This window comes from Liolophura sinensis, chromosome 5 (genome assembly GCF_032854445.1).
Source record: "Liolophura sinensis isolate JHLJ2023 chromosome 5, CUHK_Ljap_v2, whole genome shotgun sequence".
NCBI lineage: Eukaryota > Metazoa > Mollusca > Polyplacophora > Chitonida > Chitonidae > Liolophura > Liolophura sinensis.
The window spans coordinates 10,589,839-10,719,957 of record NC_088299.1 but is presented as its reverse complement, the minus strand read 5'-3'; the positions used below and the strand labels follow the sequence as shown (position 1 = coordinate 10,719,957).

The 130,119-nt window shown below is 39.3% G+C and overlaps 3 protein-coding genes across 8 annotated transcripts; all 3 read left to right on the top strand.

The window, feature by feature from the left end:
- The first annotated feature begins 46,435 nt into the window (after window positions 1-46,435).
- On the top strand, window positions 46,436-72,822 carry LOC135465902 (vesicle-associated membrane protein 3-like). Of its 6 annotated transcripts, XM_064743275.1 has the most exons (9): window positions 46,474-46,539; window positions 53,176-53,214; window positions 55,808-55,849; window positions 59,167-59,239; window positions 60,100-60,178; window positions 60,787-60,866; window positions 62,772-62,823; window positions 65,369-65,403; window positions 69,038-72,822. In XM_064743275.1, coding segments are annotated over exons 1-8 (393 nt in total). In that variant the 5' UTR covers window positions 46,474-46,537; the 3' UTR covers window positions 65,395-65,403; window positions 69,038-72,822. The 6 variants fall into 6 exon arrangements, with proteins under 6 accessions (XP_064599346.1, XP_064599348.1, XP_064599345.1 ...); XM_064743274.1 differs by lacking the exons at window positions 62,772-62,823; window positions 65,369-65,403 and adding an exon at window positions 61,794-61,845 and having other exon boundaries at window positions 46,479-46,539; XM_064743273.1 differs by lacking the exon at window positions 65,369-65,403 and having other exon boundaries at window positions 46,487-46,539.
- Window positions 72,823-75,076: 2,254 nt separating this feature from the next.
- On the top strand, window positions 75,077-84,687 carry LOC135465419 (glyceraldehyde-3-phosphate dehydrogenase-like). Its single transcript, XM_064742659.1, has 11 exons — window positions 75,077-75,120; window positions 77,440-77,487; window positions 77,811-77,907; window positions 78,748-78,854; window positions 79,071-79,161; window positions 79,664-79,779; window positions 80,654-80,792; window positions 82,037-82,131; window positions 82,606-82,684; window positions 82,936-83,117; window positions 83,613-84,687. Exons 2-11 carry the CDS (start codon window positions 77,462-77,464, stop codon window positions 83,686-83,688), a joined length of 1,008 nt encoding a protein of 335 aa, XP_064598729.1. The 5' UTR covers window positions 75,077-75,120; window positions 77,440-77,461; the 3' UTR covers window positions 83,689-84,687.
- Window positions 84,688-88,717: 4,030 nt separating this feature from the next.
- LOC135465445 (uncharacterized) lies at window positions 88,718-95,350 on the top strand. Its single transcript, XM_064742685.1, has 3 exons — window positions 88,718-89,245; window positions 91,972-92,076; window positions 94,700-95,350. The coding sequence occupies exons 1-3, from the start codon at window positions 88,718-88,720 to the stop codon at window positions 95,348-95,350; spliced, it is 1,284 nt and encodes a 427-aa protein (XP_064598755.1).
- Window positions 95,351-130,119: the final 34,769 nt, after the last annotated feature.

The following is a 130,119-nucleotide window of genomic DNA, read 5'->3' as shown; positions in this document are numbered from 1 at the left end:
ACCGGTCAACTTAGGGTATAAAGTCAGTGAACTTTAGATGTTCAGGTATTTTCGGGCAGATTATAAACTAGCTCAACGGGAAAAGGTGTTATGTAAAGTCGTCTTTCCTTGCTGAAGTCCACAATAAAAAACCAGGCCCTGCCTAACCGTGCACATTAAAAGGTTCAAGGGTTCTGAGAGAGCTGAGAGAGAGTGAATCTGGGAAATACTTTCCGGCTATGGGCTTGAAAGCTGTCCATCGAGCACGAAAAAGCTGCCCATCGAGCACGAAAAAGCTGCCCATCGAGCACGAGAAAGCTGCCCATCGAGCACGAGAAAACTGCCCATCGAGCACGAGAAAACTGCCCATCGCGCACGAAAAAGCTGCCCATCGCGCACGAGAAAGCTGCCCATCGAGCACGAGAAAGCTGCCCATCGAGCACGAGAAAGCTGCCCATCGAGCACGAGAAAGCTGTCCATCGAACAAGAGAAAGCTGCCCATCGAGCACGAGAAAGCTGCCCATCGAGCACGAGAAAGCTGTCCACCCCACATACTCGAGTCTGTGCTCTTATTCTCCTCTATTTGATAACTTTTAGCTTACAACTGTATGTGGAGAAAATATTTAGTATTTTTACCTGGTCAAGATAGTGTCAAAAATTTCCTGATTTTCCCCCCAAATGGTGAACAGGTTATACTAAAATCAGTTCAACAAAGAGAGTCAATTATAAATCACGGTGACGACATGGGAATATGTACACTGAGATGTTTTTGACAACCTAAATTTACCTATATCGGATTGGTTAGATCTTACCCGATCACACTCCGTTGGACATACAAGGAACTCGCAGCGAAATCGGACAGCTCGAGTTTTAACGGCTCGGAACAATCCAAACGAAGGACTCTTGGCGAACAGCTCATAACGAACAAATCCCTTGTCCTTGGGAAAAATTTCTCCGGTGCCACACCTATCACAAAATGAGATAGGCTTTTTTCTAAACTAAGTTCTCACCAATTTAAATTTTTGTTTCTTTCAGAATGAATCTTTTTTTAATGCCTGAGAAGGGCATAAAAGTACAGCGTTTTATGTGTCGAGTGGGTCCATAGGTTGATACTATACCATAAATTTCACTTATACGACAGTGGTCAGCATTATGGCAGCAGGGAGCTGGGCAGAGCCCTGGGAAACCCAAACAATCATTAGGTTGCTGTCAGAGAAGGTGCAGATGGGTTAGCGTTATCGGTTCTGAATTGTTAACGGGATAATACATTCTTACACACTAAAGAAATTCATGTATACATGTAGGTTTGTCACACATTTCTTACCCGTCAATGATAATTGGGATAGACAAATCCTCTTCCGGCATCTCAGCGTGACACAGGATTACCTGAAACGCCAGTTCTTCTGGAGTTGCTGAAATGTAATTAGAACCTACCATGTCATGTAAATGTGCCTGACAGGACTTTTAGTGCTTTCTGGATCAGTGCTCCATAGATAACAACGCCAGCAAAGATCCCCCATACATGTTTTATAATAATACACGGGAGTGTTTGAATGCTATATACGAATATCATCCTGAATGTGTACATTTATTTAATTGGTGCTTTACGCCGTACTCAAGAATATTTCAGTTATACGACGGCGGCCAGCATTAAATGGAGAGAGGAAACCGGGCAGAGCCCATGACCACCTGTAGGTGGCAGGCAAGTTTTCCTACGTATCATTTGAGATAAAGCTATCATGAGCTGGACTTGAACTCACAGCTTTTTTCAATTGACCTGTGACCTGATAACACCGAACAGTAGTATATTAACATACGTTTCATCATGGCGATAAGTTCCGCGTTCGTGCCGACTGTACTCTCTTCCGGTAGCACACTTCCGTCCACGTGATGAACAGCCAATGAAAAGCGAGATTTGGCTTTCCGGCCATTATTATCTTCGACAACAATCGGTTTCAAAATTCTGCAAGATATTTCAGAATATTTCACTGGTATTATAGACGTATATTAGCTGGGACTCTGAAACTTACAGCAAGGTTTATTAATGCACGAAACGTGTTACTAGTATATACCTTGTGCGAACGTTACACCTGTCTAACGACAGTTTAATAAGTTACAAACAGAAAGCGGAGCTATATTGAGCATCCTCTTTAGTAATAATAACACAGTAAGCATCCTCCGCTGTGAATGGACTTAGGTGGCACGAGGAGCCCAAGCACTATAACAATGTGTGAAACCCTCACTGTACAGAGGTCTTTGCTTAACTACGTATATGTAACTAAAGCCTATTTTTAGAAAGTCTTCGCCTTCGGAACGCGTGGCTCGCGTTTTACAAAAATCATGAATAAATGCCTTACTCTCTCATGAATAAAGGCCTCTGCACAATTATACCAATAACTATTAACTACAAAAATATGCCTAGGACTAACGCTGGGAATAGGGGTGCATGTTTCCAGGGCGAGTCAATAAATGAATCGTTTGCACTAAGACCCATTTCCATCCAAATACCGGATATATTTGAGAGCATTAAACATGGTATTTCCACCAAACCGTGTTCTATCCAGCTGAACGATTGTTTGACATTGAATTCCCAAAGCAAACATTTAACTATTTCCAAATATGGACATAACAATTGTCTTACATGTCCATCATTTGATACATCCGCCACTTTTATTTCTTCACTGACTGGTAAATGTTATTCTGTTAATTCCTACGTTGGGAAGATCACCCAGAAACTACATTTACGGGTGAACGGGCATCGTAAGTCCGTGCACAAGAAACAATTGCTAATAGGCAAGCATTTCTCTGCCTCCGACCATGACTGGGATCATTTCAGCATTCAAATAATAGAATCGGTTTATCCATCAACAAATGAGACTGATGTCGAATTTGAACGTAAAATCCGTGACCGAGAGCTTTTCTGGATGCTAGAGATTGGTTCAGTCTTCCCATATGGGTTGAATGATAACGTTATGGGAATCGGCAATGTAACATCTAGCCAACCATATGACTCCATCGTGACAAATTTATTCAAATACCATAAACGTAGACCTCGCAGTCATGGTAGGAGGAAGTTCAACAGAAACATGATTCACAAACACGTTACAGTTAGCTATTTAGTAGGATTGTTGTATGACACAAATAGCATGCATGCCCTACGCACAGTGTTATACGCACTGCCATTGAACTTGCTAAAACAGGTCGTTCAAGACGTATCCAGTAACATACACAATTTTAATGTTCCACCTCACCTTGTACGTCTGTGTCAAGACATATCGTATTTTCGATTGTATCGCCCTGTAACTACAATTGAAACTCAACACGATCGACTCTTTCTGAAGATAAAGTATTTTGACAGTGGCCTTGATTTAATTAACCTACCACGCATCTTTAATGAACCTGATGTTCGTAGTGCTGTGCCTAACTATTTTAATATCCAAGAGCCACCTTGCATATCCTATGAGTATACAAAGCTAATCGCTTCCAAAATTTTCAATTATTCCCAGGCCATCAAGGAGTTCGATTTGGCGACGTATACTTCTGGCGGCTATAACCGTGATTGTGAATCCTCAGTTTTTACCTACGACAAATGTAAACATGTCCTGACTGGTGACCTTAATATTATTAAGAATCATGATCTGAAGAATCTCTTTGTGAGGGGTCCTAAGTATAGAGAAAAGAGTAATGTCAACATTCGATCAAACAAAAAAATATCATCTCGGCACTTGAGGGGTATGTTAAAAAGGGTCAAAACCGGAGAAAGTGGATTCTTCGGTACTTAACGATTGGCTTGAGATTGTCAAAAAGAAAGTTAGTTTAACTATACACCGTCTACACATTGATGCTCTAGCTAAAGTTAAACAGGTTCTGAAGGATCCCACTGTGCAAGAAACACTCGCTGACCTTCATAGTAAATTTGTCATCACTGTAGCAGACAAGGCTCCTAATAATGTCATCTTTATTTGCAAGAATTATTGTTATCAAATTCTTGTTCAAGAGCTATGTGCATCTACAACAGCATCCACGTATTCTGCTACTACATGTACTCTGGAGGAACTATTTAACAAACACAAAACCTTTCTTAAAGAAAGGTGCATAAATATACCTACCCGTCACACAGAAATACCACAACTTTACTGAATTCCTAAAATGCATAAATCCCAATACAAGGCTCGATTTATTGCAGGTTCAAGAAGCTGTAACACTAAACTCTTGTCAACCCTACTTACGAGAGCGTTACAAGAAGTAAAGTAATTTTGGAATAAGTATTGTTGTGCCATAACAAAAAATTCAGGTGTCAACTGCATGTGGATTCTAAACAACTCCAAACGTCTTACAGAAGAACTGGATGCTCATATGCATATACCGTACAAAGACGTATCCACATGGGATTTCTCTACTCTCTATACTACGACTCCTCACAAAGATCTTATTGAAAGAATATCGTCGTTAATTGTCTCGGTATTTACTAAAACTGGTTACCGTTACATTAACGTCAGAAGCAATATATGGCTTTCTTTAGTTCTACTCTTTATGAAGGTTACCACTCATGGGATGTTACATTATTTATTGAATTACTTGAATTTCTCATTAATAACATCTATGTGAAATTCGGAGATACCACCTGTTTTCATATGAATACGACTATATGCAGAAATTACTTAAAAGTAATATCTTTAAAGCTCGACCCTTTTCATTTACCAAGCGGTATATTGATGATCTACTGGCGTTAAATAATCCCCATATTGCTGAAGCGCTAAAGGAAATCTATCCGACTTCATTGGATTTAAAGGAGACGACAGATAGTCCTGATGGCACATCTTATTTGGATCTATATCTGTACAAAGACGGACAAGGTCTCCTTTCACGCCGCCTTTACGACAAAAGGGATAATTTCAATTTTGATATTGTAAATTATCCTTATTTAGATAGCAATATACCAAAGGGTCCTTCATATGGCGTATACATATCTCGCCTTGTAGCATTTGTCAGATCTTGCGTTAATTGTTATGACTTTAATCTGCGTCACGAGTTGCTAGTTCAAAAACTAGTTTGTCAAGGATACTCCATCAAACACCTTCAAGTTTCTCAAATTTTACAATGAATATAACACTCTCGTTGGCAGGTATGGACAGAGCGTTCAGACTCTCTGGCGAGCTGCATTTCGATCAACGACATAGACGGCGCTGTTATCCCTATGTAGCCTACATATCTATCGCGTACATGGTATTTAACAACATAGATGGCGCTGGTTGCCCAGTGTAACCGTCCATCTTGTATGTCATGTGTAACATCATAGATGGCGCCTCTTTTTAGCATGAGATCTTTACATATCAACGGGAAAGACGTAATCGTCCGTTACTTTTGAATCATAATCTGATCGGTTAGGGTCTGTAACGCTCGTCATTTTCAAACTGTATCTAATACCGCTTAATCTGGGGCTAGGGGCCGTAAAGGTAGCCATGCTCATTACATCAGCATGATGCCTTTATGAACAGTTGCAATTAAAGCGCGACTGAGATACTTGTTTAGCTGTTATTTGACATGGAACTCATTCACGGACTACGAATTTGAACTTTGATATGGAATTCATGCCTGGAGTATTCATTGTCTGCATCATTGAAAACTGATGACCGCTTCTCTCTTGTGTGTTACCGGCTTTATTTCTTATTTGTATAATTTCTTACATACCTTTGTCTTCGGGAGTTAGTGTTAAACATTGTTGTGGAAATGGATCTTGCGATTATCGACTTGGAACGCCCTTTACGGACTACGAATGGTATAGGAATGTCGGACTTGACGCTTATATTTACTTCCGTTATATTTACAATATAAAACTATAAACCATTTCTTTCTTAACAATCTAAGCCAGGTACCCTAAAAGCTGTGATATTTCGACATTTCAAATGTTTGACACAAAATATGTATTTAATCAGGATTTATCAAACTGTTACACTTTACAGGCTGGAGAATGTTTTGAATACTCACGGATCCAAAAGCTGTATTGTTTTCGCTCGGGATGTGAGCTGTGTTTCAAAGTTACAGGACACCATTGCAGTCTCGTCCCCGTCGCTTTCCATGTCGGGTGAAGAAAATCGTGCTTGGATTTTTAGATGGTAAATGTCTCCCGTGGTACGTTTCTGTTTGCATAAAATGATGATATCTATTATTATTATTATTCTTATTAGATATATCCTACCTACAATATGGACCACAGGTTTATCCACAAATGAATTAGATCAGAGAAATTCATAAAAGGATTATTTGTTTGTTGATATATTTGATTGAGGTTTTTTACGGCGTACTCACGAATATTTTACTCATACGACGGTGGTCAGAATTATGGTCAGGGTCGGGGGGGGGGGGGGGGGGGAACTGGGCAGAGCCTAGAGGAAATCTACAAACATCCGCAAGTTACTGGCCCACGTACGACTGGAGAAGAAGCCAGCATTGGCTGGACTTGAGCTCGCATTGGCGATAGCCCACTGAAACCTTGTCCTGCGCTAGCAGGCTAACACTCGGCAAGGTATATGACCCATTAAAAATGAATGATAATGGCTTAACGCCACATTGTTAATATATCAACGATATTGTGGAAAAACGTCCATAAAAGGATTGAGACATGTAAAATGTCAAATTTCAAACAATTTTATCCAATATGCTAATATTTTCTTGGAAATATAATGCTTCAGATACGCTTTTTTCGTTACTTGTTTCATTAATATCTAGATTAAAGGCTTATAACAAAACACTGCACTAGATGAGACAAAACACATTTGACTAAAAGCCACAGCTAGCCCAGGGTGAGCTGGATTCGACCACACTGGTTAAGCGCAGATCGAGTTCTTTCCCTTGAACACATATGTAAGTTATGGGATACGTTGGGTTTTCGTTTGAATTTACTTTGAGTTACTCTGAAGCTTACACAGAACGGCGCTTGATATTCCGCACGCATTGGACTATTACTTGAAACACTTACCATCATTTGACAGTCTTTTGGTCCACTGGCCTCGTAAGATGCCACAAGCCTGAATTTTGCCTCTTGTGGGACGGAATCGAAGTAGCAGAGTTTATTCAGCCCAAACCCCAGCACAGCTTTAGGATCCCCATGATAACTGATCACGGCGTGAGATTTGGTGCATGTGATTTTAACTGAGCAACAAAGAAGTAAATACCTAATAACACTGTACGTTCGTCTATATATCGTCGATAATTTGGAAAAGATGTATGTATGTATGTTTGCTTGGGGTTTAACGTCGTACTTAACCATTTTTCAGTCATATGACGAGGAGTCATTAAGTGTGTGCGCATACATAGTGTCTTCTTGTGACAGGGGGAGTCCATGCCGCCACTGAAGTATCATGCCGAAGACACGAGATATGACACCACACCCAGTCACATTATACTGACACGGGGCCAACCAGCCCTGTCTACCTGTTCTAACCTTTCAGCGCTAAGCGCCAAGCGAAGCTGCAGCAAGTAACTTTTTTTGTAGATTTTGGTATAACCCGACCCTTGTTTGATCCTGGGGTAGTCTTCGAGGCGAATGCTCTAACCATTAGGCCATTGTGAGAAGCAATTTAGCCTAGCTAATCCGGTAAAAGGCAATGTATCGGATCCATGAAACAGCGTCTGATGCATACATGTAAATGTATAATCTTTTCCACATTTAAGATAAAGAGCATTGAAAATTAAAGATTCCATAATGAAAAAGTTAGGAATTCTGCATGAAAATTGCTGCGCTTAGACATAGGCAAGTGCGTTGGGATAGGGTTTTGTCCACGGACGGAACGGAAAAATACATTCATTTATCTGATTGATGGTTTAAGCCGTCCTTAAGAGTATTTTACTTGAACGCCCACCTTGTGTATCTTAGCGATTGAAACGCTAACACCTTTAGCTATTTTGCATGCCTGAGTTAAGATAACATGAAATTGTTCACTATTAATGTGTTTTCTGTAGGAAAATTGTGGCGACGGTTGTGACGTCAGACCAAATACGATTCCTTTTTGTCCTTAAGTAAAAGCTCAAAAACTTTCAGCTGCTATGTTTACTCATGCAGTGTAACCACAAACATTTCTGTCATACATTTACAATAATAACGCACGTCTCTTCCTTTACACACTACAGATATGTATTCCAATTAATTGTAAATCGCACACTGTGTACAACTCTGCACATGCACACGAGGGCTAATAAACGTAAGAATGAAAACGTAAAAACAACTACGTTCTCCTATATAACAGGCAAGTATCTGTATTTGCTTATCTATTTTAGCAGTACTGTCATTTCCATTGTTGATAATACAGGGTTGTAGGCATTGATAAAATGTACCTGGGACAAAGATCTGTGGTAAACACAGGCAATAAAGAGCTGTACGTGGAACATTAAGGTGTGTATGAAACACTGGCAATAATAAGCTCTACCCAAGCCTAAGCAATAATAAGCTCTACACAAGCAATGGCAATAATCAGCTCTACCCAAGTCTACGCAATAATCAGCTTTAACCAAGCCTAAATAATAAACAGCTCTACCCAAGCCTAGGCAATAATCCGCTCTACCCAAGCAAAGGCAATAAACAGCTCTACCCAAGCCTAGGTAATAATCAGCTCTTCCCAAACCAACGCAATAATCAGCTCTACCCAAGCCTAGGCAATAATCAGCTCTACCAAAGACTAGGTAACAATCAGCTCTACCCAAGCCTAGGCAATAATCAGCTCTACACAAGCAAAGGCAATAATCAGCTCTACCCAAGCCTAGGCAATAATCAGCTCCACACAAGCAAAGGCAATAATCAGCTCTATTCAAACCTAGGTATTAATCAGCCCTACCCAAACCTAGACTAATCAGCTCTACACAAGCCTAGGCAATAATCAGCTCTACACAAGCCTAGGCAATAATCAGTTCTAGCAAGGACTAGGTAACAATCAGCTCTAACTAAGCCTAGGCATTAATGAGCTCTGCACAAGCATAGGCAATAATGAGCTGTACGCAAGCCTAGGCTATAATCAACCCTACACAAGCCTAGGCAATAATCAGCTCTACACAAGCCTAGATAATAATCAGCTTTACACAAGCCTAGATAATAATCAGCTCTACAAAAGCCTGGGCAATAATCAGCTCTACAAAAGCCTGGGCAATAATCAGCTCCACCCAAACCTAGGTAATAATCAGCTCTACACAAGCCTAGGCCATAATCAGCTCTACCCAAGCCTAGGCAATAATCAGCTCTACACAAGCAAAGGCAATAGTCAGCTCCACTCAAGCCTAGGCAATAATCAGCTCCACACAAGCAAAGACAATAATCAGTTCTACACAAGCAAAGGCAATAATCAGCTCTACACAAGCAAAGGCAATAATCAGCTCTACACAAGCAAAGGCAATAATCAGCTCTACACAAGCCTAGGCAATAATCAGCTCTACACAAGCCTAGGCAATAATCAGCTCTACACAAGCCTAGGCAATAATCAGCTCTGCCCAAGCCTAGCCAATAATCAGCCCTACACAAGCCTAGGCTGTAATCAGCTCTACCCAAGCCTAGGCAATAATCAGCTCTATTCAAGCCTAGGCAATAATCAGCTCTACACAAGCCTAGGTAATGATCAGCTCTACATAAGCCTAGACAATAACCAGCTCTACTCAAACCTACGCAATAACCAGCTCTATTCAAGCCTAGGCAATAATCAGCTCTGCACAAGCCTAGGCAATAATCAGCTCTACCCAAACCTAGGTACTAATCAGCTCCACCCAAGCCTAGGCAATAATCAGCTCTACCCAACCAAAGACAATAATCAGCTCTACCAAAGACTAGGTAACAATCAGCTCTAACCAAGCCTAGGCAATAATCAGCTCTGCACAAGCCTAGGCAATAATCAGCTCTACATAAGCCTAGATAATAATTAGCTCTACACAAGCCGAGATAATAATCAGCTCTACACAAGCCTAGGCAATAATCAGCTCTACACAAGCCTAGGCAATAATCAGCTCTACTCAAACCTAGGTAATAATCAGCCCACGCAAGCCTAGACAATAATCAGCTCTACACAAGCCTAGGCAATAATCAGCTCTACAAGAGCAAAGGCAATAATCAGCTCTACTCAAACATAGGCAATAATGAGCTCTACACAAGCCTAGGCAATAATCAGCTGTACCCAAACCTAGGTACTAATCAGCTCTACCCAAGCCTAGGCAATAAATCAGCTTTACACAAGCAAAGGCAATAATCAGCTCTACACAAGCCTAGGCAATAATTAGCTGTACACAAGCAAAGGCAATAATCAGTCCTACCCAAACCTAGGCAATAATAAGCTCTACACAAGCCTAGGCAATAGTCAGCTCTACACAAGCCTAGGCAATAATCAGCTCTACACAAGCAAAGGCAATAATCAGCTCTACCCAAACCTAGGTACTAATCAGCTCTACCCAAGACTAGGCAATAAATCAGCTTTACACAAGCAAAGGCAATAATCAGCTCTACACAAGCCTAGGCAATAATTAGCTGTACACAAGCAAAGGCAATAATCAGTCCTACCCAAACCTAGGCAATAATAAGCTCTACACAAGCCTAGGCAATAGTCAGCTCTACACAAGCCTAGGCAATAATCAGCTCTACACAAGCAAAGGCAATAATCAGCTCTACCCAAACCTAGGTACTAATCGAGCCTGCCCAAACCTAGGCAATAATCAGCTCTACCCAAACCTAGGCAATAATCGGCCCTACACAAGCAAAGGCAATAATCAGCTCTACTCAAGCCTAGGCAATAATGAGCCCTACCCAAGCCTAGGTACTAATAAGCTGCAGGAAACAGTACAAAACAGTGTGGAAGCAATGTAATAAAAAGCTGCAAGAGACACAGAGTTGTTCGAGATCTAGGGGGAAAAGGGAGTTTTATGACAAAACATCTTTATGAGATTTACGACAAAAAGAGCTTTATGAGATATAGAACAAAAAGAGCTTTATGAGATTTCCGACAAAAATAACTTTTTTGAGACTCACTGTGTTTTAGTTTCTCTCCGTAGCCGATTCGCTCAACGGAGCCCTGTACCAGCTGGCCTGCCTTCGAAAACAAAACGTTATATAAACAATAAGATATTTTCAAATACTCTTGCTTGAGTTTATTTGGTGTGAAACATGAACCTAGCCTGATGCATGACAAACCCTCCTTACACATTCAAGTCTGAAGAAGCCAGATGCGCAATGAAGAAGTTAGTAAAGCTTGACCATAATCCACAGTACTGTGAAGTGAAGCCGTTTGTATAGCCTAACAATAATTTAGTATTGTGAAGTAAAGAAGTTTGTAAAGCTTGACCATAATCTAGTGTTGTGAAGTGAAGCCGTTTGTATAGCCTAAACATAATTTTAGTATTGTGAAGTGAAGAAGTCTGTAAAGCTTGACCATAATCCACAGTACTGTGAAGTCAAGCCATTTGTATAGCCTAAACATAATTTAGTATTGTGAAGTGAAGAAGTCTGTAAAGTTTGACCATAATCCACAGTACTGTGAAGTGAAGCCGTTTGTATGGCCTAACCATAATTTAGTATTGTGAAGTGAAAAAGTTAGTAAACTTGACCATAATCCACAGTACTGTGGTGTGAAGCCGTTTGTATAGCCTAACAATAACTTAGTATTGTGAAGTGAAGAAGTTTGTAAAGTTTGACCATAATCTAGTGTTGTGAAGTGAAGCCGTTTGTATAGCCTAGGCCTAACAATAATTTAGTATGGTGAAGTGAAGAAGTCTGTAAGGCTTGAGCATAATCTAGTGTTTTGAAGTGATGCAATTTGTAAAGTTTCACCATAATGTAGTGTTGGTGAAATGAAGCAGTTTGTAAGGTTTGGCCATAATTTAGTGTTGTGAAGTGAAGCCGTTAGTACAGCCTTACCATAATTTAGTATTGTGAAGTGAAAAAGTTTGTAAAGCTTGACCATAATCCACAGTACTGTGGTTTGAAGCAGTTTGTATAGCCTAACAATAATTTAGTATTGTGAAGTGAAGAAGTTTGTAAAGCTTGACCATAATCTAGTGTTGTGAAGTGAACCCGTTTGTATAGCCTAACAATAATTTAGTATTGTGAAGTGAAGAAGTCTGTAAGGCTTGACCATAATCTAGTGTTTGAAGTGATGCAATTTGTAAAGTTTGACCATAATGTAGTGTTGTTGAAATGAAGTATGTAAAGCTTGACCATAATATGGTGTTGTGAAATGAAACGGTTTGTAAAGTTTGACCATAATGTAGTGTTGTGAAATGAAGCAGTTTGTAAGGTTTGACCATAATTTAGTGTTGTGAAGTGAAGCAATTTGTAAAGTTTGACCATAATCTAGTGTTGCAAAATGAAGTGGTTTGTAAGGCTTGGCCACAATCTACCGTTGTTAAGTGAAGCAATCTGTACAGTTTGACCATAATCTAGTGTTGTGAAGTGAAGCGAAGTGAAGCAGTTTGTAAGTTTTGACCATAATCTAGTGCTGTGATGTGAAGCAGTTCGGGCAGTTGCAAGACTAGGTTTGTTCATTTTTAAGTCAATGAGCCCCTTATGTCAGAAGTTCATTGTGAAATGCTGGCTCTTGAATGAATTGACGTCATTCTACCACGTGACAGCAACCTTATCTGTAAAATTCCTAGTTCGTATCATTGGGTCAATGTCTGGTCTTCTACAGTGTGGCAACGTTAAAGATCAAGACAGCACCTGGCCAAAATATATTTCAATCGAAAGAAGGATACTCAAGCTTTCTGAAAAGTATCATTCTTTATTATTTTAATGAGATTTCACCAAATAACATGTAGAGCAAAATGTCAATACTGCACAAATGGCAGGTGTGAATTAGACATCTTGAGAATTTTATCCAATCAAACACATTACTATCAGATTACGCGGCCTAAGATGTGACGTACTCATTACCCATTCACTCCATGAAGAGACACATGAGAGCGAAGAACTACTGCATGAGACCTTTGAGATCGTTAACAACAATTTAGTTACACACAGCCGACGGGTTATTTTACACAGTGATGTGGGACAGGTCTGTATCAATTACGGACAACCACAGACGTAAAATTAATTGATTTACAAGCTGTGTAATATTCAACGATGGTAATTATACAAATACATTTTTGTCGTTCATTTTACCCCTTAGTAAGCAGTTTCTAAATGACAAATTTCAGAGTCAGAGAAAAATTCAACGGGAATACCAAAGGTTGATGAGAATGACAATTGTTACCGGACAATGCTTAAATTAATTAAATCGTATATGAATTTTTTCCTAAATTTTATGAGAATTGAAGAATTTAAATTTTGCTCCATCGTCTTCCTGGCATACAAAGGATGTTTTTTACCGTCTTCCTTTATAAAATACAGTAAAGTGAAGCGCCGTGTTCAAGCCGAGGTGCTTTCTCTGAGGTCCGCGATAACTAGGCCCGCACTGCTGTCATTATAGAAGCTGTCACCACAAAACGGAAGCATAAAATTCAGCGGAGGTCGAATACCTAGATCAGCGTCACTGGTGCTTAGATTTATTTCCATTTGTTTCAGAACTGAGTTATTTGTACAACAATCCTATTGTAATTTTGTAAATATTTAATAGGGGTCAAAATTAAAATAACTTCGTCCTTAGAGAGCTGAAGTAAACGTGACGCAACGTTGCTGTCGATAATGGAGCACCCTGAAGTTGTGTCAAGAGGAAGTTTTACTAAACTTTTACTGGGTTGAGAAAAATCTGGAAAAAATCTAACAAAAGTATTTAAGGCCGGTTTAAGATACCTTAAATGGTAGTCTTTCAGTGGACATAAACATTAGTCGGGTTCTGTCTTTCACTTTAAAAATATATATAATAATTTTTATTTGCAAAAATTACTATATTTTGCCATAGGGGCCTATATATTCTACTTTGCATATACATTTTAACTTAGATTTACTACCGTATGTATTTTAATTTACAATCACTATAATATGCAGAATGTCTTATAAATCATTTGATCATACCCAATGTGCAAACAAAAACAGAACTTACCAACCAAGCAATTGCAACCCACAGCATCGTCCAAAAACTTGAGCCCTGAATAATTAATCAAAAACTTATTCAATAGTCATTATTCAGTTATCGATTTTGTTTTATAGGTTAAGATTTCTTGACGGATCGTTCACCGATATGGATAAATAGTTCAGCGAATTCAGCTACTCACTCATCAACTATTTCCTGACATGGATAATTCAATTATTGCTGTTGATTATTTATGTATTTCATTTGATTTGGGCCACACACCGTTCTCACTTGCCTGACACAAATATTAGTCAGTGGCTTCCGATTTTCCTGACTAGAACGTGTTACAGATATTGAGAGAATCCTAACGGCATGTTGCAGTTTTAGTCAGAAGCCACTCCATTTAGAATGATCATGAGTTTCCAGATGTAACACGCTTGTGACGTAAGCAGTTCGAGAGCGCACAATGACACAATGAAAATGAGAGCGTGAAGAGAGATGTGGTGTCAAAAACATAACTGTTCGGCAATTGTATTTATTCATTTATCTCATTCGTGTTTTTCCCCCGTACTGAAGAATATTTCACAGGACGGCGGTCTGCATTATAATGAGAGGAAATCGGACAGAGCTTGGGGGGAACCTACGATAATCCACAGGTTACTGGTAGACCTTCCCACGTACGGTCGGAGAGGAAGCCACCATGAAGAACTGCAGAATACCGTTAGACTTATCACTATGTCTGAGCACTGGCTCTAGTCAGTAAATTCGGACAAGGCAGTGGTAAATAAATTTTCTTTTGTTTTCGTGGATACTTGATGTCACTTCATGTACATGTATTATCCAGGTAACCCAATTGTCCACGTGGGATCGAGTGGACAGGTTGATTGCAGGTAAGATTTGTACCACTGCAAGTAACCTCGCTTGTTTGGCTGCAATTTTGTTTCCAGCCTTTTGTCAGATAGCTGAGGTGGAGGGGAGTTTTCCTCCTGGTTCTGTCAGATTTCCTCCGCCCAATTGTTTGCTGTTGACCCTCTTCTCAGATGCTCATTTTGAATAACTGTTAGCTCGTGTAATACCTTCAACTACGTTAGGTACACACCAAGCCCAGATTTACAACTCTCCAAACGACGTGGCAATGGAATTTGGTTCATATACTTTACCATATTTCCCCTGCGGATCACCGTTGCGTCTTCCGTAAAATTTCCTGTCTACAGCTTGTTACTCCCCTGGTTCCCTATTCCCTGGCCGTGTGGCTCATTTCACTGCTTGTTGAACCGGTGTAAAATCGACCAATAACAATATGTGCACAAAGTCGGAAGTGGCCAGTAATCCTGGTCCTGGGTGTATGACGAATCGAATCAGGAGTTGTGGAATCATGTCTCTGGATTTAATTTTGGTAGATCATTTCTTCAGCTTAGTACGTCGCATGACGGGTCAGGTATAGAGCAGACTTCGTGTCGCCTAACATAGACCTCATACAAAAAAGGTCGTTTTAATGCTGCCGATGACAGCAACAAGTTTCCCTAATTCCTCCAAATTAGAATATTAATACATCACGTGTCAACGCTCTCGGTCGCTAATTCTTGACCAAACGTTACTGCACGAGATTTTATCGCGCGCCATCAGGGGTTAGCGGGTTGGTCGGGTGCACCCACACGCGCTGTTTTTGGGGTTTTGGGTTGGAGTGTGCTAGAGCCATACACAGGTTCTCCAGCTTTACTATATTTCCAGATGAATGATATACTGAAAAATTAACTGAACTATGAGTAAGTACTTTTATGTATGCTGACACAGTGGACAAAACGTTACAAAGCATATTAACATAACTCCACAGTTCATCGTTACATTTGAAGCACACCTCACTGGACCGGACATGTTGTATCTTTGTTTTCGTTTGAAATCCAATTATCAGAGTATTTATTAAGCCGCAATTCTTCAGTGTTACATGGAAATTAACGTCTTTTGACTCTCTAGTTACAGTATACTTCCGTAATAAAACATGAAACTGTTGTGGCGTAGTGTGAAAGAAGGTGCCGAGATATCAATTTTCGTTCCATCTGGACAAAGGGCACATGCAAGTTTTCAAATTCACAAAATCAATGTTGCTATAAATGTCAATTATAATCTACTCATTACTTTCATTCTGTAACTAGTATTAACGTTCATATCTCTTTTATTGACTGGTATCGCTAAACCATTTTATAAGAACTGCTCTTTCGCCCTTCAGGTGGCATCTTTAAGGCCTGTGAGATTGGCCTTGCCTTTTACTGTGCTTTCCTTGTCCCTGTAAGTACCTAGCCTTATCTGTAGACCTCGCTTTGATCAAATTAATCATACGCGTTTATATGCCCCCTAACTAGATTTGTGATTCGATGGATGAAAATGGCGTTCGGCCAGCATAATTTTTGGCGCTGTAAAGTTTGTTGTTTCCCTTGTTTGTCGTTAATTCTCTTTTCGGTTGTTTGAAAAGCAGATTTTTCAATTGACTCACGTCATATCTACTACGTGACCTTGCCTACAACCTGAACTTTTCTAATCCAGAAGTTGTATATAGTTGTAAGTTAACATAAAATGTACTTTGAAGAAGTGTAGGTAGGCCTATCTAATTTTGAGGATTTTTATTTTGCAGACTATTTTGCCTATGTACCCAGATGCAATTATCAGAGGTAAATATATAACGTTTTTGTTCCCCCTTGCTCTGCCCGGTTTCCTCACACTATAATGATGGCCGCCGTCTTGGATGTCAAGTATTCTTGTGCGGCGTAAAACACCGATCGAATAAATAAATAAATAAATAAATATTACGTTTTTGGAATTTTAACACCTTTTTACACATAGGAAATCTTTTTATCACAAATAAACAGTGCATCAAAAGTAAGTTTCCCCCAAAACTGTTTGACCATTCTTTGTGAAATTTTGCACAGTGATTCAGTAATCAAGTCAACACACATAGCTGCAATTACCCTGTAGACACAGTTGTGCTCCAGTGAGTATGAGCAAATGCAGATGACAGTGGATTCCTCTTTATGGACGACAATGTTCGTCTATATCGCCCCAGAGTGATAAATGAATTTGAACATGAAAGAAGCCATGAAAGCATTGACCACATGCAATGGCCCGCCAATTTCCTGGATCTCAATCCCACTCCACATTTGTGGGCCAGTTGAAATAAGTGGTGTATTGTCGTGTTACGGTGCGATCTTGAGGACGTTAGGCATCTGCTTCAGAAGGACTGGTTAGTCATCCTCAAAATCTGATCACTCGTCTCATTGACACGATACGAGCTCGCTGTCTCATTGCGGTACAAATGCATGGTGGTTATACTAGATTTTAACATCATCTGGTCGTACAGGTAGTCAAAGTTATCTTCATCCTGTTCATAAAATTTTCAAAATCCGATCGATAATGCGCTTGCGCATGCTCATTGGAGAACATCTGTATCTACAAGGTAATCCCTGCTGCAGTGTGTTGACTTGGTTACTGAGATGCCGTGTGCAAAATTTCACAACGAATGGGCAGATGTCTCTGTAAATGTTTTTGGAACTTTAGATGCACTGTTTATATTCCAAATCAAAGCTGTCTTTTTGGTGACCACTAGAAAGTTTTTGTAGTTTCATTTGTATGCTGTTCCGTGGTATACCGATGTAAGGAGCGTTGGTTCAAATCGAACACTCGATAAATCGGTTGCGGCTTTATGTTAGGTCAAAGTTACTTGGCGAAGGGCGGTTTTCTCCAGGTAAAATTTAATTTCCTTGATCTATATACGGACTGTCATCGTTGTGGCGTAAGTTTAGAGTTAAACAACTAAACTTCCAAGGAATTTTTTTCGATGTGCTCTCCATAGGGGATTCGCCTAACAGCTAACCCAGAAAGACGACTAGCTTCACCATTAAGCTGTGAAGTCGAATCCAGCTCAAGCTGGCTCAATTACGCCTTCAGACCTTTGTGGTTGTCCGGTATTTGCGAGGTGCGGTGGTTTGCTTTTGTAAATTCAGCAGATGCCTGATCGATGACGCGCCTCTCAAATGTCCGTTTTGAAAGCAGATTCCTTCCATGAATTGATTTCACCCTGCCAAGTGACAGCAATGTCAACTTCAAAAATGGTCATTTTATATTTTTTTTTTTTTTTTTTTTTACTAGTTCAGCCTGAATGCGCCACTACAACGGAAGGGGTCACCCGAATCTCCCTCACCTCGGATGCTCCTGTATTTTATGGCTACGCCAAATGTCATAAGGGCCACTCGTTCAACTTCACCGAAGTAGACATGGCGAATCATCAGCTCTTTGTCCATTACAATGGAAAAGAAAGTCAGCATTGTGTGTTCGATGTGAGTAGTAAATGTAAAAGACTCTGGATGGAAAATGTCGCCTGAAATTGCGATGATAACCTTGGATGTTTTTTCCAGCGTTATTCTATGGATTGTTATGTGGACTCGCGACCGGAAGACAATACTACTGTAAAAGGCCCTGACTGCTAGTGGTGGCGTTAAGAAGCTTGTCTTTCAATGGCTAGACCGTATCCGCCTCGAACTCTGGAGACTCGATCAAACCAGGTCGGGTGATACATAAGACTTTAAAATGGTACTTGCTGCTGTCTCGCTTGGCGTTCAACACTGAGGCGTTAGAGCAAGGAGACAGGACTGGTTGGCCCGGTGTCAGTATAATGTTACTGGGTAGGGTGTCATGTCTGGTGTCTTTGGCATGATACTTCAGTGGCGGCAGCACTTCATTCATCCATTTGTTGAATGCATTCAAATCAAGCTGTGGGTTTCTCCCCGGCTCTGCCCGGTTTCCTCCCCCGATAACGCTGGCCGCCGTCGTATAAGTGAAATATTCTTGAGTGCGGCGTAAAACAGCAATCAAATAAATAAATAAATCAAGAACTCATTCATTTCAATAGCTAGGGCACACACGTCTTGATTCAGCTCTAACACTTAACAGGCAATCCACAGGCTTCGTGACCGTCAGAGTTTCAAAGCTGTGATGGCTTTGAGCACTCAGTAAGGCTTTCAGAAAGGCACAGGTGGTCTGGAGGTTACCAGGGGATCACTAGAATTCTAATCAAATGGCGTACATATAGATCAAACCTTCAATACTGCCTTGCTAAAGGGTCGTTTCGTCCGCGCACGACGGTTTTGTCCGGGTTCGCCGGATTTCTTCGGGCTTTACCGGTTTCCAATGGGTAGCATGTATTTCTTGTTCAGGTCGCTTAGCCAAGCACAAGTGGGTCTTGTGGCTGTATTTTGAGTGAGGGAAGTGTCATGTCTGTTGTCTACAGCTCTGCTTTTCAGTGAGGTACTGTATAAATGTGTGCGCTTGGACCCTTTCTGCTACAAGGTCATACCACGTGACCAGCGAGGGGGTTTTTGTAAGTTTTGGACCCTGTTCACGTAGAACTGCTATGTCCCGTCATTTTCAAGACATTTCCTGCTGACACATTTCTTAACAATACCTAATTTCGTAATATATGAGCTGTATTCCCGTCATGATCATGTTGAAAACATTTTAAAATCCAATTTAATTGATTCTGTTGACAGAAAAAGCAGCTCAGCCGGACATACACTTTACAGGTGTTCGTTGTAGTGGGCACCGACAATGGAGTATTGATGGACGAGCAGTTTTACCTGATTACCTGTACGTATGACGCGCACGCCTCGGAGGTGTCGGGGGTCAAGGACTTCGGACGTGGGTGAGGCCTTAGTTATCACGTGGTATGACGTTTCAGTTGCCACGTGGTGTAATGTTTCAGTTGCCATGTGGTGTGACGTTCTACATGGAGTTATCACGTGGTATGACGTTTTTGGCTTTATGGTTAAATAGTTGAATCACAGTCCGGGCATGAAGACTTCAGGATAATGCTGTTCTTGCTGCCTTGCTTTGCAATATGGGTTGACCCAGTTTACATGGTCATACATGCCTGAGACCATTTGCCTTCCAATATGGCACACATTTACCTGTGGGGGTGAAAAATTGTCACGCGTTCGAAGGTTCGCCTGTAACTTGTCAAAAAAAACTGTAATGGTTTATTTCGGGCACTCTGGCACCTAAAAGCTGGTATCAGTGAGATATGACTGAAAGCAAACATAAATAGTTGAGAGATACTCTAGTAAAAGTATCGATAATAAATGCCATTGGCGGGCCCTTTGTGGCAGAGGGGGTTAGCACGCCAGTGCGTGGCAAAGACCCAACAGGCTCTCAACATGCGATCGCTGTGAGTTCAAGTTCAGCTCATGCTGGCTTCCTCTCCGGCCGCACGAGGGTAGATCTCTCAGCAGCCTGCAGTTGGTCTTGTTTATGACCACCATAATGTTCGCCGACATCGTGTAAGTGAAATATTTTGGAGTACAGCGTAAAAACACTAGTCGATAAGTGAAATACACCGCTGGCACTCTGGTTCTTCCGCAAGTAAAACTAACCACTATCGTATTGGTGACAATTTAAGGTTTTTAAGCTTGCCTGTACGAAGTAAGGTAAAATATTGTGAGCGGAGGGGAATAGTGGCAATGGCGGTATCTGTGTTAGTGCCCGGTTCATTGATTGAAGGTGAAGTGTTTTTTTTTGTATATTGGACTATCACACATTAATTGAAGGTGAAGCTTTATTTTTATTCCCAGTCTAAGGTATTGTGTGTAAATGCACATTCTGAGACGGCAGGTTAATTTTTTTAGCTCTTGTATATTGAGCTATCAGATGGATTGAAGGTTAGCGTACATGGATCGCTAACATACAGCGATAGAAAGTTACGTTTTTTAGTATTTCTTTTCGCCTGTATACATCTACAAAGGACCTACAGATGGAAGGTTGAACTGTTTCACTGGTTTTAGTTTTATAGGCTTTGTGAATGTTTTTTAATGATTTTAATTGATACTTTCAATTAAAAAATTCACTAGTTGTATAAACTTAAGTTTGTTTTCTGTAGTAAACACGTTCTCTAGAAATTAATCCTCCATACAGGGCAACAATTTCTTGCATACAGGTTTTTTGTGACTTTATTGCTTATGAGATTTATGGACGTTGTCAGATTTACCATTTTTGTAATCAAGAAAAGTTTCATGTAGGGCTACAATTTTTATGCGGATGCCTACCTGCTTGTAGAAGAACAAGGGTATTGGGTTCCTCTGGCGATTTTACCAGATTTGACACCATTTTCCTATTTTGTGGACACATTCAGATTCTGTTCTCCTGAAAACACGGATTTTTTCAAGCCTGTCTTGTAGGGCTACAGTTTCTTATGCAAACACTTCTCTTGATAAGCTTTTTGTTTCTAGGTACTTCACCAGATTTGTTGAGTGTAAGAATTTACCTTGGCGTATACCAATTTATCTGGTATACACAATATCCGTAGAAAGCTTTCCACATCTGTACCATCCACACAGTGACTGTCAGCTGTGGTCACTCATAGTATATGGATAGCCAATCATGGGAAGGCATTTGCAAATCAAAGGCCACTCCAGCGAGTTGGTACCCGAATACCCGACAGTGCATTTTTTGTTTTTTTTTTGCTACCATAGCTCAACAGTTGCTCAACCGTTGCTCAACCATTCACAGCGTTGGAATTGTTCCCATATTGTCGCATGCAGTTTACAATTTGCATATCAAAGACCACTTCCTCAATATTGTGCATGAACACCCTTCATTGACGTCTTTATCACCACAACACTTTACAATTTTTATCTTTATTCTGATTCCATTGTCTAGTTGACTGCTATAGCAGGCGAACTGTTTGGATTCTCTGAATGCCTTTGTAAAGAAAATACAAACCAGAGCGACGTAAAGCGGTACAAAACAAAGCCGTCATAACTACCAAATTAACAAGAAATTTTTAACTGGAAAGTGACCCATTATTTTACAGTCCTGTGTGTTTTTAATCACGTGTACTTTCAGTTCTCTCTACTTTATTTTACAGGCTGAAACCTGCTCAGGAAATCACCGTTAACAAGGGGAATAAAGCTCAGTCTAAGATCGCTCTGGCCGCTGTAGACATTCTGGGCACACCTATTCCCGGAAGTCTGACTCTCGGCACAAAGATCAAACTACGAGCAACAATGACAGGTACGTCATTTCCGATGTGCATTTTTAAATCGTTACTGTTTCTTTAAAATTTTGTAGTATAAAGCTAATTGCACTGATACCGTGCAAAATATATTTTGAAAGAATTGCTTATTGTATTTCCCCTCTGGCATGTAGCAGAAATATTTTATATAAAAATAAACAAATCAATGACTTGTATTAAACGAAACTGCACAATGATTTCTTTGCTACGTCTTCCTACACTGGATTAAATGTGCTTACCAGCATGTTTTCAGAATGCAATATTCTTTCGTAATAAGTAAGTTCCAGTGCGCATATTTTGTACAGTGTGCTATTTCAACGTTTTCTTTTCCTATGCTCGTTACGATATAGCCGACAAATTGCTGATGTAGCGTTAAGCCATAATCATTCATTCTTTTCCTATGCAGAATCGGCCCCTGGAGAAGTCAGTTTTCATCCTCTTACCTGCAAGGCCAGTTCACCAGGGGTGGAATATCCTATTCTAGTCGCGGGTAAGATTATACATGTACCTCGATCTGTAGGTGGAGGACCGACGTCACCCAATGGTTAAGATGCTTGTCTTCCAATAGTGATGTGGGTTGGGGTTCCCTGGGGTCTGCCAGGTTTGCTCCCCACATAATATTGTCTGCCGTCATTATACATGAAATATTCTCGACTAGGGCGTAAAACACCAATCAAAAATAAAAAATTAAACCTTTGAACAGTCAACACCTGATCTTGTTGATTCCATCCCAACCTGGGTCATTCAGTTCTCCAGATAAACAAAAAAGGTGATTGACCTTTCAACTGACGTACAATTGCTGGCGAAAAGTTCAGACGAAAAAGTGCGTAAAATTACGTGTAAATCTGGTCTTCAGTATTTTTTTTTTTTGCAATTTTTCTTTGCAGAGAAAAATAATTTTTGCATGGTGGGTATTTTGGACCTCCTGTTTATATATTATCTCTGCGTAATAATGTTCTAAATGAGGATTTAACACATGCTTAATGTTTGTACGAGAATTTGGTCTTTTTAGTAATGTGTACAATCTGGATTTTGATCATATTTTATATTTTTAATATATTCATAAATTATTAAAATTCAGATTAAATGTGGGAAGATGCAAACAACGAACTTGCATGGAAATAAATTTATTAGACATTCATCACATCCTTATTTAGAACATTGCAAAGGCAATATACAGTAAAAAAAACCATAGAAAAATATTTTCAATTACCCTTTTCTCCGGAAAGAAAAAATAAATAAAAATAACTCTATCTGCAAAAAACTGTTTACGCTCTTTCATCTGGCGTTGGTATCACTGTTTTCTTTAAGGTTTATTGTACAAGAACTATATAGATTCAAAGATAGCTGAAAGATTTGTCCGATCAGTCCAGAAATTAAGTCTGCTGGACGAATTATAAAGAAATACAAAATGTGCCAATATTCTTTTTTTTACATATCTTTCCTCTTACATATCTTCATGTTCCTTAAAATCATACTCTTCGTTCGTAGTACTTTTTCATGTGTCCTTATAATTTTAGTATTATAATTGTTTTGCTCGTTTCATAAGCGTCGCTTTTTTGCTCTGATTTTGGATATTATTATTTTGTGGACAGGCAACGGTTTCCAGGTTCTGTCATGGCCTGGCTAAGATACTGCCAATGTGGTTTTAAACCCCAGTCCATCTTTCTCGTGATTGGTGAATAATTACTGGCTCGTTGGTTTTCTCCACCCAGAAATCTGTACACTGTAACTCTGTCACAGAGGTGAAAAAAAGAATCATTAATCAGCATTAAACTTTAATAAAATTACCTTTCCTTCTCGGTTCTGGTTGGCTCAGATGGTTAAAGTGTTCGTTTGTATAACAAGGTATCTTAAAATCCAGATCTCGTTGTTGTTGCTGTTGACTTAGGTTGTTGGTGTCGGTGAGTTTTGTCGGTGTTTTACTGAGAATTTTGATCTGTATAATAAGTGAAAAATTGTTTAGAACAGCAACAAGCTATTGAATCAACGTTGCTCTCTCCCGTTTATTGCTTCGTTTGCTTACCATTATGGATGGGTTTTTTTTTTTTTTTTTAATTTCCTCGGACAACAACTTCACTGTGTCTGGTCAGTCTGTCTAAATATTGTCTTTGACGGTCATGTTTTCATATGGTTTCTGTTTCAGCTGTGGGGATGGCAGAGTTTTCCCGCCGAACTCTGGTTTTACAACTATTGGGACAGTAGCTTACGGTCCCATTTTTAAAACTTTCCGATTGAAGGGGGCTCGGAGTTTGACGTTCACATGTACCTATTACATTTGTTCTGAGCCTTGTGACGGGGTAGGTGGTGATGTTGTTGAACAAATCAGTAACTCGAGGTGTGGGTTTAAATCCGGCCTTGGAGACGGAATCGTATTTCTTTACATGTCTGATGCATGCCTTCTTTCTACCACATTATAATCCCTCAACTCGAGCACAAAATCCCTTAATTCAAGCTCTTTCGACACATCTAAACAAGACTTGTGATACAGCTCTTCCTGTTTCCAGAATTCCTGTATTACGAAACAAAAAGATAAAGAGAAAATGAAAGAAAGACCCCGAAGGGAGTTGAGAGAAGAGGACTTGACAACGGATACGATTAGTTGTAAGCGTTCGGTGTTAAATTAAATGACCTCGCTGGTTTTCATATAAATTTATCTTAATAAATGCATATATGAATGAACACTGGCATATAGGAAAAGTCACTTCCATTTTTAAGGACTACTTCCGGTGATACAACATCATAAAAGTAAGTTTAAAGACTGTAAAAATGAAACTTGTCCCTACCTCGTTTGTCGCTCAGCACTGAGAGGTTAGGGCAAGGAAACGGGACTGGTTTTTCCGGTGTCCGTATAATGTGACTAGTTGGGGTGTCATGTCTGATGTCTTTGACATGATCTTCAATGGCGGCAACCCTTGGCGTCATGGACTAGGCCTGCCACAAGGCGCACTAAACATGTACACACAGCTTATTGACTCCTCAGGAATGTCTTAAGTACGACGAAAAGCTCCCAGCATACACACATATTAATGCAAAACTTAGTCTTATTTTTATTACAGAATTACAATCTCTGCGGACTTTTAACAAAAAATATATAAATGTTCTTTATGACTGCAAAGTCGACACTATGTGAGAAAAACGTCCGTTTGAATAGAAAAAAATTGAAGCGTTAGCTCATTGGCGCCTCTTGTATTTACTGTGAATCTCGGATATGTCGGTAAATTCGTGTTGTAGTCTGCAAGGGAATACCTAGGTGTTGAAATGTCGATGGAACGAATGCAAAACTTCATACTGTAACCTCTTATCTGTTTCTTGTGTAGCCTCCACTCCGCCGGAAGAACTTAGTAATGTCATCCCGGCTTCCGGTTCCGTCATCAAGGGAGTTTACTCTTCCTCTGTCCAATACTACATCCACGATCACGACATTGGCCCAGTGGTGTTTGCCGAGGACGAAGACGACGACCAGATTTCCGGCAGTCTGCCAAATACGGTTGATATGGGACCTCCTGTACACTTAGCTAACATTGGAGAGTTCCTTGGGAGCGGTTCTGAGGACGGCAAGTCCAAGGGCCTATTGTTAGCCGTCTGTATCACCACTACAGTGGCTATTACATCTATCTGTGCTGTCGTCTATCTTCTGTACAAAACCAAGACGATCATCGATCAAGACGGCTCCGTGGCCGGAAGTGGTATCTCGGTGAGGTCGTACTCTACTACGTCTGTCCTCAACGAACACTTCATGCCGAGTTCCTCGGAAAGCCTTCATGCGCAGAGAACGTAACCCCAATGTTACGATGTGGCATTACCTACATTGTTGTACTCACATGTTAGAAGCCCCTCACATTTGTTACTCTATATATTGCACCCTGTTAATTAAACCTAAAATTTTTATAGATGATAGAAGCTTGTACATATTTTGTTGCCGAATACATTGTATAAGACAATAGTGCAGAAATTTAAAAGATAACCCGCAAGAAAATAATATAAGCATTTTTTGTTACATCTTAAAAGTGGTGTTTCAAGTGTCTTTATATTTTGTAGTCAGATTCATATCTGTTCCGACTCGCAAGCAATGACTTGCGATTCAGAAAAGTATCATCTGAGAAAACTCCGATGCATGTTTGACAATCAAAATGTTGATCACTAGTCTTCAAATAAAACACGACTTATTGGGCTCGGATGGTTAAAAAGCTGGCTCGCTCCAGCTACCACGTGCTTGAGTAATGCGATCGCTTTTTCGAATCCAGCTCTCGCTGTTCCGCCCGCGGTTTTCCGGCAACAGATTTGTCGAAAGGCCTATCTAAGGGAAGCGGTTTACACCGGGCAGTCCAGTTTAACTCCACCCATAAACCTGATCACCATTACAAGTGAAAACTTTATAAGCACGGCGTTAAACCCCAACCGAGTAAAACATTCGGAGCAATCCAAGGCCACAAATTTAATGACTGAAGTTTTATTTCACCAAGCAACCCGTCACAAACAAGGTTATTCAGCGAAGTTACATTTCTTGGCTGTACGACTAGAAAGTGATAAGGTATTTCGCCAAAACGTGTCTGACCAATGAGAAGGTAGGATATCTAGTTTCTTTGAATTTTGTCCGACACCTCGCAAAAAGCGGTGGTTTCCTTCGGGCAGTTCGTTCTCCTCCTGACAGTCTGGTTTCCTGTGGGCACTCAGGTTCCCTCCGAACAGTCCAGTTTCCTGCTATCATTAACCTGAATCGCCACCATACTGCTGAAGTGCCCTTAAGCCATGATTATCACAACACCAGATCAAAACGTGTTCAGAAACCAGAAACCTGGCTTTATGAATACGTGTGTTTGTATGCAAAAGGGATATCAGTTGGTGCTGCTGGGCTATATTTTCATGTACAGCCTCTAGGCCCTGGGTCAAGCGGAATTGGAAATTATGAAGCAGAGATACACTCCAACCTTGTTTACTCTGAAGAGACCTGTACTCGCTGCAAAATTTGAGACCTAGAATCACCGAGTTTGAAGCTGTTCTAACAGATATATTAAATTAGTCCTAAAAGATAACCGGACCGGCGTTCGGCACGAACCGTAAAATGATCTATATCCATTTCACAGTTAAGTATACATCTACATCTTAACTTATAAGGGCATTTGCAGAAAAGAAGCAAACCACCGGCCCTGTCCAAACTTTCTCGCTTAAATTTGAGCCGACCTAGTGTGAGATAAATTAAAGTCGTATGCCAATTGGATGCGTGAAAAAGAACTGCTCAAACCAAATTAAGCTTACACAATATATATATAAACCTTCATGGCAATGATTGTCAATTAACGAAAAAAAAAAAACAGCGAGTCGACGTTTCATCAATGAATTCATGAAACTTCAATGCCTGGGGTTTAATTAACTTTTTTTCAGTCGTATGACGACGAGGAGTCATTACGTGTGTGTATATATACTGTGTCTTCTTGTGGCAGGGCTGCCGCTAATGAAGTATCATGCCGTAGACGCCAGACATGACAGAACACTCAGATTATACGGGCATCGAGTCAACCATTCCTGTTTCCTTGCTCTAGCTACTTAGCACAGAGCACCAAGAGAGACAGCAGCTAGTACAATTTTTCAAGCCTTTGGTATGACCCGACCCGGGTTTGATCCCGGTTTCCCGACTTTGAGGTGGACGCTCTAACCATTAGGCCACCGAAACGGTCACCTCACATACTGAGGTGTAGGCCTAAATATTTTTAGGGACCTAATTAGGCGGCCATAATGAAAGCATTGTGCAACAGACAGCTTGAAAGGTTTCAGCAGTGGCGTAACATTCTTTTCTCAGCATGCTCCAGTTTTCATCCAAGTAAGAAAAACAATGAAAGTATAAGCCACATATTCATTTCAGATTGCGCAACCTGTAATTAGGCTAGTACATCATGCTGGCCGTAGTATAAGTGAAACATTCTTGAGTACGACGTAAAACCCCAATCATATATATTTAAATAAGTTGGGTTTGTATATTTTTGGCAACCTATTTTTTTATATAGGTGAATGTTTATAAAATTCCAATTACTCGTAACTTTAGATGTGTGAAAGAGTAGGAAGCTGTCTGTGTTTGTTTCTCAAATACACATTGTGACAAAACAGATTCTTCAATGAACTGGTGTCAATCACCCAGTGACAGCACCCACATAGATGACAGCGACATGCCAGTGGCAACCAGAGAGTGAATGGAACGAACGGTGACAAGGGTGTTGTAGTATTCGGTTTGTCTCAACGCTACTTCGGGCATGGTGTCCAGCGGAAAGTCTAGTGGTGGAACTAATAAAACGTTCCGAATACAACAACTAAACATGACGTCAGTGAACTCAGAAATATGGAAGTACACACGAGTTTTTACAGCGTCGCTTTCTTCGGTCAAGTATTTCGCTCTTTGGAACGTAAGCATACTCTCAGATGCGAAAAGAGCTAGAACTGGTTAAGCCAATGCCCAAAGAAACCTTAATCCTGCCTATGGAATGGCCACGCAGCGACAAGGGGTTGTATTTACGTTGCAAATGTGAAACTGTGAACTTATGTATTCTTCTAGGAATACAATTTCCTCCGTGTACAATGGGGTTTCAAAAGAAAACAGGAAGACATCTCAGCGTAAGTCAAGTAGCGAAGATCCATATAGAACTGAGAGGCGTACCTCGTATGTTTTGCTGTGAACTGAATATTTTATCCTGTCCCTTGTGGACTGTCTGCAGATCACCAGGTAACGCGAGAAAGCACGGGGTTTCGCGGGACAAACATCGCGTAGTAATTGTATTCATGCATTATCATTCACATTTCCAATTGTAACAGCGCATCTTATGAAATGGGCAAGCCAATTGCGATTTAATCCTATGCACGAATTTTCGCGTCGCCTTATTTGAAGGATGGATGATTTTACTGACAGGAGGGTGCCGTGACCATACGTGCGTGTTTGGGCGTGGAAGACAGGTGTCCGGTGCATGTGTATCGTGGGTTCGGTTCAGACCTCTTGGTCTTCAGACATCGTCCAGGCAGACAGGTAAATAACGGACAGACTTCCCAGGGTATGCATGCACCATGCATCTCTATTTGTGCTCTATATTGCCTCTCTTCTGTACAGGACATGAACACTACATAGCGTAAACTTTTCGAGTGTATGATCCACTCCGGCCTTGTTCATGGTCACAGCTATGACAGAAATCGCCGAACTCCTGGCCTCCTACCTGCTGGATAGGCGCAGAAATTATCATTACATAGTGTTCAGATGATGAAATTGAGGCAGTTGTAAAGACTAGGATGACCCTATTGTTAACCAATGAGCTCATTCTCAGATGTTCATTGTGAAAAAGATGCTTCTTCATTGATTTGACTTATCACGCGACGCCACCCACAAATGGTAACCAGAGAATATGGGTGACTCCCCCACTGTGAGGAGTGTGGAAGTGGGTCCAAAAATAGGAGTCGTTGAAACCTGCAGTTGATTGCAGTTGTGTAGAGGGTTACTTATTTAAATGTTGTGGTAACCATTATCACGTACAGCATGTTGGGTCATCGCTGACAGGGGAACCTGACGGGTCCAGCCTAAAACAGCTAAACTAATCTTGTTGAAATTCTGGATTGCTATAGAAAGAGGGAATGATGGTTTGTTTACGTGTGTTTGTTTCTATCTTTCTTTTGGGAAAAAAATTCTGTCTGTTGAAGAAAAATGTTTTCCGAGCCAGTAAGATTTACTAATTTACTTCCTCTGCACATTTTATCTCCAGATATAGCCATGACCTAAGCAAGGTTAACACTCATTTATCACACCTGATGTACAACAGATATGTCTGAAGCTGTTTTTCTTTGTTAACATATGGCCTTGATTTATATCAGGTTAACACTCGTTTATCACCCGTGATGTACAACAGATATGTGTGAAGCCATATTGCTCCTTTTGTTAATATGGTTCCTTACTTTGTACCAGGTTAACACTCATTTATCACACATGATATGTAACAGAACTGTTATGCCTGATGCTATATTGTGTCTCTTTGTTTCAGACAGTGTGATTCAGGGACCATGATTCTCATCATCCTCAGTCTGTCCTGTGTAAGTTGTCTTCTTTAAAACATGAATATGTCGCTAGTGTTTTCTTTATTCTTATGCAGCATGAATTGCGGATGAATTCGGGTCTCCGTGGCCGAGTGATTAGCGTGACAACGCAGCAACACTCGTCCGTTCTAGGCATACGCTCACAAAAAACACACCTGGCCTTAGGCTTGTGAATGCATGTTAATGCATGTTAATGTAAGACAAACGTCTATACATCCACAGCTCATGTTGGCTTCCTCTCCGGTCGTACATGTGCAGGTCTGCCAGCAAATCTGTGGATGATTGTGGGTTTCCTCCCACCATAACGCTGGTCGCCGTCGTATAAGTCAAATATTCTTGAGTACAGCTTAAAGCACCAATCAAATAAATAAATAAATTTTAAATTAATGCAGGATTGTTTTGTGGATCAGGAGAAGTAGCTATATATAAATCTATATGTGCATGTCCAACGGTTTACGTATATGTTCACGTGCTTGTTTTCTGTATATTTGTAGTGTATGACAGGCGTTTCTGGGCTCACTGGAGGTACGTATATTGGATAATATCATAAGGGTTTAGTCGTGACCAGCTTCTTGCATGTAGTTCCAGAGAAAGGTTTTATGTTAAGGCTAATTAGTCAACATGTTTCACTGGATCCTCAGAAAAAGCTTAATGTACATTATTCAATATGCTTTGAAGATCTCTTAATTCTGAGATGTTATACATGTATATTGATATATTTTTACCCCAAATTAACCGCCTGGTTTGGCCATTTTAGTTCAATTCACTTTAGGCGTACAATTAGTCTGTACATACAATCCCATACAATGGTTCTATGTATGGGAGCTAATCGTAGCGTTCACTACATCTTAGGCTTTATGAACATGTTCCGCAGATGTGTACCGTTTAAATATGAAATAATGTATGAAGTACCAGGGAGCAGTAGGTTATATCATTGAGTTACTGCCCAGTAGATAAACCGATTTTCTTTGCTACACGATTGGCTTGCGTCTGTTTTATGCCGACCTGAATAAGGCAGGTGTAACTCTCCTTTCGCTTCAAAATGTTTTATTTCAGACGCTTCGGAAATTTTGGTCAAGATAAAAGATCTTAACTGTCATGTGCATGTCACTTTGAAGTATAATATGTTCCACTAATTATAAACTAATAATGAAACTGTCGTCATTAGGCAAAGCTGTAATAAATGCTGCTTCCTGAAGAATAAATGGTTTTGGCTTTGCAATGGCACATGTCATTCTTAGGAATGGAGCCGTCAACACAGCCGACATACTATATGCATGCATATGCATTGTTGGCTCGGTGCCAGTATAATGTGACTGAGTGGAGTGTAAAGTCTGGTGTCTTCGGTGTGATATTTCAGTGACGGCAGCACTTCGGCGGCATGGACTGGCCTTGTCATAAGAAGACAGAGTATATGTACACATATCTGTATGACTCTCTGTTGTCATATGACTGAAAAATTGTAATTTCGACGTTAAACCCTAGTATACATACACGCATGCGTACAAAAATTGGTGGTTTATTTTATTTTTATTTTTATTCCTGTCAGTAGCTATGGCTTGAATAACCCATGAAATTCCTGGAAAGAGACTATAGTAACCTTCAAGCATGCCATGGCATGTGATTTTTATATTATTATTTCTACTTACTTTCAACATCTCCTAAAACAAAACATAAAAAAGTTTCAACCTCGTATACACAAACTGTTCTGTGTATCTAGCATACCATCTAGTGATTAATAGGTGGTTTTTCTGACTCCGTGTATATGCACCCCTTCTATACTGACCTTTCTGACACAGAAGCCTTATATAGGCATCTTTCGGATAAGGACCTCTCTGACACGTTTCCGGACATAAACCCTTTTGACAGGCATCTTTCAGGCACCTCTCCGATCTCTGGCACCTACCTTTCGGATAAGAACCTTTTTGACACGGATGTACCCTTCGAACATGTACCCCTCAGATACGTACCGTTCTGATAAGAACTTTTCTGACACGTGTACTTTTCAGACACGGATCTTTCTCACACGAGCCTTATTGACACGGACCTTTCGGATACGGACCTCTATGACATAGACCTTTCTGACATGGACCTTTCGATTGCGGACGACTCTGATACGTTGATACATTTCGGACGTGGGCCTTTCTCAAACTGACCTTTAAAGTACTAACATCGCCTTTCGCACTTGAATTTCGGCAGATATACATTTGGAACACGTGTTTCACTCACCTTATCTCTCCTTAAGCAATGTTAATATTTAGTGCTTTATTTTAAATGCAATTCTCAATAAGAAGTCAAGTTCTTAATTAAGCAAACACAGCAGCCACTAGATGCATCTATTGGAGACAACCAGACCCCATCACTAGCTGAAAATATCTCGTTATTGAAAGATAATTTAACTCAATTCAATTTCCAACATTTCGATGCCACACGCTTTGCAAGTTTGCGAACAAAAAATGGCCGTCTGACAACAAACAACACGCAAATGTTTTCACACCACAAAACCTACGGGTCCTGGATGCTTGATCCCTGTGTTCCTAGATTTCTTATGCTTGTCGTATTTCAGTGTTCGCCACGTGTCCGGATGATTTCCAGAACCCGGATGGTTTCATCACCATAACAGCGAAATCCGACGAGAAATTGTGGCAAGCGTACGGTTTCTGTGAGCCGAACACGGCTCGGTTGTTCGGAAGTTATCAGTTCTACAGTCACGAGGATACGGTCACGAAAACACTGAACGTTCACTTCAACACCACTGATCCGGACAAGTGCAGATTTATTGTAAGACCTCCAATAACGGTGATATTGTGCGTGGGTAAATGATATTGCATATGAAGATCATGCGGCAGAATAGTCAATGCCTTGAACTTTAGAAATGGTATTTGCTGCCTCGCTTAGAGCCCAGTACTCAGAGGCTAGAACAATGAAACAATACTGGTTTGCCCGGTGTGAATATAATGTTACTGGATGTCTTCGTCATGATACTTCAGTGACAGCAGCACTGCATGGACTCGCCCTGCCACAAGAAGACAGTAAATGTACACACGCGTATTGACTCTTCGCCGTCATATCACTGACAAAATTGTTAGGTACGACGTAAAAACTATATACACAAACACACATATAAACAGTTCATCAAAAATAAATTCTCCCCAAAACAATGTTTGACATTTACCAACATGTTTGCCGAATCGTTGTGAAATTTTGCACGCGCCATCTCAGTAATCAGATGAACATACTGTAGCAAGGATTAGCCTGTAGATACAGATTTGCTCCAATAAACATGTGCAAACTCATTGTCGGTCAGATTTTGAAAATTTTACAAATAAACAAGGTTTTGATGAGACGTAAGTCAGGCGTATTATACAGGTCAAATTCGACGCAAATTTTTATTGAGTTTTTAAGTCGAGGAAAAAAAAGCAGCAATGACGGAAACACAATGCAACACAATGCAAATCAAAGCATCAAATCCGACATTCTCAGCCGTATCCCATATTAGCTAGGTGTGTGTCCCCATTGAAGGTCAACTGCTTGAAAAAATACCAAAGATTTTGTCCAGGAAATTGGCGGTTTATTTCCTATTTTAAACCTATTTTCCTATTTTTCATGAAAAATATATAGCGAAGTTATGCTTTTCTCTTCCCAGGAAACTAACAGGCGGCAGTACACGGTGTATGTGCAGTTGTATTTTCCGTTTGGGGATAAACCTTACAAGCTGGTTTGTGAAAGTCCCAGGTTAGAGAAGCTTGTAAACGGGACTGATGTCGGCGAAAACGGAGCATCGGAAGAAGGCGCCAACAAGGATGAGATTGTGACGAACAGTGTGGCAGTCGACATCATCGCCACTACAGACATGTAAGTGGACAGTTCCGTAATATTATATTACGGAACTCTTATATTATGGCCTACCCGTACAAGTGTAAAAAAAAAAAATCTTTGGATGAAACTACACAAATGTCTTCTGAAGAAACTATTCAAATGCTTTCTGCACAAACTGCCCAAATGCTTTCTGTACAATCTGCCAAAATGCTTTCTGTACAAACTGCCCAAATGCTTTCTGTACAATCTGCCAAAATGCTTTCTGTACAAACTGCCAAAATGCTTTCTGTACAAACTGCCCAAATGCTTTCTGTACAAACTGCCCAAATGCTTTCTGTACAAACTGCCCAAATGCTTTCTGTACAAACTGCCCAAATGCTTTCTGCACAAACTGCCCAGATGCTTTCTGCACAAACTGCCCATATGCTTTCTGCACAAACTGCCCAAATGCTTTCTGTACAAACTGCCCAAATGCTTTCTGTACAAACTGCCCAAATGCTTTCTGTACAAACTGCCCAAATGCTTTCTGTACAAGCTGCCCAAATGCTTTCCGTACAAACTGCCCAAATGTTTTTCGAACAAACTACACACATTTTTTCTGTACAAACTGCCCAAATGCTTTCTGTTCAAACTATCGAAATGTTTTCTGTACAAACTGAAGAAACTACACGTATGTTTCCCGAAGAAATGATTTGATTTATTTGATTGGTGTTTTACACCGTACATTAGAATATTTCCCTTATACGACGGCGGCCAGTATTATGGTGGGAGGAATGAGGGCACAGCCCGAGGGAAACCCACGACCATCCGAAGGTTGCTGGGAGACCTTCCCACGTACGGCCGGAGAGGAAGCCAGCATGAGCTGGACTAGAACTCACAGCGGCCGCACTGGTGAGAGGCGCCCTGGGTCATCACGCTGCGCTGGCGCTAACCAACTGAGTCACGGAGGCCCTGTGAAGAAACGATAAAATGTTTTTAAAAAGTATACATTCAAATGCCTTCTAAAACAACATTAACGTCTACTTAAGAAGCTGCATGAATGTTTTCTGAACAAATTGCACAAATGTCTTCCAAAGCAATAACACAAATGTTTGCTGATAGAAAAAAATACATAATACATAATATCTTCCGAAGAAACAACATAATATCTTCCGAAGAAACAACATAATATCTTCCGAAGAAACGACATGATATGTTCTGAAGAAACTCCATAATATCGTCTGAAGAAACAACATATCTTCTGGAGAAACTGCAGAATGTCGTCTTAGGAAACTGCATAATATCTTCTGAAGAAACTGCATAACATCTCCTGAAGAAACTGCATAATATCTCCTGAAGAAACGACATAATATCTTCTGAAGAAACAACATAATATCTTTTGAAGTAACTCGTGGCTCAGTTGGTTAGGAAGGTTAGGAAGTCGTACGTTGAATGGTCTTCCAGCAACCTGCGGATGGTCGTGGGTTTCCCCCGGGCTGTGCCCGGTTCCGCCCACAATGCTGGCCGCCGTCGTATAAGTGAAATATTCTTGAGTACGGCGTAAAACAGCAATCAAATAAATAAATAAATAAATCTGAAGAAACTCCATAATATCTCCTGAAGAAACGACATAACATCTTCTGAAGAAACTGCATAATATCTCCTGAAGAAACTGCATAATATCTCTTGAAGAAACTGCATAATATCTCTTGAAGAATCTGCATAATATCTTCTGAAGAAACAACATAATATCTTTTGAGGAAACTCGGGGCCTGCGTGGCTCAGTTGGTTAGCGCGCTAGCGCAGCGTAATGATCCAGGAGTCTCTCACCAATGCGGCCGCTGTGAGTTCAAGACCAGTTCATAACGGCTTCCTCTCCGGCCGTACGTGGGAAGGTCTGTCAGCAACCTGCGGATGGTCGTGGGTTTCCCCCGGGGCTGTGCCCGGTTCCACCCACCATAATGCTGGCCGCCGTCGTATAAGTGAAATATTCTTGAGTACGGCGTAAAACGCCAATCAAATAAATAAATAAATCTGAAAAAACTCCATAATATCTCCTGAAGAAACAACATAATATATTCTGAAGAAACGACATAATATCTTTTGAAAAAACTGCATAATATCTCCTGAAGAAACTCCATAATGTCTTCTGAAGAAACTCCATAATATCTTCTGAACAAACTACACAATATCTTATGAACAAACGACACAATATCTTCTGAAGAAAGTACAGAAATGCATTTTGAAGAAAACAATAAGCAAGAAATAACACATAACATCAAAAACATATCAGTTAATTAAATCAAATTATAAATTTAATGTTAACTATTCTAGTATTTGCATAATGCTCTCTTTAAGGTCAGTGGACGTTACTCTTGCCAGTGCATTTCTTCACGTCCCGAAAGGTGGCCCCTCCAGATCTGATCTGGCATTGTACTTAGTGGACATCAAAAACAAGCCCCTGGGCGACAGGAAATGGCGGTTTGGCAGATACCTAAAGCTAGCCGCTGAGCTCGTCAGTAAGTTCACGAAGGTTAAATCGTAAGCTGGCCTTGGTAATGTGGAAAGATACTTTAAAATATGAACGGAGAGTGTAGACTAAAAACTTCAATATTAAGCAGTCTAATCCAAACGAACCCTCGAAAAGAATGAAAGTCCTCAACTTCGTTTTCAGATATTAACGATTAACGATGGCCAGCTATTGTGTGGAAAATAGTATACTTGCCTGGAAACGGCAAACTCGAAAGCCGAATCTAGAAGTATTTGCACAATTTTTAACGGTAAAAAGTAAAATAGAAGAGAAAATTTATTGTTAATCCTGATTACTTTTTAAACACCTCGTAGTGAAGTGTTAACTCCGGAGTCCTGTCCTCCGGAGTCCTTAACCTCTGACTTATGAGGCCAGAGGTTCAAGTTCAACTCTCGGTAGTTTCGGTCAGCGTGTTTGCCAAGTACTAGGCGATGGGTTGTTACTCCCGTTACCCACATCCATACACCAGATCGATATCGATCGTGCAAGTTGAGAATTCAGGAGTAAGGCGTTAAATAAAAATAAATAAATAAATAAATCATGGTGCCATACGAGAAGTACTTAGTATAACTGGTATCTGTCAACCATGCTTGTGGGAGTGATCGAGCGTTTCGCGGTCGAGTGGTTAAAGTGCTCTCCTTTCACTCCCTAGGATACACGAAATGTCCCAGCCCTGTACATGTAATTTGTAGATTTCCAGTTTTTCAGAGTTCTTGGAGCCTTGGTAATAATAATAATAATAATAATAATAATAATAATAATAATAATCAGTAGACGACGTTCCTACGGCCGTTTGCGTTCCTTAACGTACGTTGGAAACTACTTATCACCCACATCGTCGTCATATGACGTAAAACACAAAGCACACATACACGCATTCTTGTCTCCCACAAGCATGGCAACGGTGTGCATGTCTATACATCACACGTTAGAAAGTTCGTCAGTAACTTGCCAAAGGTCGGTGACACTCCGGTTTGCTCCATAATACTTTTAAACTGAACACGCTGGCATGTGCCTCTATCGGATTGTTGACTAGTGTAATGTGCAGACTATCTTCTTACTCTTTACCTTTATTTGTTTCAGCTCCGAATGGTAAGGACGAGAGTTTCCAGGTCCACACGTGTATGGCATTGGCTGTGGGTAGTGGACAGAAGCAACTTATCATCAAGAATGGGTAAGCATGTAACAGTTTAAAAAAATACGATAAATAATATAACCTGATGTATGTAAGAAGAGGGGTGGAAATACACCTAATTGCCAGGGACATAGTCATTTTTCTAACATGCATGGTCACTATATAAATCAACTTTTAATCAGGAAATGAATGTTACGATAACTTGCGCCACATTAGAGCAACCAGAAACACAAGATTGCGTCACTCGTACATCATGCACGTGCGGTTAAAAATCAGGGTTCGGGTGACGTAAGTTGAAACAGAAACAGATTGTGAAAAAAAACTTGCGCCTGATTGATAACATGGCGGCGATGTCGATTGTCTCATTGTTGGCAATTTGTTATAACTGGAACTGCGATGTCTCGGTTATGCAACATCACACAAGTAAAAAGTTTTGCTTTCTAAACTTTCTGTGGGACGCATCGATGCATGTACACATTTGGTCTTGTACTTTTTTTTTCCCCTCCAGAGCATTGCTTCTACAGCAGCTTATCGACCCTTGACGAAAGTTCGTATCCAGATTTAACTGGTTAGAGGCGTTTGTCTTTTAATTGCTGTCGGTTAGCGCGCTAACGCAGCGTAGTGACCCAGAAGCCTCTCACCAATGCGATCCCTGTGAGTTCAAGACCAGCTCATGCTGGCTTCCTCTCCGGCCGTACGTGGGAAGATCTGCCAGCAACCTGCGGATATTCGTGGGTTTCTGCCGGGCTCTGCCCGGTTTCCACCCACCATAATGCTGGCCGCCGTCGTATAAGTGAAATATTCTTGAGTACGGCGTAAAACACCAATCAAAAAAAAAAAAATCTTTCAATTGCTAGGACGCACGAGGTGAGAGTTCCAACCCGGTCTTGGGCAGGGAATTCCACCCATGAAAACAATTCCCGTTGATGTTAAACAACAATAAAAAAATACCCCATTAAATAAATTTAAATCCAATCAAATAAAAAGTGTAATTAAATAATCTCTGATTGCCTTGGGGTAGGTGTGGAGACGGGATAGTGTTCCCCGAGGATATGGGATTTGTCACGACTGGCCGAGTGGCGTACAGTGTTCCCTTCAAGGGCTTTCATCTGAAGGACAGTATCAAGACGGTGTTCATGTGTACGTTCATCCTGTGTCAACACAATTGTGACGGAGTAAGTACACATGTGCAGGTGTACGTTCATCCTGTGTCAATACAACTTTGACGGATTTAGTATGTGTCCATGTGTACGTTCATCCCGTGTCAACACAACTGTGGCGGAGTAAGTATACCTGTCCATGTGTACGTTCATCCCGTGTCAACAAAACTGTGACGCAGTCAGTCTACGTGTTCGTGACGTTCATCTCATGTCAACGCAACTGTGGTGCAGTAAGTATACGTGTTCATCCCGTGTCAACACATCTATGGCGGAGTAAGTATACATGTCCATGTGTAAGTTCATCCAGTGTCAAAGGAGCTGTGACGGAGTAAGTCTACGTGGTCGTGTAGACGTTCATCTCTTGTCGGCGCAACTGTTGTGGAGTAAGTATACGTGCTCATGTGTACGTTCATCCTGTATCAAAACAGCCGTGACGGAGTAGGTGTACGTGTTCATGCGTGCGGTCGTCCTGTGTCAACACAACTGTGACGGAGTAAGTGTACATGTCCATGTGTACGTTCATATGTGTACGTTCATCTCGTGTCAACAAAACTGTGACGCAGTATGTATACATCTTCATGTTGACGTTCATCCTGCCTCAACACAAATGTAGTTGCTAACAGAGTACATTCTAGCATCATTCAGACAACCGACTTTGTTTTAAAATTGACAAATTATTTTTTTAGTGTAGTTGAAGGTTTGGATTCTGGAGCACTCGGGTTTCCTCCACACAAAACTGACCTATCGTGTAAGTAAAAAAAGTTTGAGCGTGAAGCAATCGAATAAATAAATAAAGATGCACCTGGGGATTTTTCAGGTTTGGGATACGGTTTTAAATACCAGTCATATTAATTAATAAAATAAATTTAATTTCCAGTCATCGTGTGAGCATGAATTGTTACACCCACGCCACAAGCCAAAGCGAGAAGCTCCCTTTGCTTTATACGCAGATGGTAAGATATACAAGCACATGTTGGAAAAGGTCAAAGGGTCTCCATTACGGCTTTTTATGAGGTAGGCTTGGAGCCATTTGAGGTGGGCACTCTGAAAACTATTGTCAGATTAACATAATACTATGTAGTGTGTTCGTGATTTTAATTGGGGTGATATTCCTCACAGAGTTCATTTTCGTCATGAGAGGTACATTACTGAAAAATTGCCGACGTTACGTTATAGACAATAAAAGGCGCGATTTCTCAACATTTTCCCGCCAATACAAACCGGTTCCAAGCTGCGAAAAAACGCGATACTCTACTGTAGAATAAAAAAGAAAACGAAAGAATGAATCGCTTGGATAGACTTGTTTTAGGCGGGAAAAGTTCTTCTTTAAGGTGCTTGACTTTCAACGTCTTCACTACAAATTGACCGGGATCAATTTCAGTCTTGGACAGGGAATTTATAGATTCTCCAGCTATCGCTGTTAGTGTGCCCTTATTGACAATACGCGACCCGCCAATATTCAGTTCTCTGTAAAATCAGTCATACTCGCTACTAAGCCTACCTAAGTCAATGACACGAGACAACCCAACTTCAACATATCCATATGTTGGAAATTTGTATCCTTGTAAAGAAAATGGAGTTAGAACGCATTTTCTAATTTATAATGTTAAACTCCATCAGCTTTGTTTCAACTTCTAGAACTCACTGGCTCAGTGCACCAACATGCGATTAGGACAAAGTGCATCCAGTAACAGACTTCCCTACTGTCCCCGTGAATCAATTAGATTGTTTTTTTATTGCTAGGTTTCCTGACATTCAACTCTAAAATCATTCTGCCGTTAGATCATATACTACCAGATACATAATATAATTCATCTTTTAAAGGTATATTTTTATTATTATACTAAAATTTGTAAACCATTTCAAATATGTCAGTGTCAGAAACACGGTTCAGAGTGAAGTCGATAGAAGCTTAGGTAACTGGTGTCACTTGCCCTCAAAACATACCTGACTCTGCCCACTTCCCAGCATGCCACTTCTTTTTTAATAATTATGACGTCACCAGAGGCAATAAGTTCTTGCTGTCGAAACTGTGCTTATGCAGTTTAACATTATGAATTGGAAAAAGTGTTGTAACTTCATGTTCTAGGCAAGGATATGAATCTTCAACATATGGATGTGTAGAGCTTGTGTTGTCACGTGTCACTGACGAAAAGCAATCTGTGTAGCCTATACGGTTTTAGAGACAGTTGCATATAGGCGATTCGCTAAAAGATATAGACTGTCTGCTACCTAACTGTTCGTCATGCACATATAGGAAAGCTCGTCAATATCTTGCTTGACAATAGTGGTGGTTTCCTCCAGACACTGCAGTTTCCTCCAGGCACTCCGGTTTCCTCCAGGCACTCTGGTTTCCTCCATGCGCTCCGATTTCCTCCACGCACTCTGGTTTCTTCCATGCACTCCGGTTTCTTCCACCCATGAAACTGATCGCCAGTGCATAAGTGAAAAATTCCTGATTATGCATGGCAATATACAGCGATCAAATTAACAAATATTCCATACCTTGTTGCCTTCTTCGTCCCGCAGTTGTTAGAAAAGATCGCATCACATTTCAAAACAGTCGTATACATGTTCACTGTTAACTTTGTTCTCTTCCAGTGAACGTTGACAACGATTCCAGAAAGTTCCAGCCCGCAGAAAGTCCAAATATGCTGATAGTACGAGAAATCGCCGGTACTTCTAAGCCAATCGACGGGTTCGCGGAGAGCTCTCAAATGGAGATGATCAGCGGCGTGGCGTTTTGTCTGTCACTCTTGTCAATCGTCATCACGATATCACTAATAGCATCGAGGTGGCTTAGCATAAGGCCAGATCATACCTAATCTTAGCTGATGGAAACCCCGTCACTGAAAACTGCAAGGGGTAACCGATCTCTCGCAACCGCAAGTTAACCAAGCTTTTAACCTCGTAACTGTTGGATTACCCAACTGTTTGAATTATTAGACAACTCACCAACTGTTGGTTAACTTCTCCCTGTAACTCATAAATAACCTAACTGGCAACTTCTGGTTAACCTATTTCGTAGCGATTGGATAACTTAACTGACAGCTACTAATGAACTTCTCTCCTAATTACTGGATAACCTGACCGAAAACTGCTGGTTAACCTCTCTCGCAACTACTGGATAACCTTTCTCGTAACTACTTGACTGCCCAACTGACAAGCACTGGCTGACCTAGCTCTTAACCTGTGGATAAGTTCTTCTTAACAGCTGGTTAACCCCTCCCGTAGCAAACTAACTAACAACTACTGTGTAACCTTTCTAGTAACTACTTGACTGCCCAACTGACAAGCACTGGTTGACCTAGCTGTTAACCTGTGGATAAGTTCTTCTTAACAGCTGGTTAACCCTCCCGTAGCAAACTAACAGGTAACCTTTTTCGTGACTTCTGGACCACCTGACTGACAACTACGAATTAACCTTTCATAATTCCCAACATAACAGCTGCGTCGGTATAATGTCCTATAAGACGCTTGAAAAATCTGGGTATTCCTGGAAATATGTTAAATTGTTAAATATCAAGTTTTAACAACAGCAAAGAACACCCTGTAAAGCTTAAAGTTCCCGTAAAAACCAGCTCACCGCATCTACCTATAAGTGTAGCTGGAAAACCGGAGAAAATACAGCAACTTCTGACAAGTCCTGCATTTTGACAGTTCACAGTCCTTAAGCGTTTGCTCAGATTATATATACCATATTTTTACAGACGAAATCCAGTCTTGTATAAGACATTCTCTACATAGACTCTTGTTTTCCAATCGAACCTTCATTGTTTGTTGATCTTTATTTACCAGTTTACCAGTTTATTAAGTGTCTTTGAAGTTGATTTATTCGTCAGAGTTATATTTCTTGTTGTTCCGTTCATATATTCGGTTCATATATTCGGTATTTCTGGTTTTGACAAATTGTACATTAATCTTCGCATTAATTATATCACAGCTTTAAATGTTAAGATTCTTACTCACGTGCTTTTCCTCACGAATTGTTTTGCACTGGTTTGTTATTGCTAGTTTTCTCATAAATTTACCTTCAAAGATTATATACTGATATTTGTCTATACAATTTTGTCTGTTATTTGTAAATATGATGATGATGATTAATATCATAATGTAACAAAAATTCAAATAGAGAATATATTTATGAAACAAAAAACGACTTGAGATTTTTCTTTAGCTTTGAAGTATTTAGTGTTACACATAATGACGTAATTATGGCCAAGTAGGCCTATAAGCATTTTGAGTAATTCTGGACTAGTGACGACATCTAATAAATTGCAATCAACACCACTACATTTTTATACCCAAATCTGCTAAAGACATGGTGCTAGGGGGCGTGCAATTTGGTACTACTCAAGAACTGATTTAGGTGAAAATTAGAACAAAACCCTAACTGAGGTACTTGTAAATGGAAGAGGTCGTGTTTCACCGGTTACATGTGACCATTTGCCAGGTATCACACTGTCAACGTAACGCAAAGGGTTATCTGGACTATCTGCAGACGAGCAAAATATGACATGGGTCAGTTATATATTTGATAAATATATTTATACTTGATAAATTGATTTGATTATTTCACCAACAATTACGCATAATTAACAGAGCAGTATGTTCAAAACTATTACACGACTAAGGTGAGCATATTCCGTGAGTCTCCAGCCGTACATAGGAAGGTTTCCAGCAACCTGCGGATGGTCGTGCATGGGTTTCCGCCGGGTTCTGCCCAGTTTCCTCCCATCATAATACTGGCCGCCGTCGCATAAGTGAAATATTATTGAGTACCGCGTGCAACACCAATCAAATAAATCAAATAACCTTCCGTGAGCAAAAAATGGGATCGATTGTACTTGGCTTTTCTAAAAAAAAAAATGACTTGGATATCAGTGATACACTTCATTGTCGTGTCGTTTGTTCAGCAAGTTGCAGGACGCCTCATATAACCACCGAGGATGTACGCTGAGTTTTTAGACTGCAACAGACGGAACTATCTGCGAGTGAAATATCATGAAAAAAAGACGACCACGAGCGACAATCCACAAGAGGGAATGTAGTGATGTCTTCCCTATAAAACACACAGAATTCACAGTTACAGAAATGCATACGATGAACACTCACGTTGACATTATAATAAACATGATTTTCAGTATAAATCATTAAATTTTTGCGATAGACTGACGAACTATATTTATTTATTTAATTGGTGTGAAGAGGCGGGAAGAGAATTAAGAAGTGCGAAACTGGTTTATTTACTGAAATTTAGAACTGGTTAAAACGACATATAGACCTATACATAAACTTTTATTTACTTTTTTTTATTATTTTGTAATCATGATTTTTCGTATAAGTGAAATAACTTATTTTTCTTTTGCTTGTGTAATGTACCATGGGCAAGAATCTGGATGAATCTTTTTACTCCATGCAAATTTATATGTCAGCGTAAACTTCTTGCTTTTCAGTAGAAGCGTACATAAACAGTAGTCCATGTCGTGAATTGATGATGTCGTCCGATTTTGCTCCGGGTTTGTTATTAATTTAATAGGTGTATTCGTCAGATACCTGACAAACGGCTGGGGGAATCAGTCACAGCGAGATTCGAACACGCCTCACCCCATCTGAACTGTAATTATCAATAATTGTACAAGTTCTGCAGTAGGCTACTGAGTCTCTTGTTTTACGGATGACTGTATACTTCAAGATATACATGACAGACAAAATAATTGTAAACTCGATGTCAAAATACTTCTTTGGGCCTCGCTCCCTCAATTTGGTCCATCATATGTGCGTAATTCAGTACTTCCTCGATGAGAAGCATTTGACTGGCCCGGCAAAATATTCTGTTTGCACTGATGATAAATTCTTTGCCAGCTTGCATGGGAAGGCAGTGTTGATGGTCTGTTAAATTCCTATACGAAGGTATCAGTAGTAAATGCAGTCGAATGAATTGCGATATAGGTAACAGTGTCTGGCTTAACTGAATGAATATGGCTGAACTGTATGAGTACATTCAGCGGTTCAGACACTTGGTCTGCATCGTATCGTATAGTTAGAGCACAACAATTTATTTACTTCTTTGATTAGTGTTTTACGCCGTACTCAAGAATATTTCACTTATACGACGGTGGCCAGCATTATGTTGGGAGGAAACCGGGCAGAGCCCGTAGGAAACCCACGACCATTTGCAATTGCAGGCAAACCTTCCCACTTACGGAATGAATTCACAGCGACCGCATTGGTGAAAGGCTTCTGGGTCATTACCCTGCGCTAGTGCGCTAACCAACTGAGCCATGGAGGCTCCCCGCAATTAACTTCTTGTTTTACGGCCTGGATGAACCTTTATCTTTTCTATGTCGTCGGAGGTATTGACATTAATTTTTACATATAACTTAAAAATCATCAAATTTGTGAGAAAGGTGGACTGTGTTGGTTTGTTCCTGTGAAGACATATTTATGTGATTAGAAAGCCTTGAGACACAGAAAAATTATAAAAATATTAATATCAGACACAATAAAAAGGTAGATTTTTCTGTTTCATTTTTATTCCATTGGATTGTTTATTTCGTGTTAGCTTGCCCGTAAAACACAAAATAAAACTGGTGTCGCCTTACATGTATATAGCAATATAGGCATGACTTGTCGAAGCACTATAATGCTGGCCGCCTTCGTACAAGTGAAATATTCTTGAATACGGGATGAACTGAAACACCGATAAAATAAACAAATTAGGTACAGTCTTCCTTAAATGCCCTAGATCGACGAAAAACACCTGTCCATAAATATTCCACATGATGTTACAGCGTAACATAGCACACCTGTGCACTGAGGCTACAAGAACACAAAAGTGTACTTGTACGCTGCTCTCGCACGAATGAACTTTAAGTTCAGCGCGGGGCAATGACCCGGAGGCCTCCCAAAAATGAGATCGCTGGGGTGTGGGTTTAAGTCCAGCTCATGCTGGCTTCCTCTCCGTCCGTCTACTTGAAGTATGCCTGTGGTCGTGGGTTTCCCTCCGGGCTCTGCCCAGTTTCTCCCACTCCCACCATAATGCTGGGCACCTTCGTATAAGTGAAATACTCTTGAGTACAGCGTAAAACACCAATCAAATAAATAAATCATTAAAGTTCTGCGATAGACTGACGAACTATGTTTATTTATTTGATTGGTGTGAAGAGGCGGGGAGAGAATTAAGAAGTGCGAAACTGGTTTATTTACTGAAATTTAGAACTGGTAAAACGACATATGGACCTATACATAAATTTTTATTTACTTTTTTTTATTATTTTCCTCTGCAAAAATATTTGTTAAATTCTGATTATGAAGAAAGACAACCAAAAATAAACATGAATATTGTGTAAAATACGTAAATTGCGCATTTAAAACCGTCACAAGGGTTAGGCATATATATATATATATATATATATATATATATATATATATATATATATATATATATATATATATATATATATATATATATATAGTGGCCCTCGCCTTATTGGCTAGGAAAATCCCGGCCTCTTCCATGAAAAATGGTGGCAGTATTTACAGCTGATGTGATAAGATGTGTATCTCGTAAATACAGGCCAATAGTTCCCAAACAGGGTAGTCAGGTTGCATTTCACATCAATTCCTTTCTGTTATATTCATATTCAGTGCCTTCGTCAGCTGTCCGCCCACCTCGATATTTTATAGATATATCCACCCCTCGGGCGCCCCTTTCGTGAGATAGCCCGGATGATGACATCATACTTCATTAGGCGGCCATTAAACCTGCAAAACATTCGGTGGTCTGATTGACACCAGCGACTTGGGAGGGATTTTTGTTTGTTACATTACATAAACTTCAAAATGTAAGTATCATACCTCAGAGGTTATGCGTCAGTTTACTGTATATGCGAAACGTCTGTGATTCAGAGAAAGAAATCAGAATGCTTCCTACTTAAGGAGGTCTTAATCGATGCGCAGCTGGCGAAGGTTGACATCAGCGCATAGCTTTTGAGAAATCGTTCATAGCACCTTTCAGTTAGATACAGTCTAAATGATTGTAAGGTTAAAAGTGAAAGGCTTTGTGTTTTTGTAGTGAAAATAATATCGTAGTGATGAAAGGTTAGCTTTGAAACACCGTAGGAATAATCAGCTTGTAATGGAACAGTGTGCCAAGGGAGGTCACTCTAGATGGTTAGAATATTCTGTCACCTTCAGCTGCGTATGACTGTACTCTTTGTCATCGGTTCATGGTGCAAAACTTGCATTGTGAAATAATTAAACATTGGCTTGTTTTTCTTGGCAGTTCTCAATTCTGTTTATAAACTTAAAACTGGTTGCTTATATAGGTTTTGGGAAGCTATATACAGTGCAGTATACATCATTAAAAATCTATGTATCTTGCTGATCACCTATACTATACTACTAAGGAGACAGGGAAGTTGTAAGGTTTGAAATCTTGACTAATGTCCTTGCCAACATGGATGTGGACATTGTTAGGCTTATTTATTCATAGCTGAGGAGAACATCTGTAAGGCAAGATGGCCTCTCTGTGTACACGGTGTTCAATTAAAGTGAAAGCTTCTTGTGCAAACTGCAGTTCCATTTAATTTTGTTTGTATTGTAATATGTAAACATTTTCTTATTGAGACTTCATCTGAGTGACTGTGATAATAGCATACTGATGACAGCGAACATGGGAAGGTGTTCAGCAACCTGCAGATGGTCATAGGTTTCCCCTAAGCTGTTTCTGGCTTCTTCCACCGAAATGCTGGTCACCATTGTGTATGTGAAATATTCTTGAGTACGGCGTGAAAACGCCAGTCAAAGAAATAAATACTTCTAACAGTCCATAATGTAGAAGACGCAGATGACTAAATTGAATAACCTGTTCAAGGATGTATGAGCATGTAAAGGAGCACTGAAATAATGATTATGGTTTTAAGGGAAATGAAAATATCGATATTATAATATTACTTGTGGTAGACTACCATATAGATTTATTGAATGGTCGAAACGCTCTTAGTTTCACTAGAAAAATAACCAGTCCCAACCATTCCGTCTTTCATCTCTTCCTGTTTTATAATAGTCACAAATTCATTCCCCTCAGATATCTTTTCATAAAGAATCACATGTAGGTTTATGTACTGTTAGTCTTTTGTTTAAGTCTCCACATCGTGAATGGTAACAGGCCTTATTGAGAATTTAGGTTTTAAGGGACATACGGCTGCAGGGGCAAATGGGACACTGTTTTTCTTTTCTTTTGTCCATTTGTTAGTTATTTCATTGTTGTCTAATGACGTCCGTTTTATGAGAAACCAGAATGCCCGCCGTAAACCACCGTACTAGGGTAAGTTGCTGATGAACTTTACCACATGTGAAACATTCTGCACCTGCATACCATTATTGGTGGAAGACTAAGTGGTTCTGAACGAACAGTATGCTGCGCAAACTGTCACGTGAATAATGGTAGCTTATTGATAGCTTATGATTCATATTTATTTGTGGTCGAGTGGGTTAGCTAGCCAGCACGATGCAATGACACAGGAGCCTCTCACCAATGCGGTCTCGGTAAGTTCCAGCTCATGCTGCTTCCTGTCCGGCCGTACATGGGAAGGTCAGCCAGCAGCCTGCAGATGGTTGGTTTCCCCCAGGCTCAGCCAGGTTTATTCCCACCATAATGCTGGTCGTTATTGTATGAGTGCAGCGTAGCACACCTGTCAAAAATAAATAAGTCATATTTGTTTGAATCATATACATGTATAATTACTTTTATCAACCGTGTTAAAGCATGATTAGACATTGGGAAAGTATGTACAGTCATGATTATCACTGCACATAGGATAGTTGACTCTGTTCAGTAATGATACTGATAATAGCACTAGGTACATGTACATGTATAGGAGCTTTAGAGGACTAATCAAAGGAATGCTTTGTCCCTTGTCAGTGCGATGCAGTTTTCTTTCCCTTCATATGCTTTATGGAGCGTCATTACAGTGACCTCAGCTATTGCATATCATGGAATGCAGAGTATTTTTAGAAACATAAATGATAATGCAACTAGATTTAAGGAAGATAAAGAATTCATTTATGTGTATTCAGCTGCAGTGTACAGTGCATATGTAAGAAAAGCTGATTGCGTACAAAAACTTATCTTAATTTAACTGTATTTCTGGATACATTTCAAGTTTATACTCAATTGGAGGACTTGTGATTTATACGTGTGTATGATTTGATGGAAGGGTGCAGTCTGCTACAGTGTTAGATGCTTAGCTAGAGAACCCAAATTCGGCTTATAGGTACTAATGAAAAAAGTGCTACAATATGCCTTTTTACTTACATTTACAAGCATTAAATGGAGAGAAAGGTTAGGAAAAGGTTAAATTTAATAATACATGTTTTTTCATGGACTGGATATTCTCATGTACATGGATGCTGATTCTGTATTTGTGACCTGCGAGAAAGGCCCGTGAAGATCTTTGAGGGAAGAGAGCCCAAAATTTCAAGGAAATGACAAGTACAGTCATTGAAAGCATAGCACAAAGGTCACTTATTGTGGTTGTCTCCCTTGATCAGTTCATGTTATGATATCTCCATCTACATGCCCACGGATGTCATGTGACCTGAGGTTACCAGGTGACTTCACGTACACAGGTGTTATAAAAGTCGCGCGGAAGCATAAACAATTCATGCACATGTACAGAGCCAACTGGTACATGTGTGTGTTCACAAAGCAAGACTTGTGGTATGTGTTACACAAACATGACCAAGTAATGGAACATCTGTGACTCACATAACTGGAGTGAATAATTCAAATCATCAATAATCAAACACACTGGCATTCTACACAATCAGTGCAGCCATGCTAGAACACTGTTTGTTATTTTATTAGCAAGTACATGTATACTGAAAACTGAACTGTCTAAAATGGTAATTTTATGAACATGATAATTTAATTTGAAAGCAATACTGTGTGAACTTTTAATGACAGTTGACTTCTAAATGTGCATTTGAACTAATTTTTAATTTCCCACATTTAACAAGAATTTATTTTCCTGACTTATTTTCCTTGACAGCTTTGTGCGGCCATCTTGCACTTAAAAATTGTGTCGATTCCAGGGATTTGACACATATTACGTGAAGAATTGTTATTTATGTCATATTATGTGACGTAAAACCGTAATCATTCCTTCACCAATATGACTGAGTAGCACATGTTTTTGATCATTGCACAGATTGCGAATGGAAATTGTATTCATTCATGAATGACAGCCCCTCTTCCTGCCAGAGAGTGCCACATCTGATTAGCATCTCCGTATTTCATTCATTAATGATGCACTGGCTTTTTCTTCCCAGCTTTGATATTGGGTCATATATGAATGAATACCACAGGATGTGAGTGGCTGGATTTAGAATCCATTGTCTAAATTTAGATGTGAAAAATGTGGATGTCAACATTTAGTATTAACACGCTCTTGCTCGGCTACTTGATTACGACCTTGTAGCTTAGAAATCCGGACTGGGTTTTTAGTGGTAGAGCATTCCTGCAGCAAATAATCAATAAGACACTGCCTAAATACGAGGTGGCTGAGAATGGAAAGATTACTATATATAGTCAGAATCTCAGTGCCATGGTAACAGCTATTGAACTGTAAAGCCAGCTGTAGCTGTGAACAGGCAAAAGGGGCCCAGTATTGATTGATTGGCACTATTTGACAGCCTGTGCATGGTGACCTGATTGTTCCCCTGTCAAGTATGTGGAGACACTGAGACAAATCTGACTGGTTCACACAATGTTAGATAACGGGCAGGCACCTGTACTGCCACGCCCCCATCCACATGTTTGGTGATATTTATTCTGTCCGGACACATGTATATTCAGTCATTGCCAGGACATGTTTTGGGGGGGGGGGGGGGGGGGGGGGTGGAGGGGCGCAAAGATGTATACATTTTCGTTCTCGTCATGCCACAAAAAAATCTTTTGAGTACAATGCATGTTAAATGTCGTTGTAACAAACTAGATGATTTGAAGAGATGAAAGCATGACTTTTCCAGATGTCACAGTTAAGGAGGTTTAGTTGGAGGAGGCTCAGTCCTCAGAAGCTAAGTAAAGAGATCAGTGTATCAGAATCTTTGCAAGCTTCTTCCGTGAAAGGGTTTCTTATCAATAGTTCCTGTTTCTTAATCTATTATTTTCAGGTTATCTGGAATAAGAATAGAAATTTATGCGAGTTTATCAGTTACAATCCGCTGTAGTGCAGTGTAACTGCCTATTCTGTATACACGTGTATATATACATGTAATTTGGCCAGTCCTTGTTACCAACATCAGGGGCAAATTTCATGAAATATGTATATATTATGCTGTAAATCTTCAACCCTTTTCAACCACTAAAGCCCTTTTTTCTGTGGAATTTATGCATATGATGAAAATGATGCCATAAATGAGTTGTTTGTGTCATAAAAGATGCAAGCTTCATAAAACTGTGCAAATTATTATTATTACTTTTTTTACATCCCATAGTTCTCTCAGAATGTTTCAAAATTTGGGTTGTAGAGACGGTGAAAACGTTGAAGAATTAGGGTACGTGCTGTGTATATGATAATTTAATGTATTTCAGTTGATCCAAACTTGTCATTGGGTAAATACGTTACCTTGGCTATCGCACATGATCATAAGGCCCTTGTGACACATTTATGATGTTCATCTACTGGGAACTAAAAACCCTAAATAAACCTCAATTACCAAATCATCATAATTACAAGGAAATACTCCTATGTTATGTACGTTTTTATAAAGCCCCAATAAAACACATCTAAATACAAACATGACACTCATGAAAGAAAAAGAAATTAATGAGCACAAGGTGAAAAGAATGGAAAAACACAAAGTGCGCTCTGAATTTCCAGACATTAAAATATATCAAGATCTAAATAACATGTAAGCCCTTTGGTTATGTAGTCTTCAGTCTGGCATTTGTGTACGTCATTTTTTTCCCGCTGCTAATTGCAATTCATACACAAACTGCAAACACACATGTACATTTAGTGTATTTGTTTTGTTGTGTTTTTGGAGGTTGGAACCCGCATCCCTTTCTGTCACATCAGCAGAATCATGCAGACCTCATTACTGGACAGCATTAACTGTTACTGTTCACTTTGTACTAGGATGGACAAAGGTTATTCAGAGGCTGCTATACTTGTATGCTCCCATATAAGTATAAATGTGTGTAGTTGTTCATTTAAATGTCAGCTTAGTCCCAGCAAACCATATAGCTGATCACAGTTACTTCCACGGCACACCGGTGATAATTTATGCATGATATACATCCAACAACGGCTATTATTGGACTAATACTAGGCTGACATACGAATGGAAGACAGTCGACCCATTGACCAGTGTAGTTGGAATTACAACCATCATCAAGTTTATACATATACATGTGTTGTACTCGTACGTACATGTATATCTATGTTAGTTTGTCGTCATATAACTGAAATATTGTTAAACCCATTGTTAAAGTACGACGTTAAACCCCAAAACATTCACTCACTCTTCATGTTAGTAAGTGTTAAAGGAGATCTCCAGCGTGTAAAAAAAATTCCACACTAAATGTTCCCCAGATTAATCAGGACTTGCTTTTCTTTGTTGGTTGTGAGATGAATGCCTTGTCCTGCTGCTTTCACTTACCGTGTACCTGGTTGACAGAGACATTCTGAAGTCTATTAGTTGTATTCACTTGCTCCATACAAACCGAATTGTGTTTTCATTGAAGTCTTATATTTGATCAAGAAGTTGTACTGTTTCTTCTGTTTTCCCTGCATTTTAAACGATTGGAATCAGTTGGAATAAGTTTGGAGGACATCAGACTCTCTTTCTGCATATTTTTCAACAGAAATCGGGGGTCTTGTCTTAAGACACTTGTCATTTATTATCAGCAGTGTACATACTGTACATCGGCATGTATATACATGTAGTTCTGTTTGTTGACTGAAGTTATATGGACATGTAGGCAACACACTAGCCCAAGACCTCGGTCTATGGATGGCTTAGATATTCTGATATACTGATACATAGTAAAAGATCACAGCCAAGATCCTTGACTAGCAACACATCATTTACTTATTATAAAATATACATTTATAAAGTGACCAACACCTTCAGTGTTATGTTTCAAAACTGCAACAAACTATGGTCATTTTTAGAGACCAAGAACTTGTATATAACAGTGCACATATAGATGTATGTATATGTGTATAAGCTTAAGAAACCTTATACCACAGGTTTTTTCATGAACTGCTACATGGTATTTAAGGTATTCATTTCATTTGATGAGTCCTGAACCAGAACCAGGTTTCCAGTATTCATTCAATTACATGCACCTAATCACCATAATATGTTGATGTTTGTTAGTGGTGTGTTTCTAGCTCAAGATCTTTTACTTGTTATCATTTTATAATCAAATCATCATCCGATGTTGTTATACCCTGGTTGATTTGTAGGGATGATGGTCTCCATGTTGTGGTTCGAACCAGCAGTGCGTACGTACATCATTTGTCATGTGTTTTTATTTCTTGTTGTTGGGGTGTGCTACATTTCAGGTGATGGAGGGAATCTGTTTCTTTGGAGTGGTCATTGATGCACCTATTCACTTTGCAACCTATGTTTGACTTGTCTTTATCAATTCTCCTGTATAGCTTATACATGTAACTCATGTTGCAGTGAAATAATTTATAAATAAATTTATTTCCTCTTTCAGGAAGAGAGCATCTGGTGTGGGTGTGTATGTTGAGATATGAATTACTGTATTAACAAAACAAACTCTTTATGTCAAGGTCTCTCTTGGTTTCAGCTTTTGACATAAAAGATCAAGACGGCATCGTCAAACGAGGCAGTAGTCCTGCCAATATAGTTTTTCTTTATTCTCTTGCGCTGCATTTTTGTAACTGGAACACCATATGGGTATTCAACGTATTAAGTTAACATCAGTTCAACCATGTGCCAGACACTTGAGGAACATGTGATCACATGACACCATTCATGGGATTTAAACTTATTCCTCTAGAAACTGAATGAGCCTTAAAAGACGATGTGTTATATCTTGCATAAGTACAGTTTAGGAGGACATGTGACTGGCCATGTGCATGTGTATACATGAACATTAGCTGTCAGTGTAGTTAGGGATTGGAACTGCTCTTTTTTAGCCTATTAAAAGGAACAATTGCATTGGCATGTGAGATTTCTCGGTGCATCCTGAGCTAATACGCAGATGCTCTACACATGTACTACATGTACATCTATGAGTTTATTTTGAAGAATTTGCACATGTTCATATATTTTTTCTAATGTTTTTGTTTTACATTTGGGTTGGAATGAGTCATATAAAGACAAAGACCTGTAACATAAAGTACTCCAGGACCCCACCACAAGCTGAAGGCCACGGCCAAACACCCCAACTCCTGTTTGCATTTAAGGCAAAGAAATTTTAGGATGTCTTATTACATAAAAAATAATTACTGTTATACGTAACTGAAATTTGCATTATTATTATCTTTGTATTATTAGTTCAGTTATTTAATGAGTGTGCAGAAATTTTGAACATGTGTGCGATGCTGATTAGATATTATCAGAGTCAAAGAAGTGATAATGTGGAACTGGGGCACGTGTTGTCTCTCTGTTGTGGTGGAGTTAACACTGGTTGTAATGTGGTGGTAATGACAAATGTACTCTGGGCATTCTGCTCATGTCAGGCGGCTCTGAGAGGCAGGCAAAGTCACATGTTTGTTTGGTTATTACATGAGTGCAGAGCTTAAGCACATACGCATCACACATTTTACAACAGTCCAGTGCTTGCAATAATCACACACAACTTGGATAGCTAGAGAAGTGAATTACACTGATAAACTACAGTGGCCACCGGAATGTAAGTTTCTATGTGTATGTATATATACATCATATTAAATGTATTTAAGGCACTTACACGTAAGTACTGCTTCAGGTTCTCTTTTTAAGCATGTCAATTTTGTATTCAACGTTTTTCATAAATTTATCTCCGGAATGTAGCCATTATTTATGAATGTGCCAAATATAACCATTTATAACCTTTTCAGATAGCAGGCATGAGAGTTTTTGTAGTTCTTTATGTTTTTGGAAGCATTCCTCTTCTTATATTATTGTTAAAAGTGGAGAAAAGTTCTTAGTTTAGCTTAGAGTTGCTACAAATTACAAAACAGTGAGACATGTGTTAGGTACATGTACCAGTACCTGTAGTTTTCTGTTTCTAATCCCAGTGTCCGTCTCATCACTTGACCTGCCATGTTTGCTATTGCAGGCATGTACAGGTATTTTAAAGTGCCTTTGGTATCAACTAAAATCAACTCAATTTAGTGAAATACATACATGTGCATACATAGTTTTATACATGTGTGCATCTATGTTCTTGTACTGTATGTATAATTAGACAGATACCTATTCTCTACATGTATGCACTGTGTGGATTGGTGGAAATGGGTATTCTAATGTCAGTGACTATAATTGGGAGGTACATCCAGCTTGATGACAGGTTAAGGGTGTGCACAACTGGCTGGCAACATTCTGGGTGGGGTGCCCTTCAGTGTTATTTAATGAATTCATTTTTTGTATATTTGTCAAGAAAAAAAAATTATATATGTATATATATATATAACATGTACTGCATGTTAATGTAAAGATGTTGCGCTGCACAGAAGAAAAACTCATTGGACGGTTACAGTTTGTTTCTTGTAAGTAGGAGACACAAACACCAGCCATTCAGCGCGCAGTCATTGTTCCCCAAGGCTGGGCTTTCATGAGCATTAAAGGTTTTTGGTGGTTCTTGGGTTAGTTTATCTTTTTAGATTTATATATCGTATGAAACTTCCAACATCTTTGGACATATCTTCAAGGCATTAAGTTTGTGACCATGACATCAGTCATGTGTCGGTAGTATTTTTCTTATTTGAATGATTCTCTCCTAAAACTCTTATGCTGTGTTTCCTGGGCATACATGTGTGATCTTTTCTTTTTTTTATTGGCACTAGCGTGAAGGAGAATTTCTGGAGTTTTCTCATCCAGAAACGATGTTTTGGTGATGTTTTGCTGTTGCTTTTTCTCTAGGTCTGGTCCACAAAACCCACAGGCAGGTCCTGGCGGGCCTCCGTAAGTACTTCATACAGGGATGTTGTGGTAGAAACCAACCTCAGTGGTACCATGGTGGTGTGCAGTGGTTGATAGGTTGTTTATATGTGTCAATATGTATTTGTCTGTGGTGCATGTTGATAGATGTTTTAGATTACTGGTCCCATTTTCAGAAAAACAAAAGTGGGGTTTTTTTTTCCAAATTTTTAAAAATATTTAAGTGAAGCTGTCTAGATGGAGTTGTTATTTTACATAAAGTTGTATATTTGTGATTTAGGACCAGTTGACCAGAAAAAGGTTCGAAATTTTGTGAAAGTGGGCCCAGATAGACATTTATGTCTAATTATTTTGCTTCAATTGCTGCAATGGATATCACTGATGAAGAGGTGTAGGTTGGATTGGAGCTCAATATGGAATTACATGTACATATTAGCATTTCTTGTCCATTGAGACAGCTCCAGACAAAGAATAGAGTAAAGACTGCTGAAAACTATACACATGTACCCCAATCCTTCAACCTTCTCAACAGCCTCAGCAACCAATATGTTTTGAAACGTTCTGACAGAACTATAGGGTGTAGAGAAATAATTTGCACAATTTTATGAAGCTTGCATCTTCAAAGACATGAACATTTTTAGTTTGATTTTCACAATAATTGTATGCATAAATTCCACCGAAAAAAAGGTCTTTAGTGGTTGAAAAGGTTGAAGATTTACAGTGCAGAACACTCACACCTTTTCAAATTCTGTGTTGTATACTATAGATGCTCATCACAATGTATGCTTAGAAACACTCACTCATTTCATCTCCTGTCATGTGTGAAAAGGTCTATCAACAACCTGCGGATGATTATAGGTTCCCCCCCCTGGCTGAGCAGAGTTTCCTCTCACCATAATATTGGCTGCCATTTTATAAGTGAAATATTGTCAGAAACGGCCTAAAACGGCAGTCAAATAAATGAATCATCATTATCCTCATTTACATGTAGTAACTTTACAAACAGTGATCACTGACAAGGCTTTAGCAGACAATACAGCCAGTGAGGTCCTTGATTGGCCTTCCAAGGGGCTCCTGTGGGTACTGGTATATGTACACTAAAGCTCGTTACCGAGCAAATCTGTCCTGTCTACATATTGATGTATTATTGATGATGCTTTCTCTGAACAGATGGTAATTTTAATACCTTAACACTGATTGACGTGCATACTGTAAATCTACTAAAAAACTACATGCACGTGCTCACTGAAGTGAAGGCTAATGGTTTAAACACTTAAACATTATTCAGACTGATGTTGGAGTATTGTTATGCATCCCAGTTCATTGGACATATACATGTATGAAGCCAAAAACAATTCTAAGGCGTGATTTTGATAGCCATACTATATATGTATAACTCAGTTTCATTTTGGTTTATCCGTTTTGTTTTTCACAGATTTCCTTATGACATGAAACATGTACATGTAGCAGCTTTGTTTGAAGTCATGAGCTTAGCTATTTTCATTAACCTTCGGCTTTCCATATTATACCCTTTCTGTTTATACATGCAGAAATATTTTTGCCTTTCTATTCCTGTTAAAGGTTAGGTTTCTCCATAATTGATTTGCAAATTTGTTTTGTAGATGTTCACATGACATTATGAATTATATGTACACATGTCATTGAAGAGATATTAATGACATATCAGTCCATACCATATCAATGGCATTTTCACTCTGCTTTGACCTTTGTTGTACAAAGCAGTTATTTATCTTTACACTTATGTATATTACCAACGCATACATTTGCATTGCTGTGGTGTATTGGTGTATCTGGTATCATGGAAATGTAATTAGGCACTTCATAGATGCATGTCAATATGTGATTTTCTGTGTACATGCACATCATATTTGTAGGTGCCTTTCTTTTCAATCACGTGTATGGTCCCTCAATTTGTATGTGCTTTTCTTTTCAATGGTGTGTGGTCCCTCAATTTGGTACATGTACAGTACAGGTAGTTACAATACAGCTACAGTGTAGTTACAATACAGTGTACCTGTCTACATCAGTATGCATTTTTATTTTTGTTACTGCATTTTGATGGATTCTAATGTTTGCACGTTGTTCCATCTTTAGGGGTGATAATTTGTAATTGGGGTTGAATTTTCTTTTTATTTGGGTGGTTATTTAATTTTCATATTGAATGTGCTTACATGTACCTTTATGCAGCTTACATGTACCTTTATACTAAATTGATGTACATGTACATGTATGTTCTTAACACATGCTGAACATGCTTGGGTATGTAAGCTCATGCTTTTATCAATGCACAATCAAAATACAGTTACTTATGTGGTCCCTTTCTTAATGCACAGTCAGCAGTTTGTACAAATTTCTGTCATGGTGCCTAAATGCCCACTGGGAAATTTCTTTCTCCTATAAGGCTGACCATCGTCATACAAATGAGAAATTCTTCTTAAAGCCTTTAACCCGGTCATTTGAATTTACACATGGTCATTACAAAGGGGGTTTTTTTGCACTTAAACACTATTGTAATTCTTCAACCTTTTCACGTGTTTGTAGTGTGTTTATTCAAGCAAATTCTGAAGGCATTTTGTGTTGACTGATAAAATTATAAAATCATTATTTTTGTGAAGCCCATAAACTGGCTAGTCCAACAAATTTTGTCTTGTCCCCAAAATCAACTTAAAAATGTGCATTAATTGCTCTGAAAGTTGATCGTTCATGTGAAAAAAGGTTGCGGAATAGAGGGGTTCATTGGCATAGTGAAGCAGTCCTTATGTTGGGTTATGGAAAGGAATAAAATTCCTTGCTTCTAAAATTTAGTTTGTTGATGATGAAGTGAAGTTTATCACAGTGACATACTGATATACGTGTAAGTTATAAAGTATAATGTAATGTCAACCTGATCAGGGGAAGAGATTCAAATGTTTTGTCCTAGTATTACTTGTTTTTCATGTAAACGGGCACGGCCCAAAAGATCAAGAGTTCATGTTCATTTCTCTTATGAGTGATGTCCCTTAGTTTGCGAGTTGTCACATTGACATCACAATGGAAAAATCGAAAGTGTTAAAGTTTGATGCTGGGTTGTGTATTAAATAATGTCATAGAATATACAGTTGTATAATGAGATCTTGTCAAAAGATATTTATAACTGTAGCAAACGCTCTTATTTCTGATCGTACCATCTGTCAAATTTATAAATTTCATTTTCCTTATTCCTGTTGAAGTTCTACCAATTCTACAAGTACATGTAAAGCATACATATATGTAGTATTTGTACTTGGGTATAAGACATCATTTACTTGTGTAGTTGATGACTGTTGTTGTTGTGTTAACAGGTCAGGAGGACCAGGTGGTCCCCCCAGGGAGCAGAGCAAGAGGCTACAACAGACCCAGGCTCAGGTGGATGAGGTCAGTCATATGATATGCACAACGGAGAACTCTTGTATATTATAATATCTAAAATCTCAAATTCTAGACACAGAGGTAATGGCAGCACAGCAAATCATAAGGGTATGCTTTGTTGTCAATACCTATACACAATATATCACTGAAAGTTAGCATATTTTGTTTGTTGAAGGTAACTCAATTTTTAATGAAACTCTTCTTGCCCAAGATCTTGGCACACAAAACAATATATGCATTCTAATTCTTCCACCTTTTCATCAACATCTGCAATCAATCATTTGAAAACATTCTGAAAGAACTGGGGTGTACAGAAATAATTTGCACATTTTTGTGGAGCTTGCATCTTTAATCACACCAACAAATCAATTTTAGTGTCATATTCATGATCGCTGTATGCGTAAATAAAGTTCCTTAGGTGTTGAAAGGGTTAACGATTTACAGTAGTTCAGTAAATTGTTTGTGTTTATTTCAGTGTCGTGTCAAAATGCCATTCCTGTAACCCTCCATACAGGTGAAGCGACTGGCCCATTTCCAACCTTTTCACGCCACCCCTTTTAATTAGAACCCCCTACACACATGTACATAGTTCCTCTCCGGCCCGTACAAGGGAAGGTCTGCCAGCAACGTGGGGATGGTCGTGGGTTTCCCCCAGGCTGTGCTCGGTTTCCTCCCACCATAATGCTGGCCGCCGTCTTATAAGTGAAGTATTCTGGAGTACGTCGTAAGTCATCAATCAAGTAGAATAAATCACATGTACATAGCACAAACCAAGGTAGTTGGAAATGGCCCCTTTCCCATCTCTTGTATGTGTAAATATATTGTTGTGAAATGCTTTAAAGAGTGATATGTGGCTTTTAATGCAGGTGGTGGATATTATGAGAGTGAATGTGGACAAAGTGCTGGAGAGGGATCAAAAAATCTCAGAGTTGGACGACCGGGCAGGTAAGTGAATTACTGTGGCCTAAAATTCTGAACATGACCAAGGTGCTGTAGGTCACATTATGTTTGGCCTGTAAAAAATGCCCTTTTAGAAACTCATAAAGGCCTTCAAATGATACTTTTGATTTGAACCAGTGATGTAAAATAATCAAACTTCAGAAATATGCCCTTTAAAGGGGATGAATCAGTCAGAATACAGTATGATGTGTAACTTTACGTGAAACACAGTTGAAGAGGGGAAATGGTATCTTACTTTGAAAATGTGAGCTTCAGCACAGAAGTAATATTTTATAACCCTTACATGTCTTTGCCTTACATGCCTTTATATATACAGCAGTTAACATGTATGTAGAGCCGTGCTTTATACAGGGTTTTGTTGTGTTGCTCAACAATAGTTAGTTTTGCTTTCTGAAATTGATTTTCTCTTGAAAAACTTGTCCAGTGTTCAGATTAAATATTGTGAAAAATTTTTCGTTATATAGTCAGTGTACATTATTTGAATAAAACGTGAATAACCATAATAGCTGAAATATGTAACACAACAGTGTAAATTTTAACCCTACAGATATATGTCCATTAATCTAAAATTATTGTCCCGTGTTATTTTTCAGATGCACTTCAAGCAGGTGCCTCACAATTTGAAGCCAGTGCTGGTAAACTCAAACGAAAATACTGGTGGAAGAACTGCAAGGTATATAAAAGTTTTCATGATTTTGTAGGGGTGGTTGAGGAATAACAGGTCCTAAAATAAAGCAAAGTGCTGGGATTCAAAACAGCTTCCAGTTTATATTCCTGAGCAGTATTAAAGAGACCACTTAGACACGTACTAGAATAACATCACCTAAACAAAAGATCACAGTTTAAGCACAAGTATTATCAACTACAGTAGTAAGACTTCCACATTTAGCAGTGATCTTTAAAATCAAGGCCAAGGACTTATTCACACCCTTGTTAATATACTGCAACTGGGAGGGTTGTCTGTGATGTTGAAAAAGTGGAAGCTGCAAAACTGTGGAAAACAGCATTTCCTTGGTTTTCTGTCGTATCGTTAAATGATGTCATCCAAGACAGAGGATCAGATGTCATTGATTATAATATTAAAAGGAGGTTCTAACAGGCTGACTATAACAGCAAACGATCGTCACATGACCAGTGGGGTTACAGGTTCATCTCCACTTCCTGCTGATTTCGGCTTATCGTATAAGTCAGGAGGTTCGTCAAGTACCTGGTAAAAGGTTACCCTAATCTTCCGATCTATTCAACCGCCTTTGCCAACCTATATTTTCAAACATTCTGACAGAACCATGGAGTGTAGAGAAATAATTTCCACAGTTTTATGAAGCCTGTATCTTTAATCACACAAACAAATCATTTTTAATGTCATTTTCATAATCATTATATGCATAAATGCCACTGAAAAAAGTGGTTGAAAAGATAGATTTAAAGTGTGTTCTAACCCAGGCGTCCTCCACAGATAAACCTGAGTGCCATTGTATCAGACTCGGTTAAGAATTTGTCATTATGGCATTAATCACCAATCAAATAACTATAACACTAAGCACATTCATGTAAATCAGTTTATATTGATGTGAAACCGAGCTTTGTGACTAATCAACAGATGATGTTAATCCTGGGAGGAATTATTGCTGTAATTCTTATTATAATCATTGGTAAGTTACCTGTAACTGTAGTTTACCTGCTTGTTTTGCTGTCACTGTGATGTGATAGAATTTGTCTGCTGTTGTATTCACACATGTACTCATGTTTGTTATCCATGTGTATTTAGTACACCACTCTCTGATGTTGTCTTCGCAATATGGAACACATTCATATACCAACTACACCACTACATACACATGCAATATGAAAACACATTTCACAGCCCTTAAAAACACCAGCACCTGGACCACAAAAGTACATATACATGTATTTGTAATCTGCTTGATTCCAGCTATCACTGAAGTGATCATAAAAGAATACTTCTCCCAGTTCAGAGCATGACATTAAACAACAATCAAGTAAATAAATTAAACAGCTCAAGTGAATTAGCAAGCACATTATACCTTGTTTGGAGATGGTTCAGAGTCCCTTTGCACATGCTGTTGGGAATGCCACAGGACAAGGCCAACTGGCTGATAACTATGACATTCAGATTGTGAAAATTGACATTTGTTGTGTATGTAGTAGAGTAAATCCACTACCTACATGTACATCTATTCCTCTGATATGTCTGCACTGTGAAATGTGACTTAAAATGTCTGGCTTTTTATTGCACTGATACTTCCACGAACGGGATGGTGACTACCATTACAAAGGGAGAGAACTCTTCAGTTTGTTAATACAAAAAGGAGCCCACATGTATCTCCCCTGAATAGTATGACCCACATCATGTTATGCCATTATAAGCAAATGTTCATCACTTTGAAAATAGGCACATAGTCATGACAGTAGACACGCTGTAAAATATTGTCTTAGTTATGTTTGTATTTATGTATGTACAGACTTGTCACCTTCAGAGTTTTAATTTCAGTTCACTTTCTATTTACATTTATTAATTGTTGTTCTATGCTTTATTTTGTGTTGTGCTTCCTTTCAGATGTGGGCTATTCTTATTGCTGTGATTCTTGTTATAATTATTATTATTGTTGGTGAGTTTTTTGTTTCCACTTTTACATTTAATTATTTTTTAAATAAAAAGATTTTACTTTACAACATAATATGATTATACATTAAGATTGAACATGTGAAGACATAAACAACAGATAAACATTAATTGCTAACATTAACATTAATTACTAATCCTCTTTGTGTGAATGATGCAAAACCAGTACAACATTGTTTACATAGTACAGTCTTCCTTGTGTGAATGATACAAGTACAACATTGTTTACACAGTACAGTCTTCCTTGTGTGAATGTTACAAGCACAACATTGTTTACAGTGTATCTTCCTTGTGTGAATGATATAAAACAAGTAAAACATTTTGTACAGCTTAAACTCCCATTTGTGTGAATGACACAACAAATGCAACATTGTGTACATTGTACACTCTTCCTTGTGTGAATGATACAGCACAATTACAACATTGTGTACAGCTAAAATTCCCCTTGTGTGAATGACACAACACCAGGAGTGCAACATGCTGTACACAGTAAGCTCTTCCATGTATCAATGATAGACCACAAAAAGTACTGTACAACATTCTGTACAGTCTAAAGTCTCCTTTTTCTGAAAAATACTCCACAACAAGTTCATTTTGTGATTGATATGCAGTTCAGTAAGTATAACATACAGTTTAATTTCAGTATTACTTTCTTTTCTGTAGCGAGTCTCCTATATACTTTTATACATTGCTATACCTGCATATGTTTGAAGACTGTGGGCATGTATATGTATGTTTGATGTATCTTTGGCATGTTTGTCCAGAAGCGTATACACTAACTTGATCGGGATATCTCTGAGCATTATAAGCACAGCAGATGCTATTTCATAGGGCCCATGAGAGATACAAGTTCTCAGGCACTCGTGTCTACACCTGAAGTTGGGATTAGGTACATGGCCTTTGCACATGAGTGTTGGGCGAATGGAGCATTTTCTAACCCCCAACTTCCTGTACAAGGGCAAGCCACCCCCCCCCCCCCCCCCCCCCCCCACACACACACACACACACACACACACACACACACCCCACACACACACACGGCCACCATTTGAATTCTCGTGAACTTGTACGACTCATAGGCTCTGTACAGCTATCTGTATTAACATATTCCTTCAGAATGACTATATTAACATTATAAAGTAACTTTCTTAAGATACATGTGCTTTGTGTCTTATTGTTTTGTCTAAATAATCTTTGTGTAACATGTGATAAAATGAGTGAACGTATTGTTATAAGCTGTGAATTTCTTCATATTCATTTGAACCTAACCCTTATTCTAGCATATTTTTTTCACATAATGACTTGCCTGGTGTCTCACATGAAAGTTTTCCTTTTCAGCTATGCTAGGCTATGAAATGATTTTTTGGGGGATTTGGATGTTATGTCATTCCTGCATGGATATACAGTTGAGCAGCTCTCTGTCTATAAATCTAGATGTAGGACCATGTTCCGAAGAGAAATTCCAAGATACATTAGTGGTATTATGTGTGTTGGGGGAACTGTAATTGTCTCCATTGCTATGTTACTCTAGTATACTGGTATCATTTTACCTGGTATGAACGATGTTACTGAATTCAGAAGGCTGGTAACTGAAAAGGGATCAGCTATAATTTTCTAATTACCTGGAAATAGGAAGGTTTGCGTTTTCACTTGTAACTCCAGTACTAATAGCGTATTGCTGTGCATCCAGTCTGGACACATTCATGGTCAAGCTACCATCTTACTGTGGCAGTCCACATTCACACATCACTGCTTGTAGCAGAGCTATGACACTATGCATACACTGTATTTCGTCAACTCCTTCGCATATTCACCTGGTCTATCTTTTGAGCCTATCTTAAAATGAAAAATTCTGCTTTGTGTGAAGGCCTATTGTTGGTTACATTATTAAAATTACAGAAATTAGTACCATAATCAAAAGACTGACGTTAAGATAATTTGCATTTAAATTAGCTATTTTAACATTCGAAAGACTGAAGAAATGGTGAATGATCAGATTGGAAAAACAATAAAGCATGATTCAAATGCTTGTGGAAGCTACTCGTGTTACCGTGCAAGTAATCTACAAATGATAACAACCTGCAATTTGCGGCAATGATATTTACTTGTGTGTCAGTGAATTAATCATTCAAACTCTCACTGAATTTAGTATTAAAGTTACCTCACATGTTTTCATGTCTTGACAGTTTGTAAAACACAACTGATCAAGACTTTGGGAACAAGCATATCTATTCTTTTGCTATATTCACATTTTCAGACTTGCTGCTTTGAGCAGCATATGTATCTGTGATTAAAACTGACATTGAAACATCTCTTATGACTTGTCTAAGACATATATGTAGTGTATGATGTACTCTGGTTTATATAGTCACCCCAGTAACAGTAATTCTTATGCCCCTGTAAGGAGGTGTACCTTACGGTATTTTGCTTTGTACATGTACCTGTTGTGTTCACGTAAGTGCTTTCTGGCAGATGTCCGTTATCCCTTGTACTAATCTCCGGATCCTCTCTTCTTCCATCCACACAAACAGTCTGGGTAGCAACAACGTATGGTTAACAAGTCTGTGTAAGAGTCCTTTTGTATGCCCTTACCCACGGTGGTGTCGCTGTTGTTGTTGTCGTGGTGTGTCACTTTAGCTCGTGTTTGTACCCATGTGCTACTCTGTGGCCCTTTGGTGCTCTCTTGACCCCTCATACTCTGTGACATCTACAAAGGCAGACATGGTGTAGCATAGATTTTAGCCTGAAGGACTTGTACTGTAGGTTGTTTCTAGAAGAGTTGTAGGCTACTGTATGTGGTTTCTAGAAGACTTCCTGGAGAAAAAGTAACATGTAGTTCAGGTGTCATCTGCTGACAAGTTGTCCTGTTTGCTTTATTTTGGACAGGGTATTATTTTTGTGTTCTTGTCTATTCTTTTGATAACAACGCCCGACATAATCATAGTCTGTAAATTCACTTTTGGGAAAGCCTTTTTTGTTTTGAGTGAAATAGAACGTATACCATAAGTTCTCCCTTATGGGTGGAAGTGAGATTTGGTTTGATCTGTTCCATGTTTCCTAGATGGTTATCCGAGGTTTTCATCATTGAATTTATCGTGTTGGAAGTGGTGCATGTTATTGATGAATTGAGTCCTGTTTTAGTAGTTAGTTAGCCTGGGACCTGGCCTGTATAGAATAGTTTAGTCTTTCTGTTTGTTTGGTTCTTGGGGCTAGAAAATAACTTTTCTTCCCCTCAGATATGCAAGTAGACAGGCAGGCTTGGTGATTTTGTGCTGTGGTGGTTGCAGTAAACAAACACCTTGAACAAGTTCGAATTTGCTTGGAGATCATACTACATGTATTTCAGTGATATGAAATGATTGTAATAACAAAAGCATGTAATGGGTAACACTATTCTGGCTTGACACTTTAACCGAAAGATTTGAGTGGTTACAACTTGTTAGCTTACATGTATTTTAACATTGGAAAGACTGAAGAAATGGTGAATGGTAATTACATGTATTTACATGTATGCTGACTCGTTTTGAAAGCAGTCAAAATGCCTTGGTACTCTGTCCATCCATGCAAGTTTACAATATACTGGTATTTGAAATCAGATCTTATTGAAACAACTGAATTGTCATTGTCCTAATTTATTACCCGTTACCTTGTCGTTCTGTCCCTTTCATTTGTGAAGCCGTTTGGACAAATTGATGGAGTTATAAAATTTCGTATTTTTAAAATGAGATGGACAAAGTTCAGAAGGTTTCCATTTTCTTTTCCGCTTTGTCCAGTAAATCAGACAGACTGGACTGTGATGGTTTGAAGCACCTTAGTATTCTCTTGTCTATCTAAATGCTGTTACCTGTGAGTGTGTTCTTCTGTGGGAGAGAGTATATATGAATGTTGTTTTGACCTGTGAAGTTACATTCCTCATTGCCCTAACCTTTACCTTTCCCACCTTTTTCCAGCCTGGGTGGCCACCAAGTATAGCTAAGGGTATAACACACCAGCACAATTTGTTTCTAAATATTGTGAGATTTTTTTCTCTTTTTCTAGAACAGGGGCCGCTTTCACAAAACTTTGTGTAAATGCATTGTCTTGAAAATGATATTGTCCAAGTAAAGGCTCTTTGATGAGAGTCAGTGAGATTTGCGAGAAAAGTTTTAAAAATTTGATTTACAAAGTTTTTCGAAATTGTGCCCAGAATTTTGTTAGTTGATAATTGTGTGCACCGACTTTTTTCTACAGTTATAAATTGATGTTGTTGAATTTACACTTCACATGTATGTATCATTTTTTACATGTTCACAATTTAATTATGTAATACATCGTATAAGGCAGTGTTCTGAAGGCTTATTTACATAGCATGTTTTAGCCTCAATTTGTCTTTACTTATTTTATCATTACATAGTGCCGTAGTATTTGGGGGATACAGAATGCATGGTTTAAAAGAAAGGCAGACCAAAACTGTACACCTGATGAGAAAGACTTGTAAATCATATTTAAGATTACTTCACTTCTTCAATTGAAGAGTAACTTGGGTACAATTCTTTCCCAGACACGATCATTCCATGCTGGAGACAGAATGGATGGTGTTAGAGCCCTTATTTGCTTTGTTGAATGATTCAAAAGACATATACGCAAATCCCTTGAGGCCATACAAAGTTTTACCAGCCTTTGTCCCACTTGAAAAATCCCATCTTGAAAGAATAATGGAAAGTACTTTAATAATAGTTTACAACACTGTGTCAAATGACGAGTAATTTTCAGTTATTGCTCCGTTTCAGTTATACTAATTAGTAGTAGTTAATTAGTGTGATGGAATGGATGGCCATATTGATAACTTAATGGGTTATATTTTCTTAAGGGATTTCCTTGTCTAAATTCCAAACTCTCATCTTTCTTGTAATGTGCGAAATTTTTGGTCAGGTGTGTTATTGCAGATGTTTGAGTCCCAAGGGTTTTCATAAATATTTTAGTGGCCTATTTATGGCATTGTAGTGGCTGACGTCTATTTTTCAAAGTTTGGTTGCAGCACCCATTTTGTAGGAGTCTTTCAAGTTATAAACTTTTGTTGTTGTTTGTTTTTTTGTTTTTTTTTCCCAGGTATTTTAGGGTTTGTTTATATCACTTTCAGTGCATGTTTTGTTTTTTATTCTATATTTTCAAGAAATACATTCATAGCATGAAATATAGTTTATGTTAGTACAATTTGGAAAAAAATTTCATTTTTAATCTTACTTGTTAGTATATATCTAATTAAAGTCAGCTTACCCTATTTTTTCTGATTTTTGGGACATCTGGTTTGATCTTATAGCCAATGTACATGGAGTAGTAGCAAGAATATTTAGTTTCTTTTTTTTTCACATGTTTAGACCAGCTATTGAACAACATGCTTATATCTTTACTCTTCCAAAAAGCTAGGAAAGAAATGTAATATATCCTGCTTTCAGCACTAGTAATATCTGTCCCAGAAATTAGTAGAATTAGGGTACTGAATTCAGTATACCAGTACTCAGTGTTGCAAACGTTTCAACTAACTCGGCAAGAAGTAGGTACTTCAGATTTTGTCCAAGTTCAGTACCCTAACAATGTAAGTGTAAGTACCCTAACAATGAAAGTGTAAGTACCCTAACAATGAAAGTGTATGTACTGTACTTTCAGTGTTTTCTAACACTTGCCACAAGAAGTTCGGAACCTTTGAACGCTACATTGCAACAGCATAATGCCATATTAATGAAGTCTTTCAAAAACAGTTGCGTTATGGGAAATCCTGTGCTTCATTGTGGATGCAGTTTCATCCGCAGCATTATCTTTCTTATTTTTTGGACATCAATTTACATCCAAGAAGTTAATAAAAAAATTCAAAAACGTACTGTTTTAGAACTGAATGCAGTTCACTGAAGTAAAAGCAAATTTTGTGAGACTCCATTCCTAACAACATCTACGTGTAAACACGTTATAAAATTGCGTTGAATAGACAAAATATAGATTCCTTCTCTCACACAACCTATGAAATTCTAAGCACAGGACATTTTTTTGTCTTCTAACCTCAGGCTTTCGAATTAAATAAAAAATTATATTAGCATGTATATAAGTGTGTATATAAAATACCATTTTGAATTGGTATGAATATTTTAACCTCGAAAACTGATGTCAGCATGTTCATGTATACGCTTATGTTGACTGACAAAATTTTTTGTTTTGTTATTTTCCAGTGTGGGCGGTGACAGCAAACCAAAAGGATGATGGGCAGAAGTAGTGGTCTACTCCCGACCAAGAACAGTGGATATCATATACCATGTTAAATAGCACTCGTTTAGACATCTAGGGAAGGGATGGAGGGTGTGACGTAGGGGGTCATGTTGATATAATTTCCTTCAGTACAATCATAATTTCACCAGAAGTTACAGGTACATTTAGTTTGAGGAGGAGAAGAACTTGCATCGCATGCAGGCTCATTTGGGTAATGATAAGCACACAGTCTCTCCACCTAACTGGACTTTACTTGTTCTTCGAAAATTTCCTTTCATCAATTTACGTCTGTATATTTTGGTTTCTTCGGATGACATTAAAGCTGTCACAAATTACTCTAGGATCATTAAACAGTCCATGTTCATGATAGTGTTTTAAGTCACAGAAGTGTTCGGGATAATTAATGAGCGTGTACCTTTTTGTTTTACGTGCTAGCATTTATGTGCAATGATAAAATGCAGCATGGCGTATCTGTGTACAGTTGTTATTTGTAAATATTTAAATATATAATATACATGTAACATGTGGTCATGTGTAGGTTAGACATCTGTGTAACAGTCTTTTTCTCGGCATGCTTAGATTTTGAATTAGGTTATCAGTTTTGATTACCAGCTGTTATTTAGGCCTGTCTTGTTAATAAAATAAGAATTGCATGTATAAATGTAGATGAGTGCAGTAGCCGTAGTATTTCAAGCTCTCTTGTTCTGGAATAATGTCCCTCTCTATATATGTTAACATTCTAAATGCAGTTCCTTTTTGTGGAGATCATTCAGGAAAAGCCCACATCCCAATCTTCGACAGGGTTGATTTTTGACAAGACTTCTGATACATTAAATGTGTTCTTTGGTACACTTCGCAATTTTGTGAATGAAATATTATCAGTTAACTCAGTACACAACTGTAAACCTCATTAAATGTGAGGAAATGTTTAAACATTTATCCATGCCTCTAGTAAAGGTTTTGATGCGAGTCTCAGGCAGAGGGGTCCTGCTCAGATTTCTGGGTTGAATGGAAGTAGTATGTGTATTAAAATATGATATGAACACATACTCATGTTCATACTATGATGGAATACATTGACATCGTTTCACCAGCATCTTGATGCGCTGTAAGTGCAGCACACTTCAGTCTCTAGTGTCAAGAGGGCCAATACTGAAAGTATGCATCCCAAAGGCCTGGGACCGATTCCATGAAGCTTACTTAGTCTTATAGACTTATATCTACAACATACGTTGTCATGGTAGTTAAAGGCTTACGTAGCTAGTTGAACTGCATGAAACCGACCCCTGTTCATAGATATGTATGTTCCTTAGTTGTATGACTGAAAAATAATCCTAGATATGGCTTTTTGGGTTTAGTTTTTAAATTTGTATGACACCTATACCACAAGTAAAAGGCAAGACTGGTTCTCAGCTGGTATTGTGCAACATGTATCCAGGATAATTGGGCACACAGTTGGATTTCTTGTACAGTGTGCAATTGGTGGCATATAACTGGATGCTTTTAATTCAGCAAGAGGTTCTTCTTGATCAGACCTTATGTAGACTTGTGTATGTACACGTAGACTGAGATTTTACAAGTAGACGTTAAAGTTTGGCTGTACTGTGTTCTGAATTACAAGCACATCTTGTACTCTGGGACACGCCATCTTTTCTTTTTGACTTCAAATGTGTAAATTCTGTAAATATTATGAAATAATGAATTATTATGTCAGTTTGGCCTGACTGAACAGAGATGTGAATGAAGTTTTCATTTACCAACATGCCTCGTAATAAACTCTTGTGTACCCCCGAACCATTCTTGTGAAATTCCAAAGGGTTGTTAAAGCTGCAGAATAAGACTTGCAGGATGAAAGGATGGGATCTAATATCAACTGGTTTGTGTGTACATTCCACTCTATACTCAGCATTTTTCATCTCTGTCTTAACTTATGTTTATATATTTACAGGAAATTCCGTAGCCAAAACCATTTCTGTTCTTTCTTTTTTTTTCCGCTCTCGCTAAAACTAGAATACATGATGTACATTTACATGTATTTATGGATGTAGATGCCGATTCTTGTCCTCACCTGTAACTTGCGTCAGTAGTCCGATTGTGTATGTGTGTAGTTTACCACTCTTGGCAAAGTAATTGTGTAGAATTGTTCAGAAGAAGGAAATACTGGTCATCTCACATTCCTCTGTTTGGCTGCAGTAGATGTATAGTTGACCTTACGGGTAATGTATTAAATATGTGGAACAGCCCTGAAGACGAAAAAAAAAGAGACACTAGTCATACGCATGAACGGATATATTCAATGTATTAATGGAGAACTTGAGCCAGTAAACCATTATAATGGTTCCGGTAGGAGTAGGTCTGTTTGTTTAATCCTATTTCTGTTCAAAGCATTTTGGTTACAAAACATATTAAGAATTTCTTTCTTGTAAACTGCACAGTGGCGCAGAACGACCAAAATATATGACAGAAAAAAATAACAACAACAATAATAAAAAAAGAAACAGGAGTAGAAGGTGTGCGAGAATCTGCATATGCTAAAAAAGACGCAAGGTTGTACAATGCACCTGTGGTCGTCGTGGTCATCCAGCTGCCTGGTAAAGCTTTACATTATCCTGGATAAATAGCTCCATTCACTTGTGGTGGTGTGATGTTCTTCTACGTTGCTTATGTAAGATTCCTTGTTGTAAGTCCTTGAGTAATGTCTGAAGATCTGTTGTAGCACATACCTAGCTGTTTTCAGTAAGAAAGTGCCAGAAGTGTTCAGAACAAGTGGCAAAGGCATCAATTACCTAATAGTGCTTTAATGTAATATGGCCTTTTTGCTGACCACAGTACATTGACCTAAACTAAAGGAGAGGCATCAAAGCAAACTTCCATATTTACCCGTTTTATTGAAATGTGTGTTGTCTGTTGAAGACTGTCTTGTGATGGTTATTTCTTGATTTAAAAAAAAATCCTTGTCTTAACTCTTGCAAATAACAAGGTGTTACAGATGTGGGAGAATCGTCAAGTTTTGCTTAAATTAAGCTATGCTAGCAGCGAACAATTTCAGGTTGTGTTCAAGTAATGCCTAATTAGAACCAGTTTCTGTAACTTTGATTTTTTGGATATTGTCATAGTTAAGTTTATCAGCCAGATCAAAGCTGAGAACTGGTTCCCCCCGCCTCACCCTTGCAGAATCAAACGAGGTAAATACATCAACTGGTATTTCAAAAAGAGAAATGATAGGCAAATTCTCTTTCCTTCCTCCCTTGCCCTGTCTCTGCTATAAAGATACTCATTTTCATTTTTATTCTAGTGATTATGCTGAAAAATCCGGAAAATATCACCTTTTGTTGGTTGTGTTCAAATGTCTACCCGCCCCACCCCAAACCCCAAATATAGGGATCTTGCCCTTGTTTCACGGAGTTGTAGCCGATGGTACAGCCAGGAGAGGCGGAGATTTTGATCTCGTTTCCACAAGCAAAGGTGCAATTTCACATGAACAGTTTTATACAAACATAGAACACTTAAATAAACTTGGCCAAGTCTCATTAAATTGACTTGTAGTTACGCCGTGTGTGAGTTTAATAAATTCCAGTGTTTATTATAACAATTTTAGCATTTTCATGCATATACTTTGTTTATCAGCTAGTTTTTCTTTGTTAAATGTCTGACAGATTTTGGATAACTCGGTTAAGCCCTATGGAGTGAAGTATGTGATAGGTGTCATGTAATTAGTATTAAAAGTGATTTGTTTCCACAGTTTGAACAGTTTGTCTTGATTTCTTTATTGTTTGCAAGGAGGGATATATTATAGGGATATATTATTGCTCTGGGCATATGAGAAAAGGAGCAGTGAAAGTGCTGCGTTCAAAACAAAAACTGAAGCTTCTGTGGCCGAGTGATTAGCGCAGCACAATGACCCAGAGGCCTCTCACCATTGCGGTCGCTGTGAGTTCAAGTCCAGCTCGTATAGCCGTCCTCTCCGGCCGTATGTGGAAAGGGTTGCCACATGCTCGAGGGCTTCCCCGTTTACACACACTAAAATATTGATATTGTATATGAAATATTGCTAAGTACTGTACTAAATAGACAAAACAAAATAAGTGGCAATCAAACGGCGCAAATGAAACGGCGAAGGGAACGTTTCCTTCAAAATGTTTGTATATAGAGATGGTAAATAATGTGGGCCGACTTGCATTATCAGGTTTATTTATACCCTTCTCGTCAGCGACCAATGATTTTGTTTGAAGGAATCCCAAGTTTTCAGGTATACCTATACCTGTGGTAACCGTTGCAAGGTGTATTTTGCACCTTGGTGTGTGAGCGGATGCATAATACAAGAACTCTGCCTATAGAACTGCGTGCGCCATGCTAACAACGCACGATGACTTTGCTTGTTCTGGTGTGAAGAGTGCTTCGCATTTAAAAGTGTTTTAAGACGGGAAGTCAGTTTTTAAAGTGAGACCTTTTTTGCGGAAATAGAGATCTCGGTGAATGAACGAGGCAAAAGTAACTGCTGATTGGAGAAGTAAACACTAGCTCTTTTCATATATTAAGACGTAAGAGGTCTGCAAGCTGGCATAAAACCGGTTTCTAAAAACGTGAACTTACTCGTGATATTTTTGAAATCTATCAAGGCACTCCGACTAGAATAAGTTAAAGCCAAGCCGTTAGGCGGGAGGTTAGACGGGAAGTTAAGCTGTCCTCGGACTGTGGGGTGATGTAATTTCCCTTCCACATCGCTTCGTTTCCACGTATCTGTGGCTGGTTGATTCGGTTGTACATAAGGTACCAAATAATTCAACATCGAGCGCGAGAGAATCCACGAATAGCCTGTCGAAGACTGGTTTATAAAAAAAACGCTTTATAAAATTAAATTAAAAAGTAGGCCTACGGTACTTCATTTTCTAAAATGTCGCTTTTCTACGTGCGGCATTGAGAAACTTAATATGCATCTGTGTTTATATATATATGCATGGATGAGAAGATGCATCCCGGTATGCAAATTGGTTTGCCTTTTGGTGGGACATAAAATGGTGAATGTCATTATTAGGCCATGGATCGTTCACTGTGATCGTCATAGAATCAACAAGGCTCAGTTGGTTAGCGTGCTAGCGCAGCGTAATGACCCAGGATTCTCTCACCAATGCGGTCGCTGTGAGTTCAAGTCCAGCTCATGCTGGCTTCCTCTCCGGCCGTACGTGGGAAAGTTTCCCCCGGACTGTGCCCGGTTTCCATCCACCATAATGCTGGCCGCCGTCGTATGAGTGAAATATTCTTGAGTACGGCGTAAAACACCAATCAAATAAATAAATAGATAGAATCAACAAATGAAACCTGTAGTATGTGTTTGTTCAATCTAAGTAAGATTTCACTTAAATTCCAATGTTGTTCGTTTTATTGGTAAACGAAACTTCGGTTACATACGCTGGAACCAGAACTACAAACATGTTTGGAACGAACACCATAATGTTGACATTGGGACCAGAACAGGCCTAAACATGAAGACGTTGGGACCAGAAGCCCGTTTCACAAAGCGCACGTAGCGCTACGTCTTCGTAACAACCATGGCGACGTCGCTGTTCGTGGACACAAGCGTCGTCCTGCATGGGTGTAAACATTTGGCCTAGCTGGCTGTACTGACATCAGAGAATTTACCGAACATATCAGGACCTTTTGACTGATAACAGACTCTTTCATTAAGATTTTGGGAAGATATTTTCGTAATAAATCTGACTTTGCTCAGGAAAAATAACGCAACATCACAGTATTTTTCTTCAAACAATGACTCTCCCGGGGCGTTTTTCTTGCCAGCTCACCCTTACAAGTTACTGCAGTATCCAGCCCAACATGCAAGCATTGTTACAGAGACAGCCAATCTCAGTTGCCTTCTCATGGCTGGTTCCCCGCATTTTCACTGGAAACTCCCCTCTCTTGACCCCTCACTTAATTTCTTACGGATATATCCGACACGGAATTGGACCGAGCTCAGCACGTGTTACAGTGCGCAGGACGGATGACATTGGCACTCGCCGGGTAAGCAGTCTGCCATTCACGCGTGTAGGTAGGTAGTCAGGTTGAAAAAGTAAATTTAAAAGAAGGTAATGTGATATTTGTCGATCTCGATGCTTGTTATCTCTTAAGATATCATCTTTGTTTTGTTTAAAAACTCCATTGATGAATAGTGCACATTACATTTCGATATAATGAAGGCTGAAAGCGATTGGCAGGCGAAGCGAATTCCATCGTGACATGTCTGCTAAAGATTTGGGTGAATTTTGACGAATTGGTATAAAAATGATGGTAGAGTGGGTAATTTTTGTGGTAAGACGGTTATTTGTGGGTCCAAGCGTGGACATCGCGCCAACAAGCTGAGCGCATCAATCTTATAAGAGCAAGATAACCACTGATATTGTACCTGACCTGTGTGCTTGTAGTTGACCTTGAGAAATAATATCCAGCTCTGTCAAGGTCGCTCGTATGACTGTAACAACCTCCTTGTTACAAGATCGGCGGTTCATTTGGAGGCAGTTGCCAGCAACCTGCAGGGTTGCTGCTTTTCTGGGGAAATGAGCAGGTAGCTGCCTACTTCACCAGGGTAGCCTTGTAGCCTATACAAAAAGATATAAGGAAAATAGAAGTAGACTGTCAGGCATCTTACTAAAACGTTTGGCCCTTACTGTTGAGCAGGGGACACACTAGATGGATTTTTCCGCACGTATTTTGTGAATTTCTAAAAATCCGCCTAATGTGTCCACGCAGGGTATTTTGCTGGCGATCTTGTCGGCCCTGAAATTCGCTTGCATCAACATGTCAGACACTAGCGAAGAAATATATGAGTGTGTTTGTGCACCAAATTGTGTTGACCTGTGACATTTTGTTTTGTGTCACATGGTTTAATAGGTCACATGACATGATCTACTGACAACGATCAACAGAAAAATCCACCTAGTTTGTCTGAAATTGTGCTTGTAATATTGACAGAATATTTCGCGAGGGATTAAGTTCATCCCTACAAGCGGAAAAAGTCCACCTAGTGTGTTCCCCGCTTTAGGTTTTTGTCATGTGAAACAAACCACTAAATTCCTTTCCTTGTTTTGTTTCTGTTGGAATTGACGATCTCTAGATAATCATTTTGATACAGTGAGAGGACAGAAAAATTATAAATTTTATTTATGAACGTGGTATTCATCTAAAAACCAGCAAATTTTTAGCCCAGTGATTAGGAGAAAACCCTTTTCATAAATTTTTGTTCACTTCATGCATGGGTCCATAGTCTCAAATTAGCGACAAAGGAATTCATATCATGATCAGAAAGATGTATGTTATTCAGGGAAGTGAAACACAGGGCTGGAAAAGGCATTAAGCTCCTCAGGAGCAAAGCAAATTACAAAAAGAGATTTGCACCATTTAAACAATTGATTTTTGATATGAATCATATTTCCGGGCAACACAGACAGTAGTTCACAGGGGGGCAGTATTGGGCAAAAATCACACTGGTTGTCTTTCAACTTTTTGTTGTGTTTTGTAGTTAAAATTGTGCCAAGCTATTCCTCAAGGCATCTTGTGGAAGAAAGTTACATGTAGTCTTAAAATTCACCTTTAAACAGCAGTATATTTCAATACGGCTCTACCGAATTTCCTCTCATGGCATGCCTGCGGTCACTCTCCCATGTGAAAGCCACATTTGTTTTATACGTGTTTTGTATAGGACAGGTGGGCCTTCTGGAAATGATTAATGGAGAGTTTCGAAGTTAACCAGGCATTAGTTCAGGATCTCCCTTAAAAACAAACAAGGGCTTGTTTGTACATTACTGTTGTACCAAGTAAAGGAGCTGAAAGGACTGAAGAATTCAGTGGACAATTTGTCACTTTCTTACCTTGAGAAATCATGAACACATTTGTCTACCTTCGTGGCTTCAGTCCTTAATAGAGGAGGATGTCTCTACTGCATGTAGTCTGCAGGATTTATTTTAAGTTCGGGTTAATGGACCGGTTCTGTTCTCTTGCTTTTCCAAGGATATAATTTGTGTAAAGCGAAATTCTGCTTCTCAGTGTGAATTTAATTCAAAATGAAAGGACTGACCCGTGAACTCCAGTGTATCCGATAACCTGCCTTACGTGACTAATGTACCTTTTCCTCACCTTTGCAAACGTTAAACCTAAAGGCCACTAATTTTTACTTCTGACTTTCCTGTGCTGAAATGGATAATGTCAGTGCGTACTGTCAAGGCTTCTACTTGTTTTTTAACCTTTGAATTTAAGGTTAGATTTCCGTTACTTTTAAACCTACTGAATGCATGGTAATTCATATTGACGTGTAAACGTGTTATCTTTCATTATTAAGAGCTTAGACATAAATTTGTGTTTTTGTATTCCACAGATAAAACTTGACACATTTCACCATGGGACCTAAAGTTGGCATCAATGGGTAAGTTCAATTCAGTAAGACATCCAGTTCTCACAGGTCATTGTAAACAGGAATGAATTTGCATACAAATCAGTACAAAGGACAGTATTGAGGAAAGCCATTTTCTTAACCATACATTTGAGAATAATGATGTAAATGCTTCCAATGTGTCCATATTCAGGTCAAATCTGATGCTCAGTTCATTTTGAACTAAAGGTGAAACAAGTTTGTGAATGGTAGTTTATTTCCTATACTTGTATCTGCCCAGATGCCCTGATTTGATCGTGGGAAAGGCATATAATTGGTAAAAGGTAATACAGGTACTTCCTATTTCTGTTTTATAGGTTTGGGCGCATTGGACGTCTTGTCATGCGGGCAGCTATCGACAAGGGACTCAATGTGGTGGCTGTCAATGACCCTTTCATTGATTTAGATTACATGGTGAGTGGATTAACTAAGATGCTACAGGATAGAGATTATGATAGCTGAGTGGTCAAGGAGCTGAACTTTGGATTATTTGTCCTTGACCAGTGTAGAACTGTGACAATGTACAATCTGACACCTTGTTAGATTTCAAGTCACTTGACTGAATGAACTGAGTTTGGGATCGGCAAGCTGAGCAGATATTTGCCTGTGAACTTTAGTTCTAGGTCACTGGCTTAATCAGCACCAATCAGAGGACACAAACCGGAGAACTAATCCAAGAAGTGAAATGAAGAGCTGATTTTGCTTCTCAAATACAAAAGCAAAATTTTGAAATTTAGATAAAGAGCACAACTTTTGGGAATAGGGTTTATTTCAGACCTTGTAAGCAAAAAAGAAGTGTAGTGAACAGTAACTAGATTTGATGTAGATTACACTTGAATCAAAATGGACGTCTTTGTACCAGCCGTCAGCCAAAGTGAATAGGTCAATAATCTTAAGGACAATTCCCAAGACTCAACACAAACCATCAAAGAACTAAGAAAGTCTATAAAGTATGGAATTAAAATGAATTCATACAGTAGTCAGCAGTTTTCAGTGATGTTGGAAAGTTCCAAGGCGAATGCATGAAATCTGTATTCAAATCCTGTACTTTTTGCTGTGGTGTTAATTCAAGGAATCTGTCGGGTACCTGGAAAATGACACATTTCCTCTTGTTCACTCCAACCATAAGCCTGATTGTAAAATGTTTTTGCATGTACATCCAACACCAATTAGAAAACGGATCAATAATTGAATGAAACACATAAATGAAGCAAATGCTGAAAACTGGACATGGGATTTGTTGTGTTGTTACAGGTGTACATGTTCAAGTATGACTCCACCCATGGTCGTTTCAAGGGAACAGTTGAGGCCCAGAATGGCAAATTGATAATCAACGGAAATCCTGTGGCTGTCTATGGATGGTATGACTGAGTTCAATATTATTTATCTTTCCTTTTAGTTTTAGTTTTTTGTTGATAAAATATAATAATATAATTTAAATAATTTTTTTTAATTGTTAATTATCCAAGATTCAATCACCTAGAACATTTATTACCAAAGTGTAAATGGAAACCATTTGTGTACCGAAGCCCTGTTAATGTTTTTATTGCTACCATCGCGTTTCTACGTTTTTGTAGCCGTGACCCCAAAGAAATTCCATGGAAAGACACTGGAGCTACCTATGTAGTCGAGTCCACTGGAGTCTTCACAACAAAAGAAAAGGCTTCTGTAAGTCTAGGCTTAACCTAAAATTACTTGAACAACTATGGGTTTGTCTGAAAGTAAAGATTATATGAAGATTATATGAAGATCATCTACAACAGTAGTAGTTGGAGGTTACTGTGTCCCACTAACTGGAGGTTCAAACCCAGCATTGGACAGGGAATTTATAGATTACTTTGCTCACTGTTTTGGGGCCATTGGTGACAAGTAGCAGTCTGTGATGCTTGTTCGCCATTTGTGTGCACATCACCTGTGGAGAAGATCATCAGTGACTTGCCAGAGGTAGATGGTTTACCCCAGGGACTCCACCTACCTCCACTCGTAAAATGGATCATGTAGTAGGAGTGAAGGTTTTTTGAAAATGGTGTTAGCTAACAATCCAATAAATAGATCAATAAAGATAATCTATGAAAAAGCCATGAGTAAAACTTAAAAGATCCTTAATATTCTTGAGTATAGTGACACCAATCAAATTTAAGATCTTTAATTCTTAATTACCTCCCACCAGGCTCATATGTCCGGAGGTGCCACAAAGGTGATTATCTCTGCTCCCTCAGCAGATGCCCCCATGTTTGTTATGGGGGTCAACGAGGACAAATATACAAAAGACTTAACAGTTGTAAGGTGAGAGAAAAATAACGTCCTTTAGCATCATGTACATGATTGTTGTCCATAGAAAGAAATCAGTTTTATGAATTTGTGTTTGACACAAATGCACTTTTTTGGGGCAAAGTTTTAGCTTAAGTCTGATGAAGCTTGGCTGAAAAAGTAGTTAACACATTTTTGTACCATGTACAATCCTGTTGGTAGGATAGTGTCTCGAATTGACACACCAGTCTTTGCTGCAACATTTGATACCATAGACTTTTAGTTTCCTCCACGCGTGAAAATAACTGATGAAGCCTTAGTGAAATCATGTTGATTACCGGAAGTAACTAGCAATCAGTCAAGGCCACTATGTTCCCAGTCAACTAATCAGTTAGATTGGTCTGGTTTTGTCCATTTCAAGCTCTTTTCTATATAGCACCATCTGCAGGCATGGCTGCCTTACTCTAGGGGGTCCTAGTCCCAGTTCTGTAGAAGTAACGTAATACATTACTGCAATAATGTCCTCTATGTAAAACAGTAGACCTGGCACAAATTTTGCAAGCAAGAACTTGTGTTGCCGTTTTAGAAAGGCATTGTGTAACCAGACCTGACTTACTGTGCTGCTGCCATACGTGGGAAGGTCTTCCAGCAACCTGCGGATGGTCGTGGGTTTCCCCAGTGTTTGCCAGGTTTCCTTCCACCATAATGCTGGCTGCTGTCATGTAAGCAAAATATTCTCAGTACAGTGTAAGACACCAATCAGATAAATAAATACTGTGCTGTTGTCTTGTATTACTCACTCCTAGAGGACTGTGCAAGAGAGGTGTTTTTGAGGAGTTGAACAAACCAATGATTGTTTGAGCCAAATGTATTGTCAAGTCTAATTATCTTGTGCATTTTACCTTGGCAGCAATGCATCGTGTACCACAAACTGTTTGGCTCCCGTTGCTAAGGTTATCAATGATAACTTCGGTATTTTGGAAGGCCTCATGACCACAGTTCATGCCTACACAGCCACACAGAAGACAGTAGATGGACCCAGTGCCAAGGTAAATCTTCAAATTTTTAATGTAGTAATATTAAATATATGTAGTAATATTTTTTATGTATCAATGCAATGATAAGCATGACACAAAAGTCATCATTTATGAAGCGCAACCAGTGTTGGATGGCTTTATGTGGAGTTCTAACATTCAGTCTAAGCAGTCCGGGGTTCAAAATTGATTAGTTAAGTTGAGTGAATGAATTATACCCTGAGTTGTCTGTCCTTCTAGGTGGCATGGATGGGGTTGGAGTTGAAAAATCAGGGTGCAAAATGGAAGGCTGTCTTCTGATAATTCTATGTTTTTGCACTTTCAGGATTCCAGTCTGTGAATGATTGCTTTCAATGAGCTCTTAGTTTTTTTCAGGATGTCTACATTCAAGTACACTATTCAGGGACCTCTGTGATCTTGTGGTTAGCGTGCCGTGCTAGTGCAGCACCAATGTAATCGCTGTGAGTTCAAGTCCAGCTCATGCTAGCCACCTATCTGGTTGCATGAAGGATTGGCCGCAGTCGTGGGTTTGCCCCTGGTCTCTGCCCTTTTTCCTCCCACCATTATGCCGGCCACCATCTGAATAAGTGAAATAAATCACCAGTCAAATATGTAAATGTAAATAAATGTACATTTTTTTTTTTTTTTAACACAATTTATTTACTAGAATTACATTTCAGTAGTATAGGGAGAGAGATTGTTACGATAGGATCGAGTGGATTGAGGTTGTAAGAGTTCAGGAGACAGAATAGGTATGCAGGTATACATGTAACCCATTGAAGCTCTAAAAGTAGTCCTGCAGGTAAAGACATGGCCTCCGGATCGCAAACCGATCTTAGACTGAAATCAAAATTTCCGTCATTGATCTTGGTATGTTCCTTTCCGTTATTTGAAAGTGAAATTTGTTGTACAGTAACTTACGCAGAGTTTGTGTTTAAATTTTAAATGTATGACAAAAGAAACAACAAATTTGAGGTCATTTAAAAAAGTCTGATCGTTTCGTGATCCCAACGCCTGCAGTAATCTGCTAGGCTGTGATATGGACTGTAATTCCTCAACCTTTTCGCATATGATAGAGCAGCTTTCAGCGTGATTAAGCCTCTCTTGTTGAATTGATTTTGGAGATACACTACATGGGTTGTGGGGACAATATCTGGACTCCAGAATATGCTTAGATAAATATCTTTTAAGCGTGGGAAAAGTTTGAAGAATTACAGTAGGTGTGACTTGTAACAGAGGATGATTTTGCGTGTTGACAGGACTGGCGTGGAGGCCGCACGGCAGCTCAGAACATCATACCCTCCTCTACTGGAGCAGCCAAGGCTGTCGGAAAAGTTATCCCAGAGCTCAATGGGTACGTACTTCATACTGTCAATCCCCTGTCTCAAATAAGCTGCCTGACTTATACTGGCCATGTTATATCATTAAATACATAACCTGGACAGTATTGATCTTACCAGCAAACATAGGGGTGTTTTTACCATAAATAATGTAAGGCATCAGTATTCAGGCCTCAGATTGGAAAAGAGCTTGAAAAGAAAGCTAAAGTTTGAAAAGTTTCCTGTTGGATATCAGCAGTGAGGGGAAGCTGGTGGATTAAACTTGTAACCTGTAGTATTGCTGAATCTTGGTTGTCATCAACGAAAACATGACAAACACTAGCTCACGGCTGGGATGCTCCGTCAGCTGTAAGGTAATTGTTTTTGTGGGATTAAAGCCATCAAGGTATCAAAGCTACATGGTTAGACCAATGTGAAACCTCCCTTATATTGTAGTGGTACAGAGCTGAACTTGCGCTTTAACCTGTTTTTTTTGTTACACCTGACAGTAAACTGACTGGCATGGCTTTCCGTGTTCCAGTACCAGATGTGTCTGTGGTTGACCTGACATGCCGTTTACAGAAGGGGGTAAGTAACTTACAACATTCCATATATTAATTAAAAAAGGTGGCAGTTTAGCCATTTTCCTGCCCCAATTAACATGACCATTGTCATACATAATTGAAAAATTCCTTACTGCACCATTGAACACCAGCCATGCCAAATAAAGTACTGAAATAAATAAATTGCTGAAAAAGCTGAAGATACGTTTAGCATAAAAAAATGAAGTAAGTGAATCTTAGCATTTTACAGATCTTGTTTTCTTCTGCCATTAACAGGCATCCTACGAACAGATCAAATCTGTCGTGAAGGCTGCAGCAGAAGGACCTATGAAGGGAGTCCTGGGATACACAGAAGATGATGTTGTGTCAACAGATTTCATTGGCGATGCTCACAGCAGTATATTTGATGCCAAGGCTGGCATTGCTCTCAACGATACCTTTGTAAAACTTGTCTCCTGGTGAGTTAATTTTACAGAGGTTCTCTGATACAACTGGCTATTCAGATAATGCAAAGTTGTTCTTCTCAACGTGAATGTTGTTAAAAATGATAGGAATGTCATGTGATCTTTGTCTGGCTTACAAATCTCAATCTGAAGCATAATTTTGCCATACTGGAATTTCATGCCTTTAGCCAAACGTATTGTTGACTGCTTCACTTCTCACCACTTTGTAGAAATTAAGTATGTAGTGAAGCAAATCTCCTGAAATTAAATTTGTCATGGAAAATTTATCTGAGATAAAGAAACCGACCTGACTGCTTGGTGAAAGGGGGTGATCAAACCTGGTTTAAATCACCTGTAAAGCTGACAACTATAATGGGATGGAAATATTGGGAATTTTAACACTTTTCCGAAAAAAATAAAAAATTATCATTTTCTTAGTTTCGTGTGATATTCTCACAGACCAGCTGATACTGTTACATTGAGTATAAAGTGTATTGATCTTTGTTACAGGTATGACAATGAGTATGGTTACAGTAACCGAGTTGTGGATCTGATCAACCACATGGCCCGCGTGGATGGATCCTAAATCCTTTTTCTGCACAGGACATTCTGTTTGCCAAGGATGAGCGAGTGAACAGACCATGCAGAAAGCTGTACAGTGTTTTGTCACTACTACTCAATACATCAATAGTCGCTGTTTTGTTAGTGCTTCGTAATTTTACTAATATGTGCTACTTGTTAAGGGATTTTTTTTAAAGCATACTATTTTATTTTTTGCTGATTTCTAATGGATGAAAGATTTTTCAGCATTTTCTCCTTGAATCATGATGGATATTTATGCTGAAGTCATACCACAGGTTTTCCATCTGAATTTAGTTTTACTTCTGTGGCATTATTTGATCTAAGAAAGGTGCCTGATTTATTAAGTGAGTCAAACAAATATTGATGTATGAAGTTCTGTGGAAGTCAGTAACGTGGAAGTTGTCCCGGATTTTTTTTGTGAGCTTGGAATGTGACAGAAAGAAGGTACTATTTAAAACCTGTGACCTTCAAGGAGGTGTGAAGTTTAGGGGTTTGTGGGAATTTTTCTTGATTATCATGTGGTAGACCCGCTTTTCTGATGCTAATTGTGAAAAGCAGATTCTTGAATGGACTGACGTCATATCATCCACCATGTGACCAGTTTCAGTACAATGAAGTTGCTGGTGGACCGCTAAACTTTGCTCTTCCCCTGATTTGGTATCTCAAACAGACTTCATCATCCATGTCATTTTGTTTGTCGAAAAATTTGGATTGTTGCCATACAGGTAAACACGCAGTGTTAATATCGAATCCTAAATAGTATTTATGTAGTGGTCTTTCGAAGTCCTGAATTGACGCATTAGGAACTGGAATATATCTAGGAACATAAGGGTATCGTAAGACAAGTATTACATTGATGATAATATGAAAGGACAAAATGTGAATACATCCCTAGAGATTTCTTCTCGGTGATAAAAACTAAATAGTACACAATGTTTGGCTAAGTTATTAGCAAGGATACACGATTTAGAAACTTGTGGAGAAATAAATGGCTCAGACTGAATTTGTTTTTTTTTTGTTTTTTTTGTTTTTGGTAATATTTGTTACCTTCACAAGTTTCCATTAAGCCCAAGTTGGGGCGGAGGTAATTAGCACGCCAGCACGGCGCAATGACCCAGGAGCCTCTCAACAATGCAATCGCTCTTGCTGACTTCCTATCCGGCCGTATATGGAAAGATCGCAGCAACTTGCGAATGGTCGTGTGTTCCCCCTATGCACTGCCTGGTTCCCTCCCACCATAATTGCTGGCCGACGTGTTATAAGTGAAATATTCTTAAGTAGGGCATAGAACACCAATCAAATAAATCAATTCCAAGTTGGGTCTCTTGCCTCTCACTTATGTCAAAGGTCTTAAATTGACAATGCTGGTCGAGGAACTTCTTTATCTTTGGTCCAGTATCGGTACTTGGTGACCGTATTAGGCGTTGCGTCCGGTGCTTGAATACGGCGTGGTGTTTTAGTGATACACTATTTCCAGCATTGAGACAGGCTTGCTACAAGGGAAACACCGATGTGAATTGACCGAAATATTGTTTGAAGCGAGTTAAATCAGTTGGATGTCTCGAACAACATTTATGTTTGTTTATCTGATGAGGCAGATCCAGTCACGTGACTTTCTTCTGTCTTTATTTCCACTACACTCATAAACCTGGCCGCCGTTGGAATAGTGGAAAATTTTTGAGCATGCCATCCAGAAGAATTTTCCACGTTTGCAACGCCGATCAGGTTTACGAGTGGGGGAAACCCAAGAAAGCCTTTAGCGAGCGATTAAGTTTGTCCCACCAAGCGTAAAAATCCGCCTGTTGTGTCCCCGGCATAATGATATGAGGAAACCCGTGCGCGCGGGGCAAACAAACCTTCAATCAAGTTGTATGGAAGTGATCTTTAACGAAGATTATGGAGACAGTTTCTTCCCGTGTCTTGAATATTAAGAGAATTAAGTTTTAACAAATACCTGTTGTTGCCATATTTTTAAATTGGGACAAATGAACCAAGAATGACCAGAGTGATCATGAAGAACTGCGCCTGAAATACGCCCGCCGGTATTTATTTATTTATTTTTTTTTTCGAGAAAAGTGCAGGTAAATCTTCATATTATAAAATGGACACGTGGTCCATATTTTGTTACATGTGTTATGATGTGAGTCATATTTTCACCTGAAACCGCACTGTTGTGAAACCTGTCCTGTAATGTTATAGGTAACTAACAGGTACCAGTAATGATGAAAAAAAAAACAAAAGAAAACAAAACATAACAAAGCAACCAAAAAAAAAAAAAGAGCATTATATCACATGGCCTGAAAAATCCCACCCTAGAACAGAACTTCTTAAATTCATATAATTAGGTGACAAATCACCCAAAACAAAAAGACAGGTCTCCTATTTTTGGATACAAAATGGTCTTTCTTAAGAAGATGTTAGCTTTGTACTTTTTTTTTCCTCCTTCAAGCATTCCATACACATTTTGATGTTGGACCAGTTGGCACACAAATTGTCATTGTCGTCCCTTACTCTGGATGCGTGTTTTATGCATGTATGCATGTGTTAAGATCAGTTCTCAGAATATCAGTTAATAAATACGTTAATATATTCATAGGTGTAAATAAATTATTTAATAAACAGACATGGTGAGAAGTCTTTGTTTCGGCTTATACTCTACCCAGATTGTACCCTTATCCCCAACCCCCCGTCAACTTACCTGCTGAGCTAACATAATTCCGCAAGCCCGAAACACTTGCTTTTGAGTAACGTGTCAAGCCCCACTATTGTAGAATCGCCTGTGGTGAGGAGTGGCCATATCAAAGGACCGTGACGGCTGACCTTGACTTTGACGGCTGGCCGCCTGATCCGGGACACTTACACAGGCCAACTGCTATCTCTATGACGACATACGTGTTGTTAACACGCCGTAATTAGTCGTTCTACCCCATACCTGCCCAGTCATGCCTCTATTCGTGAACTGACGTGTTCCAACTTCACGCAACACTATAAGCCAACCCGGGGCGTTTTGTTCATGTACCAGAATTAAACTTGGCACACATGAGTATCAAGTTGGAAATATCTTTGTGGAGCTTACATGCAACTGGGTGGAAGAAGGCCTATGTTTAAGTTATAGGCAATATCTTGTATACAGTAATAAGACAGGACGATGTCTGTGGTGAGTGAAGTTACAATATTACTATATATTTCATATATCAAAACCCTTATGTTCCACTGATTAGTCCACAGATTAAGTGTTCAATCAACGTACGATATATTTGATTTATTTGATTTGTGTTTTGCGCCGTACTCAAGAATATTTCACTTATACGACGGTGGCCAGCATTATGGTGGGAGGAAACCGGGCAGAGCCTTGGGAAAACCCACGGCCATCCGCAAGTTGCTGGCAGACCTTCCCACTTACGGCCGGAGAGGAAGCCAGCATGAGCGGTCGCTGAACTTACAGCGACCGCATTGGTCGCATTCGCTGCACAACATACGATACAGATCCTGTCTCTACACTTTGTGTTGATTTAACATCACGTCTGCATTTTGTGGCTTTGACTGTAAAGTTCATTATGGAATTGAGTTCTGATGAAGTCAAAATGAGCCTTTCGTTTTTTGAAGTTACACTACTCGTGTATTTTATAAATCGTTCATGTGCAATTGCAATCATGTATATCTGCCCCCCCCCCCCTCCAATCAATATGTTCTTTAAGATTCATATAAATTAAACATAATGGTGAAAAGCTAATATAACTTACATGCGATACCCAATATTACGCCGGCATGGAATTGCCCTGCAACAACAAGACACAGTATATGTACACACACCTCACGTCATGTGACAGAAAATTGTTAAGTACGACGTTAAAGCCCAAACATAGATACATATATATACAATATTATCTTAATATATATTCCACGACTACCCTGAATATGCGATCTATCATTTGTAGTCGAAACTATAAAGCCAGCAATGAACTTTGAAAAAGATCAGAATGAAGATGTGGGAGCAAGACAAAACGTCATCAACATAGTTATTCATACTTTGTGTTAAACAAGAATGTGCAGGTTGATGCTTTTTATCATAAAACAAACTAACTGTTTTGAGTTACTTTAACCGTTAAAACTGTTATGCAAGACCAATCATATGAGAATATCCTTGAGGAAATCAACCTATATGTCACATTACAGTACGTACAAGATTGGCCTATCCTTTAGAACACCAACCTAAATGTCATAATACAGTACTTACAAAATGGCTTGCCTTAAATTTCTGCGAAATATCGTGCGAATTAAACTGATACATATTATTAAATCCAGATATTGTATTTTTATTCATTTTGGTTGTACAATTTACATCGAAACACCCTGCACTCCAAGACTGACAGCATGTGAGTGGCAGTGATTAAGTTATTTCCCTTATAATAGCGTGCTTAATTCACTAGGCTTGCATGGTGGAAGAATCTGCATACAGTTTCTTTGTTCAGTATGGATAGTTCAGTAATTTCTAATCGTTATCACTCCATTTTGTATTGATTTATAAAAGTCATACAGATGCGCTGATCGCGTTTAGAACTGGTGACCTAATATCAGTCCACGCAAAGCAATTGGACGTCCCCAATTGGCTGAATCTCTCACCGCGATTATCAGTATTGAACGCGTAAAATTAATAACTGTGCAAAAAGTCAAAGCTACAGTTTTAAATTTGAAATACTGTATTTATGCATGCTGCTTTTTACTGTAAAACCCCGCATCTATATCTATGGGCTACTTTGTTACTGTAAAACCCCGCATCTTTATCCATATGCCGCTTTGTTACTGTAAAACCCCGCATCTTTATTTATGTGCTGCTTTGTTACTGTAAAACCCCACAGCTATATCTATAAGCTGCTTTGTGTCTGTAAAACCCCACATCTTTATCTATATGCTTCTTTATGTCCGTAAAACCCCGCACCTTTGTCTATATGCTGCTTTGTTACTGTAAAACCCTGTATCTATAACGTTCTGAGCTGCTTTGTTAATGTAGAAGCGTGTATTTATATCTATTCATGCAGGTAAAGAAACAGTCTAGTCCCGAGTATGCCTACTATGACAAGATGGCGGAACTTAAGCGTAAAATGCCTGTGCCCTGGATGTACTTGGCGGGCTCTTGTATTTTGTGGATGTTCTTAGCTTGGGCCATGTACAGAGGCGTGATCTATGGATTGATCTATATGCGACTTGACGATTCCGATTTACAAGGATTTTGCGAAGGAGAGTTCAGCGAAGATCCCACCGAAAATTTTGACCGGCTGCAAGACGTTCCAAAAGGAGACGCCTGGTCGATCCTGCCAGCCTTGGGCCTGAGTGCCAAGAAACGGCCAAAGCAAGAAAGCGCGGAAGTGCGGAACTCTTTATCGGAAACTACGAAAGACGCCTTTCCACCAATCGTCACGGCTGTAACGTCCGATGATTTCCTAGCTGTTCAGGGATTGGTCCATCAAATAAAGACGCAGATAAGGCCGATGTACAAAGACAAATCTGATATAAAGTTTATAATCTACCAGATGTCGCTTACCGGTAGTGAAGTGAACGTGGTATGTAATTCATTTAATGAACGCATGTAATATTTCCCAGGAATCAGTCACCTCGGCTACATATTATCTTAATGATGCTCACCAGTCGTCTGTGACGGGGAAGACATCCTGTAACTGACGGAACAGCTGTGTCATCTGCATACTTGAATAATAATAATAATAACTAGAATGGATCTGCGAATAGCAGATCCTAGGCCGGGATCCCGGATCGGATCGATGACGTTTTCCCCTTCATGTTTTGTGTTCGAAGGACACATGTTTCACATACACGGCTTTCAATGTTTCCATGCGACCTTACACCGTTTGTCACTGAGGCAGTCGGGCGGTCATTTGTATTCCCTCGAATAGATCGGCGACCCTAATGATGCTACGCTGTGCCCAGTGAAAAACGGTCGTTTCTTGGCAGACTTAGTCCGCTATTTGTAAGAAATAAGGCAAAAACACGACCAGTGTAACAGCAAGTTTGTACATTCACATCTCAATCCACGACCTGCCATGCACGGACTCACTGCTCCACTGATAGCTCGGCCATCGTTAGAAAGTCAGCACTTGGACCAGGGCACATATCCATATCTGTCAATCTCCCTGGCCTGTTTAACGTATAGTAAAGAGGACAAGGTCTGCGCAAAACAAAGCTAACTTTTACAGGTCCACGTCGTTTGCTGTTGTAGTTAGATATCTACGCCATCTAATAGAATACTGGAGTTAGATGGGAACTGGAATCAATGTCATCCTACAACCGTTTCAGGAGATCACGGACAGTGTAGGCGAAAGCATCAGGTCAAATACTACAAACCCAGTCCAGTCCCCATCTAACTCCATGTTAAATCAATAGGATTCCAATCTTTTCTAAACAAAAAACGGTGTTGTCATTTAAACGCCTCTACCGAAAAAACTATTGATCGGAGCTGAAATCCGTTGACGAATGCTCGAAAGAGCATGTCTTGGGCTACAATTTCGTGCAGGTTGCACATTTCTAGCTGCCATAGTTCTCGAGTTACAGGTCATTGAACTTACGTCACTTTTTTGAGTTTTTTGCTCATATCTCAAAAAGTTTTAAAGATACCAAAAAAATACAAGCAGATTCAGAATCAGCAGCTCAAGATACATCAGAATACGTTCAGAACAAATGAACTTTGAGAACTTTTTGTGACGTCACAAATTCGACCAATAGCGAGCTTCCAGAATTTTGACCGGAAGTGAACTATTTTCGCAAACTTTAAAGAACTCGTGACCTACTAACTGCATGTCGAATTTGAAAACGATCGGTTCAGTGGTTCTGGAGAAGAAGATTTTTAAAGATTTTACACAAAATCCAATATGGCGGCCGAACCACGTGACTTAAGAAAAAAACAAAAAATATACCCCTGGAAAATCTACGCCAGATTGTGTGTACAAAATTTGAGACCTCTATGTTGAACGGTGTTTGAGTTCTGCTGCTCACAAAGTCGGTGAAAAAAAAATAATAATAATAATAATAAGAAAAAACAGAACAATAACAATAGGTATCCCGTTCGGAGAACGGGATCCCTAATAATAATAATAATAATAATAATAATAATAATAATAGGCCTACTCGTAATTCAAATAACAATAAAAGTGATCGTGAATAAGCATATCTGATGTTGTTATTCAGATAGGTAGGTGACACTACTGTTCTATCAGTTGTAAGATTTCCTTTCCTTTGTTGAAGACTGGAGAGTCTTACGGTGTATTGTACAGTTGAAGGGCTTCTGGTGGAGTTGCTAGAGTTTACCTACAAGACGTTATTAGTCTCTGTGCAAGAGGGACTTTGGGAGGGTGATGATAGGACACAAACATGTAGCTGTCATGCAGTCATTTTGTCTGTCCATATTTTAAGATGTCTTCATGACCTAATGGTTAGCGTGCCAGCCAAGCGTAGTGATTCATACAGGAGCCTCTCACCAGTGCATTCACTGTGAGTTCAAGTCCAGCTCATGCTGATTTTCTCTCTATTACGTGAGAAGGTTTGTGCTAGTAACCTGCGGAGTCTCTGGTGGGTTTCCTCTCACCTTCCTGCTGGCCACCGTCGTATACGCGAATTACTCATGAGTACGGCGCAAAACACCAATCAATCAGTAAATAAACTGTAATCTTAACATTTTATCGAACAACGAATTTCGCCACACTTCGTGTATTGACGCATTCCATTTAGGACAAAATGATCATCCTTGAACACCAAGTTACGCGAGGTTTATTCCCGACTCTCGAAGCAATCCTTGGTCCCAATCAGTTGAAACTTGGTACACATACATAGCCGTGTTCTTGAAATTCTTTCCATATATTCTCTGAAAACGACTGTTTATAAACCAATATATCCACATTGTCATGGGTCTCATTATATTGCACAAATTGTGACCCAATGATACAAATGCCATTGTGGATGTGCTTCATGAATTGCACGGTTTCTTCACTACTAGTACACAAAATTATGTGGCTGTACATGCTTGCCAAGTGTACCACTTGTGTGCGCAGTAGTTTTTGGGGAGTAAATTCATTACATGATCATTGCGACTTTTCGAGTCTTTTGGAGACGAACTTTTTATTAATGTTCTGGATTTAACTGACCGTCAGTTATATTTTTTTCATTGTTTTGACATCTCTTTTTTCCATTTTCCTGGAAACCATACTCTTTGTTTTATACTACCTTTTCATGTATCCTTTAACTGAACGTCAGTTAATCCTTGGGTGTTCTCGTGTTTCAGCTATCCCGTCATTGTGACTGTATTGTGAGGTCTGTGGAGGAAACAAAGTTTCCCACTCATGTCTTGGATTGGTCCATTTACTCTTGGAAGGCCGTACTTATACAAGTGAGTACATAAGATCCTGGTTTAGTTTGTTCAAAAGTGTATTAGCGGTTGAACCTGGTATTAACTTCAGTCTACACTAAAGTGCCTTTAGGTTTGCATTAGGCCAAGACTGGTTTTAAGATTTAAGCCCGTCTTAACGTTTAATACATTTTTGAAGAACCGGTCCCGTAATCCTAAAATGGATTTCGGTGTCATGGCAACCAATGTACCCAGCCATTTTTTTTTCCTTCGTAAAATGATGTAATAATTTCCTATAGCTTCAAGGTTATAGTACATGTATATGAACCTCATGTACCTGTACTTGAACATGATTCCGCCTTACCCAAAACATCCATATTTTTATTAACGACAACTTACAAACTGACATGGTACACGATTGGCAAAGTTATAAAACGACCTGATATGATAAGGCGGAGAATCTGGCCCCAGTAAAAGAAACTGTTCACCTCTAGCAGCGAAACAGAGTATAGCTGTGAGTGCCGGCTACTGACACCCCTCGTTGAGGCTACTTTATATTTTCAGTTTTTGTTTACACTTCTTTTCCTGTTATATGACAAGCATGAAGATTTATTAAGTTCATACATAGGTCATAAAATCAAAAAAATTTAGCCTGCTTCAGTGACAGTGTAAAATCTTTTTTTTTTCATTATATACACTATAGAATTGTGAAAATCACTGCACCATAAGTGGAACCTGTTGAAAAATTCTTGAGAACGCAGTTGTGAACCAATAAATCATTATAACTATAAATGTACAACAAACGTAACTTTCAGCCTTATACTTCCGCTACTCATAAACATGCTCATGTTAGTGATAGCAGAGGACAACGTGCTCTCAACCAGGATTCAAGTATGATTTCGCTATAGTTGTCAAATTTTACGTAATACCACATCTTAACCATTCCAATTCAAAATAACACTTATTTAATGCAAGATGGTTTTTGTCATTACTTATACAAAAGTATGTTCTAAAAAAGAAGAGATTTCCACAAAGATTCGAACTCTTCCTAGAGCTGCAACATCTTCACAACAGCGACTTGTGTTTGTCCACGTACTTTGGAGGATGCCTGAGAGACTAAGGCGGAAATACGGATTTTAAACTTGCCAAAATATGACAAAATTGATCACTATTATAAAGTTTATCTTTTACATATGAAGACAAAAGTTAACCCAAACTAAGCTTTGATAACACGTAGAAATACACACATTATAGTTTCAGTAAAGATATTTTCTAGTTAACGTTGGTCTTCATACTGTAAATTAAAAACACAGCATCTCATTTGAACGAAAAATTAGCGTTGTGATCGAGAGTGCATTTTTGGAGGGCTGTTAATAAGCAACCACTTCTTTTACGGCGAAATAACTTTATAGGTATTTCGACAAAGATTTATACTTCTGATTTGGAAATTTGGATTTACAGAAATGTACTAGAATTTTGAAATTTGCGCTTTCTGGTCATACCTCTCTGGGGCCGATTCTGAGCCTAGCCGCACCAGGTCCCTTAAGCGCCTGGAACATTTTTGCGTTTTTTCTTTACACTTTCTTAGTCTGTGTTGAATATTGTTTGGAAATTGGTCTTGCGATTATTGACCCGTAACGTTTCTGACAACAGACAATTGGTATGCGAATGTCCGTGTCGATGTCTAAATTCGAAGTTCTCCTATACAAAATGATGTGTTCCGATACATGTACTTTCAAATCTGAATTACAATTTCTCCACATTTCAATGGCCCATTCAAAGGTACATGCCAATATGCGTTTTTTTTCATAAGTCATATTAGTGAGTTCGACGTAAACACCGTGTAATCCATCAATCGATCAATCCCACCACGTTGATGGTGAATTTATCCCCCATTACAGGCAATTTTAAAACACAGTTCTTGAACGAATGTAAAAGAAATTTACATAACACCTGCCTAATGGTCAGCATTGTGGTATTTTCTACCGTTAAAACAAAATGTAGAAAAAAAACTTTTCAAAATAGCACATGTCACTTTCTTTAAACTTCGTAACTTTATTGTTTCCTGTAATATTGTATATGGTCATTCTCGTCGAGAGGTCATAATGTTGAGTGGCATGTATTTATTTTATTCACTGTACTGCTGGAGTGAAGGAAACCGCCGTGTCCACAGAGCAAACCACCAAATAACGAAAAATCTCTTGATTTAAAGCCGTAGCCGCTGTGCCATGTCTGCACATACATGTACATTCCAAAGGCTAGGTGGTTGGAAAATACACTAAGAGAAAAGTTTGAGTCAACTGACTCAAAAATCCGAGTTGTACAATTGAGCTAATTCGACTCAGAAAACTGGATCAGCTGATTCATGAAGCTCATCTGGTTGTATTGTGACTCACTTGGCTACTCTGAAAACTCACAGGGTCGTTCATGACTTAGCCGATCTGGTCATATCATTCAGCCTTCTGAGTCGAATTAGTGTTTTACGTAAGTATAATTATAGTTAGCCCACGAAGTGTTTGAGTTAAGTTTTATGAAAAATAAAATGCATTCAGTGTTAAGCAATTTACTGAATTTAGGAAATTCTGCCAAACCGGGCCCTGTCTTAGAAAATTTGACGTGTGTTTAGAATGGACGAATTTAAACAATGATCTGTTCTTTAATTCAGCTTGTTCTGAAGGAGTTCGGCTCAGTGCTATGGATGGATCCCTCGTCTCGCCTGTTCCCGAACTATCTCTACCGTGCCGTGGCCTTAGCTGAACAGAGAGGCTATGTCCTGTGGCCAGAAGAATCCCAAAGCACTGTACTGGCCATGACAAACCCCGATACGTTCAAGTTCTACAAGGAGTACAGGTGCACCTTCAAAGACACCCTTATCATTGATTCCAGCGCCATGTTGTTTCATGGTAAAGACTTGACATTGCGCGGAATAATGACGCCGTGGTTGAAGTGTGTGCTGACGAAGTCTTGCGTGGCGCCTCCGCAGTCGCGTCGTGACGACTGTCTCACATCGAGGCTGCCGCTGTACACAGGTTGCCACAGATATGACCAGTCAGCGCTTAGTATCGTCGTCAACAGACTTCTTGTCTTCTCTGAAAATACTGAAAAACTTGTACCCAAATTCAGACTCGCCGAGCGAGTCAATCTACTGGAGGAATATTTTCCAGAACGTCCTTGGACGCGAAAGCACAGAGACTACGCTATTTATGCAGCAATTGCCTTTGTTTTCTGTATGTTTTTCATATCCATATTTGGTACGTTCTTCCTGGAATGTTTAGGTTATCGGTTTAGAACGAAGAAATCTGGTTCAAATGTATGAACATGCCCATCATTGTTAAAATCATCGCGGACTTCGTGATACGTGTAGTTATATTTGGGTCATCTCATTGTGATAGTCAGGTCATTATCTTTTTTGACCGACGGATATATGCCACGCTTGTTGTGGAATACAATTGTTCCACTTTATTTAAATATTAAAACAGTCTCGTTTTCATTAAGTATCACACTCGGTATGTTTGTTCTTATTCCTTTCTTGATTTTTTTTTTTGCAATCTTACACAACACGAACTAAATCATTTAGTACAATAAGACAGAAAGATAAAATCATCTACTTTATATAGTCTCGGCCACAATGGTTGGTGCATTGTGTTGACCTATAATATAATGGCATTTGCGTAATAATGGTATCCACTACAACCTAATTTGGATGTCGTCTTTCCAAATCACTGTAAGTTGCATCTGAAAGGAGCGGCAAACCCAATCAAACACGTTCCGTCTACTGCTGGCGGGACTATATAAGAACGGCATACCATTGAGCTATCATTCGTAGACCAGATAAGTTGGCATTGCAGACGGGTTTGTTTGATACAGCCAGACAGCAATAAACGTCATTCGGTATTCTCGGTATGTTATAAGCATGCCGGGTCCCTGTAGTGCAAAAACATGATGGCAGATAGTGACCTTGGACGAAGAGGGTCATTCTAAATTGGACATTGCCAGAAGAGCCAGGGTAGGGCGTAACACTGTTACCAGAGTGTTAGCCTTGTACCGAACGAGTGGTCAAGTGGCATCTGGCAAAAGTACAGGTCCGCAGCGCAGAACGACTGCACGTGACGACCGTCATTTGCTGCAAATAACTAGACGGAACCGGAAAAAACCGGCGACATGGCTACGCCATCAATGGGTCCAGGCGACCAATGTGCCAGTTTCCGTACGAACGACGCGACGGAGGTTGATTGAACGTGGCTACAGGGCAAGACGACTTCTCAGGAAACCCCTTCTAACACGACGCCATCGCCTCCAACGTCTAGCATGGGCAAAACAATGGCGACATTTGACAGTCGGTCACTGGCGACATGTGGTGTTTGCCGATGAATCAAATTATCTCATCCATAAATGTGATGGGAGGGTGCGAGTTCGTCGACTGGTAGGAGAAAGGTTCAATGAAGACTGTGCAGGAAACAGTGGCACGAGGAGGCGGATCCGTCCACGTGTGGGGAGGAATGCACTCCAGAGGGAAATCAGCTCTTATCGTTTTGAGGGAAAACGTAAATGAGGTGCGCTACAGGGATATCCTTGAGCGTAACATGATACCGTGGGCTCGGGCAGAGTTCCAAGACAATTATGCGTTCCAGGGCGACAATGCCACTCCACATAGGGCCCGCGCAGTTCGCGATTTCTTGCTAAATCATAACGTCAATGTCAAACCCCAGCCTTCTAAATCCCTGGATCTGAATCCGATGGAGCACATGTGGGAGGGGTTAGACCGCGCAGTAAGGTCAAGGGATGTGCTGCCTCAAAACCAAAGGCAGTTGGAAACAGTACTTTTAGAAGAGTGGGGCAATATCCCTGATGTTCGGCTGGAGAACCTTGTTGCGAGTATGCCACGTCGTCTACAGGCCATAATGGACGTCAGAGGTGGTCACACCAAATACTGAGATGCTGGAACTGGCAAAGATAAGCATTGACATTGTAGCCAATCAAATGTACAGTAAAAGACCGGCTGGATTTGAAATGATTTAGGCTTTGATTTGTCTCATGGTTTTCAATGAATTTCCTTTATTCTGAGTAGTCCCATCTAAATTAATTCACTAACTGTCTACGAATTGCTCTAGAATGTCGGTAGTAGATTTGATAAATGGCAAAGTCCATACAGATGACAAGAATTCTTTATAACTAGTTATGGGTCGTACAAAACAAGTTTTACTTTAAGTTTATTCGTCAAGATTCAAGCAAATTACCCATGCACCAACCATTGTGGCCGAGACTGTATATTGTTATAAAATATTTTAAAAAATAGCAAAGAGAGGGCTGCTTTTCTCAATCTCTGGAAATGTTTGGGTTAATGTTTTGGTTGGTTTGGCTAGATCGGACGACACTAAGCGAAATTGGACTTAAAATCGATATATTTTTTTCCCATGATATTGGATTCCCAAATTATACCTTGATTTTATTTCAAGTCAAGCTTAAAATGTCCTGAAATTCTGTCACTGTCGAATCCGCCAAATGACGTTGCCAAGGCGATCATGTCCAATCAGATGTTGAGATCGCCGGACACAACGAGGTCACCAGGTCGCGGTCACCAGAGTCTACTGGCACTGAACATGTGATATTTCCCTCTGCCAAGGTGTAGCCTACAGGACGTTCAGCCTTGTCAGATTGTAGTAACATCTTTCATAATCCACATTCTTTAAGCGTATGTACTTCTGGTATGACGCCCCATCAGCTCTGTAATTTATTTATTTGATTGGTGTTTTACGTCGTACTCAAAAATATTTCAGTTATACGACGGCGGTCAGCATTATGGTGGGAGGAAACCGGGCAGAGCCCGGGGGAAACCCACGACCATCCGCAGGTTGCTGAAAGATTTTCCCACGTACGGCCGGAGAGGAAGCCAGCATGAGCTGGGCTTGAACTCACAGCGACAGCATTGGTGAGAGACTCCTGGGTCATTACGCTGCGCTAGCGCGCTAACCGACTGAGCCACGGATCTGTAAAGGTACACGGACACCTGACATTACAGATCAGCAGACAGAGTTCACTCTGTCACCGAACATGACATCCCACTCAGCCCTAGTGCACTGTCGCCGGAAATGACCCCCCACTCAGCCAGAGTGCACTGATACCGGACATGATTCCTCGCTCAGCCAGAGTGCACTGTCACACTGGACAGTAGGTCTACTCCCCACTCAACCAGTACTGACCATGTACTCTAACCGCCATTGTCAGTTAGCGGGTAAGCTTATTTATGTCGCTGTACATTAAGGCTTCATTTCTTTGCCCAGACTTGTCATTCTTATTGTCATGCTAAAACACCCGACAGTGGTCAAGCCAAGGGGCTATAAAACATGCCATGTCTGCTGGCGGTGCGTATTTTTAGTTTTCTGCACCTTGTTTAGTTCAGGCCTCTGTTTTTCTTTTCATTTCTTGTTTAGTTTTTTTGATTTAAGGTAAGTGGACCACCAATTCTCTGTAATTTTGCTTTCTATAGCACTGTGACAATGGCCTGCAGCAAGCGGGAAAATAAATTCAAAGCCAAATTTCATTATCCAAGTTTTGCCAAAAAATCTACTATTGCTGTTTAACATAATCCACTTAAGGTAAACAGTTTGCTTCCAATTACTTGAGATTCACTGAAATCTGAAAGTAATTATAAGATAGTCCATTTTCCCCGCAGGGGCCTCCGTGGCTCAGACTGTTAGCGCGCTAGCGCAGTGTAATGACCCAGGAGTCTCATCAATGCTGTCGCTGTGAGTTCAAGTCCAGCTGCCTTCCTCTCCGGCCGTACGTGGGAAAGTCTTTCAGCAACCTGCGGATGGTCGTTGGTTTCCCCCGGGCTCTGCCCGGTTTTCTCCCACCACAATGCTGGCCGCCGTCGTAGGCTATAAGTGAAATATTCTTGAGTACGGCGTAAAACACAAATCAAATAAATAAATAAATTTTCCCCGAAAATCCATGCTGAAAGGTGGTTGAAATAGGGAAATAAAAAGTTTTTTTTTCCATTTGCATTCACCACTATAAACGTCAAATAGATCAACTTGGATGTGAACAAATGTCAGTTGAGTACAATTTCTTATCGTATTGAGGGCATCAGTGACCCAGTTGTTAGCGAGCTGGCCCAGCACAATGATCACTGTGAGTTCATGTCCAGCTCATGCTGGCTTACTCTTGGTCGTACGTGGGAAGATCTGCAGCAACCTTTGGATTGTCGTGGATTTTCCTCGGGCTCTGTCCAGTTTTTTTCCCACCACAATGCTGGTCGACGTCATGTAAAGAAACAACTAAATAAAATATTCTGTAAATAAAATAAATGACCTTCCATGTAGATGGTAATCCTAACCCTAATCCAAGCCCTAATCGGTGGACTAAGCCAGTTGCATTTTAATCTTAAACGTCTTGAAATAAAGCAGGAAAAATAGGTATTCACATCACAGGAAAGTTGATGTCTGTCTTTCACATTTACAATTTACCATACATTTTATAAAGGCATCCCCAAATCCCATTAAATTTAATAAAAACTATATTGTCCTGGCATGGTACTACGTGCAAAAGTGGACATTATGCAAAGTGTCACAACAGGTCACCGTCCATTCTGACTTTGTGGAATGGGATAGGTGAGCGGTGGCAACTTTACTCTTTATGTGGACATGAGGTTTTTATGAGACGGAAATTTAGTTAAAAACTTTTCCTAATCATGTATGCATGTATCATTGATCAGTAACAACACAGGATTAGAGTCTTTGGTAATTAATAGCAAACTGGTGATGTAATTAAACATATGTGTATTTGTTGTTGAGATTTATATGTTTATTTAATTGTTGTTTAACGCCACCTTCAAGAATATTTCACTTATGACGGCAGCCAGCATTATGGACAGAGCTGGGGGGGTGGGTGGGGGGGGGGGGGGTACTCATAGCCATCCGCGGGTTGCTGACAGATCTTCTCATGTACGGTCAGAGAGGATGATAGCATAAAGTGGAAAATGAACTAATAATTAATACACAGCTGCCAAGGGAGCCCCTGGGCCATTGTGCTGCGCTAGCATTCTAACTAATCGGCCACGAAGGCTCCTTTGCGGCGGAGATATCTGTTCATGTCTGTTCAAACAAAACTAAATTTAAAACGCACACAGTGGTAAATAGTTATATGGAATATACCCATATTTTAAAGACCCCAAGAATCTTTGAAGTAATGCCGTGGTTAACCCGAAATCGTTATTGTTAAGAAATCTCCATGTTCATTTGAAATCGTTGTTTCAGGATGTCTCCGATTGTCCTCTTTCTTTGTGGATTGGTAAGTTGATTAATAGATTGTTTGTTAATAATTATGATTTATGTTCTATACGATATTTTATGTTAAGCTCTTTTCAGAATAGCTTCACACATCCAAGGCCTCGCTTTTCGACACAGCCAATCAGAGCATCACCATTGATGACCCAAGTTCGAATCCAGAGCTAAAACTCCGGACGTCAGTGCGATACCTGGTGATTTCTCCGACCCGAAAAACTGACAGTGATCCAAAAAAGTAAAGTCTTGAACAGCAATAAAGACCCTTTTAGTCCATTCTCAATATAACTTGCCAAAGGTTTATGCCGGATATTAAAGTTTCCTCGCTCATAAATGAATAAATAATTATTCTAATTATGAATAACGTGTATTTGTCTCTCTTGCAGGTGTATCTTAGTCGAGCACAGAATGTTAACTGTAAGTAAACTATAGTGACATCCTCCACATTCGTAAAGCAGAAATGGATTTGTCCAAAGAACTTCATGGAAAATTATCAAAGTTTCATCAGAGTAGTAGGAGCATTTTCATTTTTACATCTGTGCCTGTAGTTAAACTTCTGAATGGCATACATGCTAAGCAAAAAACTTTGCCCTTTGAGATCTTTACCTGAAAATTGAATTGAAAAATTAATAAGATTTGCACACGTGTTAGTATATCACGATACATTTGTGCTGTTCTACGAGATTTTTGTTTTGTTACGCTTCTCCCCCCCCCCCCCCCGCTTTTTTTTTTTACAAATTCTCTTAAGATATTACTTTTTCTTGTCATTTAACTTATTTGATTGAAGTTGGTGTTCATCTTTTATTACGACATTGTACAACAGATGAAGTTGCGAAGTTCAAATGCAGCAGGTACGGCTGTAGTTTGTAATGCTATATTAACCTGAAGATCGGTGCTCTCGTTTTGTAATGTTTCATATATTTTCCGGATATTCTTTCAACATCTACAGCTTGCACCGTACGTGGGAAGGTCTGGCAGCAACATACGGATGGTTGTGGGGTTTCCCCGGGCTCTGCCCGCTTTTCTCCCACCATAATGCAGGCTGCCGTCGTATAAGTGAAATATTCTTGAGTACGGCGTAAAAACATCTAATAAATAAACAACTACATCTTGCACTTTCCATTTATCCCGATCTTGTATTAAATCCCCAAACAAATTTCCCCCATTTTATTCAATTTCTTAATCATCGCTTTCTCTGATTAGATACCATTCAATGCACAACCCATTCACCTGGAAACTTCACGTTGTCTTTCGAGAACTTTGGTGACACTGTCCCCTACCATCTTCTCTTGGACTGCTCAGACGAATCTCCGACGATTGTCTACCTACCTCCCTTGACCAGAGTGGATTATTCTGCTGTACTCTACCGCGCGGACGATGGCTTTCCCGAGAATGGCGCATGCGCCCTTAAGGCAAGGCCTCACAATTAACTTCCGTATTTCCTGTTCAAAGTGGTTTAATTTTCGTCAATGTCCTATATGAAAATTAGGCATGTGGTTTCCCTCCTAGTTTTTGTTCGGGTTTTTGCTACAGCGGTTCGTGTAGACGACTCACAAAAAGATACTTAGGTGAAATTGAACCAAAAGGATACATGACACGCTTGTTTTCTTATTTTTTAATACGTAGTATATACTGTGGCCTATTTATGACAGGATACCGACTCTGTGTGGCCTATTTATGACAGGATACAGACTCTGCTGTGTGGTTGAATTATGACAGGATACCAACTCTGTGTGGCCTATTTATGACAGGATACCAACTCTATGTGGCCTATTTATGACACTATACAGACTCTATGTGACCTATTTATAACAGGATACAGACGCTATGTGACCTATTTATGACAGGATATAGACTCTATGTGGCCTATGTATCACAGGATACAGACTCTGCTGTGTCCTTTATTTATGACAGGATACCGACTGTGTTTTTTGGTTACAGGATACAGACTCCTCTTCGGATTTCACCCGATTAGTCATTCACGGTTATAGAACCGAGTCCACAGACATGGCCATTCATATTGTGTATTGTGATTCAAGGTGAGTCAAAATCAGTCGAAAATCCAGAATCAACCTGGACTATGAGACGCCCGATTTATCCAGTGTTTCAACGTGAATCCCGATTTCAATTTTAGTCCGAGATGAAACGCTGATAATGAATTTATGATCTTGGGTAATATTCGCCGACCTGCTCCAACAGAACTCTAAAAGGAATAATCTATTAATTTTAATAGGAAGTATGTTGCCGGGGTGATAATACTGTCATATCCCAAATTTTGTGTTGAATTAACAGAATATATGTGCTATATTTAATGGAATAACCAATAATACATTCTTGCATCAGTGACACAACAGACTTTCTGTAAAAGATAATAGATTATAATTTTTGAAAAAAATGGTGGTTCGTCGTAGGCTTTGCACTAGTAGATGATTTGCCTCACTCTGGTTTCCTCTACCATAAAACTGACCGACATGTGAAACGTGAAATATCCATAGAGCGTTAAACAATAAAATTAAACGCAAATTATTTTTAATATATTTGCTGTAAATGAAAAGACAACTCCAAGATTTGGTCCATTTATTATTTTTTACTGATAATCGAAAAAGAGGTATCCATATGACCAGTAATGAAGTAAAAATCAGTTTTTGAAATAATAAGCCCTTGAATACAAGATGTATAGACGACCATGGCTTGGTTCAGGTCTATCGCTTGTGATATTTTTTTTGTTTCGGATTATAAACATTGCTCTTATTTTAGGCACAAATATTTTCGATTTCAGACCGCATAGTTAATAATATTTGGTTTTCTTTTGACAATTAAAAATTTCAGGCCAAACGAAGATAACAGATACAGTTTTGGTGAGTATATCGTGTGGGCATAAAGAAATGGGCCGTACTTTGATGGTGCATTTCTCCGTTATCCTTTGTTCAAACCCTTTCAAACTTGACATTCAAATGGCATGATTTTGTTAATATACTGACTAATTTTCAAGGTCATAGCTTGAGTAATCTCTACACCGGGTTAAAATGAAAACATAGCCTCAAAAACGCACTTTCCTGTGACCCACATTGCATCACCTGTCTGGTGTCATGCGTCGAGCGCGCGTTGCACCTGTGTGACACGCGTCGATCAATTGTCGTCTGGCTCTAGTTTCAGAGAAACCCTTCTGCCAGATAGGCATAGATTTTGCTGAACCAAGATGGTTTTCTCTGCGGTGGAATTGTTCACCTTTTCAAGTAAAACAAGGTAGAACATTTTCAAATGTCCTGAACATGCGTTTTTGACTCTTTTGATTTTGGTCCCATGAACAGAAATCTTAAAGGATGAAATTGAAATTTGGTCTGTATATTTAGAACATAATGGCTTTTGAGTGTGTAAATTTTTAGAAGCTGACATAAGGTTTCGGAGATATTGAGTGTCAAAGTACGGCCCATTTTTTTATGCCCTCGAGATATATATCGTCTTATGCGAGACAACAAACATCCTACACATCTGATACTGTACTGTGATTCTTGGTCTATAAAAAAAGTCCGATCACTTGTTTATCTCCAATTCAGTTTTAATGACAACACTTGATATGATACTCAGTGTAAGAGGGTGGTTCGAAAGAACTAGCTAGCCAGGTATCCGCATTCTATGATTGATAGGACGCCATCACTGGTGTCTTTGGCATGGTATATACATGAATTCTACGGTAGCCTTTTCTGATCACACTGGGACCAGTGAATTGGGTTTTTGATATTGACTCTCACGGACGATTATATTTCATCATTCAAAATGCATATGCATATAGATCTGTGTACCTCTGGGTGACAGACCACCATAAAACATAGATAAATCGAACTTGTTTCCTAGACAGCGTTGAATGGTCTACCTTACATTTTCTTCGTTTTGGTGATTCCTTTGCCTTTAATTATGATATCCGTTTAAATTGCTTGTAATAGGCGTTTTCTTGCTTGTAACAGGCGTTTTCTCGCTTATAACAGTCATTTATCTTTTATCCTATATGCAAGAAAGTTTTCGATACATGCATAGGTGTAACTATTGTTTTTTTTTATTATTCCAACAAATGCTCAAGATGATATTGTCTTTTGTAAGATGCTTTTGTCTCTCCATCAGACGGTTTCGTCTCGCAAAAGATGGTTTTGTCTTCCAGGGACATCTGAATTAACTTGTTTACAGATAGATGATGATTATTCCGACCTATACTGTTCAGATACAAGGTGCTAGGTATAACACTCTTGTTGGCAGGTATAGACAGAGCGTTCAGAATCTCTGGCGATCTGCATTGTGATCAACCACATAGACGGCGCTGTTGTCCCTATGTACATATCTATCACGTACATGGTATTCATAGATGGCACTGGTTGCCCAGTGTAACCGTCCATCTTGTATGTCATCTGTAACATCATTGATGGCGCCTCTTGTAGCATGAGATCTTTACATATTAACAGGAAAGACGTTATCGTCCGTTACCTTTGAATCACAATCTGATCGGTTAGGGTCTGTAACGCTCGTTATTTTCAAACTGTATCTAATACCGCTTAGCCTGGGGCTAGGGGCCGTAAAGGTAGCCATGCTCATTACATCAGCATGATGTCTTTATGAACAGTTGCAATTAAAGCGCGACTGAGATACTTGTTTAATTGTTATTTAACCTGGAACTCATTCACGGACTACGAATTTGAACTTTGATATGGAATTCATGCCTGGAATATTCATTGTCTGCCCGGCATCATTTAAAACTGATGACCGCTTCTATCTTGTGTGTTACCGGCTTTATTTCTTATTTGTATAATTTCTTACATACCTTTGTCTTTGGGAGTCAGTGTTCAACGTTGTTTTGGAAATAGATCTTGCGATTATCGATTTGGAACGCCCTTTACGGACTACGAATGGTATATGAATGTCGGACTTGATGCTTATATTTTCACCGTTAATGTTGTGACCATATGCCAACTACCACCGGTTACGTGTGGTCATTTGCCAACCATCACAGTACTTTTATTTTTACTCGTTATGCCGTTGTCCTCCATTCTGTTTTCCTGCATATACCAGGATTCTGCTGGTGGACTAAACATACCCGAAGCCTGGTCCCTTTGCATTGTTTTTATGTGATTGTATATTACATGTGACAACACAGCATTTTAAGTGAAACCAAAACATTATGTAGGCCTACTAAAATATAAGGCCCAACTTACAATCTGAACATTCCACTTAACGTTCCCCGTTGGCAAAAAACTCTTTAAAGATCGCCAAAACTATGTTTAGATACAGTTGTACTTAGTATTTCTGATGAACCTCTTTTCTTTTTTCTCAGATTTTATTCCTACTTTCAGCTAACACAACCTGTCAAGAAGACGTCGATGGGATGGTGAAAGTCACTCTAGAGAACCCCTACGAGGTCCCCATCACGTACAGTGCGTTCTGGTGTGGTCGGGAAGGGGAGGCCTCCGGGGCGATCTCCCCCTTCACAAGCATGAATATGCCCGCCGTGTTTATCTCTGACCTCAACCAGCTGCCGACCGACTTCTGCTATTTCAGCGTAAGTATAGTATAGTCATCAACTTCTAACTAATTTTGGTAGATATATATTTATTTCATTGGTGTTTATCTCATGAATACTTAGTTTATTCACATCTAGTTAAGTGAATTTATGGGTGGAGGAAACCGTAATATCAGGAATAAACAATTAACCACCCTTCCCTAGATAATGAACATACATCCTTACCTAACGCTCGTGGCTTGATTCGTACCTGTGACGTTGCTAACCAGTGACGATGCTAACCAGTCACCTTGGTAACCAGTTACCTTGCTAAACAGTAACAGCACGAAGATCCACGCTTGAGACAATGATCCATGTACGTAGACACACAATTAGATTCAAATCGCTTTACTCCCTGTGGGATCTTTGGCATCATTACGACCCTAGGGCTATTCTAGAGCTTTAACCTTGTGGGCTTAGTGAATAGATCAATGACTTTTAAAAGAGAATTGTGTTCATGATGGCCGGCTATATGCCCCCAACTGTCTACCGTTTGATTTTCGACAATGTATTGCATTTGTTTGCTGGCTATGCTGTAGTTATGTTTAATACATTTTTAATGCTTGTTAGATAAGAACAATATTTAATGATATTTTAAAAGTTATTGTACTAGAACTATATTCAATGTAACTTTGAAATTTTCTTACACTTTCTCATTTTTTTCTCGGATGTTACCATTGTCATGTAGAAAGACAATCGTTTCTTTGTTCTGACCTGTTCTCGCCACGGTATGCCTGTGATATTGCCAAATGACATCATAAACGGGCTTTGATGTATTCTGGTCTATTTCGGGTCGGAGGTTGCAGAACTGGTTATGTTTCAATGGTAAAAAAAATTTTAGTCGAGTAAATTCAATGTCCTATAAATCAAAAACTACGATAGCTAGAATCGTATATCAGCATCGCTCTGTTTCTGAACGACTGTTAGATTGTCATGTTACAAAACTGTTACGAAGCACAAGCCAACAACTATTCGCCTTGACTGTTTGGAAACGGTAAAACTAGGTAGTTCTAGTTTTGTACTTAATTTTCCATAAGTCATGGTGCTAGGGATGTATAAGTTCCGGCTGTTATTTAAACATTTAAATGAACTGTTAGAATAAAGCCCAAAATGGGTTAAACTGTCACCTTTGACCGTTTGCCAACTATCAAACTGTCGTCACTGCTGTGGTTTTACTCCCAATAATGTTAGAATTTTTGTATTATTTCCTGTATGACTGCCCCCGATCGCCATTACAACCTAACTCTGGAGTTATGCTATAAGCATTCATTCCTTACAACCTATCCCTGGAGTTAAGCTATAACCATTCATTCATTCTATTTCAGCCAGACGCATTTGATTCCCCACTGATGCTGTACTTCAGTTTTGACGTGGGGGCAGATGAACCGATCGAGCAAATATTGAACTGTTATACTGATGGGTATGTAAAAAAAATGTAAACTTTTTCAAAGATTCATAAAAGATGAATTTTAATTCTATAGTTTACTTTCAAACACCTCGCTACATTCTAATAATAGCATTTCATATCTATAAATCTGTACAATCTTTGAAAATCAGGATAACAATCTCAAGACTTATTTCCAAAACACCTTTCAGCACAAGCTACCAAAGAAATATATAAAATTGTAAATTAGGACTGGTTCCTCCCTGTCCTTACATATGAAATAGCGTGTTCGAAACCAGCCCTCGATGTTATGGCGGCGAGTTTTAGTCAGGGAACCGGTCACTTCGGATTCATCCATCCGCAAACTGGACCACCATTGATCTTCTAACTGGAAAATTCTTGAGCACGATGTAAAACATCGATGAAGTAAATAAATAAATATATCTACATATATACCCGTTTTCTGTTCCAGACAAAGCTTGTTCCCATCATTAAGGACCAAACCAGTTTTGCAAGAGACCACGCTTGCAGAACCCAAACCGACGGAAACCAAGCCTTCCACCAAGCCAACACCAGCGGTGCAGCCCAAACCTCCCGTAGAGCCAACACCAGCGGTGCAGCCCAAACCTCCCGTAGAGCCAACACCAGCGGTGCAGCCCAAACCTCCCGTAAAGCCAACTCCTTCGGTGGAACCTAAACAGCCAGGAAATGATGAGCCTATTGTACGGCGTATGTATCCTTCCATTTGAATTTATGAAAACGCCATTAAATTAATGAAAAATAATTGTCCTGAGTTAGCTGAAGGGTTACCACGTTAAACATTGGCATGGGACCAAGAGAGTCTTTTACCTCATAGCTCAACATTTTGCCCAGCTATTCACAGGATTGCACTTCCGTACGATAGTACCAAAGATTGGCAAATGCAAATCTACGACAAGAAGCTTAATTCTTACGTCTAAATTTTTGGTCACGTATCAAATATATTAACTGGTACACTCCCACATTTTTCTTATAGGCTGCACCTAGCGGTATTTGTTTCACATAAAGTAAAGCTGTGAGATATTCTTGAGTACTGCGTAAAACGCCAAATAAAATAAATAAAACTTAAAATAAATAAAACTTAAACTGAAACAATTTTAGCTTAATCGGTTCAGGGGTTATATAAAGATTCTTTAAAGTTTTTTTTTTTTTAATCTAACAGGGCCTATAATACATGTATACTAAAGTGTAGGAGTGCGAACTTTAGCGGCTTCCATAATGGGAATACAGAATAATATTAATAAACATTTCGAAAACAATAGGGTTTAAATCGTAGAAAATAAATGAGAAACTTTCGGTTTCAGTCTTTCCGAACTGCCCAGCCAGCACATCCGGCACAGCAAGATTGGAACTCCGGGCGGATGTGCCAGCGTACGCCTTGGCACGATGCCAGAACGGGGACCACAGTTTCATATCCTCTGATGACGTCATCTACACGCTACCCGCGAGATTTGAGCGAGACCTTGGTGTCCAGGATTGTATATTTTATGTACGTTTTAGACTATTTCTGTGAACCACAGCTTGTTTACAAGATTTTGTAGCGTTATTTCACTTGTTTTCAAACAAACGAAAAATTTAAATATGGTTTTAAGCACTCGAATTGTAAAATTGCTAACAAAATATTTTGAGAATTTCTTAGTAGTTTTGATTGGTTAAGTAAGCCTAATGATTTCATTATGTGCACTTTGTAGCTTATTTGGTAACCTTAATGAATATATTTCCGTCGAATTCCTTGATATGGTAATTCTAGCATTCAAGTCTTGACGGTCAAATACACAGGTTTTGGCATGCTTTATTAATTGTAGAAGAAACCTGGAGTGAACACGTTCACACTAATGGTAGAAATAGGTTGGGGAGAGAAGAACGGGCAGTTGCTCGTGCGCAAACGCATAAAGACCATATCCTGCGTGTATGACCAACACGGTATAGCTTCCTCTTTGAGCCACGGAAACCGTGAAGGGTAAGCCTAGTTAGATTGAACTGTATACTTAGACTAAAGCATGGAACCTAGAGATGTGATCGACTTGCTGTACAGCATAGGGAGTAAAATCATAGCAACCACGACAGTGATAACAGGCAAATATTCACACATGACCGGTGAAAAGTGGCCTGTTGTCCGTTTACCACATGGGTTTATTCTAACTGTTCATATAAATGCTGAAATAGTGGCAAATTCCATTCCCCTATTAATAAATACCAAGGCCTAAACGGAATTAGGTTTAAAACATACATTGATGTTAACAGCAGTTTATTAGACTCGCTGATCTAGAATTACAGTCATTAGAATTACACAAACTGCTGTGTTGTCATCATATTTAACATACAATAACATTACAACCATGCACAGGAACCAGTTATTGTAATGGGAAATTCCGCTTCTCAACGCAGGTTTTCTTCAAATGACAGGAGTGACAGGTGAACACAAGCCTCTCTGATAACCTGCAAATCTCACTGTATAAATACCGATGTCTTGAAAGCCGCTCTTTGCATATTACATTAATACAATGACATCTACAAGTGGTGAGTTTTTTTCCAAAATGGGAAAAGAGGAACAAGGGAATAATGGGTTGGCAGTGTGAAATTGTGATTGTTACGGCATACACTTTAAGTAACCTACTGGTATACTCTAAAATTAATCGGTTACCTTTTAGCAGAAAGTCTGTCCGGATGATGCTAGAATGTATTGTAATTGAAGTGGATTGTTCTGTTAAATATACCACACATATTTCATTAATTTAACATAAATATTCTATTAAACTAATAAGATGTGATGTGGGATATCACAGAATGGTATGTCATAGTGACAGGATACGTACTAGCATCACTCAGACAAAAGGCTTTCTGTTAAAATTAACATAACTTTTTAGAGTGTAGCGGAGGCGATTGTAGCTTTATCCTCCATCAAACACGAAACCGTTTTCGAACTTTCAAAGAATAAATTGTATTGTTTTGAAACTTGGTAAAACGCTTCCACATACATAAGTTAAAAATCAGGTTCATATTTCGTTTTCGACAAAAGGACGGCCGTTTTTGCTCTGTTTTGTACTTTAGCAATTTTTTAGACCTATTTTTCAAAAGCGTTATTTAAAACCTTATCTATGGCTTCACTAAGGATAAGTTGCAGACGACGATCTAGTTTTAGTCTGTTTTATCTATTTTCAACTAAATTATGGTTGTTTTCCCCCGATTTACGTTGACATAGCTATTATTCTGATATCATGCTACCTTTCTCTCCGGGCGAACGTGGGACGATCTGCCAGTCAATTTAAACATGGAAGATCGTGCGTTTTCTTCGGGCTCTGCCCGGTTTCCTTTTAAAACATGATGGCGTGCCTGTGTGGGACAATGACCCCTCTCACCAATGTCCTCTGTGCGAGTTCAAGTTCTGTGGGAAGTTCTATCAGCAACTTGCGGATAGTCGTGGGTTTCCTCCCACTATAATGCTGATGGCCGTCGAATAAGTGAAATATATTTGAGTATGGCGTAAAACTCTAATCAAATAAATTATGACGGCTTAATCCGTTACAGGACATGTGTTCCGAAAGCAATATACTCTATACTGCTGGTTGCATTTAAAATTTTGATGTTATTTTCATTAATTCATCTGGTCTTGATCTGGTCTCTGGTCTTTGTACGGTCGTGCTTTTCCAAAAATAGACAACGTATAACTCGGTCATCAGTATCCTTTGATTTAATTCAGTGCAAAACAGTGTAATTTTATGCATTCTATGCTTTAGTCTTTTATCTTGAATGTGTAATGGATGGAGGATTTATCTTGTGGCCACACCTGAAGTTGAACTCGGTATCTCCACAGCCGAGTTCAACATTCTAGTATCTGAGCTAAAGGGAAATTCCCACTTGTCAATGCTAGTGTAAACACTAGAAAGCTGCTTCCGTTACATTCCTCCTCACCTCTCATAGAACACGCCCACCTTCATAGGATCGGGGCCATGTTCACGCTTCGCGGAACCTGTTTGGTCACGGCAACAATGTTATAGTTGCGGGATTTTCTGTGTGGATCACATCAGGATTTGAACTCTGGTGTCTACAGGTGAAGTCAATTGCTTTGAGCAAAAGGAAATTCCCGCTAGTATTCTTCCAGTATAAGCACAGCAAAGCCTCTTCTAGACAGGCCCCCGTGACAGTATAAACCAGGATTCCCCGATGCTTGCCTCCGTTACAATGGAAAGCTATTACTAGATAGGCCCCTCTGACAGTATAAACCAGGATTCTCCGACGCTTGGCTCCGTTACACTGTCTTCAATTTAATAACAGTTTATCAAATGTGATGACAATTGATATCTTTTGATTGAGTGTATAAATATAAGGTTTAATGAAGTGCAAGTAATATCAAATCAATTTTTTCATTGCTTAATTCTGATTAAGTGATGGCGCTAGGGGGATTGTGAGTTATTATTTTAACACTTACACGAACAGTGAGGATTATCTGTGCATCGAAACGCACATTCATGTACAATCCCTCAACCAAGCCCAGGCAATAATACGTATTACGATATTAAGACGGAATCGTACAAAGAAAAGCAGCAAACAGTTTTCAACCATGTTTGGAAGACACAAGGAATGTAATAGGCAAGTGAAATCAGTATTCAAATTGTGTTCCACTGTAATGTATAAGTTAACGATAATAAAATGTTGGGCTTTGATTGAAACTGTTCACATGTCCAACGTGGTGATCTAATTCAACGCGATGAATATACGATCCCTAGCCCCAGGTTACGTGACATTAGACACAAACATGAAGTTGAGATTCTGGACGACCTGCCCATATTTACATACGAGAGAATTATGCCCATTGTAAAACTTTTGTAATGAAGGCGTCTGACGAAATGACCTTGACATACTTGTTTTTGAAGTAATAACTTGTTACATAGATTAAAATCGTCACATAACAAACATTATCTAAAAAATGCTGCAAAGCGAGATATGTACACGTTATGTGCAGCAAACGGATGTAAGTTGACGAGATTTCCCTCTTTACCCTTGACCATTTGCCAACTGCATCACACTGTTGTCACTGCTTTGGTTATACTCTCTATTTTATTTTCTGCTATGCCCATGCATGGACTCGAAAGTTTAGGTTGCTGAAGCGAATGGTAAAATTATAACGACGCCTGTATTTTGTGTTTTGCTATGTTTAAGGTTTGTGTCTCCGAAAGAGGAGCAGTCTTTACAAGGCCGGAATTCCACAGGGGCATTCGCTTTACAGATTGTAGATGTCCAGGACAAAGAAATAAGCACAAACCAAATACCCATTGGGAAGAAAATCCGACTGCGTGCGTCAGACCCGTCAGGTAAAATTATGGCAAAGTGTTTTGTTTTATACAACACTTTGTTTTGTTTTCCCATGTCACAGACTTCAGTTAAACAGCTATGCGTCGAAACACATTCGTATACCTGCTGTCAACCAGCAAGGGCGTTCCAGGTCAATAATCGCAAGGCCGATTCCCCCAAAACGACGTATAACACAAACCATTGAAGTAAATAAAGTACGAAACTGGGACGGAATCCTGCAAAGAGAATCGGTCAACAGTTTTCATTGATGTAGGGAAGACGTAAGGTATGTTTAGACGACTGAGTGAAATCAGTATTCAAATAGTGTACCATGCTAGAGTATCAGTTGTCGATAACAAAATGTGTATCTGGGTTGCGCTTTGATTGCAACTGTTCATATATCCAAAGTGACGATCTAATTCAACACGATGAATATCCGACCCCAGCCTCGGGATAAGCGGAATTCTACACAATCATGAAGCACAGCGCCAGAGATTCTGGACACTTTGTCCATATTTACTTACAAGAGAATTATACACATTGTAAAGCATAATAAACTTGGAGTGAAGGCGTTTGATGGAATAACCTTTACACTCTAGTTTTTGTAGTAATAACTTGTGACGTTGATTGAAATCGTCACATAACACCAAGGATCTAACAAATGCTACAGGGCGAGATATACCTTGAAATAGATAATGCATTTACTCTTTGTTTGTGGCACTCAAAATGTATGCTTACCGTTATGATTGAATGAACTAGCGCGGCAGCGCGCCACAATGACCCATTTAACGCAGTCGCTGTGAATTTATTAGAGGTCACTGGTACTGAATTACTCTTATTGCTGTATTTTAGGGGTCTCCGTGGCTCAGTTGGTTATTGCGCTAGCGCAGCGTAATGACCTGGGAGCCGCTCACCAATGTGAGTTGAAGTCCAGCTCATGCTGGCTTCCTATTCGGCCGTACATTGGATGTCAGAAACCTGCGGACGATTGTGGATTTTCCACGGGTTCTGGCCGGTTTTCCTTGTACCATAATGCTGGCCGCCGTCGTATAAGTGAAATATTCTTGAGTACAAGACCTTGGCCGTTAATTTGAGCTGGCAACTAAACCTGATGTCGAAACTGAATTTAACTGGTATGGGACAGGAAGAAGAATGTCAAATTTCAAAAAGGACTTTATGGAGACCTGTATTACGAAATCAGTGCTGTAGTTCTTCTAGTTTTTAGGTGAGATGATAGTAGTGCCGGAAGGTGAGATGATAGTAGTGCCGGAAGGTGAGATGATAGTAGTGCCGGAAGGTGAGATGATAGTAGTGCCGGAAGGTGAGATGATAGTAGTGCCGCAAGGTGAGATGATAGTAGTGCCGCAAGGTGAGATGATAGTAGTGCCGCAAGGTGAGATGATAGTAGTGCCGCAAGGTGAGATGATAGTAGTGCCGGAAGGTGAGATAGTAGTGCCGGAAGGTGAGATGATAGTAGTGCCGGAAGGTGAGATGATAGTAGTGCCGGAAGGTGAGATGATAGTAGTGCCGGAAGGTGAGATGATAGTAGTGCCGGAAGGTGAGATGATACTAGTGCCGGAAGGTGAGAGTTTTTTTAGAGTTTTTTTTTTTCGGAAAACTAACGGTATGCACATGTTCAATGGGTGTACTAACCATCTTAGAAGGAGAAACTACATTACTGTTGCATCTACATGCATATTGGAAAAAAGAGCAGACCAGATATCCTAAAGCTTGGAAGAATTACAGTACTTCTAGACTGTCAGCTGCTTTACGTGTTCAGATATTTTCACAGACACCAAAAGAGTCGCTAGCCTTTGAGACTTAATAGGTAACCCGCATTCAAGCCTAAAGTTAATGTTTCTTCATTAACCACCTAAGGTTATTGTCCATTCATGCTTTTGCAATAATGCCTTGTTGGAAACGGCCAGTGCAGTACACATGTATTGCACGAGAACATTTGTTAATCCAGTTAATTGACCATAGTCTCCATTACAAGGGAAATATCATCCCACAATCCACCATTGGTGTTATTTTCGATGGTGTTATTTTCAGGCAGTGTCAGTGCATTCCGGGCTCTAAGCTGTGCTGCCACCAATCGCCTGAATAGCTATACTTTTCTTCGGGCCGGGTAAGTACCTTTTTGTGTTTTGTACAAGGAAGACTACATGGATCCAGGGGTTTCCATGGATTGCGGTTAACGTACTAGCGCAGCAGAATGACTTGGGAGCCTCTCAGCCCTGCGATCGCTGTGAGTTCAAGCCCAGCTCATGCTGCCTTTCTCTCCGGCAACCTATGGATAGTCTGAGATAGTCTTTGGTGAATTTGATTTTCGATATTTTACCGGTTGACGGCCTGAAATTTAGACACTTGACTTTCTAGTGCTGGAGATTACTGAACAGAAATTAACCCCACTAGCTAACATACTTTAACCATAGATTACCATTTAGCTGGGTATATTTATTTATTCGATGGCTTTCGCTGTACTCAACGATTTCACTTGTATTGCTATAGTGAGTTTATTGGGTGTAAACAATTTGGGCATGTGCTGGATGTCCATTTCCCGTAAAGTTGCCAGACACCTGACAAACCTGAACACATCCGGCGAAATTGTTCTATTAGCAAAACATTTACAACAATAGCTTTCCCCCGGGCCCTATCCGTTTTAATGCTGGTCACTGTCGTATAAGTGAAATATTCTCCAGAACGGCGTAAAATACCAATCAAATCATTAAATAAATACAACAGCATATGTAGTCTTACAGACCTTTTGCAAAGCGTAGTGTGTATTCATGACCACTGTTTCTATTGCTTTGCAGCTGTGGGGACGGGATAGTATTGGGTAAACACTCGGGGTTCACCACAGTAGGTACATTCGTCTACAGCCCATATTTCGATGCGTTCAAGCTTAAAGGGGACAGAACTCTGTCGTTCAAATGTCGCTTCACAGTGTGCAGTCCCGGACCATGTGACGGTGTAAGTGTCTACAAGAGTATTCATTTAGCTTAACCTTTTATCCTCCTTCATTGAAAGTCGGCCAAAATGCCACCAAAGCTTGGGGGAATTGATGTGGGCTTTTACAGCCTACTTTCATCAGACTCTACCTGAGGGAGGGGGGTAAATATATGCTTTTTGACCACATTAAGATTTAATGACGGAGGACACTAACGGTCGATTAATGACCGCCACCAGCGGGATTTCCCAGTTTTGCACAGCTTTCAAGTGTAAGGCAAAATCGGCCTGTCAGCATTAATACAAATGAGGTACAAAGCTTATCAGGTACGTCTTCATTATCCCCACGGCTGGGTGGCATGTTGAGATTTTGTATTCTAAGCCTGTCACAATGGCGTCCTCGCTGGTTCGTTCAACTGAAATGTAGTTTGTACTTGTCACAGCTGATCAATGGACTGAGGTCTTTGGTTCAAATCCTGCTCTTGGTACTTCGGCTGAAATTTCGTCATTTTGTCGGGTACCTGCAAAAAGGCCAGCTAGTGGTTTACTCCAGCCGCTCTGGTTTCCCGTGCAGATAAATTTGAACGCTTTCAAGTAAAGACATTCTTGAGCAAGCGTTAAACGCAAGTGAAATAAATATATATCTAGTACATAGTTGCACGATGTCTGTTTTGTACAGACATTAGTTTGGTCCAGGAGATTTTCCTGCAGCTAATATAGCTCTGATAGATTCGCTTTTATACTCCGATAATCTGATCACCGAATAAATGAGGCAGCAAAAATTGCTGTATAATGCTACTCTTTATACGAATCCTGAATCCTGTCAAAGTATGCAGACACTTGTTTGTACAAGACCGATGTGCAGCTTATGGACAGTTGTGCGACTGATGGGTAGGACTCCAGATTCACTGATCTTTTTAAACTTGAAGGAACTCCCGCTTTATTGATCTTTTCAACCTGGACATGGTCCCTGTTTCACTGATCTTTTTCAAACTGGGCATGGTCACCGCGACACTGATCTTTTTAACCTGGACATGGTCACCGCGTCACTGATCTTTTTAACCTGGACATGGTCACCGCGTCACTGATCTTTTTAACCTGGACATGGTATGAGGAATACAAACACATATGTTTTTATCCATGCTATTGTCTTTGATCATAATTATATTGATCTTTTATTACCGATATTTTGTATATGTTGTATATATTCACTGTTTGATACCGATTATTTTGAGCCTTTCATTGTTGGGCTACGAAGATAGATATGGTCAAAAACAAATTTGACGATACCTGACATCACGAGACCTTTAAACTGGATATGACAACTCTGTACACCGCCCCCACTTCCACCCCCACCTCTATCCAGATTACTGGTCTCTGTAACTGGACCGGGTCACCCGCTTCACTGATCATCCCACAGAACATACACAATCCCCTACCCTTCATATCACTGGTCTTTTAATCTGGACATTTGGACCAACTTCAAAATAGTCATGTATAGTGTTGTGTATTGAACATGTAACTTCCCTTGCGACGTCATGACTACAGCGCTGTCCATCATGACAGTCATGTAAATGTGATACAGGAATTTGTAAAATTGTCCTCTTCATGTTATTTAGCAAAATGTACGCAATGTGTTACAATAGTAAGCATTGTCGTCGTATAGTGACACCGTTGAAAGTAACATTTTCAAATGTTTGCTTTTCTGATGGAGAATTCACCATGATATTGCCAAGGTGGCGTTCTATCATAATCATAGTCTTAAGCGAACTAAAAAACAGTCCATAAAAGAAAAGTTGAAAATTTCATTTGGATTCATTGCGTATTAAAATAACCGTGGCCTCTGCAGGCAGCTGGTCTGAAAATCTCTCATCTCATTTAAAGTATCAAAAAGCTTTGTACGGTGGTTAAGCCAATGAGTTACTCGAACCATGTGGCTTACGAGCACAGGGGTTCAATTTCGGCCTCGGATATTTGCCACGCTCTCGTTATTCTTGCAGTAAGTGAGCCAAGGTGTTTAAGAGACCATTTGTGCAGTCTTACTGTAGAAATCTGCGCCACTATATTTCCCGATCGCTGGAACGATGTGATTTTACATAGTTACCAATCCAAACCCACTTACCACCTGTCACAGCAAGTTGCTTCATTAACGCCCACATTTTGGAACCTCCAAAAGTGTAAATGGGAAGGTGGGTAAAAGAAGCGTGGAGATCAATATTCCATCATTACGACCATACAAGTCTATACCTTACAAGTAAGAAAGCTTCTCAGTAATTTGCCAAAGGTAGCTAGTTCGCTTCCGTTTTCTCCGTTCAAATAAACTGCCTGCCATCAGTTAGTTATCATATGTATAAATATGTATATAACGTAGTATGTACGCAAAGAGAAAGATTGTGAATGCGATGATGGGACATGTATCAACATGGAGTTGTCGGTGGTCGCACTGTCGTATCCGTCAACATGGGACAGCTGGGTGTTGATACAATTTCGCGCCGGGATGATCTGTCTACCAAATGCATGTACCTCTTCTAATTAACAAATTGGAGGAGAACGAAACAAGCATGAAAATCCATTCAGAGTCCTCCGCAGCCGAAGAGGTTAGCGCGCCACCGCGACACAATGACCCAGGGGCCTCTCACCAATGTGGTCGCTGTGTAAATGTATGTGGGAAGGCCTGTGATGGTCATGGGTTTCCCCCGGGCTCTTCCCGGTCATCCATGCTGGCCGCCGTGTATAAGTGAAATATTTTGAAATATTCTGGGTCAGGTTTGTGGTTTGAGAAATATCCAAAGTTATTTTCGAAATTGTCCGATCGATGCTGTCCGACGAATAACCTGTTTTAAGCAAGATAATGTTTTCATTATGTAGAACTACGCTACGTGATCGGCCATAGAAAAGTGTTGAGGCAAAACACCATCAGATGATCTTGTATCGGATGTCGTAGACAGACAGGTTTGCGATTAATTCGTTTATTTGTGAATTTACGAACAATGGTTTAGGCAATTCGCATGTATAAGTATAGCCTTGAAACGCCCAGTTTTGAGGACTGATGGAACTTTCCGTTAAACTAAAAAAAAAAAATTTAGATTTGCAGATGCTACACTCAAAAATTAATCTGTCAATTTTAACTCTAGACCTATTCTGTTATTATAACATAATATTCTGTTATTATAACATAATATTCTGTTATTATAACATAATATTCTGTCATACTGAACATATCTTGTTAGGCTAATAGAATCTTTATGTTAAATTAATAGAATGTGTGTTACAATCTGCTACAATAACAGAATACATCACTTAGACAACAGAGTTTCTGTTAAAATTAACAGAATAATATGTATTCAGTAGATGTGGGTGAGCGGGCAGTGGTCAAGTGGTAAGAGGAGTTTGCTTTTCGACTGAGGTGACGCGACGAGGCCTTGGTCGTGGAATTTATAGATTTTCCTTGAGGCCTTGGTGATAGGCGACCGACGACGAGGCCTCAAGCGGGGTGGGTAATAACGCTGGACAAAAATTTTTCAGTTGTGTCCAAAACAAAATTCTGATGTATTTTAACTAGGTGCAAAAAAAAAAGTGCAGAAATGTATAGTGTATCAACAACCTAAGCATCATTTAAATGGAAAATTCATGACGTATGGCTCTGAAACAACAATCAAATAAAGAAATGCATAGAACAATTCACAACCTTGATAAAGGAAAACCTGTGATTGTGACAAGCTTTTTTTTCAACTCCAGAGCTCCTGTCCAACTGTAAACAGAAGACGGCGATCACAAGAAGGTATTAATTTTTGAAAAAAAACTTTCTGCTTGGTATTCTGTCTAATTACGTTATCGCATTCAAAACCTTTTTAGATACATTGAGATGTGTTAAATATTTAAACAAGAAAACTAATTTGATGGCCTGAAGCAGCTTACCTATATATAGTAGCTGTTTGATATTGTTTTCCGCCGCAAATCGGTTTAGAACTTCAACTATTTCACGATCGCTAGGACGGTTTGTTTTTGGACCTTTGCCAATCCAAACCTAACCATCACTTATCACAACACTTTATTTGGTTAACGCTGTCATGTGTTGACAAATTTGGAGCCTACAAGTGCTAATGAACAGGTGTCCTAGCATCGTCATAGTTATTGATATGCAGTCAAACCTATTGGATTTTTTCCCATAATGCGTTCATTTTTTGTGTTGATATTAATGTTGTAGACTGCATGATGATTCATCAGTTACAAGAAATTCTTGATATTCACCAAAGTTTAACGTTTATTTTGCATTCTCTTTCCAAAACACATTTTCTTTCTCCGTTTTTCAGATGAGGATGGTGGGTTTTATGTTGCCCAATCAAAACGCATTCTACTAACACCAGCCACCTGAATCCGCTTGTTTTGTTGTATAGTGCAAACTGTCTACATTTTGAGTTACCAGAAACTGTATTTGTATTAATTTTCAAGCTACATATTTTGCGTTAAAGTATGTTCTGTTCTTGATTAGTTTTCGTATTTTGTTCACTTTGGAGCATATAACTTGTAATCTGTTTTGATTTAATAGAAGTAGTCAGCTGTGCTTTCGGGGTGCATTACTATTGGGGTTGTCTTATTCTGTGCATCGTGTCGTTGTCTTATTCTGTGCATCGTATCGTTGTCTTATTCTGTGCATCGTGTTGTCTGTCACTTTTTATTGGTAAGTTGAGGTGTGGGTCATGTTATAGCACACGCTGTAGCTAAGCAAAGCACTGTGCTGAGCATGGCCTAAAACCCCAATCAACATGAAGGGGATAGTGCTACGACTGGTTGACCCGTATCCGTATAATGGCTTGGGCGGGGCGGCTTACTTGCCTTCGATGAGGCGTCTCGGCGAAGGAGCACTAGATAAGAGCGGTGGAAATCCGTCGTGCAACAAGGAGGCACATTACATGCACTCTAAGGATTCCTTCGTCATAGGACTGAAAATTGTTCAGTACGACGTTAAACCCCAAGCACTTACTCTCTCCTAAAACCCAAATCGAATATATCAAACTGAACACCCAAAGACTCCCATGCAAGCGAAACGGCTACAGCTGACCTCCACAAATAACTGGATAAATCGTGGATAATAGCGGAGTTTCGAGGATCTCTTTTGTCGGTAAAAGGTAAAAACAGTCACGCAAAATGTTAGGCAACCTTTCTTGACATTAATTTACATGTACCCGTCACCTGTCTCACCTTGTTTCAGAGGCACAAATGACACCTCTGTCCTTTAGGAACTTCTGGGGCTCACAAACTTTCAGCTATTCCATTTACTGAATTACTAATTTTTCATTTAGTCTGAATTACTAAAAATTGAACTCTCTTCAGACGCCTATGTTATGGTCAGTGTGATCAAAAATAGTTGCCTGACATTTTGTCTACTTTTTACGATGAGATTTCGAAGTCGTAACTCCCCTATTGATTTGCGTCTCGGTGATATTCATCTAGCCCTTGACATTTAATGTCACATGTTCACATGTAGATTCCGATGGGATAGTAACTTTCAGACGGTATCTAATCTGTTGATCATGACTAAAAGTGAAACTGGCCTTGACCATGTGGTTACAGCGCTTATCTTTGTCACTAGGACACAGCGGGTGGAGGGCAAATCTGACTTTGCACATGGAAATTGTTGATGAGCGATCAACGGACCTCGTCAACCTTGGTTTTCCACCAGTGTAATGTACATATATAGGTACGTCATTTGTGTTAAAGATTGTCCACAACTTGCCAAAGGCCAGTTGTTTTCCCCTGGCACTCCGGTTGTCTCCACCCGTTAAACTGAAGGCCATCGTAGAAGAAAAAATATTGAGTACGACACGTACATATGGACTACATATGGACAGGTTGACAGTAGTAAACATAGGCTATTCGGAATGTGCAGCATAGCACGACTTTCACGCCTTGTTTCCACCACCTGCACTGATTCATCTAACACACTAGTGTGGTGTAGGATCTGATCTCTTTTGGGATGTTCAAGTGCACAGTGACTTCCTCAGTTTCCAGTTTGGGCAAGGATTTATCCGTTTGGCCCCTGTTAGATTTATCCGTTTGGCCCCTGTTAGATTTATCCGTTTGGCCCCTGTTAGATTTATCCGTTTGGCCCCTGTTAGATTTATCCGTTTGGCCCCTGTTAGATTTATCCGTTTGGCCCCTGTTAGATTTATCCGTTTGGCCCCTGTTAGATTTATCCGTTTGGCCCCTGTTAGATTTATCCGTTTGGCCCCTGTTAGATTCATCCGTTTGGCCCACAATTTAATGTCGTTCTATAACACACACTTATCATTTGTTTTGTTTGCTATATGCCGAGGTCCAGAGTTTAAGGTTAGAGGAAACTAAACACGTGGTCCCTTGTGAATCCTTTGAAGTACGTTTGTAAGTGTAGTGGTCTACCAGAGAATATTAGCTGACAAATTCCCAACTAGACGTCAATAAAAGCAATTGATCACCCATCCACGATTGACGTGTATTAACAGGTGTGTCTTACAAAAGTGTAGGCTGTACATTTACCCAGTTTTTGCTAATCTCTGATAAAAGCGTGCCCTAATGAAGATGAACATCTAAACCAGTTAACACATAAATATGGGTAACCGAAGGTTAAAAGATTGTGACAGACGGTCGAACAATATATCTGATTTTCATTAGCAAAGTAATCGTATATGCAACAACCGCCTGAATAACTATGCCATCACCCGAGCCAACGAGTTCTTGCTGTAGAAACCATGCTTAAACAGTTTAACAATTATGAATCAGAAAGAGTTCTACGTCCATTTCCTTGCAATAATATAGACGTACAGCATATGAATGTGTGCAACTTGTTACGTGTCTCTGACTGAAGGCAATTATGATAACGAGTATGACTCATTTTTACAGACTGCTGAATGCAAGCGACTGGCTAAGGGAAACGACCACAGTTTTAATGTTTAATGATTTCGTTACCAGATTCGGTGTTTTAGTTTCAATGTTTAAAAAGCTGTCTAGACTATTTGTTTTATTTAATATTTGATTGGTGTTTTACGCCGTGCTCATGGATATTTCACTTATTCAACGGAAACCAGCATTTTAGTGAGAGGGAACCTGGCAGAGCCTAAGGGAAAAGCACGACCATGCGCAGGTTTCTGACACCTTGCTCATAGCGATTGCATTGTTGAAAGGCTCCTGACCCTGACTGCCTCGCACTGCTAACCACTAGGTCACGAAGGCCCACTAAATTATTTTGTAGTGTTAACGATTGTTAACGCTAGCGGTATTATCTCTGTAAAACGTACAGAATACAGATATATAGGCAAATCACAATTCTAAGTAAATCGCTCACATGGTGTTAATTGCACATACAGGAAAACGCCTGGAAAAGACCACTTCTTCGAAGCAAAATCCCATTTCTCGCTTGTTTCGAAGTAATAATAAAAACAATTTCAACAAACACTTCACTCACCTGTTTGACAAGTGTTTTATTTACATTTATTTTCATAAATAGATTCGTACTTATACTAGGTTAGCAACATTCATTTTAATCTAGCTTAAAAAAATTGTTCGGTTCAATTGTTACCCTGTTTTAGGGAAAGCTTCACCCGCCGAGTCCGCTAAAGATGCCGTCCACTACGGTGGGTGGGTAGAATCGAGGGGATGGCTAGTATTTTCCACCTGGGACGACCTGATCAAAGGATTATAAGCTCTGTCCTAGTTAAGTGCACTCTTGAAATACATCATAAAAGAATCTCCTACAGAAAGGAAATTGCTTCCGTTGATGTGTACACAGGTCCTACAGTGATTCTCCGCGAGCGGTTGTCAGTTGTAAACCTCGAAACACGATCAACCTAACCATACAACATTGATAAGAGACGCATCTTTATGGAAGCCAGCTAACTCCCACCGCTTTTATTATAGCAATTGTAGTCTCTTCGGCAGCCCCCCCCCCCCCCAAGTATGATGATGTAGGAATCGTGGACACTATCAGCTGCAAGCTGTAGGTCCATATTTGCAAACCCCACCGAAGGATAGTCATTGAGTTTAGAGGAAGCTGTTGGTGCTTTTAAGAGCAAACACGATGCTGAAGAACCTAACCAGTTGATAACCGTAACCTATACAGTGTCCGTTCTCTCTCTCTCTCTCTTCCTCTCTCTCTTCCTCTTCCTCTCTCTCTCTCTCTCTCTCTCTCTCTCTCTCTCTCTCTCTTTCTCTCTTTCTCTTTCTCTTTCTCTTTCTCTTTTAATTATTGTTGTAACGTGAGAACTGTGAAATTTCTTCGAAGCTCAATTTGAATTATGTCAAAACGGATGGGTAAACTGGTTATTCCACAAATGGCTAAGGTAGTGCAACACTGTCCGATTAGTTTTAGCAGATATGGATGTAATTAGACATTAGTGTTTTCATGTAATGGGAGATTTTCAGATTGATATATTCCGTTACAAACTAGTTTGTCTACAAGTAGGCATGACTGGGACCCCGGTCAGGCATTGCTGAACACACTGGATCCAGTGGTATTCAATACAAATCGTATTAAGCAAATGAACAACAAATTCTGCAGTGGAAGATAATTAAGTTTCGTGCGCATATAGGAATCTACTGGGTATAGACCTATTTAGTCTACCCCTTGGCGATTGAAACTAGCACCGATCCTAGTTTGGATTAGATTTGTTGGAACAGATCTGTTTCTACAGATCTAGGCCATGTTCGATCTAGCTGTCATAGATTTATTTATATATTTGATTGGTATTTTACGCTGTACTCGAGAATATTTCACTTTTACGACGGCAGTCCGCATTATGGTAGCAGGAAAAGGGACAGAGCCCGGGGGAAACCCACAGCCATCCTCTGGTTGATGGCAGGCGTTTCCTCGTAAGCTATCCTATGTAGCAATGCATGTTAAAAATGTATGCCATCGAGCTGGTTGTCCCTTCTGGTGTGAAGCAGACGACACCCACCATATGACGTCATTTGGGACAGATTTATGTTTGGCGCGGGTTCAGTTTTAGTTAATAATAGCTAAAATGTTGAAGTGTTTATATATTTCAATTAGCCATTAGCCGTGGTGGTGCCCTGAGATCGGTAATGGGTACCGGCTCCTAATGACTTGGAAAGCGATTGATATTTCTAGACAACACAAGCAGACCCTACTGCTCTTTAAAATGTAGAGCATTTAGGTCTTACATATACAGTCATGCTTTCCATACATATGGCAAAGGCTAATAAGGCAGCAAGAATATCTTTATCAGATTGACGTTAGTTTTCAACATTAGATTCCTACTTCTGTAGAAACGTTATTCTTGGCAGATTTTCCTTCGTCTGCGTTTTGCTTTTCGTTTTTCTGTTTCTTAATGTTCCATGTTTCTTACTGAAAACCTTTAATATCGATCTGCAGTTAACTGGTAACTTGACTGGGAAACTGTCTTGTTCGATTCCCTGCTTGTTAGATTTACTGCCAGCTTGCGAGAGGGGATGTCTAGAGGCGTAAGTGATGGACGCGACCGTTGGTTTTCACTCATCTAATTTTTAATAACAGAGGTATAAGATTTAGTTACAGGATAACGTCGGTATAACGAGGGCACTTTGCTGAGACATAGCCCCGAAATGGACCGTAAACTTGGCTGTAAATCCTGTAACGCGACATTGTCTAAAACCGTTCAAAATTTTTTAATAATAATACATCACCTTAAAGGCTAATTCTGAAATACTCTACCATCAGAAGGTTAATATGAGAGCCTGAGATATGCGTGAAGCTACGAGGGTGGGAAATCTATAATTTATAATGTTACTTATATGTATTTCACTGGCGAATGGATAGCAGCAGTAATGCTGCATCGCTCATCGTTTTGAAATGACTGAAAACAAATTGTTCTGAAAATAATGAAAAATTGTATTGCCATCCATTACACAGCAGATGTACCTCTAAGAATTGGTAGCTGTTTTACTGAGATAATGTGATTTCTGACACATTAATGTATAGCATTTGGTTTCCGTATTGAACAATGTAAGAGCTCTGTCAGTAACATGGTCGTGGATTTCCATCTGAATCTGTATGAAAATTACTCTTTTATCGCTAGCAAGATGATGCTGAAACAAATCGGATAAAGGTAATTAACATGGGAACACGCTTTGATCCATCTTCAGGCTAAAGTGATAAAAACGATCTGGTGCGCGATAAGAAATCGGATATAAGGCGGTTTTGTAGGATAAATCTTTGTCAAAGAGAGTATCAAGAAACGTACATGCAAATAATTGTAGGTCGCTAATCTCTATGCCTATTTAAGGTTAAATTAGCGATGTTGCTCAGACTGGGAAGAGCAGTGTTAAACTGAATATCATTCGTGACTTGTCTGCAGCGAGAAAAAAATAGATGATGAGTATCTCCCTGGTAAATTACAATGAACATCACTTCATTTTTTCCACTTAATTCTTCTAGGGCATGTTCAATTGCCACTGCTTAAACATTTACATAAGTATTTAGAATAAAACCCCAGCTGAGGTAAATTGAGTAGAGGCCATAATTTACTGGTTAAGCCAGACAGCTTGCACTGTATTTTTAGTCAAGCCTTTTATTATTTAGTACAGCCTCTATGCTGCGTGGGATAACAACTTCAAGACCGGTTTTTGCGATTGACAGCATCAATATGGCATACAATTTGCGATCGTTGTACGGTGAAAACCCGTGCGTCTGATGTGAGAAATTTCATTAGCTACTTGCCAAAAGCATGTGGTTTACTCCCGGTTACCTTCAATATTAAAACTGTTATCGTTGACGTAGACTAAAACAAGTAGGATTTCAGCGCTAAAGACCAATCTTTCATTGAATTAATTTGTCTCGTTCCAAGATACTGCATTGTGAATGCTTTTGTGGAAGTCCATGCAGTCAAGTTTAGTTCTGTATTCCAATGTTGGTATTATAAACTAGAATCTGGATGTCGTGGGTTTCCTCTCACCATAATGCTGGTTGCCGCCGTATAAGGGAAATATTCTTGAGTACGGCGTAAAACATCAAATAAATAAATAAACATATTGACATGATCGGAAAGCCTTGAAAATAGGAAATAATAAAAATATTAAGATCGGATTTTGGGTTTTATTTCTATTTCAACTCAAATAAATCTGGTGTCGCCTAAAGTGCATTTCATTCTGATTGTTATACTTTAAATTCCTGATTCACTCTGCCCAATTCACGTCATCACGCATAAAATAAAACTTACGATTGTAAACATTTATATTTATGTGGTATTTTATGCTGTGGTGTGAAAGGAAATGGCAATCCTTTTGTCAATCTTTGACAAGGAAATGGCAATCTTTGTGTACGCCTTCAAGTTTGTGTTACAGAATGGCAATCCTTGTGCACGCCTTTAAGTTTGTGTTACAGGATGGCAATCCTTGTGTACGTTTTTAGGTTTGTGTTACAGGGTACAATATTATGCCGTAGTCTTTTTTAAGGTAGCACGCATATTGTACTTTAAAGATTTTTACATCGTTGCGAAATGACTCACAGTTGTGTGCAGTGTTTGTGGGTGGCGGTGGTAATGATGTTGGTGGTTGTTGGGGGGTGGGGTGGGGTGGTGGGTGGGTGTTGGGTGGTGCTGGTGGCGTTGACTCACATTGTATATTCTCGACAATACCCCCACTGAACCAATGCATTGATATGTTTGATTGAGACAGTCATCTTTAAGTAATAGCCCGTCACCCACTATGAAACCATGGGTTAAAGTACGTTTCTGTGGACACACTGTGGTGGTAAATTGATTGACCTATACACCTTGGCTTAATGTCAACTACGGTATAAGACAAAAGGAAATAAATAATGAATACTTATGACTTTTCAAATATAACCGACTATAACATTTGAACAATACCATGTTAGGAAATTTCTAGTCATAAAATTTCGCAGAACGTGTCCATATCCTAATTGGTCGAGTCTGCCAAAATGTTGTAATGTTCGCAGCCAATCATGCGTAATGCCGGTGACAAATAGATTAGAATAGAGCATAAAATAGAGTAGGCTAGGTACCTGGAGGAGAGCAGTGGTTTCCTCCACTTATAAACCTGAGCGATGTGGTATAAATGAAAAAGTGCGTATGGCTTTGAAATTCAAATAACCCCATAAACAAATAAATCAATCAATTATAACATTGTAGACATAACATTGCTTTTCTGTGAGATGAACGCGAAACAGTCTTTGTAAATGAAAATCCTGTCGCTGCAACTGTGATCTATAATATTCACCGGAAGCTTTTTGAGAAAAGTGAACGGCAAGTTGATTTCCACATGTCTTTGTCGTATTAAAGAACAAATTAAGGTGATGAACCCATGGAGATGGCATTGTGCTTTTAGCCGCTATCATCAGCTATACAGTCAAAATAAATTCTGTTAATATTAACAGAAATTCTGTTCTCTGAGAGTTGCTAGAATGTCTTCTGTTATTATAACATAATGCTTATGTGTCATATTCAATTAAGTATCCTGCTAGTCTAATGCAATGTGTATGCTGAATTAACAGTTTTGCATTTAACAGAATAATCTGCTGTAAGAACAGAATGCATTCTATCATCATTCAGGCAACAGACTTTATGTTAAATTTAACAGATTATTTTTTTAGAGTAGCTGTGTTCGTCGTCCTAGCAGAAAGAAAGCGCAGATAACAAAGCCATTAAAATCTTATACCCAGTTCTCTGTGGTGGAGTTTTGACATTAATAGAAATATGCCTTGCTTTTATGTTTTCTTTCTTAATTTTGAGTACATTTTTTTCCGTCAGCTTGGTTGACCTTTAAACAGTTTTGACATTTGTGTCTTAAATGTCCATCACTATAACGGAACTAGAATCTCTCTACATGTGTTTTGTCTTGTACCGATAGTCTCATTACACAAAATTTGAAACAAAAACAATTTTGTTGATAAAGCAAATCCGGTAATTTACCTTTATTGACAAAAAACGCATTCTTTGAGTGAATTCTGAAAATTCAACGCAAAATAAAAGAATTTGTGGACATTTAAAATTATATGGTAATTAATGTCGCGGTGGTGTCAGTGAAGGTTTCTTGAGTACGTGGTAAAACTCAGTCAAATAAATAAATCGAATATGTCGTGGTGAATATTGCAGTTTCCAGACCTAGAAATATTACCTTTCCTTCTCCATCATTTATTTCTATAAGAAGCCTGACATTTTCTCTAACAGTGTGAAAGTGATCCGATCTCAGCTCTTCGCAGCGTACGCCTTTAAGTTAGTGTTCGAGGACACGAATATGTAAGGCCTTGTAGATCGAGATACAGACTTGAATCAGCTTCACTTTTTGAAGATTATTGAAAATTAACGTCAGCTTTCAGTGAGTATGATTGTAAGTGTTTACGTATCCACCGTGTTAAAAAAATTATTAATTCTTTACATTGGGCGAATCAGAATTAATCAAGGAAAGGTAGGCTGATAGTTCCTGATGTTTGACTGTGAAAATGTTATACCAGAATTTCATTGTCTGCATGTATAGTTGGCATAAAGCAATTTGGATTCTTATTTTTAACACTTAATATCCTTGTTGATATCATGTCATTTGGGATGCTGAGAGTCGATTGTATAATTATGTGTCTCTGTAAGTGTAAAGCAGACGACACACATGTGACGTCATAGGGGATGCCAAGGTTTGGCGGTATAGCTATATGCCTAATGCGAAGGACAAGATGCCGAGAGTCGACGGTGATTTGGATCATTCAGTTTTAGCTAATATGTATCCCGTATTGAACTCTTTTATTGGTACATCAAATATCAGTACCCCTACACAGCCATTACCTGCCTGAGAGACCCAAGGGCGGTAATGGGTACGAGCTGCTAATGACCTAAAAAGGGACTGACCTCCCCAGACAACAGAAGCAGAGCCTACTGCTCTTTAAAACGACATTCACTTTTCACCTATATAAGGCTATGCTTTTGATACATAACGAAGACACAGGGGCCTTAATATCTTTACCAGAAGTTTAGTTCTTCAATGATGACATTATGTTTGTCATATTGTCCGTGTCTTTGATGTGTTTCTATGTCTTGATTTTCCTCTTTAAAGATATTTAATATCGCTCTGCAGTTAACCGGTAACTTGATTGGGAAACTGTATCCTGACTGATACATGTTTGCCCTATTTATGCTGATGTAGACGATATCTTACCCTATTCATGCTCATACCGTGCTTGTGTGGGGCATCACTTTATACTTCACCATGGGAGCGACATTCTCTTAATTTATTTATTTATTTGATTGGTGTTTTACGCCATACTCAAGAATATTTCACGACGGCGGCCAGCATTATGGTGGGAGGAAACCGGGCAGAGCCCGGGGGAAACCCACGACCATCCGCAGGTTGCTGACAGACCTTCCCACGTACTGCCGGAGAGGAAGCCAGCATGAGCTGGACTTGAACTCACAGCGACCGCATTGGTGAGGGGCTTCTGGGTCATTACGCTGCGCTAGCGGGCTAACCGACGACATTCTGTTTATATTTCGGCAGTATAATATATGGAGTAGATACAGTACTGTACTGAAAGATAATTATTAGACTCAAAGTAAAAGAATCAGTATTTTGTTCAATGTACATATTTTCAAATTTCGCCCAAAATTATAGGCCTA

Bases quoted from the DNA above. Each gene is read 5' to 3' on its own strand.
- LOC135465902 (XM_064743274.1), top strand. The intron at 55,850-59,166 runs GTAAGTACTTCA...TTGTGTTAACAG, and splicing joins GCAGGTCCTGGCGGGCCTCC to GTCAGGAGGACCAGGTGGTC. The intron at 59,240-60,099 runs GTCAGTCATATG...CTTTTAATGCAG, and splicing joins CCCAGGCTCAGGTGGATGAG to GTGGTGGATATTATGAGAGT.
- LOC135465419 (XM_064742659.1), top strand. From the start codon at position 77,462: ATGGGACCTAAAGTTGGCATCAATGG. The intron at 78,855-79,070 runs GTATGACTGAGT...ACGTTTTTGTAG, and splicing joins CCTGTGGCTGTCTATGGATG to CCGTGACCCCAAAGAAATTC. The intron at 82,685-82,935 runs GTAAGTAACTTA...TGCCATTAACAG, and splicing joins CATGCCGTTTACAGAAGGGG to GCATCCTACGAACAGATCAA.
- LOC135465445 (XM_064742685.1), top strand. From the start codon at position 88,718: ATGCAGGTAAAGAAACAGTCTAGTCCCGAGTATGCCTACTATGACAAG. The intron at 89,246-91,971 runs GTATGTAATTCA...CTCGTGTTTCAG, and splicing joins CCGGTAGTGAAGTGAACGTG to CTATCCCGTCATTGTGACTG. The intron at 92,077-94,699 runs GTGAGTACATAA...TCTTTAATTCAG, and splicing joins GGAAGGCCGTACTTATACAA to CTTGTTCTGAAGGAGTTCGG.